This window comes from Ceratotherium simum, chromosome 4 (assembly GCF_057802395.1).
Source record: "Ceratotherium simum simum isolate JZ-2026a chromosome 4, ASM5780239v1, whole genome shotgun sequence".
Taxonomy (NCBI): Eukaryota; Metazoa; Chordata; class Mammalia; order Perissodactyla; family Rhinocerotidae; genus Ceratotherium; species Ceratotherium simum.
In genome coordinates, this window is record NC_141903.1 from 83,217,110 (window position 1) to 83,361,288 (window position 144,179).

The 144,179-nt window shown below is 38.2% G+C and overlaps 1 protein-coding gene across 1 annotated transcript; it reads left to right on the top strand.

The window, feature by feature from the left end:
- The first annotated feature begins 33,750 nt into the window (after positions 1–33,750).
- HAPLN1 (hyaluronan and proteoglycan link protein 1) lies at positions 33,751–111,595 on the top strand. The gene is made up of 5 exons (XM_004420390.3): positions 33,751–34,119; positions 76,740–76,865; positions 96,615–96,986; positions 105,633–105,935; positions 107,986–111,595. Exons 2-5 carry the CDS (start codon positions 76,766–76,768, stop codon positions 108,273–108,275), a joined length of 1,065 nt encoding a protein of 354 aa, XP_004420447.1. The 5' UTR covers positions 33,751–34,119; positions 76,740–76,765; the 3' UTR covers positions 108,276–111,595.
- The last annotated feature ends 32,584 nt before the right edge of the window (positions 111,596–144,179 follow it).

A 144,179-nucleotide genomic window follows, 5' to 3' on the forward strand; every position in this document is an offset into this window, starting at 1 on the left:
AGAGTGGGTTGTCTATATACTGCAATCCCCTGGGACTTCTGATGGAAAGAAAATGGGAGCATAGAATGAGAGGCGGGGAATTATACCAAGTGAACGCTTAGTTGTTCAGTTTGCTGGGAAAAGAGAATGCAAAAAAGAGTCTATGGGAAATATGCTTGGAAGATTTTAATGAATACCTGATGAAAGTAGTTTATAGAAAGTTGGATTCTAATATTTCTGCTTATAGATGAATCAATAAAAAATGTTTTAGAGGATTCTATAGATCTTTACAACTCCAGGGTGGCTATAACTCAATGCTGCTTTCAATATATAAAAAAGTCAAAATTCCTTGTCAGCAATTGCATCTTTTTCTGGTCATGCTCTCCTACACTTTTTTGCAAAAGAACAATATAAGTACAGCAAATTATGTGAACTGCTTTTAAGAACTTGAATTCCATGTATTTAAAATTTTTTGATTCCATGCTGAAATTTAAGGAATGTGGCTTTTTTATTAGGCAGTTGCTTTCATTGCACTGGTTTTCTTACTGCCAGCTTCCAACTCTTGTTTTCAAAAGCTGAAAAGAAATCTGCTGTTACCTTAATTGTCAACACACATCATTTGGGGGGAAAAAAGATCATTTCCCAGGAAGGAGATGACCACACTGTCTTTCTGAGAAAAGTGTTTTTATTAGTTTTGTCGGACCCCGACTTGAATACATGTTACTTTTAACGTTGAAAACTTCTTCAAAGCTTCACGGATTGTAACAGGAAAACCTTCCAATGGGACAGACCCTGTCCTCCCAGAGTTTAAATCTGGCAATTTTGCATGTGGTTATACAATGAGGAAATTCATTTTACTGATTGCCTGAGACTGACTTTTGTGCATGATGATATTATTTACCAAAGATAAATAGACCCCTAGAGCTCTCAAGACCACAAGTGTCCACCAAGAGTGGAATAAAGTTAATAATAGACTAAAATGCACATTGACATCCCAAGTGGGGAAAAAGCTAAGTACATATATCATCAAGAAAAATTCAGTCTCTGTTATGTAGGTAGCTATTTTGAATAATAACTTTCAGAATCACTCATTACTCATGGACAGAAGGAAGGTGAAAAGTTTTTATAACAGATGCAATAATCTCCAGATAACAATCAGTAAACTGATACGTTGAACCTTCTTATTAATTGCAGAAAATACAAATAAACTCCTTGCCCTCAAGTAGCTTAAAATCTAAAACTAGAGATAAAACATTAAAAGACATAACATAAAAAAGCATCATAAAACTGATAAGTAACAAAAAAATGTTATAAAAATTCATCAAGTTTAAAGGGCAGCATGCATAATTTCATGTTGAAAGAAGCTCATGAAAGGGGGTGAAATTTCAGCTGGACCTTAAAAAAGGGGTAGGGTTTTGGAAGAGAAATATGTTGAAGACCCTCTGGGTAGGGAGAAACAATTGAGCAAAGATGCAGAGGAAAAACAACATCAAAGGAATAGTGATGAGTGAAGTTGGATTGGAATGGAAAGTTTGTGTGAGAAAAGTAGATGAGCTGGAAAGGTATATAAAAGGTAAACTGTGTGAGCCCTCAAATGCAGAATAAAGAGATTTAATCCCAAGGGCGAGGGAGAATAACCTTAAAGAAGATTGATGTACTCAGGGTGAACTGGATGAGGGAGAGGCTGAACACACAGCAAACATCAACTAATCTCTGTGCAACCCTTTCATATTCGCTGCAAGTGATCTGGCAGCGAGCGGATGGAGTCAGTGCGCTATCAATGGGAATGGAAAGGGAAGGACGGATGCAGGAGATATGGCAAAGGAATGTCTGGTTAGAGGAAGGAATATCGGACTTTCTGCGTCTGGGTGACGGGAAGAGTGGTGATACAGTAGCAAAAATGTGCACATCAAAGGGATGGTTTGTATAGGGGGAAAGAGAATGAGTTTAGTTTTAAAAATGAGTTTTAGTACTGATGTGCAGTGAGGAGCCCAGAAGCCAGAACTGGAGAAATATATTTCAGAATAGGTGCCTTCAGAATAGGTGAAGCCACAAGTGGAAAAAGAGACCCCCCAAGGGAGCGGGTATAAGGAAGAAGACTGAACCTCAGGAATATCCACATCTCAGGGTGGCAAGTTAGAGGAAGAGGAGGCAGCAGTGAAGAAGCTAGATGGATTAGAGGTGTAGAGAGGGAGAGAGGAATAGGAGAGTGAGCTGTAACAGAGACCAAGAGCCGAGGGTGTTTCCAGAAGGGCAGAGCTCCCCTTTAGAGTCACACGTCCACAGGACACACAGGCATTCTCTGCTCTGCACTGCAGGGTAAGCTTACAGGTACAGACTCTGCCCTGCAGGTTCATGTCTGCCAGTGTCCAAGTGGGCAAATTCATTTGAGGGAATATTTTAGGTCGATTTGGCTGCCTGAATAAAGCCACAGTTTTCCATTGTCCTTATCTGTAGTAGCACCAACATTTTGATCTCGGTAACTGAGCAAGAACAGAGGAAAGAAAGAAGGAAGGGAGGGAGAGAGGGAGAAGGGAGAAAGTATTAAATAATGTAAGATGCTATAGAAAAGTTAAACAGCGTGGGGGTTGTCACTTGCAAAAGAAAGAACAAGGTCTTCTGAGAGGGCACTTGAGGGCGAAGAGAAACACTGTATTCTTTAAGTAAAGATGTTTTAATAGTTAAGAAGTCTGCCATCTTCATTATAATAATTCAGAGAGAGGCCAGTCCGGTAGAGTAGCGGTTAAGTGCACGCGCTCTGCTGCAGCGGCCCGGGGTTCGGATCCCGGGCACGCACCCACGCACCGCTTGTCAGGCCATGCTGTGGCAGCGTCCTATATAAAGTGGAGGAAGATGCGCATGGATGTTAGCCCAGGGCCAGTCTTCCTCAGCAAAACGAGGAGGATTGGCGACAGATGTTAGCTCAGGGCTAATCTTCCTCACAAAAAAAAAAAAAAATTCAGAGAGAGAAGAAATCTGAGAATTTCCTACGGCCCAATACACTGAATTTAACTTTGCAGATTTCATTAACTGTTATGGTGGCCTTTAATTTACATTACAAAATACACATCTGTAGAAGACTAGCCAAAAATGTTACATAGTTTTTGTAGCATCCATTTTGTTCAAGTGAAAACTAAGCGAGCATTAATTAGAACTTTGTAAAAACTTTCTCTTTATTCATTTGGAAGTGCTTTAATGACTTGAGTGGCCAAAATTTTACCCAATGAAAGCAAGCAAACACACCAACAGCTTCCTAATTGAACAGGCACACTGCTGTGTTTTTAAATATTCACTGAAAAATTCCCAGACTTGGAATTGAGCTGTTCGGTGTCTCTTTCCCCCATATGTCCTGTAATAATTAAAACCTCAATTCCACTTTGAGGAACATTTAACACCATCTTTCTTGCTTTCTTCAAATAATAAACGTGGCTGCTAAATCAACCAGAGACTCATAAAGCTAAAAGAAATCTCAGGGGCCGGCCCCGTGGCTTAGTGGTTAAGTGCGCGCGCTCTGCTGCTGGCGACCGGGGTTCAGATCCCCGGCGCGCACCGGCGACACACTGCTTCTCTGGCTATGCTGAGGCCGCGTCCCACATACAGCAACTAGAAGGATGTGCAGCTACGACATACAACTATCTACTGGGGCTTTGGGGGGAAAATAAATAAATAAAATCTTTAAATAAAAAAAAAAGAAATCTCAGGATCATCAAGTCTTAGAATCAGAATAAAGGATATCACCTAACCAGTTTAATCAGACATACATTTTGATAGTTTTTTAAATAACTTTAGGTTTTCAGTATCTATTGGCTTTGCAATGGGCTACCAAGTCAGTTATTATCAGGGAGGCTCATTCCTACTCTTTCCCTAATAACATAGTTTCTATGCTTATGATAAAGGGACTGGGAGGTTTCCTAAAGCACATTTTTAGATATTAAATAAATGCATGCATACTTACACAAACAAACAAATTTAATACCTATGCCAGTTAAAATTAGGTTGGGCTGCAACAACTGAATCCCAAAAGAATAGTGCCTTACACAAGCATTTTATTTGTCTCATATGGAATTCCAGGGATGTGCGGTGCAGATGACTAGGGTGGCTCTGAGCCCAGCCTTCTTCCAACTTTGGTTTGACTTCATTGGGTCTCCAGTGGCAAGGTCTCCTCATGTTCCAAGATGACTGCCTCACGCTACATTTGCCCAAATAAACGTGGTTTCTAATATTGTGTATTATAAATAACTCTGTAATGAATTCATTTACATGTAAACCTTTGTTTATATCTCCCATTTTTCCTCAGAATAAACTCCTAGTGCCAAAATGTCATTCAGAAAGGGTGTAAGGAACTAGAACTTCACCAGCAGCCGAGAGCAGTACCTTTCCACCCACTCACGCCCTTGACAAAATTGAGCCTATCAGTCCCTCAATGATTTGACAGGTGAAAATGTTTTCTGGTAATTTTAATTTGTACTTCTTTGGTCATAAGTGACCTTGAACAACTTTTGTGAATACTAACTACTCATATTTATTCTCTTGCAAATTGTCCTGATACTCTGATGATTTGTTTGAAGCTGGAATGAGAAAATTATATGAAAACACTTTGTATGTCATAAGATGCTCTATAAATACGAGATGCCATTAGTATCTTATTAATAATAAGAATGTGGTCCCTTTCTACTTTTAGGATTATTGTTCAGATTCAAGTAAAATATTATATGTGACAATGCTTTGGAAGCACTATATTTTATATGTAGAATTCATTGGATATACTCAAAAGATGCTTAATTTGTTGATTAATTGACACACATGAAAGCTGGGGGAAAAGGAAGGTATGAAATCAGTTTTTCCTATTGTCATCATTTTACTCATGTCCTATCTTCACATTGATATAGGTCCAGGAGTACAGCAAAAGTAAGTTTTTCTACTAAGTTCCCCCCGAATCACCATTAGCCCCAGGGAAAACAGATATGGGGGAAAAAAAGGTTTGAAAGAGAAATGGGGCTACTTTCAAGACTTCTAAGAAGAAATTATCACTATGGGTTTTGAAACTGACCTCACCTTTCTTCTAAGAGAAAAGAGAAACTATGATGCAGGAATTCCCTCAATGTCCCTCCCCTCTGCTTAAGTTATCTAAATCTACACACACATTATTGGCTTTCCTTTGCACTTAGTATAGGAGATGCTGCTCCCTCTCTACTTGCCCCATGCAAGCTCATTTCTGGCCAAGGCTGCAACTAACCTGTATGATTTTGTCTCCCAAATGGATACCTCCAGCTAAATCTCGCTACAGACCAGCTAACCTGCATCCACTTCAAACAAAAACCAAATCATCAGTATTTTTCTGTATTTCAGCATCACATTAAGCAAACACCCTATATACTAACATTTTGCCAAAAAAAAACCCCATCTTTTTTTTGTGTGTGATGATAAACATTTCAAATGCATGTAATTTAAGTTATCAAGATATGCAGATTTGGAACACAAAGAAAAGAGGCAATGGCAAAATTATCTTATTCTATCTTCTTTATAAATTTTAATATATTCTGATTATGCTGCTTATTTCAAAGTAGTATGAAGTATGTTTGTTTAAATTGTATGTGATTTTATCAGAATTTGAATTAATCTGTTGGACTTCTGCTATTATTTCTATGCATGGTTTATTTTTTTGTATTACTTGACTTGTCATGGTTGCTGGCTATCTTGAGGGCTTGGTAAGATATTAACGCAAAAGAAATTAGAGGAAAAGGGACACTTTCTAAACAATCCCAATATTAAATATGCTTCACAGGAAATTAAATGAATAAGCGTTTCCAAAAAGGAATATTCTTAAATAAATCATAATTATCTTTCTGGAGAAGATGCAACATAATTTAGCCCTTGGCTACTGAAAGTTATATGTCCCCATCTAGGAGGAATGAAGTATTTCTTAAGGGGTTTTGGAACTATAGAATGCAGGGCACAATATTAGTGCGAAGGGTGGTTCTTTATGCAGTTGGGAAAAATAAGCATAACGATTCAAGTGCCATCAATAGGAAATGTTAAAGTATGGGAAGAAATCTTGCAGCGTTGATTGATAAGTAACCCTTAGATAATATATTTCTTACACAAAATAACCTAAGCCTTTAGGCCTTAATTCTGAAACGATTAAAAATTTCTCATGCAAGGTAAACTATGGACTTGAACTCTGACCTTTCCTGCTGTGAGTGTTGGCTTTATCTATAGATTTTCTACACTCTGGGTCCATCAGAGTGACTGAGTGTGGCTGAACATCTGATGCATTAGTTGCAATCTTTTCCTGCTGAGGATGTGTTCTGAGGGCTGTCATGAACAGCTGTGACTGTTGTTTGTAATTATCTCTATTTTCCTCGGAGGTGGTCTCTGGCTGCTACCGCTTCTAAGCAATCATCTGCGAAGTTGGAAGTTGACTTCTCTTAAAGCTGTGATGCTTAGGACTGAATTGCCTCCCACTTTATTCGTCTCCATTAGAAAAAAAAACAAATGCTTAATGGCTGCAAATGTCAAACATGTATTGTCTGAAGCGGCTGCCAGACAATGTGTGAAATGGAGAATGTTGGTTTTACCTAGATGTTTAAATAAAATAAATGTCTGATATCCAACTAAGGACTGAGGCTAGGATGACAAGTTATATCTTGACTAAGAATTCTGATCGGTAGTGGCTGCCTTTGCTGCTGAAGACTGTGAATCTATATTTAATAAAAAAGCACTTAATTATTCATTAGCAATGTCTACCCTCAGTCTATGGGTGGTGATTCAGATCTATTCATTTGGGCTAAGGGATTCTAGACAAATCTGTTTGTCATTGAGAGTGCTATATTATCTGTGTAATAAATTGCTTTTAAAATCCATCTAGAAGCAGTGTAATGTATACAGGTATAGGTTCACTTCGATCCTCAAGGCAGGGCAATCAGTTAGCATTTGAAACAGATTCCACATTCAGGAAGTGCACTTAAGCACTTCAAATATACCAAAATCTTCACAAGAAGTTTTGTTAATCACAAAGAAATCTTAGCAGTGTTTTCATTGCTGAAATGAATGGTTTCTGAAATATGTGATTGACTGGAAAGAGAATGTGGGACAAAATGAGGAAGGTATAAAAATTCAGTGAACCCAAATTGGGAATCACTTGAGATTCAGGATTTCGAAGCCCTTGGGGCACTCCATTTCAAGATGTAAGGTGCCTGTCAGAGAGGCTGAGGACAGAGAGATGGCTGCTCCAGAGGTAACAAGAATAGATTACATGACTGTATTTGTTCTTATTTGCCAGTAAATGTTTGTACATTAAGCAGCCTAGGCTCAGACTTGCTTTCATCATAGAATATCACCTGGTAACATGAAGGTGAGAAGGGAACATGTAGCCCCCCATATCTCTCTATTCATGTGAAATGAAATTATTGGCCAGCCAAATTAGCTTAGATTAGTTCACAAAAGAGAACTTTTGTTTGAGATGGTTATCCCATCTTTCTATTTTTCTTTCTTCCTTTTTCTCAGATACATTTTATGTATAATGTTTTATTGAAAATGATCTTCTCCTTCATCATTCTTCTCTGTACTTGTTCCTTGCTACTTTTTATCCACAGCATTTAATGAAGTATTTTAATGGAATATGTTTCGAGTGGAGTAATGACAAATTCTCTCATTGGTTTAAACTCAGAATTTACAACTATTAAAGTCTGCATAAGTGTCTCTAAATGCTAAAAGTATATCCATTTGTTTTTGCAGGCTAACAGGCCAATATTCTGCTATTTGTCAGGTATCGGAGCCACTTGAAGAAGAACAAAATGCAACATCGGTTCTAAGGTGCAGTTTTGAAAGGCCAACTTTGGGCCACTGCCAGCTCCAGAGCACCGCTGGTCACACGAGTGAAAAGCAGCCTCTCTTTAGTCTTGCTAGTAGGCCAGTGGCTTTGCTGGCCGCAAAATAGAATTTCAAACATTTTACTTTCTTGGTATGACACAAGACAGGTATGTATTCTGCATTTAAATTTTCCAGCTTTGCCTGTGAAGAAAGACGTTATTTGTTGTTGGGGAATTACCTGTGATATCTTTATTTCTCTAGCCGTCAGCTAGAGAAATAAACATTGACAAGTTAACAAACCAAGAGCCTAAGAGGTCCAATTTGGGTAATGACAAAGTCGCTGATATCAGACTAACCCTCTCGCAGAAAACATTGAAAACTTTGGACAGATTATAAAAAACAACAATTTGAAAGCAATGGAGAGGGACCAAAAGCAGGCAGAAACTGAAGAAGGGGGCTGCACTGAATGATATCCATATTTAAATGACTTTTCCCCTAAAGGAAATTCTCAGCAGCAGGTGACAGCCAGCTGGAACCTGAGCAGAAACCCATAATCTTTGAGGATGAGGTGTCACAGGACAGGTTCAACTAAAGTTAAACCATTTTATGTAAATATTAAGAAAATCAGAAGTATTTATAAGCTTGACATATTAATTGGAAATATTGACTATGCAAAAAGAGGATCTTTTCATTTTGGACATGTCTTTCCCTTTGGACAATTGAAATATTTAAAAAGAATATTGAACATATTTAATTTATAAATTCAGCTAAGTATATTTGAAAATGCTTACTAATTAAGCTTAAAATGGTACCAAATATTATTCCAAAAGTACTTAAAAATGATGGTTAAAAGTTGCTAGACTTAAAAATTACAATAGTAAGATTTGTAAGCTAAAAATAAGAACTTACTCTTAAGGAAATACTAAGTGTTTGAACTTGTAACTTTAATAAATTGAATTCTAATTATTGGAACCAAAAATAAATCTCTGGACAGTTTTGTTCCCATGAAAAAAAAGAAAAGAAGAATCCTCAAAGGTACTAAATATCTTACACCATCAGAGACAAGAGCATGATTTTTACAAGAGGGGGCGAGATGGGAGGTTCAAAGATCAAGCAAATGGGAAGACGAGGGATCTGAAGGAGTTGAGGAGCCAGAGGGGAAGTGACCAAATATAGCAAAAACAGGAAGGATCTTGATGACCACCAAAGTCACCCTTTGTTTTAGACAGGAAAGCTATATGTTTATATTAGATATAGATACTTAAAAAAAAAAAAAAATAGGTCAGTAGCCAGCCATTTCTTCCTCTTCATGAAGCCAGAACATGTGGGATACTGCAATTACCCAGCTGTAGGGAAAGTTAGGGCCACAAGGCAAAATAGCATTGGAATAAATTTATGAAATCCTACTGATCCATTATTATTCATTCTAAGAAATCAACTATTTCTGTCCTAGCAGAAATGTCTGTCCTAGCAGAATGTTAACCAGAGTTATGAAAATGAAATGTACTACAAAGTGATAAAGTGAATAATACCAACAAGGAGATTTCTGCAAGCTACTAGATCATTCTATCCTTGAAATACCAAAACTCCCAGAGCCAATGTGATGTGCACGTCCACAGACTATCTTATCCCTGGTGAGCAGGACATCCACTTTTCCCTTACCATGTGATTCCTAACTTCATTTTTTATCCTTAATGTTCCCACACATAGGAATACACAAGAGACCCTATCATAGTTATGTACATGTTTATTTTAAAATCCACCTTAAATTACTTTTCGAAAAGTAAAATTTACATTTAAAATAAAATAAGACAGATAATTGGACAACAGAGTCCTGCCTTAAATTATTTCCATCTAAATCTTGAAATATATTTTCTTTATATTAAAAGAGGAGGGGTCAGGAGGGATAGATTTTAAAGAAGCCTAGGTAAATTTCTAATATTACCCTTTACCTTTATCCCCTTGAGAATAACATGTACAAATGGTAACTTCATGGAGGAAGATGACAAGCAATTTAGGTAAACATTTTGCTTTTAGGAAAACAAACCTGTTTATAGAAGCACAAGATAATCCTATTTCTCAAATGAATTACTTTTATAGCATAGTGAGTAAGAGCTTGGACTCCTGAGCCAGAACGATGGACTCAAAGATGCTACCACTTCCTTGGTCTATGGCATTAAACAAATTCTTGAAACTCCATTTCCTCATCTTGTAACACAGGGAAAACAATAAGGTACCAACTTTATCGCCTTGTGAGGATTAGATGGGTTGAAACTAGCAGAAGAACTGAGACTATGCCTGCCTCCCCGCAAAAAAAGAAGAAGAAGAATTCTCTAAGTGTAAGCTGTTATTGTTATGGTAGAGGTTGTTAAAAGGATACTTGGCCTGTTTTAAATTATTTTATATGCTTGCAAGTAATAAAATGCATCATGTTAGGATATATATGTATCAGTCTGCTTGGGGCTGCCATAACAGAATACCACAACCTGGGTGGCTTAAATGACAGAAATTTATTTTCTCACAGTTCTGGAGGCAAGAAGTCCAAGATCAAGGCACCAGCAGGTTGGGTTCTAGCAAGGCCTCTCTTTTTGGTTTGCAGATGGCAGCCTCCTCACTGTGTCCTCACATGGTCTGTCCTCTGTGCACACACACACACACAGATCTCTGGTGCCCATTCTCTACTTATGAAGACACCAGTCCTATCAGATTAGGGTCACTCCTTAGGACCTCGTTTAACCTTAATTACCTCCTTAAAGGCCCTATCTCCAAACATAGTGATATTGGGAGTTAAAGCTTCAACATATAAATTTGGAGGGGTCACAGCTCAGTCCGTAACAACATATAACCCAGATGTTTAGCATTTTTAACCCATGTCACCGCAAAATTCTTCCCTACTAATTAGCCTACGTTACTTTAGCTGAATTACTCACTAGAAGAACAATTTAATGGCACTTTGAAAAATTAAATTCCTAATTCCTAACTTCCTCTAAAAATAGCATTTTCAGGTAGAACCAAATTAATCATAAGTCTAATCTAATGTTTTGCTTACATCCTACCAAAGCACTTCTGAAGGGAGGGTGAGTGGGGCAGAGACAGGGGGTGCAGCCCATGGATGGTTATCTAATACTTATATCAGAATTATCATGGAGAGCTTTCTTAAAATATATCTGTCTTTCTCACTAACCTCTCCAACTCCGAAAGGTTTTATGTGATTATATTTGGGTACTGTTAAAGGATCTCCCCAGATTTCTCCTATGCCTTTCCTTTCTTTTCAGAAAATTATACAGCAAATATTTCCCTGCCAGACCCAGTGGCTGCCAGAGCATATCACTCCTCCACTTCTCAGTGAATATCAAGCACAGTTATTTAGAGTTTTCTAGCAATTGAGCCAGATACCTCCTTATCTTCCAAGTCTATGCACCAAATTATTTTGCAAAAGAGAAAATTTTTTGAAAACGAATCAGATGGTATCTGATATATCAATGCCATTCAGTTTTATAAGTACTTTTTAAAAATAACTTTAACTTACTTCATCTAGTGGTTATTGTTAGTTTTTCATTACTATTATAAGGTTTCTTTGTTCCTTTTCAAAGCACGTTAGGGATGTGTAATTCTAGAAAAATAATTTGAATGAAAAGTGCACTGGAATGTTAACATTTCAAAATCATAACGATACACAAAGAGCAGCAAAAGGGAAAAAATTACATGGACATATGAATGTTGGCTTGGACGTGGAGAGGAAACTATGCACTGTTCAATATAATAAATAAGTTAAAAAGTTAACTTTGAGAAACTAGGTATAAATATGATAGCTTATAAATAAAATCAGTGGAGCTGGCTGGTATTGGTTCATAAGAACAGATTTAATAAAATTTTGGGAATTTTGCTAACTGGTTGTTAAATCATTAGGAGCTTGAAATTGACAAATGTAGAAGTATTTATACCACAAGAATCAGCAAATTCTACAAATCAGGACTCGTTCCTGAAGAGCTAGTGGTTCAACATTTACCAGCATACCACCATACTATTCAGCGCAATTTACTTATCCACATTTATGGCTTTAATTATAAGCAGGCTACTACGTGAACACCAAATTTTTTTCCCTTCTTCTTCATCTATCCACTCCTAGTTCATCCCAGTTCATCTATATAAAACACTCTATTTAATTTTTTTTAGTTTAAAGAGGAAAAACCTAAATGAAAGGCATATTGGCTTGGTAGGTGTATTCTTACTTTGAAGTAGCAATACATCTCCATCGTCCTCCCATGAAGAGGTATATGCACACCATGAAATTTCTACATCTTCAAGTCTACATGTGTAACTTGTGTGAACAGGCTCCTATACGTTTCACGTCAGTACTGTATATAGTACATAGTATTCTACAAGTCAATCACTCTTAAATAGTAACGGACCTAGGAATTACTCAAGGTTGTTACCAAAACAGATTCTTGAGTTTCATTCTCAGAGATTTCGATGCTGTAAATCCAGGGTAGGACCCAGGGGTCTGACATTTCACAGTGCCCTACGTGATTGTGCTACAAGCGGTCCTCAGCCCACACCTATGAAGCACTGCCATAAGGTGGTGCGTAGGGCGGTGGCAGAGCGTCTGCAGGCTTTTGGTCACCTTGCCAGAAATTACTTTGAACCTGCCTACTCTGAGGAGCGGCATTTGTTCAGTCTCTCTAGGTCATACTTACATCTCAATATCCACCTCTTCTAGGAGCCCCGATCAAATTAATTCATCCTCCAGTTTGTCCGGATAAATCTATCCCAGCACTTTTCCTCTCTGAAATGCATATTTTACTTGCCAATTGGTTGCTGCTGTACAACTGCTGCTGGTTTTCTTGGAGATCAGATTTTTGTGTCCAGCTTCTAAGTAAAAGCAGGACTTCGCTGGGCTGGGACTTCCCCGAAGATCACACAACTTCTGTTCAAACTCACGCGTCCCAGTTTGCAACCTTCTCCTTGGAGCTCCTCAGAAATACCCAAACAGAAATTTAAAGGCTTCTAAATACACTTAGGGGCCTCCTTGTGTCTCCCCCAAGGAGTAGAAAAAGAATTTTAACTACTTACCATCAATCTTTTATTATCTATGGGTTAATGTTTGCCTAACAACTTCAAAGATAGTGGCTAAAGTTAATCTCTTAGCTTGTTGGAGCTCTGATATCCAACTGGGATTTATTACCAGTACTAGACCTATTTCTCAGAGACTTGTTTTACATGAATCCTTTATTCAGTTAAACTAAGTGACTATACACTCTCCTAGGTATTCCCAAATGATTCTTATGCAGGTGATTTCCAGCATATATACATGTGGTAATATAATATTTCTAAATTTTTAAAAGTGAGATATAATTGACACATATTTCTAAATTTTAACCTTGGTTTTTTTCCTACATGCACACCTTCTCTGAACTTAGGGATCTCTTCCAGCTGTGCTGCCTGGGGACCCCTTCTATCTCCCAAGCCTGCACAGGGATAGGTAGAGGTGTCTCACCTGCTGCAGAAGATAAACAAAGCCCGAGGACAATGCAGGAGAGAGACACAGAGGCTGGAGACTGACGGCAGAGGAAGTTTTCCACTGGCAGAATCTATAGAAGCAACAAGCTGAGAGGAATCCGTGAAAATGATGGGGAGGCACCATGTAGAAAGGAGAAGATAGTGGAGAAGCCATGAGCCCCCGGAAGCTAACTTTTCTGGAAACTAACTCAGGATGCGATTGTCCCTTGTAAGAACCACTCCCTTAAGTGGTCAGCCAGTTGTCCATGTTTCTTTGGGTTTGTATTGACCTTGATCTACACCACGGAGAGACAGCCCAGAGTGAAGACCAGCCTTCTCCATCCACTTCTCAATCTGCTAGCTGTTGACAACCCACAGGCAGAAAGCTCAGGATAGTTGGAAGCTTCCAGAAGAGAGGGTGAGGGACTGATAGATGCTTAGAAAATCTGTGAGTTAAAAATGATATGAAGAGGGCCGGCCCTGTGGCTTGGTGGTTAAGTGCGCGCGCTGCGATGCTGGCGGCCCGGGTTCGGATCCCGGGTGCGCATCGAGGCACCACTTCTCCGTTCATCCTGAGGCCGAGTCCCACATACAGCAACTAGAAGGATGTGCAGCTACGACACACAACTATCCACTGGGGCTTTGGGGGGAAAAAATAAAATAAATAAAATCTTTAAAAAAAAAAAATGATATGAAGAGAAAGCCTTGCCTTCTGACCAATAGTACCAAGCTAAAAAAAGTATGATATCTTTGGAAAAATTGCAGGAAAGTGCCCCTTCTGAGTGAATGAATACAAAAGCCACCACTCTCGATAAAGAAATGACAGAAAGGTGCCTCCTCTAGGCAGATGAATACAAAACGCATAAGAATAAGAATAATATAAGAATAAGAATAATAAAACGGCATAAGAATGCAAGTCAGAGCAGCAAGGGCTGGACTTCAGTGCACTGACTGCACAACTGTACTCAGCATACTGGCCAGGGCAGGACTAGACATAAAACAGGGCTGAAATTGCTCATGTCCCTCCAGGAGTGTGGATTGCCCTCTACGTGGCTAGCTTTTATCTTTGAAGACTCAGTTCAGTCATGATCTTATCTTACCAGACAGGGTCAATACTCTGTTCCCCAAAATACTTGGAATGCTTCTGCCTGGGCATGAATTTAAAACTACTATATTGAGATGACCTGTTTGTGAATCTATTTCTCCCTCTAAACTGTATGCTCTAAACATCTCTCTCTAAACTCATCAAAGACAGAAACCACAAAGCGTTTATCTTGGGGCCTCTAGCACCTAGCAGATTGCCCGCTACATAGTAGGATCTTAAATGTTTGTTTAACTGTCTATCCCCTGCAAAGCTGTGGCATATTTACAATAGCATTTGCTTCTCTGTTACACACTTCTAAATAGAAGAGGAAAGCCAATGGTGCGGAGACTTTAGTAACGTACAGACACTCCACTCCACTCAACAAGTTCAGTGAAGAGCCCTTTTTAATTAGGCAAGTATATGCAGTGGCGTTTTGAATTATTAATACACATTGCCTCTCCTTTAACCTAAGCACATATTCAGGTAGATTCTTAAAAATAAATTCCTCCAAACTTAACCCATTTTCTGAAGTCATGTGTTTCAGTGTATTATTTGGAAATATTATGAAAGGTATTCACTAACTAGCTAACAGTGATTATTTTAACGTCTATATTTACAATGTACATGCAAAGGCTCTGACAATTTTTTTCTTAAGTACACAAAATGCCATCACTACAATCGGTGGGATTACACTGCAATTATGGGAATAATAACCTGCATATTAAATTTTTAAATTTGTAATTTAGAATACAATAGTCAATAAATGAAATATTTGGAAAAGTTATTATCATGCATTGTTCCAAAAAGATATGTGTTAGGAACTCCTAATGATGGCCCACTTTGAAACCTCACGATCTGTTAGAGTCTGTAAAGCCAGGGATGTGTAGAACCCAGGACCGTTCTGACATTTTCAGTGTTTTCAGTTTTTGTAAGTAGTCATTTACGTCAAAAGGTAATAAACCATAAAAGCTGTGCTGTGGTGGCAGTGGTTTCATAAAACTGCCTTGACAATGAAATTAGTAATACACTGCACTGTTTGATAGCAGATCTTTTTCAAATGTTATCTAAATGCAACTTTCAAAACCCCAGGGAAAAAGACATTACATTTTAATTTTACAGGTGAACTACAGTAGGTTTAGTAAACATTAATTGAAATTCCTGTGTGCTTGGTCAACATGATAGCCAATGATTACCAAGACTTAAATTTTTAAACTTATCTTTGTTTTTTCTTCATAAACTTAGGGAAGAAAAAAATTAAGTACGTGAGCAAATATTTAGCTATGAGAATGATCATCAGAATATTGCTTATATAGGAAAAATGGAAAATATCACATACATCCCAGAATAGGACACAGGTTCCATAAACTATGATCCAGCCTTGCAACGGACTACACAATGCATCCATAGAACCAATGCTGCAAAATATATTTATCATCTTAAAGGGATGTAGATATTTTGTTGCTCAGTTTAAAAGGGTAGTTTAAGAATGTATGTACTCAGCAACTAGAAGGATGTGCAGCTATGACATACAACTATCTGCTGGGGCTTTGGGGGAAAAAATAAATAAATAAAATCTTTAAAAAAAAAAAAAAAGAATGTATGTACTGTAAACCTGGAAAATGTAAAAAATAGTTACACGCCTGACAAAAATAGGACAAAGTTGTTTGACAGGAAGTAGGAAAATGTGTGTGTGTTGGTTTCCTAATCTTTTACAGAGATATTCATTCAATAGACACTGTCTAAAGCTAACGTAGTTTAAAACATAACTCACTTTTATTTTAGAAGTTGTGGGCAAAATTATGCAGGAACTGGGGCCAGCCTGGTGGCACAGCAGTTAAGTGCTCGCGCTCCACTGCGGCAGCCTGGGGTTCGCAGGTTCGGATCCCGGGCGCGCACTGACGCACCACTTGCTAAGCCATGCTGTGGCGGCGTCCCATATAAAGTAGAGGAGGATGGACATGGATGTTAGCCCAGGGCCAATCTTCCTGAAGAAAAAAGGGGAGGATTGGCATCAGATGTTAGCTCAGGGCTAGTCCTCCTCACCAAAAAAAAAAAAAAAAAAAAGGAAATAAAAGAAAAAAATTATGCAGGAACAAACTGCATAAAAACTCCTTTTATTAATCCCTCTCTGAAATATTGCTTATTTTTATATTTACCTCTTTTTAAATTGTGCTTTCTTTTGACATTTGTCATTGAACCCAAGGTAACATTATACTGATATGTTAGTATACACACCTTACTAAAGCTTTGGTCATAAAGCACTTAAACTGAAAGATAAAATAGTTAAGTAAATTGATTATAATTACACACAGAAATAGACTGAGCTTCAAACTGGGCAGGAATGAAGAGTGAAAGGAGGAGGCAGGACTTGAGGTCCTGAAAGGTGTATAGTATGAGGACAGAGAGAAGTTTGAAGGCTGTTTAAATAAGGGGTGGGGGACCCAGAAACTGCTCCGCTAGCAAGAGCCAAATGCTTCTGCCTTTCGCTCAAGTAAGAAAGGCCTTGATTCATTGACTCTGCTCTGGTTTGGGTTGGAGGGGAAAAAAATAGTCTGCAGGGTACCAGTGAGAGAGCAGAGATAAAGGGAAAGCAAATCCAGAAAGTAAATAGATAAATACAGGAAAACAAATCCCTATATCATTTGCAATACAAGGAAAAGTGAATGAAACAGCTTGGCTGAAGCTAAGCACTAATGCCAGAGTGTAGGGAGGAGTCTACAGGGAAAGGTAAATCGGGATTAGAATACGGAAGGCACTGAAACATAAGCAGAGTAGTAGATTGTAACAAGGATGAATAATCACTTCTGGTTGTTAAGTTAGACTTTGGAAAGATTTAAATGATGTAAAACGAACCAGAAGTATGAAAGAGAGAGGAGAGAAACAATCTCTCTGAACGGCCTACTACATGGCAGGCAGTGGTCAGTAATTTCTCATTTAACACCTACAACAACCTGATGGGGCATATGTTACAATTTTCATTTTACGGATGAGGAAATTAGGGCTCAGACACTGATGTTCTTTCCTCCTGATTTCAGTAATTTAAGTCTTCTCTCTTTTTTTTATTGGTCATTCTACAAATGAAGGTTTATAAATTCTGTTGATTTTTTCAAAGAACCAACTTTCAATTTTATTGATTTTCTTTAATGTCTTCTATTCTCTCTCTCATTTATTTCCATTCACTATTTCCTTCCTTCTGTTTAGCTTGGGTTTAGTTTACATTTCTTCTGTAGTTTCTTAAGGTGAAAGGTTAGGTTATTGATTTGAGATTATTTTCCTTTTTCCATATAGGTTTTTACCCATATGAAATTGATTTCCCTCTAAGCACTGGCTTAGCGGAATCACATAAGTTTTAGTATGTTTTTTTTTTGTTTTCATTCATCTTTAATAAAATGTCACTTGTGATTTCATCTTTGACCCATTGGTTATTTATGACTATTTTGTTTAATTTCCATATATTTGTGAATTTCCTAAATTTCATTCTGTTTTTGATTTCAAATTTAATTCTTTTGTAGCCTATTCTATCATCATACCAAAACCAGACAAAGACATAAAAAGAAAACTACAGGCCAATGTTCCTTATGAATCACAAAAATCATCAGTGTAATACTAACAAACTGAATAATCCAACAACATACAAAAAGGATTATACACCATGACCAAGTGGGATATAGCCCAGTCCTGAAATAAATAGCCTTAACACCACAAAATCAACTAGTATAATACAACATATCAATAAACAACAGAAACACATGATCATCTCAACTGATGCATAAAAATCATTTGACAAAATTCAACACTCTTTCATGAAAAAAAAACACTCAACAAACTAAGAATAGAAGGGAACTTCTTCAGCCTGATAAACAGCATCTACACAAAACCCAAAGTTAACATCATACTTAATGGTGAAAGACTAAAGGTTTTCCCACTAAGTTCAGACTCAAGGGGAGGATTCCACTTTTGCCACCTCTCCTCAACATTGTACTGGAGGTTCTAGTCAGGGAAATTAGGCAGAAAAAGAAATAAAATGTATTCAGATTGGAAAGGATAAAGCAAAACTATCTCTACACACAGATGACATGATCTTGTATTTAAAATATAGCTTCCGAGCTCGTGTTTGTTGTTGGCACAAAACAATTCCTTGCTGTTGTAGGACTGAGGTTCCTGCTTCCTTGCTGGCTTTCAGCCAGGGGCTGGTTTCACATCCTTGAGGCCTCCCTCATTCCTTGCCATGGGTCCTCCTCCATCTTCAAGCCAGCAATAGCACATCAAATCGTTCTCATGCTTTGCGTCTCTTGACTTCCTCTTCTGTGACCAGCTGGAAAAAATTCTCTGCTTTTAAAGGGTTCATGTGATTAGGTCAGGCCCACCAAGATAATCTCTATCTTATAAGGTCAACTGATTTGGTACTTTAATTTCATCTGCAAAATCCCTTCACAGCCGTACCTAGATTATCATTTGTTTGAATAGCTGGAAGAAGGAGTATGTACACCAAGGGCCAGGAATTTGGGGAGGAGTGGCATCTTAGAATACCATTTTAACAAAATGGCTAAACTGTTACAGCATAGTGAACTGTTTGTTTAAGAAATATATCAGGGGCCGGCCCAGTGGCGCAAGTGGTTGGGTGCATGTGCTCTGCTGCGGTGGCCTGGGGTTCGCCGGTTCAGATCCCGGGTGCGCACTGACCCACCGCTTGGCAAGCCATGCTGTGGCAGCGTCCCATATAAAATGGAGGAAGATGGGCATGGACGTTAGCCCACGGCCAGTCTTCTTCAGCAAAAAAGAGGAGGATTGGCAGATGTTAGCTTAGGGCCGATCATCCTCACCAAAAAAAAAAAGAAAGAAAGAAATATATCAGTACAAGAATGAGAAGATGAATGTCAAGCTGCATGATGGATATGGAAAGACAGGAAATTGATCACTGGTACTGTGTTTATCACTAGAATATAGTATGAGGTGAGTGTGGCTAGAATATAGTGTGAAGTAGAAGGTGGCAGGTGAAGTGGTACAGACAGGTAGAGACCAGCACTTCTATACCACATTGAAGAGGTTACACTTTATTCTGTGGGCTATGGGCAGCAGGGGAACAACACACTGTAGTTCAATTTCCTTGTACATAGATGACTCTGGTAACAGTGAGGAAGATGGACTCTCAAGCCTGACTGCCTGGGTTTACATCTTGCCTCTGCTCATTACAAGCTCTGTGATCTTGGGCAAGTTATTTAACCTCTCTGGTCCTCAATGATCTCGTTTGTAAAAAGTGGATAATGAGAATATCTGCTTTTTGGACTTGTCTCGGGAATTAAACGAGTTAATGTAAGTAAAGCACTTAGAGATTGGCATGGAGTAAGCGCTATTCAAGGGTTGTTATCATCATCATTACTAACAGGGTAAGAATGAAGGGCATTTAGAAGGCTACTGAAATAATAAAGACACTCTTGTCAGTAAAGACTCAGGCATTTAGATCAAAATGAGAAATATTTAGAAGTAAATCTCACTGGACCTTGTTTGATATGGAGATAATGTAAGAGTAGAAAACGATTCCTGGGCTTTCTGGTGTAGGTGAATGGGCTTTCTAAACCAAGGCAGGAAATGAGGAGAGGAGGCATATTTGTGATGGGGCTGGTTTAGGTGGAAATGTTCCACTTTGGGCATATGGTCACAAATATGTCTGAAAAGTAGAGTCTAAACTCTGGAGATTCAGATTTAGGAGTCATTAACGCCTAGATGGTAGATATATGAGATCATCTAAGAAGAATATGTAAAGAAAAAAAGAGCAGTGGACCAAGGGTTGAACTTCAGAAAGCACTAAAGAGATGGAAGAGGAAAACCCAGCAAAACAGACAAAGAAGCAGTGGTCAGAGATTTACGAGAACAAGGAGAGAATATCATCACGAAAGCTAAGAGAATAAATAATGGGAAAAACATGTAATGTGGGCAACAGTATCAAAGTAACAAATAAGGACCGAATAGCATCCAGTGGTTTTAGAGTTGATACTATAGATGTCATTAGTGTCCCCAGAGAGAAAGTAAAGTGGATGAGGCAGAAGCCAGACTTACAGTGGTTGAGCAGTAAAAGGGAAGGAAAGAGGCTACTGTCAGAAGATTTTCTACTGCTGAAGGAAAGAAGCTATTGTTAGAAGATGCTCGAGTAAAATTTTGAAAGAGTGACAGAGTTTAGAGAAAAAATAATTAAAAGATCTGCAGTAATGTGGAAGAAGGAAGTTCAAAAGGTGAGTATTTAATTAGCCTGCCCAGCACGGCTTGTTTGTTGAGTCAATTCTCCAGCATGCAGTATTTAAACTTCTCCAGGATTATAGTTCGCAGCATCTCTCTAATAAGTTAGCTGTTAGTTAGCGTTAACTTCACGTGAAGCACAAACCACCCATGATTCAAATCTTCTGGGAGGAAAACAGGCTCAATAATAACATGTTGCTTTTGTCAGAGATCAAAGGTTTCCTGTTCCCCACACTTGTGACAGTGTCAGTTACCTCCTGATGCAATTCGGAACCCTCAGGGGCGTCTGTTTTTGTATAATTACCCATATTTTAATGCCTAGAAAGGTGTCAAAATTGGTATCTCCAAACACATCTTAAGAATTTCTGGGTCATCATTCCAACCTGATCGGGCTCGAGGGGCTGTCTGCCTGAGAAATAACAGCTGACATTTGGTGAGGAGTTTGTGAACGCAGCTCAGGCTGTGCTCTCTTCATGCATTAGCTCATTTAACCCTCACAGTCAGGAGCCATGATTATCTTCCTTTTATAGCAGATGAAATTTCGATTTACAAAGGTTAAATAACCCGCCCAAAGGCACGGCTCAGGAGGGGGAGTGCCCAGATTGGAATATGAATAGTCACAATCTATACGCTGTGGTCGAGTCATCCTTTGGCTTCCCCTCCACTTGCACACCATTCATTTATTCAGTGGAGGAAAATTCTGGTTAAGAAAACAAGTAGAAATTGACTCAACTTTGTAATGATTCAGGACCCTGAATATTTATTACGGGAGTAACTCATGTATTACTTTCCTTCTTTCCTGATTTTGCCTTCTAGTCACTGCAGAACAAATTATCATCTTTACCAAAGAGAAAGCAGAAATAGAAAAGGTAAATTCAAAACAAGAAAGTCACTCAATAGGAAAAACCCAGTTCAGTCTACCTGTGTGGGGAAAAACCCAGTCCCTCCTCCCGTGTTTCTCTTTTACTCTCACACTCCTACCACACTCAGCACACTTCACTTCTGGTCACCTCGTGTGTGGAGTGTTTTCCCAGCACCAACAAACAGCACCCAATTCTAATGTGTGTTAGGGGAGGTTTTCCCTCCATGCTACCAAGCAACGCTCAGGACACCAGCTGAGTGTCCTCCAATTTGACTCAATTCGAATCAGTTCTGACACTATCTACCTGGAGAGAGCATCAGATTCCACAGGTCAAGGGTTCAGTCCCGCAAGAACACCTCCCACCCCACTTCAGACCCCAGGCACAAGCCCAGGTTGTTATCTGTGCTCCTGACCTACCAGCTATCAACTGGAGGTTCCAATGACCGTCTCCAACTCAGAATGCCAATCACAAGTCCAGGTTGTTACCTGTAATTCTGATCCACAGATAAATCAGAGGTTCTCATGACCCCCTCCTCTGGTTCAATTAATTTGCCAGAGTGGCTCACAGAACTCAGGGAAACATTTACTTACTAGATTACCAGGTTATTATAAAAGGATATAATTCAGGAACAGCCAGATGGAAGAGATGCATAGATAGGGCACGGTATGGGGAAAGGGCACAGAGCTTCCACGCCCTCTCAGAGCACACCCCTCTTGCCACATCTCTATGTGTTCACCAACCTGGAAGCTCCCCAAACCCTCCCCTGTTGGGTTTTTATGGAGGCTTCATTACACAGCCAGGACTGACTAAATCATTGGCCATTGGCAATTGGTTCAACCTCCAGCCCGTCTCCTCTCCCAGAAGGTCTCGAGGTGGGACTGAAAGTTCTAACCCTCTAATCGCAGGGTTGGTTCTCCTGGCAACCAGCCCCCATCCTTAGGTCCGGTTCAAAAGTCACCTCATTAACATAACAAAAGATACCTTTGCAGCTCTCAGCACTTAGGAAATTCCAAGGGTTTTAGGAGCTCTGTCCCAGAAACGGGGATGAAGACCAAATACATATTTCTTGTTATAAATCACAACATCACAGTCAGCCCTAAGTAAAACAAGTGAAATCTGCACCACCCCTACACCTACCCCTCTTTTGCTTCCTGGCTGAAACTAATGGGCAGATGGTGATTTCATAAGCCAGGCTTCTCTTCTGACAAGGTCTCATTGCTTTGATGGCCTTTTGGTTGCTAAGCAACTCCCTTTCCTCACTCCCATATCTGTCCCACCCATCACTGCTCTGCACCTCTGATCCTGTCATCCTATCCATTCCATAATCCAGATACAGTACATAAATATTACATTGAATTTCCATGATCCACAGGTTCATCCATGCTTCAGGAATATTTCATTTTGCTTTTTTTTCTTAAATTTTGTTCAAATAATCACGTAGCTAATATTGTTTAATCTCTTACCACCTTACCTTTCTTAGAGAAGTACATTCCAATCCTTACCCGAAGGCTAACATCTTTTTAGAGGCTTTTTTTTCTCTTTCTCAAATTTTCAGGAGGAAAATCTCTGCCTGTTCAACAAAATGATAGTACGTTATACGTCATTTTACTGATCAAAAGGTTACCTTTCACATAATAACTCCTAATTACAAGTCCTGCTCCATAAAAGAGGTAGTATGTCATTTTGTTTTTACAACAACCAGGATAAATAGGTTTAAATGGGCCTCCCAGAGACACTTTAACAACAACAAAACAACTCCAGTGATGGGAATTCCAAATACTGTGGCAGCCAGGTGGGAGCTATTTTTGAACAGACAGGCTTCTCGCTGTCCCTCAAATTATACCACTGATGTTGCTTCCACGCTCTGTTTTGAGTAGGATCACCCCAGCTCAAACGAATTCAATACCATTTCTTATTAATAGATCTGGAAGCACATTTGTGAGAAGGAATGCGTAAATTAGGGTAGGAAAACATTTTTCTCTCAAGTGTCAATGTCACTCAAAGATTCAGTTAAGAACACCCTGGACACGAAACCTAATTTTAGTTGTGGAGTTTCTGCTCTTTTCTCATTTTCATTTTTCACTTGTAAAATAAACTTCATTTTTAAAATACTTGTCAATAACTTACCACATGCTAGGCACTGACGATAAAGCAGTGTACAAAACGGACTTAGTCACTGCTCTAGGATAGATTCAACTCGACCAAGGAAGGCACCTATTAAACAACTCGTAAAAATACGATGTAAGGGGTTCAGGAGGCTAAGGGAGTGCGTGACAGGGACACTGAAGCTCTAATTCTTCAGAGGAAAAATTTAGATATCGTTTACTTCCAAATCTGTTACAGTTTCCATAGTTTATCACTCTTCATATGAAAAATACCATAGTAAAATAAATGGGAATGAACGAGAACTTAACTGAGGCCCTTTTCTGATTCTTGTTCATCTGTAACTGCACTCTTAATTTCTAAAAATGGTTAGAACTCGGTAGGTAGTCATCTTATATACTATAATGATAATGGCTTAATCCAGTTTAAAATATAAATTTATAGAGATTGAAATTCAATGACAGCATAACCAGAAGTCTTTCAGTATTCTGACAGATCGAGTGGGTGGTTTTTTCCCAAAATCTATTCCTCCAGTACAAGTAAAAACAGAAGTGATTACAGCCCCTTTCATCAATATGCTGGTAAACATGTCTTAGAAAGAAAGACTCATAAGATGTCTCTGACAAAAACCAACAGAAATTTATCTGGCAAGGCAATTAGGTTCTAAAATTTCCGCCATACTGTAACTTTTTCAAGCATCAAAGATTCACAGGTATAAAACTTTCCTTGACAGAACATGTGCTCTGCTGAACAGGGGGTCACAAAGACCTCTATGGAGAATGATTTTCCCAATAACATACAGTAGAAGTCCGTCTAAGCATGTGGCCTCAAAACCATATAGACATACTGTAATACACTCTTTTTCAGTTCCTGTCACAGCATGAAAGCATTTTTTATATATTTTTTTCTATTAATAATTATTTCCATTGTCTGCATAATGAGTGAACAATGCAAATAGCTTCAACAATTTCTGGTGAATATTTTGATACAAGAACACAAACTAGATGACTTAAAGCAGCAAGAACAGATTATTATTATTTCATTTTATAGATCAATCGATTAATTGTGGTTGCCCAATCCATGGTTTGGGGTAAAATCTGCTTCCATTTTGGAAAGAAAACAACAAAAAAACTTAACCAAAATCGTCATTCCATCAAAACCACAAACATGGATTATATCAAATTCCTCCCTTCCTAGAGGTCAAGTAAAGAATAGAATGAAAATTACAGTCATGGGTCTGTTATTTTTCTTATTCTTTGATAATATTAGCATATAGAAAGATTACAGGCATTAAAATTAAGTATTTTATTATTTAAGAGTCTTCTTTTCTTCTCTAAACCCTGAGGAAAAAAGATAGCCTTTGACAGCCAGAACTTTGAAGAATCAGTGAGACAAAATATGCTTCAAGTTCAATTATTAAAAAAAAAAAAATGGTGGCAGAAAGAAGTCATTTCCATAGTTAACTTTCAAAAGGGTAGTCACAAAATGACATACGTATTTTACATTGAAATGAAAATAATGCTGTGAACCTTAATTTCACTTTAAATTATGTAGTTGATTAAAAAATAATCATGATTTTTAATAACAAAATTACAAAATAGAAAATAATCCAACCATTAATACAGACTGAAAGAAGGTTAATTATTGAATACCAGTAGTAGTGCAGCAGCCTGCCTCATAGTGCACCAGGCAGAAATGAAGCTTTACTCTTATTAAAGGGCCAAGAATACACTCCTTTAATGCCCCGAATTATTTTACCTCAAAACTTTTATTTTTCCCTTTCTATAAAGAAGTTAGACAATATTAGGACATATTTTGAAATAAATAACATGCATTAAAAGCTCTCTAATTTGCGTTTTCTAAGTGGTTGCTAGGACTATAAAATTTTATTCAGGATGGGATCTCACAGAAGCTCACTGTTAGCTTCTTAAATTATCTAGAGGCATTAAAAATGGAAAGTCAGTCAGTGGTTGCCAGGGGTTAGGTGCAAGGAGGGGTGAATAGGTGGAAACCAGAAGATTTTTAGTGCAGAGAAAATATTTTTTATAATACTACAATGGTGGATACATGTTATTAAACATTTGTCCAAACCTATAGAATATCCAACACCAAGAGAAAACTCTAATGTAAGTTATGGACTTTGGGTTATAAGGTATTAATGCAGGTTCATCATTTGTAATAAATGTACCACTGTGGTTGGGGATCTTGATAACGGAGCAGGGAGGCTATGCATGTGTGGGGGCGGGGATATTTGGGAAATTCAATAAGGCAATGTACACAGTTCGTTTGTTTGTTTTTACAGATATTCCAGTTGAGAAAGGGAGCTTCTGAACTCTCTGCACACTATACTAATAGTAGTACTCAAATAATAAGTAATATTCAAATAACGCAAAGCCTTTTAGCCACAAACAAAATCCACTAAGCAGGGGCCAGCCCGGTGGCGCAGCAGTTAAGTGCTCACGCTCCACTTTAGCGGCCTGGGGTTCACAGGCCCGGATCCCGGGCGCACAGCGAAGCACCATTTGTCAAGCCATGCTGTGGTGGTGTCCCATATAAAGTAGAGGAAGATGGGCACGGATGTTGGCCCAGGGCCAATCTACCTCAGCAAAAAGAGGAGGATTGGCATCAGATGTTACCTCAGGGCTGGTCTTCCTCACACACACACACAAAAATCCATCAAGTTATGAAATCACAATATAAAATTATCAAATACATTTTTTGCTCTACAAACATTTGTCTATTAATTTATCAATCTAGATATAAAGAAATGGGGCATAGTGACTATGTGTGAAATTGGAAGGCAAAATTCCATTCAACAGAGACTTTGTTTAAGAATGTTTCATGCATAGTAATTTAGGTAATCAAAAGATATATTTTAGGAGTTGCCAGAGTCTGGTGAACAACTATATTCACTCAACTTGATCCAAAGGTAGTTTCTACTGCTTCCAAACAACTTAATTAATTCAAAGAGTAAAGAATGCCACTCTCAGGCCAAGTATAGTAAAGCAGTGCAGATTATAATGTCTAGGTCACAAAACCAAACACATATCTCAGGTTTTTAGAGCTCAGCTATCCAGCAAAAAAGTTTTTGATGAAGGAAGTGCTATGTTCAGAGCTATGAGAGAAAGAAATAGTATTATGGGCATGTAGAAATGGACCACGGCGAAGGAGAGCTGAGTCAGGGGAGACAACCAGGACACTACTACAAAAGAGTAAGGTTCAAATAAGAAAGGGATATTCAAAAGGAAAAAGAGGTGACAAGGGTGAGAAACATTTCAGATTTCCTTCTAGAGTCAACAGACTCCTGACATGGCAATTTCCTACTAGTAGGAAAGATCAAGCATTTGTGTGGCCAAGCATTAAGATGCTGAAGAGAGAAACTAAGAGAGAAAAGGGAAGAATCAAAAGCAATAAAAATGAGTCATCAGATCTCAAATCAAAACATATTGCTATTGTCTTATTAGAAGATAAACCTGAAAACTTCTACTAGAAATCACTTTCCAATTTCTTCCTGCTAACATACTTTCTCTGTGGTTTTGATGTGATTCAATTCAGCAAACTTTTCTCTACTCCTACACATACAAGGCACGGCACTTGGGGTCAGGTGGGAGGCAACATTGGAAGATTTAAGAATGAATTAGAAATGAACAAGCAATGTGCTCATAGTATAGTGAGAGAAATAGCTATATATATAACTAATGAGTTGAACTGTGCAAATTCCATAATAGAGATATAAGGTAACAAACAGAGAGGAAGAAATAATTAATTCCTAGCTATGTACTAGAAGAAATTCATTAATTACCACCAAACCTAAGTACTCCTATTTGCAGAAACGGGTGGCTGGGAAAATTCACAGACTTATATCAGGATAGCAGGGTGACTTGGGGACAATTTCTTAGTTTCAGTAGACTCAGTTTACTTATCCAGAAAGTAAAGGATTGAGTTAAATCATTTTAGGTTACTTTTAATTCTGAAAACTTTCTACTTCTATTTAAGTGTTATTAGAAGGGGGTAGGGAGACTTTAGAGTAGAGAGCATTGATAGGAAAAAACTTCCTAGAGAGCACCAGATTCTGAAGTTCCTGACAATTCTTTCCACATACAAGCTGAGAGCCAGTCACCTCAACTTTGTAAATTCTTAGAATTTTTCATTGTCTCAAATAACCTGCCTTTAAGGTCAAAAGAGATACACCACCAGGTATTTGCATCGACAAGCATTCTCTAGCTGACATTTAGGGCATGGCTAGTAGCAATTAGTCCTAAAATGGAGAAATACTTCCTCTTTTTCTTTCCTTTGTTTACTCATAGAGTCTTCCTTCCAGTTTAACCTCTAGTGCCTTAATTTAGCCATATGTTGGAGCAACTAAATTGTGGTTAGGGAGAAGTGCAGATTTCCTATTTACAGTAGAATTAACTGGCTGAGCTAGTCTGTGAAAGGAAGTATTCAAGATAAATGCATGTAAAGCTATTTCCACATGCGCTGTTCAAAGGCTCCTTCCAAAGTCCTTGTACTTCCTTAACACTGAAAATAAACCACAGGCAAGCTTTCTAATGACCTTAATGCAAAAAATAAGTGTGTGTGTATATATATATGTGTATGCATATGTATATGTGTGTATATATATGTATATGTATATATATATATAAAATATGTATGTATAGATAGATATAGGTAGATACCTTAGCTATTCTTTTAAATACTGCCAGTGCCTACCTAAAACTTAGATATAAGGAGAGAATTAATTCTCTATTTCTGGTGATATTAGGAAAAAATTAGATTTTTACCTACCAAGTTTAGCATAGACTTGTATACAAAATTTCAAAAACAACCAGATGTTTATTCCAAGCCACTTAAATCAAAATTTACTAAGAGGTATGTTGTTCTAAATATTTATGTTAGTACTCTCTTCTAATCTTCTAATCAAACTGCCCCTAAGCTTAGCAGTTGACTAATCTTTCCCTTTTGAAATTCTTCTTCACAGGCTTCTGATACAATATACCCCTGTCTTTCTTTCCTTCTTTCTGACAACTCTAGACTATCTTCCTTCACTTCCAAATAATCGAAGCCCTACACTTCAGTCTCTCCTGAGTAGTCTTGCCCTATGCTAACCTGGATGCATTAGCTAATTCACCGATTTTACCTTAAGAAGGATCACATACAAATCACTCCAGCCCAATTAGACTTGACATCCTTTTCTCTGAGCGTTATAAGAAAAAAAGGGCAAGAAGAAAATACAATAAGGACTACATTTACTGACAGTTGTAATTGGTTTAAATTTAAAATAACTATATAAATGCAAGCAAAAAAATCAATATTCAAGTGGCTGATATTGTAATTCTGCCAATAACCTCATTTTGTCACTAACCTCAACTTAGTCTTTTAAGAGTAAAATATTTTACCTTCGTTGATTATCATTTATACAATGACTCATCAGCCAAGCATGGAAGAAAAATGTGTTATGTTTCTTTTAATTCTATGAGATCAATAACAATGATACAAATTATTAATCAACCTTTGATGATTTATTATTTATGCCATTGGCTATTACATGCAAAATACTCTGAACTAGCTTGTTCAATAACTAGCTTGCCTCATTTGTTTTTATTTTCGGTCCTGAATATGAAGACTCTCATTGTCATCTTCAACAATAGCAATAAACATTTTTTGATCAGCTTCTAACTGCAAAGCTGCGAGTTAGGAACTGAAGATGCAAAGATATAATATCGTCCCTCAGAGAGTTTACGGTACCCCTGATAAAAAAAAAAAAACTAAATACATGAAAATACAAATAAAACACAAAGCAGGATAAAACTGGCAAGTGGGTGTTCTTAACAATAACGTGGGACTGTGAGGGAGGAAGAAGTTTCTTATTAGGACAATCAGAGACAGTATGACAAAGGAGATGGGACTGAGTCTGGGCCTTACTGCAAAATTAGTAGAATCTAGTTAATGAAGAAAGAGACATCAACTATTTGGAAAAAAATGAAGAAAGAGTTTAGGCATTCTGGACAAAAGAAACACACTGAGAAAATAATAGATTACAAGAAAGATGCTGTGAAACCAAAACCAATCCAACAGACTAGCAGGGGAGCATGCCGGCGCTGCCTTCTCAGGAGTTGAGCATATTTATCACTTGCTATGATATTCACATGGCCTCACTAGCTTCCGGAACAGTTCTGCTCTTAACATTTGAACAATTTATTGCCTAATTATTCCATTTGCCCTTTTGAAGAGTCTCTCTGCAGGACAGTTTTTGAGAGTGAGAGTACAAAAAGCAGGCCCTTGGAAAGACATTCCCCCATTGCATTAAAAGCAAAATAACCTTTTATCAAATGCTTTGTGACCATTTAGAATATTGAATTTATATTTTAATCATGGAGTTCAACAGGAATATAGCCAGTGGGAAGGACCTAATTACAAATGATGTCTTTCTCATGGCTATACCCACAATCCCAAGGGATGCTTTAATGAAGTTCTGAGCCCTCGGACAGGAAAGGTCAAATGGCTCTCCTCCCCTGGTGCTCAAAGTGCACATGGCTGCACCTTTATCCTAGCAGATGTTCAACAAGGTATAATATTAGCCTGAGGCGAAAATTCCAGGAAACGCAACTCGCAGGGAAGGAGTTCTCTGGAATTCAGTGGATAAGACAGCAGTCTCTTTCAGAGTTTGAAGAAGAGATGAATTTAGATAATCTCTATTTGAATATAAATGTATATTTCATTAGAAGCATAATATGCCAGGAGGAATACCATTCTGCTTACGAATTTATTATGAATTAAAGATTCATGATATTTTAGATGGATATTTTTTAAATGTTGAAAATGTTCCTGCTATGTTTATACTATTCACATATTTAAGTTTGTATTAGGTTAAGCCAGATGAAATTGTCTTTTTTGGTAGGTCAGAAATGGCCAAATATTCCATTTTATCTGGCTCAACCTGATTACTCAAATTGTCTTACAATTAGCAAAAGAATGCAAAGTTACATTTTATAACACCATTCTGACCTAATTTTCATTCTTAAAAAATATTTTTGCATTATGCTAAACAAGATCTGTTCAAAATGTGCTTATAGATATAGACACAGATATATATAGATATATCCATTAGCTCTAAATTTGTGTTTGCTTTTCCAGAACTAGCCTTGCTTTTTAGACTTTGTAGCTCTAGCACTAGCCAGGTAACTTAAGGTAGAACCCGACATGAATTTTAAAGACATAAGTCATTTTAAAAATTAATATTGAAGAACATATTTGGTTTTTCTTGAAACTTAAAAAAAGCTGGTCTCCCTGCCTTCTCCAAAACAAGAACAAGAACAAAAACTCCTCAATATGCAATGAAAGTCATGAGTTTCCACATGAATTACTAATGTTAACAGTTAGAGGGAATCTTCATATACAGAATACTGTTTTGATATGGTTTTCCTTTGAAAAAATATTTGGGTCTTCTAATATTTTTTTACAACTTATATTTTTGCAAAACATTTAGTCATAAATATAGATTCATATTTATTTATTTACTTGATTTGATATTTTTAACTAAAGCTTATTATAATGACTTTGCCCTGATGTGTAATGATAATGACTGATCAACATAATGTATACCTCTATAAAGCACTATTTAACTGAATGTTAATTAACTAAACACAGAAATCTTTCTAAGTAATTAGTAAACCATGTGAACCCAAAAATGAATATAAATGTATATAATGTCAATTAAATTAAGTCTGAATAACACTTAAAACACATTATTGACAGGTTAAGGATTTGTGATTAAAAATACTGGAGATCTTTTAACAAAGACTAGTAACTAGGCAACTGGGAAGGGGAGGTAGGAAATAGGAGTGGGGAAGGACTGACAGATAACTCTGTCAGGAACAGCAGAGGTAAGTAGCTGTCATTATTTCTGGAAGCCTGTCTCAAATGGTGGGGAAATAAAAAAAAAAATTCTAGTGTAACTCACTGTGGTCTGACTACATTGCAAAACTGATAGTCTTGTGTGGCTAATAAACAATTTCTGAAGAAATTGCATTACATTCTCTTAATGCTCTCCTGGAATAAGTGTATGGAGCAGACCACATAATAAGGGAGCAAGTACTGTCATGGGCCAGCTGATCTGATTTACTCTTTAGGCTCCCAGAAATTAGGTTTTTAAGCTGAGTGAAGAAGATCAGTATGTAAACTACGTGGACATGATTTCATAGCCACACACCACCGGCCTCACCACCTTTATGGAGCTTGAATATAAAAATTGTAGGATACTTGTTTTTAAGTCTAATTCCTTTATGTTCCTTAAAATACATACAAAATTTTTACAAATTTACAAGAAATAGCATAAAATCTCTTTTTAGAGTTGAAAAGCAGAGATGTATCTTATTTTTATTGGCAGTTAATGTGGGGGCCTACAGTATACAGCTGTCTCAATTGCCACGAAATTAACGAAATAAAATTGCAAAACTTTCACCGGACTGTTCCCTTGGGGAGAAACAGAAAAACTGAAAAGAGGCAACTCGCCCGGGTTTTGGAATTACAAGAAAGGTGTTGAAGTGCCTGTTGGAGGATTCATTTTTAGTGATTTCATTTCGAATATAACTGTCTTCATTTAGCGAGGGTTTGTGGGTGTTTGGTTTGTCTTTGGAATAAAACCTTTCCAAGAGGCGAGAGGCGCATGTTAATTTACCAAAGACCCGAATGGCAAGCGCGAGCCTGGGGCCAAGAGCTAGTGAAATAAATATGTCAAGGAAAAGCTGGAAAGAAGCCCTTTTTTTTGTTTTTTTGAGATCTCTTTCCCGCCTCTCTCCAAAGAGGAAGCCGCCACCGCGGCTCAGGCTTTATCTCTGGGACAATAGCGCCGCTCGCCGCCTCCCGCGCCGCTCAGTCCGCGCGCCCTGCCCCACCTGTCCCCCGGCCGCGCTGGCTCATCTGCTCCGCGAGTCTCCTGTCCCGCCGGCGTCCCTGCCTCACCGGTCCCTATGTCTCACCTCTGCCCCTGTCCCATTGACGCCCCCACCCCACCAGCTCATCTGCCTGCGAGTCCTGCCCCACCCATCCCTCTGCCCATCAGACTCCTGCCCCCTCGGTCCCCCTGCCCCACCAGCGCCCCAGTTGGGCGGCGCCGGTGCTCGCGATGAGCCGGGCGTCCGGCCTGCGCCTCCCCCCAGCCGCCGGGCGACAGTCGGGAGCACGGCCGCGAGCCCCTGGACGCCTCCCGGCGCCCCGCGCCCTCGCTGCCCTGCACCCCCAGGCTCTCAAGCGGGCCTGCCTGCGTCGCGCCTCTTCCCTGGCTCGGAGCCCCTCGGGCTTGTTTGCTTGTCCTCATCCTGGGGCCAGCCCCGCTCCCTCCTCCCGGCTGCTTCAACAGCCGTTTGCTTCCCGCGGTGTGTTTCTTTTTTTCCCCTCCTAGGCTCCATCAAAGGTGGCTCTGTTATTGAAATATGAAGCCATTTCCTCTCCAAAACCCTTGGTTACTCAAGGCGGAATCAATGGACCTGTATACTCTCCCAGGAGTTATAAATAAATGTCTATTTGTTCAGAAGGCGTTTTCCCGCGTGTCCCAGCATCTTCCCCAGCGGTTATTTTAGGGGCGTGGGTGTGTGTGTGTGTGCGCGCGCGCGCGCGCGCCCTGTGCCCATCTGGTTCTAATCCTGGATATGGATCCATAAGCCAACCCCACCCATGCCGTCTGCCCCTAGCATTCCTCACTCCATAAATAAATCCAGGTTCTTTGAGCTCTGTCATCCAGGAATACAATAGCAGTTGTTTGTTAACGGATATTCAAACCCATTATCGATACTGGGTCCAGTAAACAAGGAAATATACTCTGGCAATTTGGTTGGAAGGACATCTCCAGTTTAGGAAGATTTATCTGCTGTTGTCATAGTTGCCTCTCTACCTGGTTACCCTGGATCTACTCTGGGGAGCCGGAGGCGGGAAAGCCAGGACCCCTCCTACCCCTGGATTTTCTTTTTAAGCAGAGACTAAAAAACAAAGCGAAAATTCACTGTCCCGCCGTGTCTGCCTCACACCGCTGCCTCACAGATCATTCCACAGACCCCTTGCCCCATCCCCTCTGGACAGACCCAGGAGTGGGGAGGGTGCGGGAGGTGTGGTGTGGGTGGGGGCTTGTGGTTGTAGCGGCCGCTTTCCCTGAACCCCCGAGCCGGACACTCGGGGATCTGGGCAGAGGGGAAAGTCATCTAAGAGGCTGCTGTTTCACAAGGTCTGGGTACAGAGCTGCCCCTCCCTTCCTCCCTGAAGTTTGCATGAAGTGCACGTTAGGCTGTAATTAGGGGATCTGGGAGGAGAAGTTTCCTAGTGACGCTTTGCTTTTCTTCTGCTCTTGGTGAGAAAGTGCCTCCTTCTTCCCAGGACCAGGACCTCTGCCATCCAGCGCCACAAAGAGACATTCTGCACACACACACGCACACACACACTTGCCCAGAGACAAACTTAAGGTGAGGGGGAAAAGCGCTAGCTTCACTTCATCTCTGGCCTCCCACTTCAGCAAGACTTGAGAGCATCCGAACTTCTGGATTTCAGAACAAGGTAAACTTCCACAAATTTTTTTCCTCTTTCCGTCAAATCTTGGTGCCTTTAAGATTTCAGAGAGCAATACATATCATGACATATGTATATATTAAAATTTTTTTCTCATTATTTTCTTTTGAGTTTCACATGACATCTCCACTTTTTAAAAAAAGATTCATATTGTCAGATAAAATACTGTATTGCTCAGTCTAGAACTGGGGCAAGGATTGACTCAAGCATCCTGGCTTTTGCTAGTGCTGCTATAAATCTGGGGGGCGCATGGTTTCCAAGTGGTGACTTTTCCATCTGTATTTCAACAAGCATTTTCCTAGCAGCTGGGATGAAAAGAGGATCAAGGAAGAGCTGAGGAATGGGAATGCCTATTCCAGATATAATGAGTTTTGCTTTTGGGAATATCTAGGTATACGTGAAAAAGAACCTTACTGTAATCCTAGGTAATATCTGTTAGACTGATAATCTTTGAGATGTTACCAATTTTGGTCCAGCCTTCTCCAGTTAATTGTGAAATTAAGATCGTAGAATTACGATCCGTTTCATATACAGAATCATGTTGATGGATAATTTTAATGCACTGAAAAAATCTTAAAGTCATAGTTGTTAAGATTACTTTTAAAAGTTGCTTAAGGGAATTATTTACGTGTTGAGTCTGTTGACCATCCTAAACAAATCTGAACTCTTTGGGGCTTAAATGAAGTTGTTTTTTTCCATTGAATATGACTGTTGTGTTCAAAATAAGATGGTTTGTTATTTTGAAAATAACTTATTTTATTTTCATTTATCACTGGAAAAGTACACAAAGTGGCCAGTACATTTGGGAATTTTTAGGATGGAAAGTGTTTCTGTACGTGTTCCAGTGTGATGTCATAGAATCAAACATACTGGCTAGCTTGTTGGAAGCTAAGGGTTCTTAAGAAGTAAAGCCTGTGAATTAATTTCTAAGTGAAATGTAATATTTATTCATTACAAATGTAGTTTCTGGTAACCATTGCTACTTGATTATTTCAGTGTACCAAATTTGCAGTAATTTTATACACACTTCAGTGACTTCAATATTTTAATGGAATGATAAAGTGGGAATATTGTTCTACCAAAAATATATCATAGTAGTTCTCTTAGGATAACTTTTAGTGTGATATTTCTTAATTTTTACGTCAGTTTTTAACTTCAATTCCATTTATTTCTACTAATAAAGAAGTTTTTCCTTCTATTCAGTAAAACAGAATGTATGACAAAGTTCTACTGAGCATTTAAGCTTTAGTCTTTAGTCACTTTTGGGCTATCTGCTCTTAATAATTTAATTGTTTGAGCCAGGAGAGTGACTTGACATTTTTTTGTAACCTCTTCACAAAATTGAAAACAGCTTGAAAATGAGAAAACTAGATAAGGAGAAGCAATTTTGCTTAACTTAATTAAATGAACAAGAGAAAACTAACTACTTCAAGAGACCACTGGTCCTCAGGGAGAATGTACCCAGAGGCCAGCATTCCAAACAGTAGTGTCCAGTGGGCCTGGGCTTTCTATGTGAAAGAAGAAAGAGGGGAACACCGTGTTCTTATAAAGTGAGTCATTTATTGTCAGCAAGGCCCTGTCTCTCAGAGGAATGACTGACACAGTAATTTAGAAGTACTGAGGAGACTTTCACAGAGAAGAATCAATTCATTATATTCCTAGTGGTTTCACTTCCCTTTCCTTCCTTTGGGAGCAAGTACCACATCCAGGATAAATACATTCAGAGTATGCAGAAAGATACTTTATGAGTAAACGGTCCACTAGACAGTCCTGCCTTTTAGCATCTTGGATGTGGAATACTGGTATTCTCTGAGGAGTTGAAGAAGTCTTTGAATCTTAAGGTAGCGCTGTACTTCACCTTTGTAAAGATGAACAAGAGTCATATTCAGAAAATAACTTGTTTTTTTCAGAAAATACTGGTACTAGTTTTCTTTTCATTTCCTTTTGCCTCATGCATGTTTTATTTTCCAGATTACATTTTTAAGATAATGGTATTCCACCAATTAAAATTCCAACGAAATGCAAAGCAACTTAGAAAATAACTTTTGCATTAGAGTCTACTGTTGCCTCTAGTTAATTTTCTGAAATCCTGGATTCATTATTAGTAACCATAGTACTTAGTCTGTGTTATTTAAGTGTACTCAGTCTGTTATTTAAAGGTAACAAAATGTTGTTGGGGGCAATGCGGAGGGATGGAAATCTGTAGATACCTAAGATTTTAATCAATAGTGTTTAGGAGGATTAGAGGAAACAGCTGGTTAAACAAATATTAGGTGTAGAGTGGACATGATGGTATAAATTAATAATGCAGCTCTTTATTTACACCATGAATGGCAGGGTCTGTGATGGTTGAATGCGTGAAGCACAGTCCCTGTGTGCCACCTAGTGGAGGAGCCAAAGAAGGCTTTTTCATCAGCCTCGCTAAAAAATTGAGACTTCTATTCTGTTGACATTGAACACTAAGTACATGCCAGACGTTGGGGTAGGTGCTCAGAGTAGAAAATACAGCAAGTGATTTTTATATAATTTAAAAACCAAGGCGCCACCCAGTTGATTAAACTCCCGGTGGTTGCGTTTAAAATCAGTTTACTCTTTACTGGGTAATTTACCATCAATTTTCTGTCTCATGAGGATATAGTTTAATAACTGTAACTTGCTTCTAATATAGGATTTGTTTTTTACAGAGAAGTCATGACCTAGTTCAAAAAAGGGCAGAGAGGGTTTGAATCTTGATTCACTGTTTCTTAAATGGAAACAAATTTCTGTAAAGTTTATTGTTACTGATTTTGAATGGGTAAATAATTACTAGCTTGAAAGGTGAGCACACAGATACTAACACACATTATTACATATTCTTTAGATATTTTTTCATTAAATGTAAAAGGATAGTAGTAAAAATTGCTTTTGGGTAGTGAAGTATATTTTTAAAAATATTGCTCTCAAACACTAATAATTAGCATGTAGAACAACTTCATCTATGCCTGTTGTTCATATGCAGTTTTGAAGAAGGAACATTGCTTCCATTAAAGTGACATAATAGAAAAAAATCCTAGGCAAGAACAATTACAAGAAAAGGCACTGTATGAAAGAAGCATCAGGATATCATAAAGATTGATCCATCAGAATATTGCACTGAGAATTTTGAAAGACTTTTCATCAAGAGATATATGAATTATTACTGCAATTGGCTCTTTGCAAGATATATGACTTAATGGCACAGTGTTCAGCATATCAACATTAATCAAGACAAGTTCTGAAATTCAGATTGGAAAGTAAAATGCCTCAGTAGGAGAAAAAAGTGATTAATTTGTTACTTGCCGAGCTGAAGAGGTGTAGTCCACAAATTGAGTTAGGCCTGCTGATGTGGAGGAAAGTTTCCTACTTAGGGGACTTTGGTTTTGTGTGTGACAGTGAAACCTACCCGGTGAACGAAGGAGAGCTGCTCATTAAGTCTTTTTTCATTAATGCCACAAAATTACAGCCTGGATTGATCAGAGGTGATGGCTGGAAACACTATGAATCATGTAAAGTAAAGCATATTATCTTAATTCTTATTTTCCATAAGTCATTATCCGCCAGAAACAAACCATTCTGTTAACAATTTCATCTGATCATCCTTGTGATTTAGAATGAAGCACAGACTCATTCTAGTGAGGGAAATAATGAGAGATTCCCTAAAAGTCAGAGGTCCTGAAAGTAGAAATTTAGTCATGGATTGGAAAACCGTTACAAGAAGTTTGAAGGATTTCAGATGACTTGATGCTAGATAAGAACAAACTCTAGAGGCGAGAGCCAGCCAAGCTCTCTGAAATGGTCAGATGCTACTGGGTTGCTGGTTATATTATAGCAGCTTCGAATAATGGCTTCTCTCAGTGATAGAGGCCGGGTGTGGGGGGGGCTTGCTGGTATTGAAGATATGAAGATATAGCTATATTCAGATAAAGCCAGGATTTGTTTAAAATATCAAATGTTGCTGGACTATTTTGAGCTTCTATTCATGGTTTTATAGGTTAACAGGGGGTGATGGAGTGAGACCTGGGAGGAGGGTATTGCTAGAAGGCCGGGAGGCTATTTGCAAAACAAAAACAAACAAAACAAACTCAGAGAGTAAAAACAACTTAGAAAACTTACTAAAGTTCTCGTCGGGTCTCAGTCTTGTAAGAGCAACAGAAATTTCCCCTTCTGTCCAACCTAGCTTAATCCAGAGGAAACACAATTCACTTGATTGATAACTAGCTTCCAATTACTATATTCCAGTTACATTTACTGTGTTAAACAAAATCCAATTAAGTTAAATAACATTCAAATTACTTTTCTGGTAAACCTGGATTTTCCTAAACTTTTCACAAAGTTTTATGGATAATATCTTGGCTCAGTCTCTACCTACGCCACGTGAATTTTTCTCATTTCGCCTCTCTTATTTTGAATTTGGGGATCACCTCATTTGATCATTCACGTGTTCACTTGCTCATTCAACAAAAATTTATTGAATACTTGCTATTTGCCAGGCACTGTGCCAGCATTATGTGCTGGACACCTCACTTTATACCACGCAAAGTCATTCTAAAAAAATCAGAAAGTCAAAATTGATGACAGTGAATCTAAAATATTGCAAGATCCTGAGGTACACGTTGAGTAACAGAAACAACCGAAAAGTTCTAGCCTCGCAGTTTTCATATTAAGAGAATTTTGAGCATGCATCTTTCAAATCATTTGCCCTTGTTTGCCATCTTTTAGCTGAGTGGATAAGAGCTTTGTTTCTTGGTTGTGTGGGTACAGATGGGCCTGGGAGGGCAGCTCTGACGCTCCAGAACCCTGGGAGGGCTAGTGTTCCAATAATCTGTCTACTTGGATGGATGGGAAAGCAAAAATTCATTTGCACACAGTTGCTGTCCACCAGTTTGCAACTAAAATTCAGCTTGCGCCCAGAATGATTTAGTGCTTCCCATTTGCACCAGGCACCACGCTAGGTGTTGCAGAGTAATTGGCTCAAGGAGTTCACAAGCTAGTGGGGAAGACAGATGGACACATCACAAATTGCTAGTAAAATCTGCCAAGTAGGTGAAGTTTGCCTTCCTAGTCTCCTGGGTCTCTGTCCTTTGCACTTATCCAAACTTTCCACCCTCCTCCACCCCCCACCCCAGAGGATCTGATACTTCCCTGGTTTATTGATTTCTTGACTGACAGATGACACTTAAGTGTGAATGAGTTTCACGCATGCATTTACATTTCAAGCCTTTTATCTCTTTAAAGTAAATGTTTTGTTTTCTGTAAAAAGAATTTCAAACATCTAGTGGCCTTCCCCTCCTTAGACCAAGGGTGTAATTAAGCTGATTTAGTCCTCCATGGTCTTCAGTCTCTCAATTATCCCCACTCCATAGATGAGGCCAGAGGCAATCTCTTAAGGCCTGTTCTCAGAAACTTGAAGGACCTTGGGTCCTGTTAACCACTGGCTCCTTTAGGCTGAGCCTGATCAACCTGTCCTTCCACCCTCCCCCCAGCGCTTTGCCCAGACCATCTCCCCTCCCCCGCCCCAAGGGGCATCCAAGCCCATCCCTTTGAACCCTCCTGGGCACTTTGCCATAACCTACGCTCAGGTCCTCTCAGCCCTTGTAACCATGCTTGGGGTGCTGCCCCTGGAGGGGTAGAGCACCTATAGCTTCTTATGCTCTATTGTTTGAGCCCTTATGCCACCTCAAAAACCCAGGTCTAGAGGGAGGGAACAGTGAGAATCCACATATTTGGTCCAAGAACTCCTCTAAGTCAAGGGGCTGAAGGAGGAAGACGGGGATACACATAGGGCAAGCATGGGAATTAGCCATCATGTTGGAAATACAGGCCGAAGCCAACATCTTTTTAAAATATGTGCTCAGATACTTAACTACAATTGGTTTCAGAGAAATTTCGACATCGGTGCTGATTATAGATTCTGGAAAACTGCAGAAAAAGAAAAGCAGTGAAAATTTGCTTTGGCTTTATAAAAGTAACACGAATCAGTCATTTGTTTAAATTCCTTCCCATTTTATGTTTAATTAACATACAGCATAATGATAGCCATGTCTTATTAGTTGTTTCAGATTTATGTATGTTTTCTTTGATTACACTCCTTTGATTGTGCCACCATAGTTTGGTGCTCCTGTAAGATGCTGATCCGGTCATATAACACAAGGATGTGCTCACTACTTTTTAAATTGCTGAGACTGTTGACCCAGATGGAGAGAGTTGGTGTCCTTTCCCTTCTTCCCTGCAGCCTAGAGGAGAAGCGTCGTTGGCCTGCATTATTCACCTGGCTGGGGGATATGAATGCCTGACATTCAGTAGGTGCTGTATAAATGCTTACCGTTGCTGCTGTCAGTGCCCAGTGCAGTGCTGAACGGGCAGTGTCAGGGCTCTCCCTGCCTTCCCTCCCAAGTGCCGCTATTTCAGATGTCTGCACACCTCCCAACCCCAGGCCATGCCCTGACTCTGTTGTCTTTTCAGTCTTCTTCCTATCTTTCAACGTTGTTAAATTCGTAAACTCTTCTCAGATTTAAACAATAATAATTATTGGTGTAAAATTAATTGACAATTTCAATAAATCTCTAAATTTAAGGAAAACGAGACTGGAAGGGGGAAATGGGCTGAGAGAGGACTTGGAACAGTGTAGACACGATCTAATAAGGATGCATTGACTGAATGAGGGAGAGAAGTCGAGGCGAGTGTGAATGTTTCAAGGGCTTTTGATAACATAGAGAGGGATGCAATTGACTAAGATTGGGAATAAAGGGAGAATAAAAGTTTCTGGTGAGTCTGATTTAAGAAGTACCCGTGGGACAGCTGGGAACCCATACGAGTTGAAAGTACATATCTTAAGCCAAGTGGAGAAGTCATGCCTGGAAATAGAGATCTGGAAGTCTTTGGTATTAAAACGATAGCTGGAAATCATGTGGAAGAGGGAAGGAGATCATCCCAGGAAAGAACAAAGAAACAGTTGACCAAGAACTGAACCCAGGAAAAAATAGGTAAGAATGAGTTTTGCCATTATTTATGCATGGTTTTAACTTTTATTTTACCAACCATAAATGTCCACTAGGTTAGATAATAGCAATGTTTTATTAATTCTTGTATCTCACAGTCTTAGTCAGTCCTCTGCATATAGAAGGTGCCAGACATGTTTGTTGAATTAAATGAAATTAAAATGGCATTTCCGAGCCTTGATGCTCTAATGATAGATTTTCATAATGATAACCCTGAACCTGGGTAAGACCCCAAAATGTCTGAATTGTAGTTATTTATTCAATTTTGTCCAATACTGAACTAGCTTTAAATACATGTTATTGCATTTTGTTGTTTAAAAATCAGTAATCAATGTGTGGTGTAGATGGTAATTCACCAGAGTACTTGATTAACCTTAGCCCATGTTGTTTAGCTTAACATATAAATGAGTTTGCCACAGAATGCAATCCTAGTTTGAGTCCATTTATAATTCTTTTCCTAGTTCCTTGATCCTGAAGACCTCTAAATCTTAGGTCAGATTTGGAGCCCAGAATCCTGGATTTTTCTGGTTTCCTCAGCAACTTGCTTTTTTTTCCTAGTTCTTCTTCACCCCTCCCTGCATTGCCATATAAAATACAATGAATAATTGAATAATTTTTAGTATAAGTATGTCCCGAATATTGCATGGTACCTACTTATGCTAAAGAGATTATTTGCTGTTTATCTGAAATTCCAATTTAACTGGGGGTCCTGTATTTTTCATTGGCTAATTGTGATAACCCACCAACCCACTTGAAAGTTACTATAACTAGAATATGGCAAGCAAGGATTTCTTCATGAGACTTCTGAACACTCTCCTTCTAAGGGTCAACAAATGAAGTTCCTGAATGTATTTTCACTAATGATATAAATATATTAAAAAAGATACTCTAAACAAAACTGTCTAATTATGATATACCAGTCAGATGCAAATGTATGAAACATTTATAACTACTGTGTTATATACCCTATATGCTAACGACTATCCTAAGAGTGCCCTAAATGTATATTAGTGATCATGAGTTTTATACTAAAATATTTTAAAATAATGTACATGTTAAAAAATTAAACTTTTTAATTTCCACTTTTTCAAGTTGGCAATAATAAAACAAATAATCATTTTTAAATGAATGAGCATCCACTCAGAAAAATATATATAATGTACAGTGGGTATAAATTCTCAAATATTCTAACTGAAACATATCTGAAAGAGATCTTCTTTTCCCCTGTTAATTATCTTCTATCTTCCCCTGTTAATTATTAATCTTCTATTCCCCTGTTAATTCCCCTGTTAATTTCCCCTGTTAATTCCCCTGTCACTTGTAGTTGTGCTGCCACCTTGTGATGTTTTGTGGTATGACCCAATTTAACTTGGTCCATTAACGTGTTATACCAGATTGGTCAATGTTAAAAATATTCCTCACATGATTAGTATTTTTCATTTTACCCAAAAATGCCATATATTTTAATACAAAGTATTTAATGCAAATATTTTCTAGGAATTTAATGTGTTGTCTGCAAATTAGTATATCATTCTTGAGATAATCACTAAAGTATGTCATTTAGTAGTGTATTAATTTATGTTTTATGGGTGACTTTAGGTTGTGTCTGCATGGATGTCGGTTTACTTGACCTTTTAACCTGAATTCCCATAAGCTCCTTGAACTCACCACGTCCAAAACTGAACTCATTGTCGTCCTTCTACCAAGCCTGGTCCATGTCACCTCTATATAGACACCAAGACCATATAATTTATTATCCAAACCAGAACACCTTTGAAAGTGAATGGGGTGACTTACTAGTTCCAGCATAACATGTATAAACCAAGACTGTCTCAAGAAACTGGTCTCCTTAAATATAAGTTAAATCATAATTCCAATCACCCAAACTAGAAAATTTGGAGTTATGGACTACTGGTTCATTGAACTGATCTGGAACCTCCATCCCAGACTTCCTATATTCCTTCTACCTATTTGCTTCCTTTCACCTTCACTTTCCTCTCCATCGTCCATCATGCTTGCCAACATTCTCAATGTCCTTCTCCTGTTGTCTGCAGGGGGATCTACCAACCAAAATCCTTTTTCAGGATGAGTCCAACTGTCCCCTTCCTCCACGCTTGCTCTAAACTGCTGGGAACGCTAGGAAAAGCTTGTATCACCCAGCAGAATGGAGCCACTGCACAACTTCATGACTTCAGCCGGATCTTGAATGCTGTGTGGCAGTTCTACCATATTTCCTAAAACTTTTTTGCTTCTTGAACTCCTTGTAACAGATTTCCAAGCCTCCCTAATTCATCCTGAAAATAAAAGCCAACTGCAAAGAACCATCTCACTGTCCTGCCAACAAAACTAGTCCGTGACCACCAGCACCCCTATATATTCTCTCTTTTTTCCCTTCGGTTAGGAAAACAAGAACAGAAAAGGTTTCCTTTACCTTTAAGAGTCTAAGGCAGACAGGCGCTGCCCCCTGAGCCCTAGATCCCCTATCCTCCAGTCTCCTTGGAGACATTCCTAATTAGGCATTTTCTCTCTTGTATCTTTCACCTCTCCCACTCTGGTTATTTCTTCCTATTGGCATTTAATCATGGTCAAATCTTATTGCCTTAAAATTACAAAACTTTCCCAAATCTCACATACGTTCTACCTACCAATCTTTTTTCTTCCCGTCAGAGCCGAACCTCACGAATTTCCGGTGCTCACTCTCTACGCCTTCACCGCATCGTCTTCTCCACTCCCCGCGATGTGCTTTCCCCCTCAGCTGCTCCACCGAAACGCTCCTCTCCAGGGTCACGATGGTTTGTCTTCCATGTTCTCTTAGGAGCATTTAATGCTGGTGACCACGTTCCCTTCACAACAGTCTCTGTCCCTGGCTTCTATGATCTCACACAGTCCTAGTTTTCCACAGACTTCTTTGATTACTCCATCTCGGTCTCTATTTCGGGCTTCTGAGAAGCCTCCCTGTCCTTAACGGTCGGTATTCTAAGAGCTTCCACCCAGGACGCCTTGCCCTCACTCTGCGTGTTCTCCTGTGCGCTCTCATCCACTCCTCTGCGTTACCCACTCTCACCTATATGCCCATGACTCCCAGATCCCTGTATCTGTCCCAGAATTTTCTCCTGAGTGTCCAAATCACAAACATCTCACAACTTGGAAGTCTCCCAAGCCTTTCAAACTCCACAGGTCCCAAATGAACTCCTTTTCTTTCTTCCGAATTTGAACTTCCCTCAATTTATCTAGTTTAGTAAATGGCACCATTTTCTCTCCACTCAGTTTCCAAAAACAGAAACATGGGAATCTGCATGTGGATTTTATCCCATAAATATCTCTTGACCATATGCACTCATTTTTATCTCCATTAGCATAAACCTTACCCCTTGTCACCGTCTTCTCTTGCTTGAATTCCTGCAAACCTTACTCACTGGTCTCTGCATCTCCAGTCTTGTTGCTTTCGAATGCATTCCCTCACACTGAAGCTCGAGTAAGCTTTCTAAAGTGTAAACTGAAAATATTTGCCTCCTTATAGCCCTTCAATGCCTTTCTATTGCTGTGAAAATTAAGTCCAAATTATTTAATATGATTTGCAAGATTCTCAGTGACCAGCTCTAGCTTACCTTTCCAGACTCAGCTTTCCTCATCTAAAATTACCCAGCATACCAGCTGACAGGATCAAATGGCCAAATAAATCAAGATAATAAAACAGAACATAGAAAAGGTCAATAGGAAATCTAAATATTAGAGTTATCAGATACAGATTTTATGCAATTAATAGGTTTAAGAAATTAGATATTGAAGAATTTTTAGCAAAGAACTGGAAACTATAAAAAAATGATTCAAATGGAAATTCTAGAACTGAGAAAATATAATAACTAAACTTAAGAACTCAATACATGTGTTTGCAAAAAGTTTAGAAACACTGAGGAGATGACTAGAAAATATGTCTGAAAAAAATAACCAGACTGAAACCTGAAAAAGGATTAAAGATACTGAAGGGGAAGAAAATAAAAGATATACAAGATATAGACATTGGCATCCCAGCAGGATAAACCAAATGGGGCAGAAACAATCTTCCAGAAATAACAGCTGTGACTCTCCACATCACAGATTCAAGAAACACCACAAAGCCCAACAGGATAAATATCGAAAAATTAAAAAACTAAAAACCCCACACCCAAGTATGGTATAGAAAAACTGCTGACAAAAGCAAAGAGTATTAAAAGCTTCCAGAAACAAAAGACTTCAGATATACTAACAAGCAGCAAAATTATCTAGTTGGACATTTTGCTTTTCTTTCTGCTTGAGGAAATGCCAAAAATCAGCGGGTTGGCTTGACTATCTTCCGGGTAGATCTTATCTGCTCAGCCTCCTTTCTCTGAGAGAGCAAAGTCTTCAAGCCTGGGGGGATATCACTGTGCCTAGTTCCCAGAAGGAGCTGGACTGAAACAAGTTTTAGTGGTGACTCAGTTCCTGCATCTGTTTTCAGATGCTGCACAGTCCTGTTGCTATCTAGGAAAAGTTCTGGAAGCACTTTGAGAGTTGAGAGACTCATGTCTATCTTTATCACTATCTGATATTATTTTAGATTATCAAGAGGAAATAAATATAATGATTGAGAAGCTTCTGATTTATGCAGGATATTTTACAGTGTTGTAACTATTTGTTTAAGGCACTGAAAGGCAGGTCGTGGTGGCCAAAGTAAATACAAGTTTATCACAGAGATTCCGATAATTAAAATCTCCAGAATATCTGTCTTCTCTTCCCAAACATTCAGACTGTTCTACACCCTTGATTCTTTGCTCAAGCACTTCTTTCAGGCATGAATCTCTTACCACTTGATGCCTCCCGCCTGAAATATGGCTCATGCCAGAGTCATTAATATAACACTTCCTCTGGGCGACCTTACAGTGTACCGTGAGCTGGAATTTGTCCCTTTGTTCTCAATTCTCTCTTAACATTTTATTTGTACCACCATTACTTAGCACTTATTTCTATGTCTTATACTGTATTTAATTGTTGAAATGTCTTTCTTTCACTAATTTATAGGCTCTCTGTTAGTAGATTGTTTATCCATCTGACGTCCTTCAGAGTTCTGACCTGAGAGGTTAGGTTTGGAATCATAGAGTTCTAAGGACCTAGCCTGTTTCTATGTCCCACCCCCTATAGGGATCCCTTGTGTGATATAATTGACAGATGTTTGTTGATCTGCTTCAACACTTGCAGTGGCAGAAAGCACTATGTATTTCACAGGGCAATTCATTTCACTTTTAGAGGTATTACCAGAAAGTTCTTCCTGACGTTGTGCAAAATCAACTTCCTTAACTTCCATCCATTTGTTCTAGTTTTGCTGTGTGAAGGAACATTGAATAGTTTAATGTCTTACCCAGTTCATATTTAGGCAGCTTATTTCTAAATGCACAACATTATGTTCTGTTCTGTAAAATTTTGTTATTTTGGGCACATCCTTCCAAACTCTGCAGATCATTTTATTTCTTCTAGCTTCCAAACCACATTGCAATTACTTTTAGTCTTAGCTTTATAGCCCATGTACAGGCTTTGAGTCTTGAAACTCTAAGACTAAAAGAAAAAATCTCATTTATATTAACATGACTTGAAAGCAAACCTCTTGATTGATAGTGCTGAGTTATAGAAATGAATAAGATAATGTCCTTGTCATTGGAAAGGTCTCCTTTTATTAAACAAATAGCTAGTGCACCAGAGAAATGGAAAATAAATGTCAATGCCTAGTTGAAAACCTTTATTTTGAAAGCAGAAGGCATTGATCATCTGCACTCTTTTATTGTGACTTTATTTCATTATGTATTGTTACTATTTTAAATTAATCTTCAGACAGCAGAATGAGAAGAGCATTGTACCATCATTAAATATCTGCATCCTTAAACCATTAGGTCTTAGCAAAAATTGAAAGCTAGCTTGGTCTAATAGTTATTATTAGTGGCAATGCGTTAATTGCCCAATGGTAAAACAAAATAGTTTGAAGTTTGAGATCCAAATATTAAAGGAAAATACCAGTTTACTACAATTGGTATAAAGCAAAATATGACCTTAGTTTGCATTACTGTACATTCTTTGCAAAAATGCATCCCCCACCAGCCCCCGTTGCCTGCAACAGTATGACAGTATCTATGCTAAGGATGAGAGGTGAACAATCTGTGACTCCTGAATAATAATAATTATCAGCTTATTCAGGGTTATTCAGAGATGAGACATCTGTAATACCTGGAATGCCAGGCTTTCCACTTTTTTAAAATCTCAGTTTCTATGCAATATAGCAGTAGATAAGTGCAGTTTTATGTAAAACATTTGTTTCAACCTACCAACAGGAATATTTTCAGTATTCAGCTCTTTATGTTAAAGTAGAAGTGTGGCTTGATTTATGCTGTTGTTATTACCCACATTTTAATTGATTGTTAATTAAGCCTATTATCCTAAACTATGGTACAAGGTTGATTTAATATTAAATACATCAGGAATCAATTCTTTCTTTGTTTACATATTTCATTTATGTAACAGAATGTTTCCATGAATCGCAAATCTGAATTTTTGTTCATGGGTGAATAGTACAGGAAACTTAAGTTTGAATGGACTATAAAAACATTTCCCTTTATCTGTGCCCTGATATACAATTGAAAATTATCTAAGCATACACAAAATGTATTTACTGCCTGTGATGTTTAGATCTTGACATAATTGCATTCGTGCTCTGGGGAATGCTTATGATCCTTTGATTAAAGGAGATTGCTCGGGACCAGAGCAACTCTCTACACAGCCCAGAGGATTTCTCCTAGGAGTAAAACAAGGGCATCCTGGGCCTTGAACATTTACAATTTGAGCTGTATATTTGACCCTTAAGGACAACCACAGACGTGTCATTCGGCATGAGCAGGCTCTATGTAAGCGGCCGTAATAATAGTAGAGTCACCATATAAAGTCACCAAAAAATTGTTGGGCACATTTGATAGAAAACAATCTCCTTCAATAGTTTATTGATGGTAAGCTACATTGCATTGAATATTTTATGTTTGTTTGGTTACTTCATGGTTTTCAAAACATCAACTTTATTTTCTATACTCTGACAGTTTACTTTTTACCGACTTAGTACTCTTTTTGTTAAATCACTGGTCAATAATTTACAAACAACAGTGAATTTGATTTTCATATCTAGTACATTACATGGGAATTAAAAATTTATTTAACATGTTTTTTAATTTGAAATAGCGTATTCTATACTAAAAATATTATATTTCCACTTAAGAGGTGCTAACCCTTAAATAGAATTGTGCATTGTGTATAACGTACTGTGTTAGGAAAGTTTTGGGGAAAATTTTTATATCCATGATGATGAAGTTCCAATTTAAGTTATTTAAGTCATTTTGGAGCAAAAGTTATGGAGTCAGGTAGACATGGATTTAAATCCCAACTCAGATTTTGCTATACATATGCCAGCTATGTACCTTGTGCAAATTACTTAAGCCTTGAGTTTTATTCTACACTTTAAAATAGAATGATTAATAGTATTTGCCTGATAGATTTTGTAGTTCTGAGAATCTACCAAGATAATGTATGTAAAGTACCATATAAAGTAATGAAAACTTGGTAGCTATTTTAATTATTTTCTTAAACTACTACTAGGGAGAAATATAGGTAGATATTTATATAATAATGGCAGAAGAAATCATTGAGAAAAATGCTAATATATTTAGTTACATAAGTCTTCACAATTTCTGTACATAAAAAACACTAAATCAAAGTAAAGAGAAAATGTTTTCAAGATACACTGAAGACAAAGGAACAATATCTTTAATATGTAAAAAGTTCTTAAAAATCAATAGCATATTTTCAAAAAGAGTGTCAAGACAAATGGAGAAAGTATACTCTTTTCAACAAATGATGCTGGAACAACTAGACAGCCACATACAGAAGAATGAAGTTTGACCTCTACCTCACACCATACAGAAATATTAATTCAATATGGATCAAAAAGCTAAATATAAGAGCTAAAACTGTAGAACTTTTAGAAGAAAACATAGATGTCAATATTCATAACCTTAGATTAGGCAATGGTTTCTTAGATATGACACCAAAAACACAAGCAACCAAAGAAAAAAATAGATAAACTGGACTTCATCTAAATTAAAAACATTTGTGCTTCAAAAGATAGTATTAAGAAAATGAAAAGACAATCCACAGATTGGGAGAAAATATTTGCAAATCATGTATCTAATAAAGATCTGGTATCTGAGATATCTCTTACAACTCAATAATAAAAAGACAGCCCAATTATAAAATGGGCAAAGGATCTGAATAGACATTTCTTGTAAGAAGATATACAAATGACCAATAAGCACATGAAAAGATGTTCAATGTCATTAGTCATTAGAGAAATGCAAATAAAAACCAAAATGAGGTACCACTTCACACCCACTAGGATGGCTATAATAAAAAAGACAGACAATAACAAGTGCTGGTGAGAACATGGAGAAATTGAAACCCTCATACATTGTTGGTAGGAATGTAAAATGGTAAAGTGCAATTCCGTTGCTAGGTATGTACCATGTTTATACAAAAACTAATGCATGGATGTTCATAGCAGTATTATTCATGAGATCCAAAAAGTGGAAAAATACCCCAAATATCCATCAACTTCTGAATGGATAAACGTGGTATGTCTATATTATTATTCAGTCCTAAAAAGAATGAAGTATTAATACCTGCTACAGAATGGATGAACCTTGAAAACATTATGCAAAGTGAAAGAAGCCAGGAATAAAAGAACCATTTACTGTATGGTTCCATTTATATGAAATGTCCAGAATAGGCAAAGCCATAGAGACAGAAAGTGGATTAGCGGTTGTCAGAGGTTTGGGAGAAGAAGGAATGGGGGAATGACTGCTCATGGGTATAGGGTTTCTTTTAGGGGGGATGAAATGATCCAGAATTAGTTAGTGGTAATGGTTGCACAACTTTGTGAATATCTATCTTTAACTTAGTAATCTCACTTTGTAGAATCTAGCCTATAAAAATAATTACAGACTGCTAAAAATTTACGTATAGCTACGTAATAATAATAGTTTTATTAGTAAAACAATAAAAATATACTTAAACATCCAAAAATTGGGAATTGTTTAAAATATTTTTGACATACACATACAATAGTGTAATGTGCAGGTATTAAAACTGATGCAAAAGTGGATTTAATGAAATGGGATGATACCCATCGTATATTCAATTTAAAAAATCCCTTTTAAAAACACTATATAATTTGGTTCCATTTCAGCGAAAATAAAAAGCATTTATATTTGGCTAAAATGTTTGACTAGGTATGCAATAAAATGTAAACAAACAAAATAACAAAAAGATAATCTCTGGTTGGAGGAATTATGGATGACTGTATTTATTTTTAACGCTTTTATCGAGGTATAATTGACATACAATAAGCTGTACATGTTCAAAGTTCACAAATGGTAAGTTTTGCACGTGTATACACCTGTAAAACTATCACTACAATTACAATATATTCATCACCCAAGAAATTTTCTGGTATCTCTTTGTAATCCTTCCCCTCCCCCTCCCTCATTCACAGACAAACACTGATCTACTTTCTGTCCCTGAAAATTAGTTTGCTTTTTCCAGAATTTTATATAAAGAAAATCATTATTATGTACTCTTTAAAAAGAAATATGGCTTCATTCATGTAACATAATTGGTTTGAGCTTAAGTCTTGTTGTGTTATATCAATAGTTTATTCCTTTTTATTCTGAGTAGTATTTTGGTTTATGGATACAATTTGTTTATCCATTCAGCTGTTGATGGACATTTCGGTTGTTTCCAGTTTTAGACAACTACAAATAAAGCAGGTATGAATATTCATGTGTAACTCTCTGTATGGACATGTGCTTTCATTTCTCTGGAGTGAAAACCTCAGAGTGGAATGGCTGGGTTATATGGTAGGTGATGTTTACATTTTTATTTAATAAACAGCTAAACAGCTTCCAAAGTGATTATGCCATTTTACATTCTCTCCAGCACTGTGTGAGAGAGTTCAAGTTGCTCCACATCCTCTCCACCACTTCCTATGGTTAATGCTTTTAATTTTAGATATTCTAATAGTTGTGCCGTGGTACCTCACTGTGCTTTTAACTTGCATTTCCCTAATAATGAGTGATATTTAGTATCTTCTCTGGTATTTATGTTTCATCTGTATATCTTCTTTAGTGACATGTCTCTTCAAATCTTTTGCACATTTTTAGTTTTTATTTGTTTGTTTTCTTGTTATTGCTTTTTAAGTGTTCTTTGTATATTCTGGATACAAGTCCTTTATCAGACATGTGCTTTGGAAACATTTTCTCCCAGTCTTTAGTTTGTCTTTTCGTGTTCTTTTCAATGTCTTTTGAAGAGCAGGAGTTCTTAGTTTTGATGAAGTCCACTTACCATTTTTTTCTTATAAAGATCATGCTTTTTGATGTATCTTATAAATCTTTGTATAACTCAAAGTACCAGATATATTCTCCTATGGTTTTTTTTTTCCCCTGCAAGTTTTATAGTTTTAGGTTTTAAACTTAGTTTAATGATCCACTTTGAGTTAGTCTTTTATATATATGGTACAAAATATGGATTGAAGTTCACCTTTTACATATATATATATATGGATATCCAAGTTTTCCAGCACCATTTGTGGAAGACTGACCTTTTTCCACTGAGTTTCCTTTGTATCTTTGTTGAAAATCAATTGACCATATATGTGTGACTCCATTTCTGTAGGCTTTTTTCTGTTCCTTTTATCTATTTGTCTATCTCAATGTAAATATCACTCTATCTTGATTACTGTAACTTTATAAGAAGTCTTAAAGTTGGGGGTCTTTCAACTTTGCTCTTCCTTTTCTAAATTGTTTTGGCTATTCTAGGTAATTTACATTTCCACATGAATTATAGTATCATTTTGTCCATTTCTATAAAAATGTGTGCTACAGATCAGTTTGGGGAGATTTGATATTGTAAAGGTATTGAGTCTCCTACTCCATGAACACACCATATCTCTCCATTTATTTGTCTCCTTTAATTTATCTAAGCAGGATTTTGTAATTTTCAGTGTTCAAGTTTTACATATATTTTTGTTGATTTTTCCCTAAATATTTCATACTTCGGGAGGATATTGTAATTTGTATTATTTAATTTCAATTTCTTTATAGTCATTATCAGTATATGGAAATGAAATTAGTGTTTGAACATTGATCTTGTATCCAGCAACCTTGCTAAACTCAGTCATTGGTTAGTTGCTTTTTTTGCAGATTCATTATGTTTTTCTGTGTAGACAATCATGTTGTCTGTGAATAAAGTTTAAATTCTTCCTTCCCAGTCTGTATGCCTTCTATTTCTTTTTCTGGCATTAATGCATTGTCTATAAACCTTCAGTAAATGTTGAAAGTGAGTGATAAGAACTTACATGCTTGCCTTGTTTCTGATTTTAGGAGTAAGGAATTCAGTCTTTCACCATTAAGTGTGATGTTAGCTGTGGGTTGTATATAAATGCCCTTTATCAGATTGAAGAAGTTCCCTTCTATTTCTAGTTTATTGAGTTTTTATTGAGTGAATTTTGGATTTTGTCAAATGCTTTTCCCGAATCTTTTAAGATAATTTTATATATATTTATATATCTCTATTTATCTATCTGTCTATCATCTATCAATCAATCCATCTCTACATATATATGTAATATAATGAATTACATTGATTTTCTAAAGTAAAATAAACCTTGAATTCCTGGAATAAACCCCATTTTGTATAATCCATTTTATATATTGTTTGGTTACATTTGCTAAAATTTTGTTGAGAATTTTTGCATCTATGTTCATGGAAAGTAATTGGTCTGTAGTTTGCTTTTCTTGTAATATCTTTGTCTGGTTTTGATATGAGACTAATGCTGGCCTCACAGAATGAATTGAGAAGTATTCCTTCCTTTTTAGTTTTTTCCAGGAGTTTGTGTAAATTTGACATTGTTTCTTCTTTAAATGTTTGGTTGAATTCACTGGTGAAGCTATGTGTGCCTGGAGGTTTTGTTGTTGTTGTTCATGGGAATATTTTTAACTACAAATTCAATTTCTTTAAAATATATAGAGCTATTCAGGTAATGTTTTTTTTTTTTTTTTGGTGTATGAGCTTTGGTGATTTTTATCTTTCAAGGAATTTGACTGTTTCATTTTTACTTCTTAGAGTTTATTAGAGTAAAGTTTTCATGCTACTTCTTTATTGTGTTGTTTATATCTATGGAATTGGTAGTGATGTTACCTCTTTCATTAATGATGTTGATAATTAGTGTCTTATCTTTTATCACATTAGCTTGGATAGAGGTTTAACAATTTTGTTGATCTTTTCACAGAACCATCTGTTGTTTTAATTGATTTTCTCTATTGTTTTTGTTTTCTACTTCATTGATTTCTGCTCTGATGTTTATTAGTCTTTCTTCTGCTTACGTTTCTTATGGTCTTCTTTTTTCAGTTTCTTAAGGTAGAATCTGTAGTCATTGACTTAAAACTTTTCTTCTTTTCCAATATACATGTGTAAGGCTATAAATTTTCAGTAAGAATGCCTCAACTGCATCCCAGGTGTTTAGTTTTCATTTTCATTCAGTTCAAAATAATTTATAATGTTCTTTTTGATTTCTTCTTTGACTGGTTTCTTTACAAGTTTGTAGTTTAGTTTCCAAATATATGGAGATATTCCAGGTAGCCTTTTGTTATGGATTTCTAACTTAATTCTACTATCAAAGAGTATATTTTGCATGACTTGAATCTTTTTACATTTGTTGAGAATTGTTTTACGCCCCAGAATGTAGTTTCTCTTGGTAAATGGTTGGTATATACTTGAAATGAATGAATATTCTGCTGTTGTTGAGTAGAATGTTCTATAAATATCAATTAGGTCAGGTTGGTTTGTATTGTCCAAATCTTCTACATATGTACTGATTCTTCTATTTATTCTATCAATTATTGATAAAGGGGTGTTCTAATCTCTCCTTGCAGTTCTATCAGGTTTTACTTCCTGTATTTTGAAACTCTGTTATTAGGAATATACTTTTTTTTTTTTTTTTTTTTTAGTGAGGAAGAGTGGCCTTGAGCTAACATCTGTTGCCAATCTTCTTCTTTTTGCTTGAGGAAGATTGGCCCTGAGCTAACACCTGTGCCAATCTTCCTCTATTTTATATGGGATGCAGCCACATAGCTTGATGAGCGGTGTATAGGTCCGTGCATGGGATCCAAACCTGTGAACCCCAGGCCACCAATGCAGAGCATGTGAACTTAACTACTATGCTACTGGGCCAGCCCTGGGAGCATACATTTTTAAGATTGTAATGTCCTCCTGATGATTTATCCCCTTTATTGTTCTGAAATTACCCTCATTTTCCCTGCTGATATTTTTTTGTTCTGAAATCTGCTTTGTCTGATTTTAATATAGTCTTTAATATAGTCTTCCCAACTTCCTTTTGGTTAGTATTAACATTTTATATACTTTCCACCCTTTTACTTTTAATATATTTTTGTCTTTTTTATTTAAAGTGAGTGTCTTTTAGGAAACATATGGTTGGGTCTTTCTTTTAAACCCAATCTGACAATCTCTTCCTCTTAATTGGTATTTTTGGACCATTTACATTTAACATAAATGTTGATATGGTTAGTTCTGAATCTATAATCTTGCTAATTTTTTTATTTGCCTCTTCTATTCTTCATTCCCTTTGCCCCCTCTTTTTCTATCTTCTTTTGGATTAACTTTTGCATTTTGAAAAAATTCCATTTTATCTCTCTTGTTGATTATTAGCTATGATTCTTTGTTATATAATCTTGTCGGTTGCTTTAAGGTCTATACTATACATCTTAATTTATCACAGTCTACATTCAGGCAATATTATACTACTTCATGTGAAGTATAAGAACCTTACGATGGTATATTTTCATGACCACTGGACCTGGTCTTATGTACATATTGTCATGCATTTTACTTCAAAATGTGTTATAAACTCCACTATATATTGATATCATTTTTTCTTTAGGGTGTCAGCAATTTTGTAAAAAGGTTTATATAACAAGCAAAAAGTCTTTATCCATGTAGTTAGCATATTCAGTGTACTTCATTTCTTGTGTAGATGCAGATTTCCATCTGATATTTTCCTTATGTATGAAGGACTTCTTTAAATATTTATTGTAATGTAGGCTATTGATATTGTAGCGTAGGCTGGATGAATTATTTTAGCTTTTTATGTCGGAAAAGTCTTCATTTTTGCCTTTGCTTTTTTGAAAGATATTTTTGCAGGGTAAAGAATCCTAGGTTAACAGTTATTTTCTTTTAGTACTTTAAAGGTCTTGCTCCAATATCTTCCTGCTTGCATTATCTCAGACAATAAATCTGCCTTAATCCTTACATTTATTCCTCTGTACATAATATATCTTTTTTTTTCTGGCTTTTTTTTAGATTTTCTCTTTACCACTGAATTTTAAGTAATTTGATTATTATGTACCTTGGTTAATTTTCTTCAAATTTCTAGTGCTTGAGATTTGTTGAGCTTTTTGAATCTGTGGGTTTATAGTTTTCATTGAATTTGAAATTTTTCAGTTAATATTTCTTCAAATGTTTTTTTCCTGCCCCCTCCCTCCTCTCCATTGGAGACTCTAATTACATATTTATTTGGCCACTTAAAGTTGTCCTATAGTTGAATTACACTCTTTTCCTCTTTATTTTTCAGACTTTTTTTCTTTCTGTTTTTTATTTCAGATAGTTTCTACTACAACGTCTTCAAATTCATTAATCATTTTTTTAATTGTTTAACCTGCTATTAATCTCATTCAATAAACTTTTCATCTCAGACATTGTCATTTTCATCTCTAAATGTTTTATAGGGGTCTTTTGTAAATGTCTTTTCCATGCCTCTGTTTAACATACTCAATGATTCTTCTAGCTTCTTGAGCATTTGTAATATAGTTATAATAGCATTTTAATGTTTTTATCTATTATTTCTATCACCTGTATCTACTAATTCCATCATCCATATCATTTCTGAGTCAGTCCATTGATTGCTTTTTCTCCTTATTTTTTCTTGTATTTTCCTGCTTCTGCTCACGGTTTTTATTAAACACCATAAAATTTGAATTTTATCTTATTTAGTGCTGAATATTTTTATTCCTACAAATATGATTGTACTTTGTTTGGGGATGTGGTTAAGGTGCTTAGAAACAATTTGATTCTTTCATATCATTCTTTGAAGCTTTGGTACCAGAGCTGCTTTTAGTTTAGTATTAATTTTCCCCCACTATTTAGTAAAGAGTCTTCCTCTCCTCTCCTCTCCTCTCCTCTCCTCTCCTCTCCTCTCCTCTCCTCTTCTTCCGCTTCCTCTCCTCTCCTCTCCATTGTTCTGCCCAGAGATCTCTAGCTTCCTTGGATTTCCAAACTCTGGGCTCCATCCCCTCAATTCAAGTTGTCCAACAGGCTCTGCCTAGGTTCCATCTTGCTGCACTGCAGCATGGAAACTTTCTCTAGGCAATGACCTAGGGCAATCGTATGGCTCACCTCATTTGTTTCCTATTAATCAAAAGTTACTGTTCTTCTCTACCTGATGTTCAATATCTTGAGTGCTATTTTTTCCAAATTTTTTCCATTTTCTTTTTAGTCATTTGAGACAGGAGGGTAAATCCTGCCCCTCTTACTCCATCTTGATAAGAAGCAGCAGTTTTAGATGGTTTTATTTTCATGTTTTTGCTTTGCTTTATTTTTGTAGTTTCTCTAAAATAGTACACACATTCATATAAAACTTGTGATAATAAAAATACGTGACTTATTTTAATAAAGTAGGCAGGATAGTATTAAATAATTATATTTGATAATTAATTATATTAACTAACATGCATGAATATCTAATAAATAGTTATATAAATAGTTTTCAACTTCTTTATCAACACTCAAATTATATCAGATATTTTTTTTTTCCTAAGGAGAGAAAATCAGAGGCACACAAATATCATAATTTAGGAGAGGAAAATGGAAAGACCTCTTTTGAAAAGAAAGATGTTTTGACTCTTTAGGTACATAAAACCCATACTAATAAACTATAAACTGTTACAATGGTACCATGAGAATAACATTAACTTGACTCTAAATATAAATTACCCAATATTTTTCTTATTCCTCAAATATTTTTTCATAAAAGCTTTTAGTCTCCATTTACAGATGTTTCTCCCATGACCAAACAACTAATGAGAATTCCATGGCCTTAATGCTCCACCTTGAATAACATCTTACACTTTCCCCAAACTCAGAAATTCATCACACTACTAAAAACCTGTTTCTACATCTGTGACTTTAGCTTTTATGATCTCCTTGGGTGGCTCGTTTTTCCTGGCGTTTCTAAACCTCAAATTATGAGACAATCTTTCTGAAAAACGTATCAGAAATTCTTAACTATTTTCTTGCTTTCAGTGTTTTAGGGGCAAAAAGAAATAGACCAAGGTATTTTCAAAATTTAAGATTGTCCTTTGCATTATATCCAGCACAAACCGATATGACCGAGTACTGGTGCCAGGAATGTGTCCCATGCAGCCCTTCTTTTTAAGTAAGCTGAAGATTGCTTCCTCAATTAGTTGAAACTTCTGGGTGGTCTTTTAAAAAATAGCTGTTTGGAGGAAGTAGTGAACTAATGATGCTGTAAATGCAAAATAACATTAGTCCTTTAACTTTGAAACTAAGAAAGAATGAACAGCAATTTATTGTTTTTTGTTTATTCATGTAGAATTTCCTATCTCTGACTTTTAAGAGGGAAAATTTGTATATAAATCCAATGGAAGAATTTTTTTTAAAAAGATGCGTATACATTTGGGCTTAGAATTAGCCAAGTTTAATTAATTAACGTGTGTGTGTGTTTAAACTACTTGGTTTGCTTATTTTTATATGTAAATAGATGCATACACACAACTACATTCTATATTAAAATAAGTGTATAATAAATTTAAAATATCTGAGAATATGTAGTAAATAAAGAACTCCCTCTATTTCTGAGAAAATTGGCCATTACTCATCTTTAGTCTGCACATTTGATTCCACTTTCAGGTCTGAAATCACCCCTATGTGTTTTCTGGATGTCGTCCGCCCATTTCAGCTTACCCTAGGCAAAATATTAAAGTAGTTGAAGTTGCTTTTGTGGGCACTCCATTTTCTTCCAGAGACTTCTTTTCCCCTTTTACTCTTCTTGGCTGGGCAGTGAGAAAAAATTTCAGTTATGAGGCCTTTTATTGCCCTGAAAAATATTCATTTAGACAACTGTCCCCTCCAGGGACACATGGGACAGGCTGACAGTAGTCACCACTCAAGTGCCCATAACTGTGATTTTCATCACAATATTTGCTGTGTCTACCTAACAGTTTGACAGTGAAAACAGTCACCATTTAGGCACTTGAATGTTCAATTTTGGCTTTGGCTAAATCCAGTGACCCCAAACCCTCCCCATCCACCTACCCCAAATAAGAAGGATAGTGAAATTAATTCTTTCATAAAAAAGGAAAATCTTCTACAAACAGGGGCCTAATAATTAGGATGATTGGCCAGTGGACTGAGCAAATTTAAATAAGGTAGACTATGCATCTATTATAGACTTTGTAAATCTTCCAGGCAAGCTCATTCTAAATGGCATTTTTGGCTGTGTAAATACAATGTCTGTACTAAGACTTGTACTTAAGCCTGAATACAGCACATTGAGTTTAAGTTCCCCACGGTGCTGCTGAGTTCCATTAGCTATTGGCTAAATGGGCATTGCTTGGCAAATGAATATTGTCATGGCCTTCAGCTTAGTTTTCTTAGCTTATGATTTTATTTGTGGTGTTATTAGTAGCTATTTCTCACTGTACATTTGCAGAAGGTGATAGAAGTTTCCTACTTCTGTCCACCATGAACGCATCATTTTCTGGTGTTATTGTCTTTCCGGTCTATATGAATGTCTCCCATTTTAACCCGCTTTCCTCAAATACCCATTATCTAAAGTAAAAAAAAAAAGACTCAAAGCTGCATTTGGCAAATACCATCCCAGGAAATTATCCAAAATCGTGGGTGCCCACAAAAGAGGTCAACAACCATTTGCTTTTCATGTGCATTTAATTATTGGAAAGAATTTGATTTGCCAATTATGCTAGTATTTTGAAGCAACTTCATTTTACAGTTGAGAATGAGGACTTCCTAAAGTGGGGACTGTGCCAGGAAGCTCATGCCAGATCCATTGTGGGTAGTGAAAAGTTTAACTCATGAAGAGACCCCAATGAAGAATGACAGAATCTCTGCTGCTACATAGAGATAAATGCAGCCTGGTGCCTCAGAACAGGCAGCCAAGGGAGATTATGCAATTCAGTGGTCACTGGGATGACTTCTTGGACAAAATATTTCTCCCATTGCCTAAAATGTTCACTATAGAAGATAAATCTTTGAGTCAAAGGCATTATTATAGAAGCAAGAGATTATCGAAAACTAAAGACAAAGGAAGTGTTGATTTCAAGGGAAGAGAGGGTCGGATAGGAGCAAACACTTGGGCCAGAACAGCAAGTCTGAGGAGAGAGCCTGGAAGTGTAGACCCATGAGCAGCTAAAATGTCCCAGACACCAGAGTATTCTAAAGAAAGAAAGAAGAAAGAATGAAAACAAAGGAAGGAATGGAGGGATATGAGAGCATATTTACTTCGTCCTATTTGGCCTATTTTGTGACTTAGAAATTCTTGTCTATCCAATCTCGCACATTAAGAAAACCAAGGGGGTAAAAACAACCTTTGGATGTTTCAGTTGAAGAGCACTAACTGGGAATGTTATATATAAATGAATTTTCGGGATTTAGATATTCTAACACCAAAGAGCACAAATAAAAAATTAATCAATCCTTCTGATGCTTTCTCTCTTTTTTTCTTTCCATTACGTAGATTAAAGAGTAGGATGTTCCAAAACAGTAAAATTGATAGATATAACTTGCAAAACTGTCATGAGGACATTCTTCCAGCCTCTGTGCTGGAGATTGAGGGACAATGGGAGTGTTGCTCTGATCAAGGCAGGTGCATTCTAGTTGGGGAAGTTGAGTGCCTCATCACATTAGTATGGCACCAAATGCAATCCAATGGGATTTGAAGAGGTCATTCCTGGTTTGAATTCCATAATGGTGAGAGATATTTGGGGATATGGATTGCATTTTATGTACTTGCCTCTAAAATATTGTTGAATAAATGCTTTGAATATGATGCCAGTAGGTGCTATTTATTCTGCCTATGCACGTGACTAAACCGAAATGCATGCTTTTGCTGAGAGTTATTTTGCAAAGACCTTCCTAAACTATCACTAAAAATGCAAATTGTGGTCAAGAGGTTCCTGACTGAGGGCCCCATGATTCTTCTCAATGGGAGAAACAGCAGATGCATCCTTAGGTCCTTCACTACATACAAAGAGATTATTTGCCAATTGTGCAGTTTTCAAAAATTGAATTTGACTAGACCAAATCATTGAAGTTAGTGATTCAATGAGGTCATTGCTTTTTCCTCTTTTCCTGTGTTATTTTTGCTTTTAACAACCAGTTGCCCTTTTTTATACCAGCTTTGTTGTACACATTTCATTATTTTAAGTACCTTTCCTCTTTTGTTTTATATTCCAAAATACCTGTCACTTGAACTACGTTAACTTTCAAACAGCCAACTTAAGCTATTAACTCCTTTTTTTTTTTTTAGCAATGGCATTTTTACAGATTGAAAATTTTCACTTGAAATTCAGGAATGAAAAAAAACAACACACCCTTCCAGATGTGGAGAAAATAAACCTTATCCTGCTCTTGAACTTGCTGAAATTTAAACGACCTTCCTTTGTTTCGTGTCGCTTTGCATCTCACCTGCCTTACCGTCTTCTCCCACCCCTTGGCCCAGCATGTAGATTCAGGGAGCTTGCCGAAGTTCACTTGCTGACTGTCTCTCAATGGCAGGGGTGGGGTGGGTGAGTGGGCTGTATGCTTGTGTTTGCATTGGATTTGATGCATTATATTGTCAGTCAGCATAAGCAGAATGAAGAGATGGCATGGTTTCCTCTGGATTCATTCATTGCTAGAAATTACCATCTAAAGCCCAAGGACATTAAGCCTTCTTACTTCATTGCTGCTATTACTATTGCCAACTCAGATAAGGATTAAAATGTGTGGATTTCTCTTCCTTTGTCTGTCCTCCCAGCCCAGGGAGGTTTCCATGAGCCTGGCAGGAAAGGACAGCAGAGTTCAGGAGGCTGCACTAAGGTGATTATCTTTGACAGACTGGTCTTGTTTCCTCCTCTACCTTTTCACCACCAGTAACAGCTGCGTCTTTGTTTTCCTGTCACATCTCTCCCTTCTTAAGACACAGGTCAGATAATCCTGCAAGGAGTGGGTAAAAGGGCACGATCCTTAAACTAATTTTAAATTAGTGAGTAGGAGGAAATGACATACATAATTTGGCCTCAAGTCTTGTTCTTTCCTTTTTTTCTCCCTATTTGACTACATTTTACATCCCTAAATTTTGTTTTCACTCTGCCATTGGTGGTAGTACAATTTCAAACAATCTCCAGACTACCAGGGTGAAGAAATGAAATAGGAAATGCTGATGAAAAGTCCATCCCACTCACACCATGCCTTCCAGGACTTGTACTGTGTTTATTTTCCAACAGAATGAGAATATTCACCAATGAGATGGGCTGGGGATTGGCGATAGAGGTAGAGGAGGTGAACAGTTAACGACGAGAGCCCATGTAAATGCCTTCAAAGCTTTTATTCTTTATGTCCTCCTGCAAATGGACTTCAAGAACTTGTGTGGAAATACTTGCAGGAAGGTATAAGCAGCTGTATACTCTTGGCCAAAAGTGGTCCTTTTATGTCAGAGTAGATTATGCTTTTCAAATACGCAACAAACTTGTAAGATTTGCCCACGACAGATTTGTCTCTGAGGTTGAGACAGGCCGGAAAGGGTCATAGCGATTAACGCAAAAAATGGAGTAACTGAGTTACTCTAGTAACTACTTTAGTTCACTCTGGTTCACCCTCGCATCAGATGTGTTTAGAACCACCGAAATGCCAGTCTCCTTTATTCACTCATTGAACACTCACTGCAAGCTCACTAGATGCCGGGAATATAGAGACTAATAAAATATGGCTTTTGTCCTCAGGGAGTTTAAACTTTTGTGACATTAGCATAGAATCAAACACTTTTACCTGTGTCATTAATTATTTGAAAATTATATTGTTTTCTACATTTGTATGAAATATGATGATTTGTTCAATAGGTAAGTTGTGTGTGTGTCTGTGTGTATGGTATATCTAATATCTAGAGGGCTATAGCATATGGTTGTGCAGGTTGTGTACTATACAGCACTGAGGGCTACCATTCACCCTGCAGTGCACAGTGCAAAACCAGCACCCCTGAGCTCCTACGTATACCAGAGGATATCGTGGGGAACACTGTCTCCCCTCTTAGAGCTTGCATCCCAGTAGTTATGCATCCAAGCAGTGGGCTAGATTCTGCTCTTGAATCCTATAGAATATTCCTAGAACCATTTTAAAGTGTGTGGCTTGACAGCCTTTTGATATAACCCAATATGAAAATGCACTGGGGGCCTGCCCCGTGGCTTAGCGGTTAAGTGCGCGTGCTCCGCTACTGGTGGCCCAGATTCGGATCCCGGGCGCACACCGACGCACCGCTTCTCCGGCCATGCTGAAGCCACGTCCCACATGCAGCAACTAGAAGGATGTGCAACTATGACATGCAACTATCTGCTGGGGCTTTGGGGGAAAAAAGGAGGAGGATTGGCAATAGATGTTAGCTCAGAGCCCGGGTCTTCCTCAGCAAAAGAAAAAAGATGAGAATTGGCATGGATGTTAGCTCAGGGCTGATCTTCCCCACAAAAAAAAAAAAGAAAGAAAATACGTTAAATTTTTGACATGTTCCACGATCACACTGATCATTGAATTTATAGCAACATCTATGTTAATCTGGCCTTCCTGAAGAGTGAGTGAGAATCCAATACTATAAGTTAACCTATTACATTTTGAAAATTTTCATTTTACTTTTGTAAAAACTTAGAAATCTTTTTAAAGTGTGTTATGCATACATCTTCCTTGCTAAATAGAGTATACATGGCATGATTAAGAAAATCCCTATTTGTAGTGTGCCCCAACACAGTTATATTCTTAGGGTATTATTATGAGATTTGTAATGATAAGGTAAATAACTCTCGGTGGTAGTGGCACTTTGTTTAGAAGACTTGCTAGCTTTAGGAAAAATGCAAATAAGTGTGACGTGCAGGGCCTTCTCGTCCCTGCCCCTGCCTGCCCGATTGGCCTCGCCTGCAGCCGTGCATTCTGATTATCCTACCCTCCAGGCACCCGGAGCTACATGCAGCCCTAGGAGCCGCCCAAGCTCTCGCACTCATTCCTTTTCACGTGCTATTCTAATAGACAGCAATATCCATTCCCCTCTCCTCTTCTCCTTGTCTTCCAGAGCCAGCTGAGCAGTCACCTTTGTGAGATAATTCGTATCCCCTCCCAGGCTGGGTTAGTGCCTGCCAAGGCTGCTGTATCACACAACTCCAGGGGGGTCATTCCCATTGCTTGCTGGAGAGCCCCTCTTTCTCCAAGGGTATCCTGAGTGTGCTTCTCTGCCCTTAGCATCCTGCTCTGTTCTATTGCCTCTCAGCCTTCTGAAGGGTGACTGCTTTGGGATCTGAAGTTGAGCCTTATTTCTACTTGCCTGACGTGAAGTGCTGCTCAGTGGATAATGACTTGAAGTATGGCTTCCTGTAACACAGCACAGAACATAGGAGCCCTGAGGTGCATGAGGCTGGGGTTTCCCTCCCTGGATCTGTTCAGATTGTTCACCTAGCCCATCTGGTGGTTTTTTCTCTATTGTGATATCTGGCCTTCATGTCATTTCTCCCATTTCCATGGCTGTGGTGCTGGCCGCTTCTCCCAGGTGTCTGTAAGCACTAAGGAACACTGTTCCTTCCTCTCTTCCCAGGGGCTGCATTTTTCTCCCTCCCCCTCCCCCTCCTCCCTCTCCTCCTCCTCCTCTGTCTCTTTCTCCCTCTCTCCCTCCTCCCCTCTTCCTCTTCCTCCCACTCCTCCTCTTCCTTCCTCCTCCTCTCCTTCCTCCTTTCTCCCTCCCTCCCTCCCTCTGCCTTGCCCCTCTCTTCTTCCTTCTCCTCTTCTTCTTTTCCTTCTCCTCCTCCTCCCCTCAATTCCCCATTCCCATAGTGCTCCTCCTCCTCCTTCTTGTTCTTGAGTTCTCTTCTGCTTGCTTCTCAGCCGTGGGGGCTTTTGCCTTTTAAACAATTGCCTACAAAAGCACACTTTTTTAGAAGCCAACCTTTGAATCAGCCGTTGACGTTATATTTCCCATGACATTTATATCTTTAATGGTTCTCTCAGTATTTGCAATATTGTGTGCACTAAAAATTATGTTCAGGTGTGCAGTTACTACCAACATCTGAGGAGGATGACTGACAGCTGTGTATGTGAGGTTTTTCTGAAATTTTGGGATAGCAGCTCCTTTTTTGAAGTGTCGTACAATGTTACCATTTTCCTTGCTTTCCAGGTAGTATATTCTGGGGATTACATTTCACCACCTAGATATAAATATATCTGCATACCTGCTAAAATTAACAAGGTGAAAGAGATTGTTCAAAGATCATTAGTACACAAATAGTCCTCAACTGTCATTCCCAGCACTGATGAGAATTCAGGTCTCTTATGTAATTGTTCTTGGAACAACCATTTCTTTCTATGAAAATTATGGAAAAGGGAAACTTAGTATTTATGGTTGTTCCTTTCCTCTTAACTTGGTCAGTACCCACCCAGGAAACCTGTCGCTTCTACACTGCTCTCACTAGCAAGGACTTGAAACCTTCCATTATATTTTACAAAACCATGGTCACGCTTGAAGTGGAAAAGACCTTGGGAAATTTTGTATTGGTAAATCTAACAGTGGGAATTTGGATCCAGGTTGAAAGGGAGAGTCTGTGAGAGGGGTGAGGGTGGTGATTTTATGGTATTTAGGATGCTGAAAAACATTTGAGATTTAGATATACCCAATTTCCCTACTTCTTGGGATAATAGCGCCCATATTTTTGTGTATTATACTCATAGATGATTATTTAGTTCTGAGTCAATAGCAAGCCTAATACTTATATAAGATAAAAATTTTAAATGGCATTATTCTTTAAAATAAAGTTACAAATTATGTAGATGTTTTGGAGTCTAGAGTAGTCAGTTCTAACTGACTGAGCTTCAGTGCCTATGAAAAAGGTTGGTGAAATGATTTTAGTTGTTTTCAGAATGAACAAATTCCTCAGCTAAAGATGTAAATGAAGATTATTTAGTTTTAAAAGCTTAAAAAACACTTCCAAAGATTACTATAACTTAAAAACCTGGTAAGCTGAATTCTTGGGTTGTATCTTACATCACAAAACCAATTTGGAAACTCATTAACTAGCTTAGCTGCCAATATTCGCCAAGTTAACTGGAGAATATTGTATTCTCCCTTTTTGTGCTGTGTAGACACAGCCTTTTGGGCTGCAACAGGCTTTGTTACTCATAAGCCAATGAACTGAATTCTGATGAGATCATGCTTTGACGTAGAATGTGGACCAATAGTAAACTTGCTTCAGTGTCTTGGAATATATCTTAAAAGTGAAAGCCAAAAGAGGTGGAGACTACATCCAGCGGAGAGGAGAGAGGAGTTTTTGCTGCTAAAGATCATTAATGGATTTATTTTTTTTTATGACTTAGTACCATCAGATACCTCAGTAAATCAGTGATCATAAAACTTTTCATTGTATTTAGTAAACAATCAGAATTGATATATATTTTAAATCTTTCTACACCTTCTCAGAATCTGATCACCGTTTAAAATATATGTGAGTTGCCTGATTCTTGTTGTTTGTCAACTAGTTTAGAATGACATGTGAGCTGCAGTGGTGAGCTGAGAGTTGGGTTTTGCATTATGCAGAAAACTTGTTACTGTCACATCTGTGATGCCACTAAAGCTGTCTTGTAGATGACTTGCAGTTGTATATTTAGATCCAGTGTTAATGTAATGTTTAACTGACAGCTATTGAAATTTTGAACTTTATAAGAAATGCTAAAATTTTAAGTGGAACTGAGTCTTAAAATATTGTTTTGCTAGCTCAATTAGAAATACTTCCCAAAGTAATTTAATTGAAAGTGATGTTATGATCAGTTTTCTATCCATATAAACCCTACCTCTAAATATTTTATTTTAAAAACGTTTGTTTCAAATTATAAAGCCTGTAACTAAGAGGTTTGTATTCATTTAGTTGTGTGCATATGAGCTAGATTTTCAACTCATTTTTATGCAATCTACGTGTGAAAGTAGTCCTAACACTCGTCAACTTTATTCATATTTGCACATCAAAATGCGAAGGGAAGGGTTATTTTCCATGGTTTTAAAAAGATGTGAAGAGTAATAAAAAATGGAAATTGTTTTATTTTGTTTGCTTTTGTCTGTTTTTGGATTTGTTATTAGTTAGGAAACAATGAGATAGCGATCTACGTTCTTAATATTCTTTTATATATATATTCATTCTTTTATAATGTTTCAGAAAAAACTGTTTACTATACATCATTGGTTAAAAGGGGCCTTCCAATCTCTTTAAAATGCCTGTGTTTAAGTTCTATTTATTTGAATTGTAATTCACTAGGGAATATGTCTACCTTTGGAGAGTTCTTAATTTAGTGCCAAATTCCTTGTCAGTGTTCCAAAATCCTTTATTGTTAGTGATAATGACGATAATTCATTTGACTTTATACATAAAGAAAAAATATTTTTAAAGTCTAATTTTATATTATGAAATATACTTTGTCATTGATGTTACTGAGATTTTTGATGATGGAATCAAGGAAGTATGAACCTATAAAATGATCGCTTTCCTGTACGAGTATGCCTAGCAAGTACACTTCTTACAGTATGCTTATTCACTCTTCAGAGAAAACTTTTTTTTCTCAGAACAGTGCTAACATATGTACATGCTTTATTGTTTGTTTGTTTGTTGAGGAAATTCTTCTACATCAGATACAAAGAAAATTTTCATTTTAGTTAAAATTACCTCTAGCATGTGGACTTATTATTCCCATAATTTGATCATTATTATGATACATCATGGTAGCATTTAGCATATTAAACTATAAAGAAACTATGAGATAGCTTGAGAAGTGGCGGCATTGCTAGTTTATATTCTGACAGATTTAATCATCTTTTAAGAATTATTCTTGAGGTGATTTGACTTTTAATGATTTTCTTTATGTGTAATGATAGAGAATGAATTTTTTCTTCTGCATTCAATGAAGGATGCATCTTTAAGAGTATAACAATGTGACATTCTTATTGATTATAGTCTACTTTTTAATGTTCTATGGTAAAATTATGATTTTCAGGGCAGCAAAAGTAGGATAAGTTCTCCAAGATAAATAGAAGAGAAGAGGTTTATTTTCTCTTAATATCAACATTATCATCAAAATGTATTGCTTAACACGTATTTATTGACTTCCTCTACTAACAACTATCTAGTTAAGAAACAGATATTAACTATAGAAGACGTGTCCCCTCCTGACCCTGAAAACTTGGAAATCTCATGTAACTGAAGAACTTTCGAGGAGATAGTAAGAACACCCACAGATAGTACATAGACAGAGCTCACGGAAACATACAAAAGCTACTGTAGCAACTTCTACTACATTCCAGGACTTTGAGAGACCATAAGTCCCCTTGTTCATTTTTTTCTCCATCAAATTGTGAATTATCCACTAGAGTTAGAACTAGAATATTGGAATATATTGACAGAAAGTCTGGAATTTCCTCCACATGACCTGGGAAGACAGTCTTACTGACTGCCCGTGTAAATGCATAGAGAGAAAGACTTTTTTAAGTACACAACGTCAGAATGAATTGGTGTTTCTGTGTACACACACCATCCCCCCTGTATGATGTGGCTCCACACGCAAAATGCACTAAGAATACACAGTGACAAGAAAGTCCATTTTTACCATAGTTACAACTTATATTCTTTCCTTCCTGTCATATGAGTGGTTTTTGGCAACTACCTATCTACTGGTATTACCCCATTTGAAGAGATTCCTGACTGAAGAGGACACACCACAAGATTGGAGAGGCATAGTCTACTCTGCCTGCTCTTTTCATAGTGGAAAAATGAGTCAGATAAGATGTAAAATAAATTTACAATACTATCTTTACTATATCTATAAATCCATCCCCAACCTCACCGTGAGCTGGGATAGAGAACACAATTCCAACTGAAGGTATCATGTGCAAATAAATTTGGAATGTAATCTTTATAACCTTTAAGCATCACTTTAAGGTTGGGGTTTCACAGAGTTTATAACCCAGAAGTATCAGAGTCCTGCTCTATGTGCTTCATTCATTTGTTCATTCAGCAGTGCCAGACTGTCAGTTACTCAGAAACAGGAAAGGTCCCAGTAAGTCCCTGCACTTCTCAGTATGTGTATGCACTGCTTTCCCCCACACACCCTAGGTATTCAGTAAAACTTGTAGAATTGAACGGTATACACATCAAATACAATTTTTGCTTTTATTCATATGTATCTTTTATGTTTGTTTTAGAAAACCTATAAAAAACAAACACAATCACTGCAGAACTCTTTCCTAAAGCTGGTTTGGGGAAAGTCTAACTCCTGTCTCAAGAGGTATCTGATGCAGGTTCAGATGGGCCAACATGCAGCTTGAGCAAATGCACTTTAATTAAGTGAAGGGTTGCTGAGTTTGTCCCAAACTCTATCCATCTTCTTGAAGAGAGAGCTGGTGAAGAATAACCAGCCAAAAGCAGTAAGTGACCTGAATTGCTACTTAAACAAGTATTATTGATATTAATCTTTTAAAAATCCATTAATGTGTTTGCTGAGGAGGACAGTCCTAAAATGCAATGTGAGGAGAATGGAGGGCCTGGTATCTCCAGTATGAAAAAAGTAAATAATAATAAAATAACAACAGCAAATGTATGTAGGGTTTTGACATTTGTCATCAACTATTCCAATTGATGGATAGGAAACTTGACCCCGAAGCAGTTGAATGACTTCTCTCAGGGTCACCACTAGAAAGTGGCAGAACAAGGAATGAAACTAAATTCTGTCTTCCTCCATTACTCTCGTACCATCTCTCCCCATCTCCCTAGGACGGCCCCAGTGTACATGCCACTGTTTCCCAGAGAGCTGTAAATTGTTCTCCTGTTCACTCTGAGCCCTGGTGTGGATGATAAATCACATGATGATGTCCAATATCAAATAATGTAATAAATAAAATATAGAGAAAAAAGAAGAGAAAAAGTGAAGAGTAGATGGATAAGATTTGTAAGTAATGAATGGAGACATAGAAGTATAAAAGAAAAATAAGAGAAAAGAGAAAACGATGATGGAAAATTTAGGGGAAAAAATGGAAAAAAAAAGGTCTGATTTCGAAATGCGGAGGAAGAAGAGAAAAGGAAATGACTCATAAATTTTAAAATGCAGCTTATTCTGAGAGTCGGGAGAATCCTAGGTTCAACCTCTCATGTTTTATTTGCATGGCACAAATCCATGACTTGTTGAGATTTCTGAGACTTTTAATTAGGAAAGAAAACACAGATAAATGGTGGAGACATCCACGACAAAGTGGTACTCCAGAAAGTGGTCATTTTTAATGATTTGCTCTAAACCTAAGGAGTTTCTATATAAGTGGCTAAGGTGTACTCAGATCCTCCTTCAGCAAGAACTGTAGGCTCTATAACAGATCTTCCTAGAGACGCCATCTTAAGATGTTCTTACATCTGTGAATTGTAAACAGTATTCATTTCCTTCTGGCGTATTCATTTCCTCAGACTTAGAGACGTGTGCCAAGTATTCTCTTTATTGTCCCTTTGCTACTTTTTAAAAATTTTTTTTTATTTTTTATTTATTTATTTATTTTTTTGGTGAGGAAGATTCCCTGTCAGCTAACATCTGTTGCCAGTATTCCTCTTCTTTTTTCTTTTTTTCTTTTTTTTGCTTGAGGAAGATTCTCCCTGAGCTAACATCTTCCTTTATTTTGTATATAGGTCACTGCCACAGCATGGCTTGACAAGGTGTAGGTCCGAGCCTGGGATCTGAACCTGTGAACCCAGGCCGCTGCAGCTGAGTAACTGGACTTAACCATTACACCACAGGGCTGGCCCCGTCTCTGCTACTATTTTATTGCCCTTCTTATTTTTGAGTGGCGTTTTCTTCCTCTTTATTTACATGTCTTAATATCCCCTCTCTACTTCCTTCCTATTTTTACTATGTTCCTATCCGCTTTCCACCCTTTGACGATGAGCCTGGCAGGGAAACCATGCCGGCTTCAGAGAGGAGCAATGGACCCAGAGCTGATGCTTCGAGGAAACCTCAGCATCAGACGTGCTGTAATTGTCACAAGTCCAGAGCCAGTCTTAGGAAGTCTCCAAGACTGTTTCAGTAAAACGACAGTCATCCCAAACTTACAGAAAATAAATCAAATAAAGCAATATAAAAATAAAAAAGAAAATAAAATAAAGAAAATAAAGCAAATAATCCTTTTTAATGCCAAATATATTTTTTAAATTGTAGCCGTTTTTGGATAGGAATCTTTCCAAATTGAATTACATAGCTTTCTGCCTTTTTAATTTTACAAATATAGTAACATTATAAAAAGTTTGTAGAATAAGAGAAAAATACCCACCCATCTGCTTAATATTTTAAGAAAATAACTAATATGTTAATGCACTAATATGTGCATTCCTTTCCAGTGTTTTAAAGTAACGCTTCCAAAAAAAAAAAAATACATGCACTAAGGAAAATGAGGAAAAGTAGAGAGAGGAAAAATGAACATAGGCACAACATTATTTCCAGGGGTTTATAGGCTCCTGGAAGCTCAACCACAAGATGGAGAACACCTGGTAACCTTGACGGCTTAGACCAGTGGTTGTCCAATCTGAGGCTGTGTGAGAATCGCCTGGGGGAAGGGCGGGTCTTGTGAAACACTGAGGGTTGGGCCCCACCCCAGCGCCTGATTCAGGAGATCTGAGGGGGGCCCCGAGAATCTGCTTTTCTAACAAGTTTCCTGGTGCTGCTTCTACTGCTGCCCCACACTTTGTTTTGACACCTGCGCTCATTCCAAATAGTGAACTCACCTGACTCTGAGATGGAGATATCTTTAATCTGCTATTTTTCTTACATTTATTCCTAAAAATTGATCAGATTTGAGGTGAGCCATGCCGGCTTGATACCAACATCTTAATTTGTATAGTTTTTATACTTTTTCAAAAACACTTTTCACCCTGGGGAGAAGTTATTATCACTATTACTATTTTGTAGGTGAAGAAATTCAGACCTGATGTATTGGTTATGAGACCTAGAGTAGAACTCATATTTTCTTCATCCTGATCTAGGACTTTTTCCAGGTTGGCAGGTTGCCAAAAGATCAAGCCAAGGGCAAGGAAGCAGTAGATTGACCAGGGCCAGATTGGGAGGTCACCATGATGTCTGTGGCTGGACATCTAATCCAGGGCATCATAAATGCTCTGTAGCTTCCTCAGTAGCTTGCACTTTCATAGAACAATGCAAGACGACAGGGAGAATGCTACGTTCACTTGAAGTTTATACAGACTCACTCCCTGAGGGGAGTTTGTGTTGTGTAGTTAAACAAAGAGATTTTTTTCAATCATGGCTTCTCTCTTGAGCGTTGGGTATATTCCAAGCAGTTCTGCGTCCTGCTCCATTGTGTGCAGTAAATCCTGGGGCTTAGGTAAGATCCACTTGTCCCTCCACACACTGAACAATTCAAATGCATCAGTAGCCTGAGTTCTTTAGCCATCATTTGGGTCAGTGGTCTGACTTCTGGATGTTACATACCTGTAGAGTCAAAACAGAAAACACAGCCAACCAATAACAACAAAACAATTGATGAGCCAGCATAAGGTTGCCATTAAAAACAATTTTTTTTGCTAAGTAAGGATAAAATAATCTATGATTTGAAAAGTCCAAAATTTATAATTCCGTGAAATAAAGGCCATTCTAACAGCAAAAAGGTAAGGAAAGTTACTTCAGAAAAACGAACAATTTTTTTAAATTGAATTCATTTAACCTAATGAAAAAGCAAACTTTTGCAGTCCCTTTTCTCTCTCTTTTTTTTTTTTTTCATGTCACTGCACCACTGACCAACTTTTAGGAAACACTGTTTATGGACCCTCTTCTGCCTGTAACTAAATCAAACAGATATCAAGGAGGAGAAGACTCAGTCTATTTTAAAATAATTCTGTCAAATGAGAGTCTATGGTTTGAGATTCTGTGGTTTGCTCATTCAATTTCTGGCAAGCTTTGTATTGATTCTCATAATTTTTAAACTAAATTTCAAGTGCTGAGTTGAAACCTCATTTATTTCATTATGCCCTCAATGAAGAAAAAAGTAACTCTTCCCCATTGTCCATATAATAACACAGGTAATCTTCAAACAGTGTAAAAACTCCCCTTGGTCTTGGCTCCTTTAGTCCTTGTAAGTGTTTCTCCCAGGTCCAGGTTTCCATCCCTCCTTCCTCTGGGCACACGGGATGGTTCTGGGTGAGGAGCATGCGGTGGAGAAAGCATTCAGCCTCTGAACTCACACACGACTGGTGTGAACAGGGCTGTGATCAGTGCTACGCCTACAACCTGAGGAGAGAAGGATGAGGGGAGTCATCCCAGCTTGTGTGAAGCCTTGAAAGAGCAGTGAGAGCTGGCTAGGAGAGCTGATGGCGCTCCTGGGGCACACAGGACATCAGTAACGGTGGTAGGGAGTGCAGACCCCCCAGATCCCAGCTCCTCGCTTTACGTGCTGGAGATTTCACTACTCCGACTCCATTTCCAGAACTGTAAAATGTGTATACTAACAGACTCAACTGAGTTGTTCCGAGAAATAACAATTAAATCGGTGAAGCTTCAACAACAGCGCCTAGCATGTGATAGTAGTTCAGGAAATATGTGGCATTAGCTCTCAAGGCACAGAAAATAGCATGCATGCCTTCCACTTGGTTTTATTTCCCCATTACCTAATGCAATAATTTTACCATAGTAGGTATGTAAGGAATAGCAATTGGCCACTTTTGCATCTGACTGTTGGCATAAGTATATCTTTATTTCTATTAAACTATTAGACTTCTATGTTGGCTAGAGTATGTTGTTCAAACAGTGGTTCAATTATCACCAAAGAAAAAATGTAAAGTTACAGTCCTATCCTGTGTCTTCACTGTGAACACAGACGTTTCAGTTTGATCTCCTCTGGAAGCTGGCTGCAGCATCTTGGCAGCAAGGCTTGGTAGGCTGTAAAAAGATACCGTGTGAGTTGCATGAACTGAGAGCACTAATTCAAGACTGGCAATAGCCAGTTGTATAAAAGTCCCGCAAATTTCCTAAATTTTACTCACATCAAAAACTAAAAATTTTTACCTAACATACGTAGATATTCAGAAAAGACATTGTTGCAAAATGCAAATAAGCAAGATTCAGATTCATTCACTCACATGAACGCCTACTATGTCTGAGGCGTCCTTCTCCTCTGAGGCCAGCGCACAGACCGCTGGCACAGCACTGTCCTCGGGGACCTCAATCTAGTGTACAGTACCTCATGTTGTACTTGCAGTTTGCGGAAACCCCTGAAGACTGTGCCCCTAAAGTTCTCTTTTCTAGTTTCACATCTTTTGGTGAGACAGATGTTATGCAGCCAGGGTGGCAAAGGTAATGTCCACTCTCTCCTACCTGGAGGGCACTAATGCCAGTGAGAGGTAGTTGGAAGTGTTCACTGATATACACCTCTATTTTAATCACAAATCACTGAAGATGTGAAGTATTCTCGGCCGTTTAAAATTGAAGGCGGTGTGTGTGAGTGCGTGTGCGTGCACACACGTGAGCCACCGAGGTGGTGTTCATGGCGCCAGGTGGTGTTATAGACAAGGCAGGGCACCATCATGCTACGAAGAGTGCCATCTGACTTCTCATAGGTAAGTCTTGAAAGAAAAAGTTTATATTCACATATAACACAAGTTAAAGTTTTAAGATCAATAGGTTCAAGTTAAAGACCTAAATAAAAAAGACAACAAAACAAATAAATTAATTTTCTCTTTTGGAAAAATAAGTTCAACTCAGTGTAAGTGTTGCTTTTGCTTGAAAGTGAATACAAACTTTGCTGCTTACTAATGTGTGACCTTCAGCAAGATCTGTCAGGAAAAGTGGAAATACTTGTCCCATGGTATTATTATAAGGACTGCATGAGCCGTTGTATGCACAATGCTTAGCATGGCACTTGGCAAATAGTAGACATTCAACTAAAAACAATTGCCGCTATTATTATTATTATTTATTCCCCGCCCTCAGGATGTTTGCATTTTAAAATTTGGTTGCTGGACCGTTAATACCTTAACTCAATGAAATGAACCTTTAGTGGTATAATTTTAATGCTATGGTATGGAATTAAAGGAGATATATAAATTTGTGTGTAACAGATTTTAGGTAAAAATGATTAAAAATCAGGGTGACTGCAATGGTAGCATGCAGAACTCTAACCCTGTGTGTGTGTGTGTGTGTGTGTGTGTGTGTGTGTCTGTGGGGGTATACAACTCTCTATAAATTATACTGTAGATAACCATGTTAATGTGAAAAATAATGTAGCAAATTCTCTGCCTCTGCTCATCTTGACCGCTTACCTAGAATGTCTCCTTTCTTTAACAGTCGAAATTGTATGCTTTCCTCGAAGTCTCTCTTCCACTCCCCCCCCATCCCTGTGGCAAGCGGAGAGCCCACGATGCCTCCTGTGCTGCTTTGCCATTGTTTTATGTTTGTGTATACAATTGTCCCAATTATATTCCAAATTCCAAAAAGCCATCTTTATTCTATTTGTTCACCCAAAGCGTAGTTCTGGGTTGAAAATAGGTACTATTTGTTAATAGTATTCCTATGGGCAAAAGTCAGTAGCTTCAAAAAAATAATCATTTCCAAAAAAAACCTCAGACGAACAAGCAAGTGAACTTCCGAATATAAGATCAGTAAATCAGGTAGAATTTTGAAGATGGCACTCGTTTCCTGGAAAAGTAAATTTCTCCATTTGCTCATCCACCATCTTCTTTCTGTGACATGAGGAAGAAAAAGAAAAGGGTTAAAACAGACATGAAAGACTGAAGCCATCAGCATCACCACACTGCCTGTTTTCAGAGGGGAGAATGCAGAGAGGTGTTCGGGTCCCAGGAAAGACTTGGGGGCCTTCTGTGAATAGTGCCTGAGGCTCTGGAGCAGAGGCTGGCCTGCAAGGACCTCCAGGAACAGACTCAGAGCTCTTTAATAAGTATTCCAGGGAGTCAGGCTTTCCTGGAAAAAACAAATTAGTGTGAGAAACCAGTACTGTGCAATTTCAGTTTTAAAAATAGCCAAGTATTGTTAAGGCTTCTGTGTGCATGAGAGAAAAAGAAAGCCCTTGTTAATATTTGCCTCAGATTCCACATTACAACAGAGGAGCGACGCTGAAATTCTTGCCTGGCAAATACCGCAAAGGTTGGAAGGTTTGTATCACTTGGATCACTTTTTGGCCCTTCCAATGACAAAGTTTGGGGGGGGATTTTTTCTAATCAAATCCTTCTTGCAATAAAGGGCAGCCAAGTGATGGCTCTGCCTCTGTCACTCAGGACCAGCGCTGCGCCGTGCTATTTCTGCTCTTCATTTGCCTAATTGCCCTGAGAGGCTGCCAGGGACAGCCCCTGCGGCCGTGGCTCTGCTGACTGCAGAGACCCTACCAGCACTCGAAGTTGGTGCGTCAGCATTTTAGATAGAAATGAATGAAAAATCAATCAGGATGACTGCAGTGGTAGCATGCACAACTCTAACCTGGTTTATCCATAATTTTCAACCATTCACCACAGACCCAAGCAGAGTGTAAGATGGTAAGTCAATCTCTATCAAATGTGCTGCTTCTGCTTAATCAGGCATTTTTTTTGCCCTCTTTTCTATTTAAAACAAGCAAATCTAACCTGCTTAGGAAGCCACATGTAAAATGAATGATGATGGCAAGTTTCATGCAAATATTCTTTATCTGCCCTGGTTTAAGATTCAGTTCCCAATTAGACCAGGTGATAAATATTCGTATGTAGATATCTCAAGTTGTTGTTTTATTAACTTATACTTCAAATTCAGAGGTTTAAAATTTTTTTAAGTCTATTTATATCCCTGCCACATCTCTTTGTAACTTGCTGTAACTCTCTATATCAAAACTATACTGTTTTAAATTTCTAGATTTACAATTCTGCAAAGATAGAGTTAAACACTATTTGGACTCTGGCTACATAAAGGACACTGGAATTGTTCAAAGCTGCAGTCTTCAGCTCCCAAAGACAGCTACAGGAACTTTCTGAACAGATTGGGTTAAATATTTGTACAGACCCATTCTATGATGATAAGGCGGTAATAAGTTGTGCAGTGCAACACTCCAAAGGGTTCCAAGTCTCACATGCCTCTTTGTGTGTGATGCTCTCACAGTGAAGAAGATTCTTTGAGCTATAAAGATGAAGAGTCTACTTCTTCTGGTGCTGATTTCAGTCTGTGGGGCTGATCTTCATTCAGACAACTACACTCTAGACCATGACAGAGTTATTCACATCCAAGGTAAGAAAGTCAAATTAATTTCAAGTTGCTTAGAGTTGAGACGCCTTGTTGGTGTTTCTTAATTTTAGTTCTGCTGCATTGGCTTTTTGTTTTCCTTTCTGCTTATTGGTGAACATGCTCCCTGGCTTTTGAATGCTATTGCATTACAGTAGAGTCAGGAATTGGGGACAATTAAAGTGGAATGGCTTAAGAAATGTCCAACTGCAGGGAGTTGATGCAATTGTTCAAGGCTTTTTAGTCCAGTTGCTGTCTTCTAAGTAGAATGGAGGGCACGAAGTTTATTTAAATGCAAGGCAAAAGGGGGGAGAAATAGGAAGTAAAACTTATGATGTAAGGTCATTCTGTTAGAGTAATCGTTAAGAAAAAACAATGTGAAAATGAAAGTCAGACAAGCTAAGTTTCAGGAAAAAGTAACTTACCCTATTGTAATCTCCTTCGGTAAAGCTTTAATCCCCATAGACATCGGGCTGCATATTTCGCCCTTGCATATTTCTTTCCAGCTCAGCTGAATCCCGAGCCTGAGAGCTGTGGCAAGATTGGAGGCTGCAGTACAATGCAGCTGTTTCCTCAGTCCCAGCTTCAGCTGAGGGCCATCCTGCGTTAAGAGAGCTATGAGACTTATGCAATAAGAGAAAGATAGTTCTAAAGGAGCTGTAGCTTCTCTCTTTGCCCTTGCATGCTGAATAATTAAAATAAGAATTACAGAATTTAACAGTTTAAAGATACGATGATATTAATTTTAGATGAACTCAGTTTGGGGACCAGAGGCATTTTAAGTTTGCTAAGAGACATAAAACATCAAGTTATATCTTCAAGGTCAAAAGTATAGTTCTCAGAAAACTGCATTCACTGTTGAAAAGTATGACTTGTGAAGGTCGAATGATAGTGTAAGTCTGGCTAAAAGTATTTTCCTGTATGTATTATGACTACCCAAATGGAATTTTGAATTTGACAATGTCCAGCTATTTTAGACGTATCTCTTTCAGTTCTCTTTACTTCCAACAGCTTTATGTTTTTCACTGTTGGACTGTGAAAAGAAATTATATAATCATAAATTTTACTATGCAACTGCTGACTCAGCTGATTCCTTTAATGTATATAGTAGAATCAGAGCTGTTTCCCAAAGACTATAAGATATTTACACATAGAGATTTCTGATGAGGAATAACATCCTTTTAACGTTTAGTCACAGAATTCAATCCAGCCAAAATAGTAATAATACCTAGTTATCATTGACAATAGCAGTTTTAAATCCAATGTAAAATAAACTTTAGCTGCGGTTTCAAGTTGTTGTTAGACGGATACCTGTTATCTTATTAACTATGTACAAACCATTTAGTCTAAATTGCACCTAGAGTATGAAAATACTAATTTTAAAATGTATTAACAAAAATGTAATACATTTTTAAAACTTATTAAGATTTTAAAAATTACTCCTGGGGAGCTTATAAGTCAGACTCAAGTTTTCTCAGCAAGGAAAACTTCTGCTGCTCCTTTCTGGTCACATATATTCTGTTGAAATTTAGTGCAGAGGAATTTCTGACCCAAGGTATCAGAATTATCCAGTGCATATACTCTCAGATTTTTTTAAGTGCCTTGATAGTCCACTTCATTTTAATTGCAAATTCATATTCTTAGAAAGTTGCTCAGAGCTTTCAAGTAATAAAACAACAATGCTTATATTTTGCTTGTGAAAGTTAATACTGAAATGCAATTTGGGGCAGGAGTATAATGCTGTGTCCATACGTTGGAATTCATTTTACAATTGCTCCAAATACCTGTTCTCGTTACTTTTCATCCAACAAAAAAAAATGTTTTCCGTTTATGATAGCATTCAGGTTTAACTTTCATATTCTTCAGTCCTTCAGAGAAACATTTCCAACTGGCCTGTCAATTGGAACAATTTGTTGTCTTTTACAAGGCAAAAATAAACCATATAGCATAGTAGATAATCGATAAAGCAGAAAACCATCATTACTTACTTGAAATACTGGATTGTTTTCTCATATTTAAAACTTTTATTTATCGGGGCCGGCCCGGTGGCGCAAGCAGTTAAGTGCGCACATTCCGCTGCGATGGCCCAGGGTTCTCCGGTTCGAATCCTGGGCACGCACAGACTCACGGCTTGGCGAGCCATGCTGTGGCGGCGTCCCATATAAAGTGGAGGAAGATGGGCATGGATGTTAGCCCACAGCCAGTCTTCCTCAGCAAAAAGAGGAGGATTGGCAGATGTTAGCTCAGGGCCGATCTTCCTCACAAAAAAAAAAAACCAAACTTTTATTTATCAAACATGGCCTAGAAGGAATTTAAGGAGCTGAAATCCTCATAAAATTTGGTAAGAATTTTGCAGTCCGATGATTAAATTAGTAATCTAAATCTCAAATTCCTGAATTGTACTGATAAGCAGTATGTGTTTCTCTCAGTGATAGAAAATTGTTCAAAATTCACATTACTGCAAAAACACCTTTTCTATCTCCCATTTTTCATTAAATTTCTATTTTTGTATTCTAAATTCCCCAGGCCTAAATAATATCAACGGAATAATGCACATCATCCTCAAATTCTCCTTGGCTGCCTTGATAAAGATGCTCAATACTTTGATGATATATTCTTGAGTCTCAAGCATAATACGAGTTACCTAATTATTTTTCTAAAGGCTTCCTCCAAATTTTGTTGTGGGAGATTCTACAGAGATACGGGCACACAAAAAAACTTAATCTGGCTTAAAAAAAAAGTCAGACTACCAGGAAAGAAAAAATGGCAAGTGTAGACTCCTGTGCAAAGTGTTTCTAATGAAAAGCATTTTTCTGGTGATGGAAAAGGAAACTCTCTCAGCTTCCCATGGAGAAAGACACAGCCTTAGATAAAATTGCACATGTAATAATTCATTCCCTTTAATTTTTTTATTGAATCAATTTGGTCACATGAGAAAACAAACTTCACTTGTCCATGGAGTCTGCTAAAAATGTGCAGTCAAGATATTAGCTTGTATATCATATACTGTCCTCAATGTAGGGGATAGCAATTTCCTCAAGTACTTCTACATGAAGAGATAGCTGCTGTTAATATCATCTCTATAACACTCTCAACTAATGGATTATATTCCTCATTTCACAATGTGCCTTGTCAAACAGCTTCTAAATCCTTTGAAGCTTGAGATCATTAGGAAGAATTTTATATGGAGTACCAAATCACACAACAGCACAACTTTTAAAATATTTAGATTAGGTCCACATACTCTTTGTGTAGACTTTCAGTTACCAGTAGAAGTTCAGAGATGATGAATACACTTTTATAAATACAGCTTTTAAGAAGATGTTTACATAGACAGCAGAAAAAATTTATGACCTTTAACCAATGTAAAAAGCAAAACAGTTATAGTTATACTGAATATGTACCTGCTTGACCTTATCTGGGTCAGAGAGTCAGTTCCTCCTGCCTCTGGAGTTCAAGCTCAGGTCTTCCGATGACAAGTTCAAGAGTTTTTCCCCTAACGCCACTTACTGGCTTTAGACCCTGGACAATTTACTTGATCTCTTTAAGTCTCAGTTACTTTGTCTATAAAATTGGGCATAATCACTGTTTATTCCATAGAGCTTGGTGAGAATTAAATTAGGTAATATATAGAACAGTGCCTAGTACCAAGCCTGGCACACAATAAGCTCTCAATAGATGATAGTTGTTATTGTCATGTTAATTACTTCCTGACTGTCATAGAGAACTGATTTTGAAATTGAAAAGGGAGCACAGCTACTGGTGGAAAAAGCTAATGCTTTACAGTTCATTTGTTAACAGAACCATATTATTACCTTAATTTTAAGGAAGTAAACATTTGATAAGTTGCCTTCTTTGCCCTCTTTAATTTCACAATGTAAAATTTCCCCAATAGTATTAAACATTATCTAATCACTTTTACTTTCCTTATAGAATCTACAGCTTTCCAAACTTAAGTAATATTTCCCTTAATATACTTATGAGGTGAACACAGACAAGCTATAATAAATTTTTTAAAAGAATAATAAGAGGAACTCTCAGAAATGAAAACTGTTCCCTTCTATTTAATAAGTAAAATTTATTGTCATTTTTCTCAAAAGATAAAACAATTAGATTTTTTTAAAGAAAGAATTTTCAGAATTTCGTCTCAATGGGTAGAAAAAATAATGTGTATCTAGAACCCCCGGCAGAAGTGGACACTCCCCACTCAGTGTGGTCATTTCCTCCTTCATGTGTGCATCTCAAACAACTCCTCTGTCCCAGCTTACAATGTGTTACTTTTTGCTAACATGCCTCCCCTTCCTCATAAGACGGTCAGCTTTGTAACACCCCAGCTATGTAGTAGTGCCTGGCACATAGTAGGTGCTTCATGTATGTTCGTTGAATAAATGAATGACTGTAATGAGATACTTGTGAATTACCACTATCCTAATGAGCATTTCTTAAATCCTGTGGCATCCATGGCATTCAGCAACACATGACACATTGTATGGACTCAGTGAACATTAACTAGATGACTGCTTTTATTCTGTAAAGTTGGCATAAGGTAAATTCCATGAATTATGGAATTTAAGCACTTAAAAGGACTGTGGTATAGATCACCTAGATCAATATCCCATTGTACGAATGAGCTCAAGGCCTGGAGCTTTTATGTTGCTTGTCTCAGGTTGCACGGCTGATGAGGAACAGTTTCTCTTGGCTAATCCCCTCCCCTTCTTCAAATCTGGGTTCCTTTCTCACCTTCTTAATGAACTCACCCTGACTAGTGCACTCTGTCTCTCCTCGGGCACCATCATCTCTCTCAGACCTTCTTTTCCTTTTTTCTGTAGCACTGGCTATCTACTTTACTTATTTTTATGTAATTATTTGCGTCCTTCTCTGCCACAAGAACATATGTCAGCTCCACAAGGGCAAGCATCTGTGGCTGATGTATCCCAGTCACCTAAACCAGTACCTGGCACGTAGTAGGTGATCCATACATGTTTGTTGAATAAATCCCGGACCAAAGTCCAGGTCTTTTTCCTAATCAAGTCCTAGTCAGTCTTTCCAAATCTCAGGGAAATTTTTTCAGTTCATGAAATGAGAGGCAGTAGATATAAGGAAAAGGATGATGAGTTTGGGTAGCAAATTTTGTTTGGTCATATGCATGGCTCCCACACTGCACGCACCGTCTTACACTCCATGCGAGTCCAGAGGCAGATGGCAGCATTCCTCCTAACGCGTGCATGCAGCTTTGAAGAGGATTCGATGTACATCTGGTCACTGCAATGCTATCCTGTTCCTTATGTAATATCTGCAGAGTCGGGTTCTGGTGGTGCAGAGTGGATCCAAAGGAGTGGAGGGAATTTAATAATGTATGATCACAAACCATCTACAGAGCCACAGTTTAATGGGGGAACTAGATAAGTGTTGCTTCAACTTAATTTTCTGTCTTCCACCTAAAACTCACTTGGACTCTGTGAGTCTGTTATGCAAAGTTAAATTAATTCATTTTTGTCTTTTTGAGGCAGAGTATGCTGTTTACAGCCACGAATGCAAAATTCACAAATATCAAGTATGTTTTCCAAATTGCATTTAGATAAACATATATACTTTAATAATTCTATCTAGAAATTATAGCTATAAAATATCAGAGAATTTTATCATGAAATTATAAAAATTAGCAACATCATGAGTATTAGATGACCAATTCTAAAATATCTTATTAGTTTACTCTAGGACATGAAGCCAAATATGATAAGAACCTACTACATTAAACCCAGGCTTATCATTTGATCAAACTAAGAATATCACCATATGAATATAATAAATGAGCCCAAAAAAGAAGGAAAATGTATATGTAAGTGTATACAAACATATGTAGAAATACTCATAACTTCACACGTACATATATCCACTTATTCAGGCTGCTATAACAGAATACCATAGACTGGGTGACTTATAAACAACAGAAATTAATGTCTTACAATTCTGGAGGCTGGGATGTCCAAGATCATGATGCTAACAGATTCAGTGTCTGGTGAGAGCTGGCTTCCCAATTCATAGATGGCTGTTTTTTCTATGTGTCCTCACGCAGTGGAAGGGGACAAGGGACCTCTCCTGGGGCTCTTTTATAAGGGTACTACTCCCATTCATGAGGACTCTACCCTCATGACCTAATCACCTCCCAAAGGCCCCACCTCCAAATATCATCACATTGGGGATCAAGTTTCAACATAAGAATTTTGAGGGGACACAAGCATTCAGTCTATAGCAAGCACCCACTATGAACAGGCATTGGGGATAGAATGATGACCGAAACACACGGTCTTTGTCTTCATCGTGTTTATAGTCTAGGGAGAGACAGACGTTACTATGAATATAGAACCATTGACTATGATAACTGCTATGAAGGAAAATTATAGAATGCCACAGAGAGAAGATAACATTACGTGTTATTACTTTTGTTCAAACAAAGTATTCAAGAAAAGTAGTTTCTTTAAATTAAAGGTAAAAGTCAAACATGGCAATATCTTTCTTCAACTATATAGTTGCTACACTAGATACACATACTCATGTGTTATACCTATATACACACATACACAATGGTTATAAATAGAGAGCAAGGAATGAAATGGTTATAGATTGATATATAATTTCTATCAATCCCTAAATCTATATTTAGAAATATGTGTATTTTCCTACTAACTTTGTATCTGCTGGCCCATGTCCCAGTCTTCTTTGCATTTGTGTGTCATTTTGAGAAAATCTACTCATTCAGGCCTTTGTTGCACATTGGCCTCCTTTGTGCAAAACACTGAGTTATTCTCTGTGGGAGGACAGACCATCTCCTCAGTGAGCTTAATGACAATATTATCAGGGCAACAAAGGTGACAAGAAAGAATAAAATAAGTGTTAAATAGAGGTGGAAATATGGAGAAAAGAGTAATTAGTTATCACACAAAAAGATCTTACTATTTAGAACTTTGTATCCATACTCTAAAGTTTTTATCAGTTAGTAGATTTAAACCCATAAAATATATCTTAAGAGTATTAGGGCCGGCCCCAAGGCTTAGCGGTTAAGTGTACACGCTCTGCTGCTGGCGGCCCGGGTTCAGATCCTGGGCGCACACCGACGCACCGCTTCTCTGGCCATGCTGGGGCCGCGTCCCACATACAGCAACTAGAAGGATGTGCAGCTATGACATACAACTATCTACTGGGGCTTTGGGGGAAAAAATAAATAAATAAAAAATTAAAAAAAAAAAAGTATTAAACTTGTTATTGAGTAACCTGGAATGCTGAATTCTATGTTATTCTACAAAGAATCTCTTAAAACAATAAATTTTGGAATATTTCCAGGTATGAAAACCTGTATTTAATAATCTTTTCAAGTAGAAACAAATTCACACTAACAGCCATTGCTTTTTCTGTTCCATTCTGGGTGCTGAAATCAGCAAATTGTGCAGGAAGCCGATAATTATTTGGAAACTTTCCCAAATACCCAGAAAAATCCATTAAATATAGAAGCCTTTCCCTTTGGTTGCAACTTTACAAGAATCAGTGTTGTCTCAGCTAAAGCACTGACCTATAGCTTAATGGCTTAATGTTCAAGTAATTCCAACAAGCTATGTTTCTCTGACTTTACCAGATATCAAGAAAGAATAGATTTAGTCTTCTTTATTGCTTTGGCTCTTTATTTTAAAGGTACGGTGGAAAATTACTGTTTTAGGAGATTCTTTTGGAATACAAAAGTCTAGCAAAATGCTAAGAAATTAAAATGTTCCGTTGGGCCGGCCTCGTGGCTTAGCTGTTAAGTGCACGCACTCTGCTGCTGGCGGCCCGGGTTCGGATCCCGGGCATGCACCGCTTCTCCAGCCATGCTGAGGCCGCGTCCCACATACAGCAACTAGAAGCACGTGCAGCTATGACATACAACTATCTACTGGGGCTTTGGGGGAAAAATAAATAAATAAATAAAATTATAATAAATAAATAAATAAATAAATAAAATGTTCCGTTAAGAAGTTATCAAAGTGGCAATATCCAGGGGTAAAAAAAGAAATCTTTGTTATAGAAATATTCTTATTTCAAAATGAAGATATTGAAAGCATAAGAAATCTAAGTTTTATAAAATTACTTCAAAAACATTTTGGGGGGTGCTGGCCCTGTGGCGTACCAGTTAAGTGCACATACTCCGCTACTGGCGGCCTGAGTTCGGATCCCGGGTGCGCACCGCTTGTCAGGCCATGCTGTGGCGGCGTCCCACATAAAATGGAGGAAGATCGGCACGGATATTAGCCGAGGGCCAGTCTTCCTCGGCAAAAAGAGGAGGATTGGCATGGATGTTAGCTCAGGGCTGATGTTCCTCACAAAAAAAAAAATATGCCACGGTGTAGTATCACCAAACAGGTGTGCCCTCAAAAATGATTGTCAACTAGTCAGTACAGATAGTAGCCGTTTTAATCTTGTTTCAGTAACACGCTGGTTTGACTTCAGTGCTTACTCAGTGACTAATTACCACGTGTATAAACTCTGAGTAGCATGTTTTTACTTGCTCAAGATTATGCTGTGAAGTGTATTGAACAACATTAAGTTTAACAAGAATTCTCCCTACTTTTTCCAAACACTGGCCACTCAAAAGGGACAAGGACATTAAGGATAAAAACACAGAAGGGCCATAGTTCATCACGTATGACATTAACAAAGCGTGTTAGAACCGGGAGCATTTACTACAGTCAAGCATGTCAATGAGATGAAGGAGGTAGAAAAAAAGGAGAGTCCTATCTTGTTTTTGAAGAGTGATTATAGGTTTGAAATAAAAACACCATTGAAAACATACCCTTGAAGTGAGGAGATTTCCACTTCTAGATGATCCTATTTGTCATGGTGCTGGCTTTGCCTCCTTCCTACGCCTCGTTCCTGGAAAGCATTGGCAATGACGTTTGTCTATTGGGCTCAGAGTTACTGAATGGTAGTGAAAGCCCAGGTGAAATGAAAGACATGGAAGTTAAAGAGAGGTAGGTTTCCTTGTAAATTACCGTATGCATTACGTAAATTTCTTATTTTCTTAGTTATATGACTACATTTTTTTCACAATGGATTTATGACTATCTGTGACTAATAATGTTGCTAGTAAAAAATAATGAACACTTTCACACAAGGTTTTTTTCCTGTTCTTTGTCTTTTTAAGAATAAAGAAGTAAATTTTAAAGTTTTCTTCCCTAGTATATAATGTGAGTTATGAACAATTCTTACTTTCTCTTGAAAAGTGTCATAAATCATGCTGACAGGCTTTAAATCTCCAAAGTCTGCATATGATTATTTTCATATCCTCACTTTGCTTTATCTTTTATTACACAATCATTAACAGAGGGTCTTAATTAGTTTAAATCCTGAAACACTGATTAGATGGTTTTAATATGTCATTGAGAGGTTTCCAGGTGAACAGAACACCTTATTTTAAAAGATGAATAAAGTAACAGTTGTTTATAGACTGCTCACCGTATATTAAAATCAAAGTGTGCCCCAAACAAAGCTTCTTGAACTTCAGCCTCTTTTCTGATGACTATTTATTTGGCCTGCATATGTAATTGAATAAATAAAAACAAATGAACATATAGACAACAAATAAAGTGTTTTTAAGGGAACAAATGTGAGAGAGCCCCCAGGGGGCCGCGGGATGAACCACTGTTGCTGTTGAGGGGAGTGGGAAGGGCTCTCTAAGCTGAGATCTGAAGAGTGATCAGGGGCCAGTCACATCCAAAGCCAGGGACAGATCACTCCAGGTAGAAAGAGTGGGAAATGCAAACTCTCTGATGCGAATAAATATGGTACTTTCAAACCAGAAAGAGGCCAAAGGGACTACAGCCTAGCAGTGGAGGATGTGGTTTAAGATGAGATTGGAAGAGTAGTCAGAAGTAAGCCAAAGTACTTTATATTTGCTTCAGAGTACAGAGTTCAGATTTTATTCTAAAAGCACTAGAAAATGGTTTAAAATGTTTTGAGCAAGGGGGGAGGATAATATGATATATATGTCAAAAGACCACGTGAATAATGGATTCTGGTGGGTCAAGATTAAAGTGAGGAGAACTTTCGGAGGGTCTTGAGGTGGTTGAGGTGAGAAATCATGGCAGCGTGGACCAGTATGGTAGCCCTGGAGATGGATGGAGATGAACCAATTTGGGAAAACAAAAAAAATGAAGGTAGCAACGGCAGCACTAGCTGATACATTGGATGTTGTGCTTAAGGGAATGAGACATATCAAACATACCTCCTCGATTTGGGCTTGACCAAATGGATGGATATCAGAGGCATAAACTAAATTGAGGAAGATTGAGTGAAGAACAGGTTTGGGCAGGGGAGGGGGGACTCCAGTTATCTATTTGGAAACCAATACATGACCACCAGGTAGTTGGATTTACTAGTTTGGTGCTCAGGAAAAAGTACACTGCTACAAAGTTTTAGACTCATCAGCACATAAGTGGTATTTATAGCCATGGCACTAGATGAGATCACCTGGGGAAGGAGGAAATGCAGATAAAGGCAAGGAGATGCCTTAGGCTGAGCTCTAGAGACCCTCAGCACCAACAGGTGGGTAAAGGAGGATGCAGAGGTCACATATTCACTTCCCCGAGTCTGAATCCTGATCACTGATGCGTGATAATTTTTTTCTCATATAACTTTTTAAAAAATCTAAATTAACTGCCAGCATTTAAAAATAGGAGATATTTGCATTAAAATCTGCACTTCTAGTATTTGTTGAAAAATCCAAAGACTTGCTGTTTTTCAGCCTGCCTTCCAATTGGACAACATCAGTGGGAAGCCGTACCTGATCCCCCACTAAACTTAATACTTGACCCATTGTAGGCTATCAATTCATGATTGTTTATTAAGTAAAGAATCGAAAGACCTTTTTGCCTCCAGGACTGACTCCGTGACAACATTAACTTGATGTCTTTCATACTAAGAGAAGACATTAACCAACAGTGTCCTTTTTACAAATTACGGATAAATTGACCTTACATTTCACCACAAAGTGGAAGTGATCTGAGTGGAGACAAGTAGATTTGAGCTCTACTCCTTTACCACATAAAGACACATTTCCAATAATAAAGGACTGTGTGGTTAATTACAGCCTAATGAAGAAGAATGATTCAGGCTAACGTTTCAGTTTCCCCACACGCTTTGAAAGAAGACTGTATTACAGTTAAAATCCTGGAAAATGTGTTTATATTAAGAATACCATTCACCAATTTAGTGAAATGTTCAAACTTTAGTTTCTCTTTTATTTTTCCATAGCGTATTCCTTAATCTCTCTGTAACTATGACAACCCAATTTGTTTTCTTCTGAGTCTAAAATAATAGGATTTAATGCTATTTTTTATCCATAAATCTTTGACAACATAGATATCTTTAAATTCTGAAAATTATTAACTAGAGCAGACAACTCTGAGTTGACAAAGAAACTAACACTGGCTCTAGTTCTGGGACCAGTTATATTGGACTTACCAATGGCAATAATATTAACAAATTAATATTAACATTTAAAACCCCAATATGTGATGCCCAATAGAAAATGCATTACTTGGGTCATCTCATTTAGTCCTCATCACAACACTGCATAAAGGTGGTTATCCTCAGCAAGGGTGTGAGAGGTCAGTAGCTTGCCCCTGGTCATGTTGTTAAGTGGTAAAGCTGAGGTTAAACTCGGGCAGGCCAATTCTTGTGCTCGTAACCCACACAGGAACCATACAGCCTCCATCTAAGCCTTTTCTTGGAACCTTTGAAGTGAAGCAGTGGCTAAAAATGGCTCCCATTTTATTCCATTCAATGGATATAACCATGTTCCAGAAGAAGTCAAATCACTAAGAAAAAAAGTTTGGTCTTGGGCCGGAGAAACTTTTCCTATGGGCCACCGTGGCGATTCTTAAGAGTCAGAGGAGCAAGTCGGGGGTGGCAGCTGCAAATAAGCACATTCCACCCCTGCCCCCAAATGAAGACTCTCTGGAACCCCCAAGGAAATTGAGGAGGAGCAGGAAGAAGTGGATTATACAGATATGGACAGATATTTTTCTTTTTTTGACAAGGCTTCAGGGCGGTGGTACTGAAATGCACTCCTGTCCTGTTAAGAACTACTAAATTAGGAGAAGCATCAAAAGTTGATGAGATGTGAATTTCTCAGGAACCAGTACTTTCTAGGAACTGTCTTCTGAAAGAGCACAAGAGAGAAGACAATGTAGAAGGGAGAAGCTGTTTTGCACACCTAACACACTTTGGCTACTCGGTACATGTCTGTTAGTAAAAACCAGCATTTACTGGGCATGCGTGGTAGGCCAGGCTCGAGGCTACGTTCTCAACGTATTGCTTCATTTAACCCTCACAAGAACCCTGAGAGGAAGGTGGCTTAACTCTATTTTACTGATGAGGAAACTGAGGCACAGAAGGCTAAGTGATACAATGTAAGAGGCGTAGTCCATAGGTTTAACCAATAAACTATAACTGCTGAGAAAATCGATGAAATAATAATGAATGTGGAAGGACAAAAGCCCACAAAGAACTTGGTCAGCAGAACAGAGCTAAACACCTTCACTGCACTCTACTTCCTGGTAGAAAAAGATGACGAAAAGGGAATTAAAGGATAGAATATTTTTCAGGATATTAACACAGTTTCAGGTTTAGGACTCAGAACAGAGATTTTTAACTGTGTTCGTTGGATCCCATGGAGCTACTTGGGGGCTCTTGACGCTCATTTCAAGTGGAGAAGCTCACTTTTTATCAGATTTATATGGCAAAGTTTTGTCTAAAATATCCTTTGGAGAGAGAAAGTTCCACTGCCCCTGAAAATTTTTTTTTTTATTTTAGACCTCCAGGCTCTAAAATAGTGATAATGTTTACCCTTATTTTTTGCTATGAAACTTGACTAGGACAACAACATGGTACACATTCATGATCAACATGGCAGTTTCCCATTACAGAATCGATTTAGCACTGGGGCAAGGAAGGAAGAAGGATATGGTCAATGCTGAAGAGACTGCCCCACAGCACATTGTATCAGATATGTAGGTCTTGACGGAAAGGACACATGCCATTTTTTTTTTTTTTTTTTTAAAGATTTTATTTATTTTATTTTTCCCCCCCAAAGCCCAAGCAGATAGTTGTGTGTCATAGCTGCACATCCTTCTAGTTGCTGTATGTGGGACGCGGCCTCAGCATGGCCGGAGAAGCAGCGCGCTGGTGCGAGCCCGGGATCTGAACCCGGGTCGCCAGCAGTGGAGCGCGCTCACTTAACCACCAAGCCACGGGGCCGGCCGACACATGCCATTTAAGAAAACTGTGAAAACACAATTCTAGGTAATTTGGTTCAGCTGTAGATTGATAGGAACTAGCAGGGCACAAGGACTCTACAGTGGTTAGAGAGAGGTAGGCCCTGGCAGGGGTGTGGGGGGAGGTATTGAGAGGAGTATGTTTTTGAAGCCTGTGAGACAGAAAGGCAGGGTCCCAGGTGGTGAGAAACGGCAGTGATCACTTTACAGCAAAGAGCAGTCTTCACTTACCATATTTTCAGCATTCGGCTTTTCCTTTATAGTGAGAACTAGACAACAATCAGTACCTTCATCAATGGTATCTTAAAGGAATGAGGAAAATGAGATAAAGCTTTCATGTTTTGAAGACATGTTTAAAGATAGCATTTTTGTCAACAGAGCCGTAGGTCTTCTACAAAAATATAATCCTGCAGTTACAACAATATACTATAGTTGTAGCTACCAGCTTCTTGTATATCTTTCCAGAGGTACTTTAGGCAACATTTTTTGTTTATTTGTTAATTAAATCTCCTCAACTATTTTATTTATTTTCATACCATTTTTATTTAGTGTGTGCATAGGTGATACAGTCACATGGTCCAAAACTTTAAAAATATGGAAGTATACACAGTGAAAATTCCCCAAGATTCCTCCAGCCAGACATCTACCTCACCTTCCCACAGGCGTCCAAGGTTATTAGTTTCTTGTAAATTCTTTCAGAATAGTTTATGCAAATATACATATTTCTTTTGAATTTACACAAATGGTAAGAAACACACATACTCTTATGTGTCTTCAGGTCAGAGTTTGAACTCCACATGAAAAAAAAAGATGAGCTAGGGACAGGGGCTGGCCCCATGGCATAGTGGTTAAGTTCAGTGTGTTCCACTTCAGCGCATTCCATTTCAGTGGCCCGGGTTCGTGGGTTCAAATCCCAGGCGTGGACCTACACCACTAGTCAGCCATGCAGTGGCAGTGACCCACATATAGAGGAAGATTGGCACAGATGTTAGCTCAGATCTTCCTCAGCAAAAAAATAAATAAAAGAGCTAAGGACAAATCCAAGAAGATTCCAAACTCAAATCAATTCCATAGTTGAGGGCCCAGGGCAAGGTTGAGATCTTTGTTAAATCTTCCCTCCTGCCCTCTTCAGGTGGCCCTTCCTGAGAGGCCAAGTCAAAGCAGAGATGCTCAGAGTCCTTTGCATTCAGGAATGGCTGGGGAAGAAACTAAAGCTCTGTCTCTGACAAATTAAAAGCAATCAACCCGCCAAAAGGACATAAAGGCTGGATGGGGGGTGAGGGGATGGCTGCAGGGACAGTGGAGAGGGCCCTTATGAAAGTTTCTGATGCAAAGCTCACTAGACGCAGTGGAATCATGACCAGTCGATGGGAGCTTCTGACTCCTGGTGAGTAACTCTAGGAAACACTGGATTCATTCCAGTTCAAAGGAAACAAAATATAAACTGTTAAAGGTTAATGAGTAAGATACTTCTTAATTTTCCCTTAATTATGTATCTTATTCGAATGTAGTGTGTGAGGTACAATGAAAGACACATGGCTAAATTATGTATTCTGCTTAAATATTGTGTCTTTAATACGTATATTTAATTGTGTTTATAAAGTATTTCCACTTTGGAGCTATATTACGGTATAAAGCGAATTCACGTATCCGTGTCTACTGCCACAGCTAAGCACAGGCTCTAGGCAGCACTAGTCCTTTTCAACCACAGACACTTATCACCTGCCAGGCAGCTTGTTGGTGCTGGAGGAACAATGTAAACGAGGCAGGGACTAGGGAGACAGACTGTTTCAATAGGCAACGGTAAACTCAGCGACAGGATGCAAATCCCTCCTGGTTGCTCATCCTCGAGCTGGTCTGGCTACCCTGAGGAAAGTACCAGCTTCTAAAGAGTTAGTCTTACGCATCCAAACCCACCAAAGTGATAACAAATGTGGCAAAAATAAGGAACCATTTTTAAAACCTTGTGCCATTTTTTCAAATGACTCGTCATGGAGCTGACAACTGAGTCTCCCCTACCAGTTTGGGATGTCAGGGAGGAATTAGCTTTCTGTTTGGAGTGATGTTTTGGAAATAGCTAGTGGTGGTGGTTGCACGACACTGTGAAAGTATTTAATGCCACTGAATTGTATACTTAATGGTTAAAATGGCAAATTTTATGTTATATATCATTTACCACAATAAAAAAAATTCAAATCATGGTGGTAGAGTTTTTTCTCGCGAGGGGAGTATTTTTAATGTCCTTGTGTAGCACCTTATTTAGCCATCTTAAATATATTCCCCAGTTTTGTTTTGTTTTGTTTTACATTTTACTGGTTTAGGAAATCTGGAAGCTACTTCATCTATACAGCAGTGAGAAAGAAACCAACATGGAGACTGGTTATTTTGCACAATCCATAATTCATTTTAAGAGGACTAACTTTGATCTGTAGCACCTTCTCCTTTTTTCTGTCACCTGTATTTCTTTGCCAATGAACTGCCCCCCCCCCAAAAATGATTACACTTGTAATAGAACTAACAACAATAGGTAATAGTCCAATACCATATTTCTAAATTGTTTTTCTGCAACTAACTGTTTTATCCTATTGTTGCGAAGACTTCATCTAAATTACACAGCCATACAGAGATCAGTTGTTGGGTCATGCCATTGCTTTCATAATTGGTGAAATAGAATGATGTCTGTTGGATTTCACAGCAGAATTTGTAACATAATAATGAGGCCCTGCTGTTTCCCCTGGAGACAACTGTGGTCTTTGAAGGGCATCAAATCTGTTCAAGTCACTGTCATTTACACTCACTAATAGAAACATGAAATTTCTGTAACTTACAAATTGAACTTTTAAAAAATTCGCTCCCCCCAAATGAGCACGTGTGCAGCCTAGTTTTATTTATTCTTTCATATTTTTTTAAAAAAAGAAAATAAGCAATACTCATTCTGATGATCAAGGTTTATTTTTATCTTTTGCATTTTATTTGCTTTGCAACTGCCCTGTTGAAACAGTTTTGATTTAAACATGAACCGATCCAGGTTTTCCCATCCAATGATCAGATTCAAGACTACTCTGGGTGAGACAGTTTGTCATTAGCACTCTCTGTTCACTTGACTGCTCTTTCTCTGTCCTCTCTCCTCTCCAGCTTAGTGTGTTTCCTGGCTGATCCCCATCATGACAACCGGCCAGAGTGAGCCTGATAAGAATCTTAAGCTCAATGTTCTCATGAGGTAGACCTTTCAGTCAAACACCCAGAGTGCCTGACTCACTTGCCAGTGCTCATTCCCACATCTTACCTGTTCGGCAACAGGGTACTCCTGCCAGCAATGCTCAATGCTATATAATCTGCAGTGTTGATCTTCTAAAACAAGCAAACTAACAAAAGACATTGTTCTCAAGGCCACGTTGGGGGTTTAGGTTAGGGAACATTAATGGTCCTCAGTCACTCAATGTGTTACACGTCACACATCTTTCTTAGGGTTCTTTGAATTTCAGCCAGGGACTTCTGGCATCCATCACCTTAACACCTCAGCCTCCCCCCCCACAACACACACACACACAAAGAAATAAGAATGGTAGAATTTTATACATTCTGGCAGGCTTGTTAGAAAAATTATTTTGTGGGAAGCCAGTGGATTTTTGGTTTCTGCTCAATTCTTAATATTATACCACATAAGTCATCATCTACTCACAATACTGGAGTATAAGTATATAGTACCTAAAACAATCAGAAGCTGTACTTCTAAAATACTACGAGATGATTTACAGTTAACCGCAGAAAAAAATTAGAAGTCTCAGTCCCTTGTACAAGAGTTTTGATCTTTGCTTTAACTCTTTAATTTATAAAACACTCAGACCTTATATTTATTCTGGAATACTTTATGATTACACCAAACCACACCATAATTTCCAAGTCTCCTATATAACACAGGTGGTATTTTATGTATTTTTTCACTCCACATGGTTCACAACTTTATAAGTAAGGGAAACTATGGAAGGTTAATATATGCCAAAATTATGCTCAATATCAGGCAGTATCATATTTGATAAATACTGTGGAGAATCTGTGCGATAGGAACAGTTAGCGAATGCACACTTACTTTTGGTCAGACATTATTCTAAATGCTTATGTGTCCATTATATCAACTATGTATGGTACAACTCACTATCCCTAATTCACATAGAAGGAAATTGGGGCATAGAGGTTGCACAGCTGGCTCCAGGCCATGGAGCTAGTAAATTGAGGAGATGAGGTTAGAACAAGGTCTCTGTCACATTAAAACCCTTGTTCCTGACTGCTATAAAGTCCCCTGTCTGAGTGCACTGGGGCATTAGTTTTGACTTTAAAGTAAAAAACTTGAAAGAATCGTGAAACTGCAACCTCTTGTAGTTCTGTGTCATGTCTAGACTCAAGTCCCAGCATGGGAAGGCCCAGCTCCCATGTGTCCTCCCAAAGTACCCGATAAGATAGAAGATGTTCCCTGAAGTCCTCAGGGATTGCTGAGCAAACTTAGTCAACAGCACATTTTCCTCCTCCCAGAAAGAAGACACTAGAGATACTTAGGTAGAATTTGGATGCTGTCACTGGGCATAATGTGAGAGCAACATTATATGTAAGGTAGAGTTGGGTAGATTTACCTTTCATCCCTTATGATTCTATGGTCCTAAATAAGAAAATAATGAATAGGGGCCGGCCCGTGGCTTAGCGGTTAAGTGCGTGCGCTCCGCTGCTGGCGGCCTGGGTTCGGATCCCAGGAGCGCACCAACGCACCGCTTGTCCGGCCATGCTGAGGCCACGTCCCACATACAGCAACTAGAAGGATGTGCAGCTATGACATACAACTATCTACTGGGGCTTTGAGGGAAAAAAATAAATAAATAAAAATTATAAAAAAAAAGAAAATAATGAATGGACTGTAAAGGAAATGCTTAATGAGCTGGATTTGCAATTCATTTTAATTAAGCCATTATCCTCTCATTTTATTATCTATTCAAAATGGAGGAATTGATGGCTTTGTTAAACTTGTCAGTTTCTGAGGATTGGAGCTGACTTCTTATAAATGAAATATGTTCATTTTAAAATATTAATTCTGATTGCTGTATAAAAATAGATAAAAATAGAAAGTGTCTATTTTTAAAGACTTTTTGTTTTAAAATCTAAATTCTATGTATGCTATTAAATAGCTAAGTTTTGAGATCTGTCTGGAGGTGAGTGGCTACTCTTCCTGGTGACTTGTGTATCTTAAATGATTCATGGCCAAGGTTAATTCAGTACCTACCAGCCTAAGGCAGGAAGGGCTGCAGAGCTCCATGAAAGGCAGTGCTGGCAGCCTTTGAAAGCTGTGTGGATGAGAAGGTGTGTGTGTCCAGGAGTTCTTATATCGCTTTCTCATTTTCAAATCTTGTACATCCTCAAGAGAACTCGTCAAGGTCAAAAGCACAGTGAGCTAACCAGGGGAAACCCCAGAGAAAGCCAAGAGCTGAAAATAACAGCTGGCTCTCTAGAGAAGGGCAGCCCTGCTGACTTGGCAGGCTTGGAATATTGTGGTGCTCTCTAGAAGGCAAGAGAGTCCTTGGAGGAGGGAGGAGTGGAACAAAAGGGCAAGGGAAGGAAAGATGGAAGCGATCAGATAACTAAAACAAGACACAGCAGAAAGCAGGAGAGAGGGAGTAGAAGGAGATTTAAGGGAACAAAGACAAATAATTATTTGGTTAATCAGAAAATAAGTATAACTTTGGATACACTTTTAACATTTAAGTTTTAGACTATATTTCAAAATCTGGAGTTTTTTAAGACATTCGCTAAAAATATCTTCCCAATGTCTAGCTTTTGTGCAAAAATAAAATACATTCATGCTGCTTGAAATGCTCCAGAATGGCATATCACAGGCATATATTTGAACAGAAGCCATAAATGTGAGGAGATTCTGAGTTCTTTGGCCAAAACAGTACAATGAAAGTTAATCATGCTGCTTTATACTTTTCCTACAAATATAAATACAGAGTTATTGTGTTAGAAGGCAGCTGGGAAGAGATACATTTATCTACCTTGAATTTGTTGGTTTATATTGATGAAATAGTCATGGTACTCTGTCACATCTCTCGGTCTTGTTTCTATATTTTTGATATTTTAATGTAAAAGAAAAATAAATAGAATTTATTATGAAATCATCAAACTTCAGATGACTACAGAGTCTTACATCCAATATTTCTCAGTGATTATAATGCACATCATTCCTTTCTTTGGTGGTTTTCAAGACGTGACTACCTTGTAGATGCCCTCTAGGTGCTGGAGGTACCTGTCCATGTGGTTCGAAGGAGATTGCTGCTCACCAGTGCAGAGAGGTTGACCACCCAGAGCTTCCCTTTGTCAGATACCCTGTATAGGTAGCAGATTTGATTTTATAAAAAAGTCTAAAAGCATATTAATGGTTCTTTCTTTTTTTCCTTTTTAATTATAGCAGAAAATGGCCCCCGTCTACTCGTGGAAGCAGAACAAGCCAAGGTGTTCTCACATAGAGGTGGCAATGTTACACTGCCATGTAAATTTTATCGAGACCCTACAGCATTTGGCTCAGGAACCCACAAAATCCGAATTAAGTGGACCAAGCTAACTTCAGATTACCTCAAGGAAGTGGACGTTTTTGTTTCCATGGGATACCACAAGAAGACCTATGGAGGCTACCAGGGTAGAGTGTTTCTGAATGGAGGCAGTGATAACGACGCTTCTCTGGTGATCACAGACCTCACCCTGGACGATTATGGAAGATATAAGTGTGAGGTGATTGAAGGATTAGAAGATGATACTGCTGTGGTAGCATTAGACTTACAAGGTAGGTATCTGTAAATCACATTAAACTTAGAAATGATAATTAATAATTGATGTTTTTTTCATGACGAGCAATGTCTAGTGGTTACTATAGTGATGATGTGAGAGACCAAATGTCCATGCATAGCATGTTTTTCAGTTCTTTTGTATTTTGCAGTCTGTCTGTGATTCCAGCTTTCACATTTGAAATGTACACACAATGGTTATGCGCAAAATTGAAGCTATTGGCAAGTAGGAGAAACATGCAGTGGGATTGAATCAATAATATTCAGAAACTGCCTTACACTATGCAAAATTTAAATCTCATTACAAGGTTATTGAGAAATTCAGAGTGGATTTTTTTTTATGCTTTTAAAATTATCTGTTTCAAAATAACGGCAAATATTGTGAAGGACATCTGCTAAGTAAAATACATGTAATTGTAGTCTGTAAAGTAACTGTGAAAACTTAATTTAACAAAAAAGTGATCTCTAGATTTATTTAAATATTCTTGTAAAGAAGTAATTTTTTTAAATGACCCAGAGTCTCTTAGACATTGAGTACAAAATAGTCAAGGCATTTTTGGAGAATATTATATCTTAAATATGTAATACATTCAGTAGGTTCAAACACCAAAATGTACACAAAGTTAAACAATAAAACAGGTCTGTGCCTTCCTGTCTCCCCTCTGCCCGAAGCCCACCCTCTCTGGCCCACCAGTAGGGAAACGGCTCTCCTTAGTTTCTCATGTGTCTCAAGATAGCTAATAGTCATGAATTTCTTTACTTCCGTTTCTTTACACTGAAGAATGGATTGTGGCTGCGTTGATAGAATACTTTCCTTCCTTATGTACATAAACCATACCTGTGTATTTGTTAGAAGCTCTTTTCACATCTTAGGACAGATTTGTGGCTTTTGGAAAAATATCTGTTTGGTCCACTATCACATCACTGAAGATTTGACCTTCTGAACCCCATAAAATCCCAACATATGTATGGAGATTTATATCTTTATATATCTACTAAGTTGCATGATGTCGTAAAGTGCATTTTTGTGACCTTCTCTTGTCTCTCTTAGTTGTAGTTCTTGACTCCTGATTGCATGTCACCTTGTTGTTTCAGTTTTTATTGATTCACATTAATATCCAAGAACATTGGCATTATTTAGGATGAAAGAAGTAATTGGCTTAGAGAAGACAGCCAATTATCAAATATTAATTGAGGACCGGTTTCCTTTATTGAAGGGGCATCAGGCAATGGACAAAGCCTTGAGCTAGTATTATCAGAAGGCTTAGGGTAGTCCCAACTCTGCCAGTATAAGTTCTGTAACTAGGGCAGGTTACTTATCTTTGTTGTACCTTGGCTTCTTCATCTGTGAATGATAGGGTGAACTAGATTATCTGTTAAGTTACTATTTCTTCTAAAATTCTATGTTTATATACCACAGTATTTCCTGAGTCTAAGTAATTTACATGCCGTGTTTATTGTCTCCCTACCTTTATTTTAAAATGCAATTTTAAATAACTAGAAACCAATATAATTTGCCAGAAATAGAAGGAAACCATAAAAATAAATACAATGAGTATAAGATATTTGTAAATTCTAGCTGGATACCTGCTTGTTAATGGCTTTGAGCTGGAAGCCTGCTCTCCCTTTGTTTGAAAAGGAGATTTGGCATATGTGAGAGGATAATGCACTATAGGGTTAAACCAAGATTTCCTTTAAGACACAGTTAGAAGTGTTGAAGGAAAATTGTAAGAAAAGTAGTTTTTCCTGCCTGGGCCCCACACCATTCCAAATCTCCACGTTTTCCATGCTTTTGGAACACTTCTCTATCATATAACACATAATGATTTGAGCCCAGCAAATGTGTCCAAAAAAGCAATGTAATCGATAGATAAGTGCTGTTTTGGTGCCATAAGATACAAAAAATTCCAAATCTTAGTTCCTTTCACTCAACAATATTACAGCCCATTAAAGATCCTAAGATACTTTCAAAAGTAAGTAATTTAAAATAAGGCAGAATTTGGGGCCGGCCCCGTGGCTTAGCGGTTAAGTGCGCGCGCTCTGCTGCTGGCGGCCCCGGTTCCGATCCCGGGCGCGCACCGACGCACCGCTTCTCTGGCCATGCTGAGGCCGTGTCCCACATACAGCAACTAGAAGGATGTGCAACTATGACATACAACTATCTACTGGGGCTTTGGGGGAAAAAAATAAATAAATAAAATTATTTTTTAAAAAAAGTGAAAAATAAAAATAAAAAATAAGGCAGAATTTGATAAAGTAAGTGGGTACAAACAAATTGCTCTAATGGTATGTGTGACTTATTTTGCTCACTTTTGGTAATCCCCCTAACAGATGAGACTTAGGAAAACTCCTTTTCTAAGGTAAGGTGGCTGGTAGAAAGAGATAGAACTGGAATTTAATACCAAGGTTATTGGATGAAGCCTATGTTTTTATCTGCTATGATCTGGGGGTTCACAGGAAGGATAAAGTCTCTGTTAGGGGGAAGAACAGAGGCTTCAGAAGATTCTTAAAGGCCCCAAAGTTATTTGGAGATGACCTAGGGACAGTCCTTTGGTCATACTGCATTAATTGGTGTACCCATGGTAGCTGTTAAAGTCCCATCACTCCAAATAGTGTTTTTCCATCTTTCTTGTGTGCTGTAGAAAGGGTAGAAACAGCCATTAACCAGAGGACCTGCCTTGAAATAACTCACATTTTAACATGTAATGTGATACACATGAACCCACTTCTGAACAACTGAAGAAAATACTATCCTTTGAGAATAAGATCAAAGATCAGCTCTGCCCTGTGCCCTCCTCCTTCACTCCCCAGCCATGATGTTCTCTTAGCACTGTACATAGATTTTCATTATAGTTTTAATCACATGTTGTTTTGTAAATATTTGCAAACTTGTCTCTCTACCTGCTAAATATGATCTACTTGAGGGCAGTCAAGTACCAAGAACAAGGTTAGTAATCGGTAAATAGTTTATAGGCGGTTGAATGTTTGAAGCAACGGGTTCAAACTTTCAAATACAAAAAAGTGTGCGTGCAATAGAGGAGTCATGGAAAGCAGGCTGAAGGAAGAGACACTGATTTGGATCGTGAAAGGTGAACCCGGTTCTGTCAAAGGGTAGAGAGAGTGACAAAGCAGGAAAGGGGACGTGTAGGTATAAGGGAAAAACTCCTCACAGGCCAAAATGTGAACAACAGACGCCACAGACAAGTAGCATCCAGCTTGACTGGTTTAAGGTTCAGCTTGGCAATAGAGTGGGATAAAAACTTTTAACTTCTGTTGTTGTTTTGTGAGGAAGATCAGCCCTGACCTAACATCCATGCCAATCCTCCTCTTTTTGCTGAGGAAGACCGGCCCTGAGCTAACATCCCTGCCGATCCTCCTCCACTTTATGTGGGATGTCACCACAGCATGGCCTGACAAGTAGTGCGTCGGTGCGCACCCGGGATCCAAACCCGGACTGCCAGCAGCGGAGCACGTGCATTTAACAGCGAAGCCACGGGGCTGGCCCCTTAACTTTTTATTCTAACACATTTGGAAAAGTAGAAAGATTAGTATAATGAATCCCCAGCTGGATATACCATTATCCAGCTTCAAAAATTGTCATTATAGTTCATCTTACTTTATCTTGCTTCATTTACTCCCACTCTCACTGAATAATTTTCAAGAAAAACTCAGGATATTATTTTATCTATATATATCTCAATATGATATAAAGAATCATATTTTAAAATGAAATTATAAAAAAAAAATGTTTTGAGATAGCCACAATACCATTATAGAATAAAATTTGAGGAACCTTGATTGCTAACCTGAGGATAGACATTGTGAGGGACTTGACAATTTCCACATAGTCTGGGTTAGATGATCAAGGTGCAGCAATTACACACATAAGAGTTTGAAGGCTATGGTAAACCACATGTGGCAAAAGAGATACGTTGTGGTTATTATTTATTAGCTCTTGTTCTAGTTTCTGGCCTTTCATTATCAATTACATCCTTACATGTGACCATCTACCCATCAGGCAAGTTTCACTCAAGCTCCTTGTCAATCTTCCAACATGCATAAATAAGGCTGGGGAAGAGTATCATTTTAAATGTCATGATTAAGCTGCCTTCCAAACGTAATTGTACAATGTCTTTAATTATACTGGCCCTTGAATACCAGATTAAATGTTATGTTTTCCAAAGAATTTTTCCAATTAGAAAAAAATTATTCTTCAAGATGCTCAAATTATATGGTTTGTATTTATATTACAAGATTTATTATGTCTTGGATTCAAATTTTTATACATACAACATATATGTCAAATTATGGACTCTTTGCAGGAAGAGGCTATACCCCAAACCTGTATCCTAGAGGACCAAGCACAATGCCTTGCTCTTGGTTGTCACTTAAGAATTTTTTTTTTTTTTTCCTGGGAAAAATTTGTTCTAACATCTGTTGACAATCTTCCTCTCTTTTGTTTCTTCTCCCCAAAGCCCCAGTACATAGTTGTATATTCTAGTTGTAAGTCCTTCTAGTTCTGTGTGAGCTGCCACCACAGCATGGCTACTGACAGACTGACAGATGAGTGGTGTGATTCCTCTCCCAGGAACCAAACCCATGCCGCCAAAGCTGCGTATGCCGAACTTCAACTGCTAGGCCATCAGGGCTAGCTCAAGAACTGTTTTTTAATCACATCAATTAAAAAATTGTAAATCCTTTTGAAAGACTGACCTACGCGTGAGTTGGAATTAGCTGTAGAAACACAATTTTTTCATATAGAATCTTGGATAAAGTAAAGTCCTCTGATTACTACCAACTACCCACACTGCTAGAAACAGCATCAGCAAAAGACAAGCCTTATTTGAATATCACTAGAAATTCATGAGTAGCTTGGTCTGCAGAATTCATCTCAGCAATCAACAAATATATAAACAGTGATATGAAAAACATATTTGTGCTTCTAATCTTCCAATGCATTGGTTTTCCGTTGGTGAAAATGGGGCCAAATACACAAAAATATAATCTGAGAACTTTCAGAAATACAAAAATAATTTCAGATATGTACATAGCCCTGATAGGCACTATGAGGGGCGCTGAGGAAGGTAAAATTATGCTGCATGGTCTCTACCTTTTTATTACTAAAAATATTTACTTTATGGAGTTATTGAAATTTACTTTAGCTTTTATATGTACCATGGTTTGAAAACCTTTCATATGTCTAACGAATTAATGTTTGCCAACAACTAGGGTGAATTGGACTGTGCAATTATAAATCTTAAAGAATGTGTTTTCAAAACCTATTTTGACTGACTAACTACTCACATCATTTGATATGATTCTTTTCCATGTGATGTATCATCCTCATTAATCCCCTTTGCAGTGTTGCATACCAGCCCTTCATGGAAAAGTAAAGAGCTTTTGATTATATTTTGACATACAATTATAAAATAATCATACTTGGAAAATAATCACACACCCTTCTTTCTCACTCATGAAAGTTTAACTTTTCTTATTTTTGTAATGCTAGATGAAAGCAATCACCATTTGCTCCATAATTCAGCTGTAGGAATTGCACATTTTTCCACAGAGCCAAGAAGGTTTCTGCAATTATAGTCTTAGATGTTGAAATCTTAACTAACTGGAAGTAAAGTAAGTAAACAAATAAAACACTAACAAACATGTAGTTCCAGAAATGCCCCTGCTTGTAAGAAACATCTGATTGCTGAAATGTGTGCACCAAATGTGTACAATACACTGAAACTTTTAAAACTTTGGCTAGGACATAGAAATTGACCCTGATTTACTTACAATGTGTTCTTTCCAGCATCAACAAACATTAATTAAAATTTGTTCAGTAAATCTTTTGAGTTACTATAACAATAAGTTGATTGTTTATTCTTGCAATTGAAAAATAGTAAAATTTTAATATAGGGTTTCCCTTTGACGTTAAGAAATGATTGTATGAGATTATGTTAAATTTGAAAGGAACTCAAAAATATTTACACTGGATTTGGAACTGAAATCAAACATATTTCAGTAACACGCAATGGTAAATCAACGACAAATCACTAAAGAAAAAGTTTTCCTAATGCCCATGGGAGTCCACCCAATGCACTACAGTGAATTTAAACCTGAGAAGTTGCCTAGGCCTTTAAAATTATTATAAACTAAAATATCTTACATTCTCCACTGTTACTATCTTAAGCCATTTGGGAAATGGAATTCAACCCAAATGGTTTCTTTCTCTCTCCAGGTTGAGATACTTTGAGATTTTTCTCTCACTTGTGGTCTAGCTGCCACGGAAATCTCTCCTGGATAAATTTAATATTTTACTTTTCATCTGCATTCCTGGGGTCACTGAGGAAAGAGGATGAAAGGCATGAGGGGACGGGGAGCCCTTTAGCAGTCCCTTCCCAGCGCTAACTGGGTTCTTAGCTGGAGGCCAGGGCATAGCCCTTCTTAGATAGAGCCACGTCCAGGCTCCCCACCCACCATCACTGCAGGGGGCAGTGGCAACCTCCTTCCTTTTCCTTTTGGCTCTGATTCAGCTTACAGATCCCTCAGCCAAAAACCTGAGAAGGCAGGATGAGATCAGGAAGCCTTCCTGGATCTCTGCCTCTAGTGGACGGTGCCAGCTGGACTGCCCTGGAGGCGCAAACGTGTCCTGCAGAGGCCTTCGGCAGACGTGACTTGATTAGGCTATTGAAATTTCTCCATGTAGAGTCTTCCAGGACAACTTACAAAAGGAAACATTTCCTGTGTACTGGCTACACTACTAGTGAATTGTACTCTATTCATAGGGTACAGCAGTAGGGTCTGCAGGCTCGTAAAACAGCATACGTGATAGAATCCACCAAATTACTGTGTCAGTGGTCCCACTATATCCCATGGAGGGCACACAGTGGTGGCACCATCTTTGGCAGTAAGAAAAAGACTCCACACAACGTGGCAGTTTAAACTATTTCATAATAACATTTTTACATTCCACGTGCTAAAATATTAGTTATTTCTAATTATATTTAAAAAATCCAAGGCAAGTCCTGAATAACCACTCTAAATTAATTGTCTTTTAGCAGCTCTGGGGGAAACATATTGATACAGCGGTCTCATAAAGTCCAGCAAATGATCCAACTTTGCTTTCTTATAATGTAATCTTTTTACTTCAAAGAAATTGTGCAGAAAGTTGTGAGACAGCTCAGTCACCTCCTATGATTATTGGACCAAAAGGAATGCTTCTGGAAAGCCACTGCATCTTCCCAGGCAAAGCCAAGTGTCAAGTCACACAGTTTACATTTGCTAAGGATTTTTGTCCTCTAAAATATTTGATGTAATTCTTTGGCATTAACTTAAGAAACAATGTCTCTTTTGTACTTACCTTGTATGGGACAAGCTTCTGGAAGCTCTTTTTTTCATTTGCAATAAAAATGTTTTTGAAAGCTTAGTTTCAGTTTGCAATATATGAATATGAAAGCTGAAAAATAGTAATGGAAATATTTTTAAATGAGAGCTCTGATTTTAGTTGTGCTGTTCAAGGACAGAAAAAAATTAAATTAAGGGCTACACTAAAAGTTGAAACAGATAAGAGAGCCACAACACTTTTTATGGAGGTGCCTTGCTGTAAGAATTGTCTTAGGGGCCTGCCTCGTGGCTTAGCGGTTAAGTGCGCGTGCTCCGCTACTGGCGGCCCGGGTTCAGATCCCGGGCGCGCACCGACGCACCGCTTCTCCGGCCATGCTGAGGCCGTGTCCCACATACAGCAACTAGAAGAATGTGCAACTATGACATACAACTATCTACTGGTGCTTTGGGGGGAAAAAAAACAGGAGGAGGATTGGCAATAGATGTTAGCTCAGAGCGGATCTTCCTCAGCAAAAAGAGGAGGATTAGCATGGATGTTAGCTCAGGGCTGATCTTCCTCACACACACCAAAAAAAAATGTCCACAGGTGAGACTATTAAAAAAAAAAAAAGAATTGTCTTAGTCACATGAGATAAGACTGCTGGATTCAGTTTTTGTTAGATATGCAGAGGAATTCACTTTAGAGGTTCTCCGAATGGGAATCCCCTAAGTGAAAGTTACTTATCTGCAACTTTTTAGGAGCTCATGTGAAAGGAGGTATATATCTCCACTTGAATCATTTGTTTATACATCTAAAAGACTATATAAAACTAATTATATAAGAATAATTACTAAAGAAAAACATCGCGAATTTTGACAAATACCTTCTCTCCGAGCACTATTTCTACGTCCCCTACCCCTCTTAGTATTCAAAATTGGCTTCCTCCCAGGTGAAGAGGGCTCAGTAGAAATCCCTTTTAGGGTTGGTGATCAGTAGCAGGAGGCGAATTCTCAGGGAGGGCTATTTGGAAACTATAACCTGCAGGTGAGTTATTTCAGAAAGGAGAATTGTAAAGCTTGCACTGAACTGTTAGCAAAAGAGGTAAACTACTGAAGTTATGAAACTGAATAGCTAATTGTGAGATGCTCAGAGCTGAGAGGCTGTTTGAAGGAAAAAGGGACCGTGAGAAACTATGGCAAGCTGACCAAATATTGCTACTTTGTCTGATGGAGAGTCTATTATGTTTTTCACCAGTCAAGTGGGATTTGCTCCAAGTTCTTACTTTTTGTGCCACTAATGACATCTCGCCTTCTCCTTTGGACAGGTGTGGTATTCCCCTACTTTCCACGACTGGGGCGCTACAATCTCAATTTTCTCGAGGCACAGCAGGCTTGTCTGGACCAGGATGCTGTGATTGCCTCCTTTGACCAGCTGTACGATGCCTGGCGGGGCGGGCTGGACTGGTGCAACGCCGGCTGGCTCAGCGACGGGTCTGTGCAGTACCCCATCACAAAGCCAAGAGAGCCCTGCGGGGGCCAGAACACCGTGCCCGGCGTCAGGAACTATGGCTTTTGGGATAAAGAAAAAAGCAGATATGATGTTTTCTGTTTTACATCCAACTTTAATGGTAAGATATTAACCGTACTGCCTTCTTTCCTATCCCAGAGACCAATACCTACTACAACACTACACTTAACATTTAATCTTATCTACTTAGAAAAAAAAGAAAGGAAAAAAATTTTGAAGTATTGCTCCAGTTTGAAAAGATGTAAAAAGTTCTAAATGTCATAATTTTTCAAAAATATACACATAAGTCAAGCAAAAGTGCGTATTTCCACTATTCCTAGGTTTTATTGTATCTAATTGTTATTATGAAATAGTTTAAACTGCCATGTTGTGTGGAGTCTTTTTCTTACGGCCAAAGATGGTGCCACCACTGTGTGCCCTCCATGGGATGCAGATCTCTCAATTGAACTAAGAGTGCTCCTGTGTCATGCTCTGCTTCTCTAAATTACTATGTCAGTATATTCATAGATGATCAGCAAAGCTCAGGACGCAGAGAAAGCTTTCTCTTTCTGATAAAGAGAGAGCTCAAGATAAAGACAGCTTTGCAAGAAAAATAAATAGAAATAATATTGGAGGTAAAAGCAGAAGAAAAGAGATCCAGAGTACCTGAGTATTGATGACGGATTCGTTGCATTCAACACAACTCCCAACCCTGTCTTGCTCTATCCAGAACCAGCTCTGTAATGTGTAGGGCCCAGTGCAAGATGAAAATGTGGGTTCCTTGTTCAAAACTTATTAAGAATTTTAAGGTGGTGACAACAGAGCATTAAACCAAGCATGGGGCCCTGCGTAACTGCACAGGTTGTATACCATGAAGCAAGCTCTGGCCTCATCATTTTATATTTTAGGGCCCTGGTGACAGATTTTGGGGAAAATAGCAAGGAATCAGGGATCCACAAACATTCTGTAAACGGTCAGATAGTAAATATTTTTGGCTTTGTGGGCCATATGGTCTCTGTTGCAACTACTCAATGTAGCTTTATATGCTGTAACACAAAAGCAGCCATAGACAGTAGTAAATGGATGGGTGTGGTTGTGTTCTAATAAAACTTCAATTGACCTCCTGCGCTGTAGATTGCCGACCTCTGGTGTGGATTATAGAACTAACCCTCTAGTTAATGTTCCAATGGCCTCTACCCTCTCTCTAAATCACATTGTCTCAGTCTAGAAAGAACTAGCAAGCGTTAATTTATACTTCAATAATCTATATTTAATGAGGGGCAGGAGGACAACACATTACAATGTGTACTCAGATGAGCGAGTCTGATTATATTCCCCCTGAAACTAAAAGTCTGAGAAAATCTTCAATCAGTGTGTATCACTTCAGTCAATGGATGTCATATTTCATACATTTTATGCATATTTAATACATACTGAAGGAATCCCAGTAATTAACACTATTCAATAAGTGTTGAGACTAACTTGCTCTTTCTTGTGAAATCAAGAAACAGTGTCAGGGCTCCCACAGAAGGAAGTTGAAAAAAATAAATAAATTCATCCCCTTTCCTAGTGAGTAAGCAGACAGGGTTCACATTCTGAGTCTGCATTATTTATAGCAAGTGACTTCCTGTATTTTTTGCATTTTCATACTGTAGTCTTTGAATAAGAATAATGTCTTATTGATACCTGTAATGAAAAGGACTTGAGGGCTTTTGAGTTTTTTAAATGGACTTTTATGTCAGGAATGTTTTTTGATCCTTTCACATTCAAATTTTGCCTCTCCAGAAACTTGTGCTGGGGTTCAGTCTTGCCACAGCTAGAATTTCAATAGCTCTTGCTTTTAACATGGAATTCTGTCTTCTCTAGTGCCACAGAAGGGCTGTTTTAGTCACTAATTAGCTAACAGAAACTGCATCTGTCATTTCCCTTTTCTTTTCTACAGCTAGAAAAGGACATGTCTGAACACATATTAAGGGGCAAGGAGAAAAACTAATTTAATGGAGAGCGACCTAGGAACACTACATTTAATTGACAATCCTACGTTTCAAAAACTTTACAGACATTGCTCTATATCCCGCTTCAATGAGAAACACTTCCGTTTTGGGCTCGTTTCATCTCTGTGTGGCTCAGTCGCAGACAGGCCCATTGACTCTCTCTCCTTCTCTCCACAGGCCGTTTTTACTACCTGATCCACCCCACCAAGCTGACCTATGATGAAGCGGTGCAGGCGTGTCTCAAAGACGGTGCTCAGATTGCAAAAGTGGGCCAGATATTTGCTGCCTGGAAACTTCTGGGATACGATCGCTGCGATGCGGGCTGGTTGGCGGATGGCAGTGTCCGCTACCCTATCTCTAGGCCAAGACGGCGCTGTAGTCCCACTGAGGCTGCGGTGCGCTTCGTGGGGTTCCCAGATAAGAAGCATAAGCTGTATGGTGTCTACTGCTTCAGAGCATACAACTGAGCGTGCCCCTAGAGCACGTCAGTTTTAAAGTCATTAAGAACATGTGAAAGGTTTTATTTCAATATGAACTCATGCAAGTTACCAAAACTGTGAGAACCCTTTTTTACTTACTGTAAAGAGTCATTTTCATAAAGACCAATTCATTAATTTGTTTTTGTAAAGCGATCATTCAGTATATATTATAAATTAATATAATTTTAAGGGAAGTGCTACACAAGGAGGCTTTAGAGCCAAACTGTTTAGGCTACATCATCCCAGCGAAGTATCCGTTCATGAACGGGGCATGCAATAGTTGAGGATTGCAGGATTAAATTGAGGAAAGTAAAGCTACTCAGAGAAGCAGCTTCCACAAGCACAAATTTTACACATTTGTACAATTTTGAAACGTACTACAATAAACAAATTAGAGCAACAGATTTGAACTACAGCCTTCTTTACATAAACTAAGATTCTGAGAGGTTGCACGAAACTCAATTTCACAAGGGAACAATCTGCACTTTTCTAAACGTTAATATTTCAAGTCTCCAATAGACAGAATATTTTACTCTTTAAAATCCTGCCTTTTTGACCAAAAAACAAAATTCATATGAACTCCAATGCATAGAAAAAAAGCACCGTTAAGGCTCCTTAATAACCCCATTTATATGAAGTGTGAAACTGAAATAAGTAGGTAATATTTAACCAATGAGAGACTGCTACCTTCTTCTAATTAAAATTACACATGCCTGAAAAGAATTGTTTTATCTTTTGAGTAGCTTTACTGAGTTCTATTTAAATTCTAAGGAACGTTTGCTAAGCAGCATTTAGCATCTACTCAGGGCAGTTATATAGATAAACTGCTGGACAGAAAAATTGTAAAATTTAGCAGCTTGATTTTATGTTAGCCTATGAAATGTTACTGTCCTATAAAAATAACTTTAAACTATTTAATATTTCCTTCTTATTTACATTACATTAAAAAATTAAATCATAAAAGGAATGAATAACTATACACTTGTCTAACCAAGAAGAAAGGACCCAACTTTCAAAATTCTTATTATTTCTATTTGTATATACACTAGAAAGCCCAACTGGTGCCTGTGTTTAGGGGAAAAAGTCAACAAAGTAGTTCTAAACCTTCCTCCATGTAGAAAATGTGGTCCATGGTGTCACTTTCCTTGCTGATCATCATTAGGCTTAAATGAAATGCTGAAGCTGTCATCAAAGAGTTTACACTAAAATCTTCAGGGCTTTAAGTGAAAAGGTAAGGCCAGCTTCAGAAAAAACAACTCTCCACATTAGCAGCTCCAATCTTAAATAAAGCTCTGTTTTCCTATATTTTTATGACTGTTGAGACCCCACAGGGACCAATATTTGTATTCAAATTACATTTCATGGTTTCCCATTGTTTTACAATGAGTTCTAATAAATGGGATTTAGTATAATAATCCAAGTATGACATAGCTCGTATGCTTTCATGAATGTTTTTATGTAGATTTTCCTCCCATGAACATGAGTAAATAAATCTGTTTCCTGAATTGATTGTGGTTGCATTTAAAGCTCTGTAATAATTCTAATAAATTTACTCTATAAATGTAGAGTTATGTGTGTGGAAGGTATAGAACAATTGGAAGTCCATGAAACCATAACTATATTCATACATTATCTAGACAAAATATTGTAAATAAAAGTAGATCACTTCTTTTATCAAAAGCATATCTGGAAATGTTCAGATGCTATAATATTAAAAGATGACAATGTATGCATGCACATTTTTACATTAGGTTGGATATGCAAATTGTACAAAAATATAAATCCAAAGAGATTGTGAGGTTTAACTCAATCACTGCTGATACAAATAGAATTTGAACTTCTAAATTAAAAATACCTTAATGGTCTAGGATAAGATGAATATATTATTTAAAGAGGAGACTGTTTCCAAAATAGCAACACTAACACCTCAAATATGGGGATTAGCTCATTGGAGGAAGCCCATACTTGAATGATTATTACCCACATTACAAGAATTTTATTGGAAATGTGAGTGGGAACAAATTTCTATTGACCAGATATATAATTTTCAGTTATTGCCATAGAACTCTACCTTTATAATGTTAAGCATAGTAGCATTTCTTAGCTTTTGAATACTTACTAGTATAGGAATTGGTGCTGATCAAAATCTCTGGAGTGACTGTTAACTGATTAAAATCTATACTGATTGCACACCATTTTTCCATGCTTGTAAAAAAAATCTTAACAGAATGAATACTGCTGGGCAGAATTTTTATCTTCTGACTTCCCCCAAAGGATCACCATCCCCTTACCTCTTTGGACCCCTACTCGAATAAGAGTTTTTTTTTAATGTTCTCATTTTGCCATTTTTCTACCTAATGTCTATTTTCCTACTTCGTTCCCCAAGATATCTCACTGAGGATGTCTGAAAAAGAAAGGTTATCCTAATACAACTCCTAACAGAAAGTCAGTACAACACTGGCTAATTCAGAAATTGCTCCTCAGACTTGGGTTCCAAGAGTACCAGAGGGATGAGATGGGAGTCTGGGTTAGGAAATCTTGGTTTGATCATTTTACCCATAAACACTTGTGGCCCATATAAGGAACAAAGTTTATCTGCACATTTCACTGAGACACCTACATTTGAAAAACCAAACAAAAAAATAATTTATATGAAAAGACAGAATAGGAATGAAAACAAGTTAGTCACATTAACACTGGAAGCCATCTTTAAATGACTGCTGCCATATTTTATCACAGTAATTTTTAGTCAAAAATGGTGTTTGTAAATTTAAACTTTCTCTCATAGAAAGGGGGCCGGTACCTATTGAAGTTTTATTTTATGCAATAATATACTTGCTTATTATTTTGGCAATTAGAAGTAGACTCAAAGGAGATTCCAATTTGGTTGCTGGCAGCCATACTGGGTTTCTTGATTTCAGTGCTCCAAAGAAAATGGTGGTCCCGTGGAGAAGCTGACCACTAAGGAGGGGAGGATGAAAGGGGAATTAGCTATCAGTTTTCAGCATAAAATGCATCAAGAATGATCAATGGATAACTGATGGAGTTTTGTTGAGAAGTTAAGTGTATCACAGCTCACTACTGCCAGAGCAGCAATGATGTACAACAAAAGAAATGAAAAATACAAAAGTCATTAAGCCACCTGATTAAAAGAAAATCAGTATTTAAAGGCATTTAATACCTACTGAGTACAAATCTGAGGAGAAGAACCAATCTGTATTACAAAAAAAAAAGAAAAATGTTTTCATTTTCTGTAAGATACAATGAACTGGTAAACAAACATTAAAAGTCAATTTTGTGTTACTGCAGTATCTTTTGATTCTTCTGAGTTGTAAAATCTTAGCTATTATTCTTTGTGTCAAACTCTATAAATACACCATTTTAAGAAAAGACACGTAACCCGTCCTTGTTCCGACACATTTGAGTTCAAATTGTAAACACATAGCAATTTCCATTTCCTGGTATTTCGCAAAGTTGGGGGAAAAGGGAGCATATCTATGGTGTTGCTAAATCAGCAATAGTACTATCCTGAAATTTATTGGCTTTTTTCTCTTTTTCTATGATTCAAAGCATAATTTATTTTGCTCACTATGTTAGCAATCCCAGAAATCTATGGTGACATTGATTAGACTAATATACTTGAGATGCTTCGTGACTTGGATTATTAGTACTGAATTAAAAGAAAGATTTTTATTTTCATAGTAATGTCCTTCTCTCTAGCACTTTACACTCCAACAACAGAGAACGTATTTTTCAATATTTCCATCCCTTCCCTGAATTTTCAATGTGGAAAATAGTTTCTGGATATTCCTGATATATAGAAATGGATTCTTGGTCCTGGTGCAAGGTGCAATGACTTGAAACCAAATGCACCTAAAACAGTTTGAGTCATTGACACTCAGACAGAAAAGTGCACTTAAAAATTTTTCCCATACGTATTCGGAATACATTGAACAACCTTGGAGAAGAAAGTCCAAAGATAATATGAAATTAAATCATCTTATTTTAGTGTTTATGTTCTCACACCAATGAAGGATGTCATCTTCACTTTGCCAGCAAATTTCATGAATTATTACAGCCTGGTCATTACAAATCCTACTTGGTGCTAATATGTAAGGGTCCTATGGAGCTCCGTAGTGCTAGAATAAAAACAAGTTAAACTGCTCAGACTTGATGCCCTTAGTTCCCTACCAAGGGACAAGGCTTAATACCAAGACTATTTCTGAATAGAATGGACCCTGTCCAAGATGGTCAGATAAGCAAGGAAGACTAATAAAAGCAAAGTGCTACTGGGGAGTATGAGGGAGACAAGGATGAACTAAGAAAAACTGATACCAAAAGCATGGCAAAAGGATATTTCCTTTCCTGTCTCGATTTCTTGGGCCCTCCATTTGGGCTTATTTAGAGGCACAGTTTAAAACAGCTCTGTAGTCTTTACTCCTTGGTAGGTGGTATATTCCGGAAACTGACAGCAAGCTACATGCCCCAATCTTAGCAAGGAAATTCACAGCACACATTTTTTTTTCACTAAGAACCAAATAAAGCTTATTTATTTTCTCTGTATTTCTTTCAGGCCAGTAAAGTTTTGTCACCTCCATAGCCACTCATCGTCTCAAACAACTTGAGTCAACCCAGAGGGTGATTCCATGTCTTTCTTGAAATCAACCAATTTTCCTTCTCAGCTTATCTCTGTCCACTGGGGCTGTTCAGAGTCACGCACCTCAGCTATTAAAAGGTGGCTCTTTGGTCTCTGACTGCGGCCTGAGCTCCATTTATTCAGGAGAGTTCTCCCCAGGTGGAGAGAAAGCTCAGATTCTCCATTACTTAACAATGAAACTATTGGCTTTCTCCAAAAATGTAAGATTCTTGGATGGTGATAGAATTCTAAGAATATTTTATTCCTATATTTTTCTTTCTAAAGAAAGGGCACAATCCCTAGCTCTTCATCCTGCTTGAAATATCTAGATGCTTTTTGGTGGGGTTTTTTTGTTGTTTTTTTAAAACGTTTCTCCCTTTGATTTTGGTTAATGAAAATTCTGCCTGCCCAAACTCATATATATGTAGAGAGCAAGAAAACATAATAAGCAAGTGAGTTTGAGGTTTTAGAGTCTTTGAAAGGCCCTTCTTTGAAGATGCTAAGAACTTTGCATGTGAATCTAAAACAGAGCTGCAGAACCCCTCATTTATTATTCTGATAAATAAACATATTCGTGTGTAGTGATTTCTGTGAGCCCAGGGAAAAGATAAAGTCCTTTGTGGTTTTTCCTGTGCTCGAGTTCTGCCAAATTGAACATCCTTGTTCCATGGGAAGACACGCCTGTGATGACAGGCAAATTTCAAGTGGCTGAGAATCAATTTCTGGTGTTTTAATAGAAAGAATGTTTTTTAAAAGCCAACCTTTAAATTCAATATACATGAAAATTCTGTCACCTGTTAAAGCAATTGTACTCCACGTATTGGAATCACCTAGAGAGCTTTGGAAAAACACTTAGACATGGATCTCTCCCAACAGATTATGGTCAAGGGTGCAACCTGGGCATCAGGATTTTCTGCCCCTACCCCCACCCCAGTTAATTCTAATATGCAGCCAGGTTGAGAACCAGTGGTCCTAACAGATTTAAGAGGAAAAACAAAAGTCATTCAATTGATATATGATTAGATTGATATTCACAGCTCACAAATAATAATGTTTGTGAAAATAATATTTTAAAATAGTATAATTAGTCTGAATTTGATTGAACTTAAAATATTCTTCAAATATAAATATTTAATTCATTTGATTTGCTCTTTTTCTGCTAGTGATAGTTCCCAGTACATTAGCGCATATGTATCTAATAAGCTATTTATCTGCCTGCATTGTCATCCCTTCTGTAAAAACTACTTTACACAATTTATATATTATCCTGACATCAAACTCTTTCCCATCTGAAGTACTGAAATCCAAGGGCTATAGCAACAATTGTGTAACACATTTTGGGGACAAGAAGTCAATAGCTTCTGAGATTTCAGTTATATCTCAGAAAAAAAGACCTATGGCCACTGTGAGCTTTACATTACAAACATGGGCCCTCAGACCAAAAAAAAAAAAGCCAACACAACGCTGACAAGATAGAGAAGAAGAATTGGGGGTGCAGAGGTGGGGGTGACAAAGAAAAAAAGAGAGATAGGAAAGGGAGGAGAGGGGAGAAAGAATTCTACCCTAGTCCTAAGTAAGGCTATATAATTTGATTAAATTAGTTTGCCAAGTACCAGAGACAACTGTCTACTTTTTAAAAGTCTAAGTGTACACATTAGAATATATAAATACAGCTGTTTTCTAAAAGCATATTTATTTTATCACATCATGCATATTGGAAACATGCATTGCTTATTACTTATCACTAATTCAGTCATCCAGTGAAAGATATTGGGTCTTTTATGATCTGAAAACACAGTTCCGTACAGTGGTTAAGATCACAGACACCTCCAGAGTTCAAATCTAGGGCTGCCACATACCGTCTCTGGGCAAACCATACAACATTCTCGGCCTTGGTTTCCCAGTCTGCAAGTAGAAATATTAATACGAATGATATCATTAATGCCTGCCTCATTATTGGGTTATAAAACTTGAATGAGTTAATGTTTTTTGGTATTGGCTAACATGATATACAACACTGTGCTAAGTATTTTGCACACACAATTTATTTAATCCATCTAACCCTGTAATATAGGTATTATTACCTACATTTTTTAAATGAGAAAACAAAAGCTCAGAGAGGTTAAGTGATTTGCCCAAAGTAACAGAGCTTCTTGTAAGTAGCAAAGTAAAGATTTAAATAAAGCAGATCGTTCAAGGAGTAGCCCTCTTAACCACAGCACCATACTTACCTCATGGAAAACGACGGAACAGCTCCCGGCACATATTAAGCACTCTATGAGTATTAGCTCTTATTGTATTCTCATCTATACATAGATTCAAAATTCAGATAGAAAACAGGCTGCAATTTCCTCTTTTGAGAAAAGGATCATAATATCACCATTACAAGTTCTTTTTTCTCATAATTAATGAGATTATTTGAAGATATAAAGTTCATTATCATCCATCATTACATACTATCTTGAAATATCTGTATTGTTCATTTTGTTACTATGCAAATTTTTAATATATAATTATTTACATTTTCATTTTCATGTACTCTTGGTCAGTAAGCTAAATTATGTCTCCAAAAGTATTGACTACATAATATTATTTTAATAATCCTCTACCCTCACCTCAAAGGCTAGCATACTGATCAAGATGTAGTTTGAAAACTAATAACACTTTCTTATCATAAATTAACACATATTTATAGTAAAAATGCTGGAAAATAGAGATAAGAACAGAAAGAAAATGAAAATCACTCATAATCCAAATACCCAGGGAGAAAAAACACTGTTAAATTTTGTTTCATAATATCATATTTTCCACTATGTATGTGAATAGGTCATAGTTTCTAATAAAAATTAGATCATTAAACACTTGCTCAATTAATTAATTAAGCACTCAATTAACACTTGCTCAATTAATTAATTCTAGAAAATATAAAATGTATGAACAATTAATAAAACCGTGATTTCCTAACTGGCTTATGGATCTGGTATATCTATTTGAGGCTGCTACAGTTCACCCTCACGCAAGTAAAAGACATGAACAATACAATTCAATAACAAATTAGCTTGAAATGTCCTTTAGCCACACTTCACCTTCCTGAACTCTATGGCTCCTCCAGCAAGCACACGGCCTGGCATTGGCAGAGGGGATAGGACCTGCCCGTCCTTCCCTAGCTTTAGACTAACGAACGGAAGACTAAAGCCATGGAGGCTTCCTATCCGAATACCCCCTGTGCAGAAGAATGAATCAAGTTCTGTTGTGTATCCTCTTCACTGGCAAGAATAATTCTAAATTATAAAGAAAAGAATGATTACCAATGAGCTGACTGGATTAAAAAGGATAAACATTAATTAGAAAGGTGCACTAACAATGTAACAACAGTTAGCTGACACCAAAAAGATATAGGAAACTGCTGACGTGTGACGAATTCATTGAGAATTGGCTCTCTATTAAATGGTCAGTGGAGGAAAGTTCAGGCATCAGAGTTGGAGGGTTTGGTGGGAGAGCACTGCTCAGGATGAGTCAGTACAGCATAAGGGTGTCTAGAGACTGATGCCTGATGCCTTAGAGAGACCCTGAAGGAAGCTATCGCTGGGACAGCTGGTCTGCAGAGATGCCCTCATCTCCTACTGAGGGCTAAAGCATTACTTCACAGGTCGGTTTGGACATGTGATGTACATAAACTCCCTCCAATCCTGTTTGAAATAATACAAAGATAAATAAAACACTGAAAATATAATTAAAGCTTACTTCTATTTGAAATGTAAATGTTTAATGACTCTTCACATATAGAAGCCTTTAAAAAACTCAGAAATTTACAAGTATACAGTATTGGTCTGAGGCCATGAAAGTTATTCGGTTCTATGCAAATATTCAAAAATGTCAATTAAAAAATTTGTGTTGTCTTTAGGATCTTAACTATCTGCAATCAATTAATTATCATGCTCAGTAAAACCTGGAGGAAATACACTAATATATTCATGGGGGTTATCCTTTTTCCTTCTACTTCTAAAGTTTCCACACCAAAGATATATTATACAAAACTTATTTAACAAATTAATGTGTCACAATACTAGTACATTCTCACTGGAGCCTAAAAATTTCCAAAAAATTTGGAAAAAATATTCCAGATTTGATTCTTCGATAGAAGTGGCCATCCCAGTTCTGCCACTGTAAAGCCACCCAGGGGTTTCCCTGGATATTTTACCCAGCCCGAATCTCTTACCTGCTGCAGTCCTTTTACGACTGCCTGAAATTAGGAGAGAAATAAGCTCATCTCAGCATTTATCCTATTGGTTGAGATTATTTGTTGATTAAATGAGTTAATGTGTGTAAGTGCCTCTAAGAGCGCCTGGCATTGGTAAGTGTTCAATAAATGCTATATTCATCATTAACCATCATTATCATGATTATTTATGATTTCCTTTGCAAGCACAGTATAACAAATAGCAATTTTGTCCAACGGTCCAAGCCTAGAAGCTTATAATGATTATCCTTAGTCTATTACATGCCATGTTCTGTATAAAATTAAGTTATTCCTTCTTCAGTCTGGTGATGATCAACTTAAGACCTAAACGGTTCTTGCTCAACAGTCAAATTTTGGGTCTTTGTACCCATATTTCTAATAGATATAAAAATTCTGTCCTTGACAATGTATTTTTCAAAAAAAAATTACTAAAATTTTTCAAAAATATATATTTTTACAAACACTTATTGAGTTGCATAACCAAATACAATGTAAAATTTATGTCATACATCTTCCTTCAGAAATTTTCTGCGTGGGCTGAACTAGTTGAATTTTCTTAAAATATAAGACCAGTACATTTGAACTAAAAATATTTTTTTCTGGCTCAGCCAGTCTTCCTGTTGCAAGTGAAGTTTTTTTTCATTGATCAAAGATCACCTCTCCAGGATTCAAAATTAGAGTCAACTGTCTCAAAATTGTTCACTGTCAATTACATACATGAAAAATTTGAGAAATCTTTAAATGATAATCCTGGGACACCTGTTGTCTGGGCCTGTGTTGGTATAGACCGCAGGCCCTTAGTAGAAGTTAATGCAGTTTGGGTAGTCAATGGATTCTTAATTTTAGATTTTTAAAATATCTAAAATTGGTGTTTACTAGACAAAATCTATAAACTGAAAGTCAGTTGTGTTCTGACATAGGACTTGGACACCTGTGTTCTGATATATGGCATCTCTGATATAGAAACACTGCAAGTTTCTTGAGATTAAATTATATCCACAGTTCTCCACTTCCTACATAGTGCCAGCAGCACGTGCTCTCGTAGACTGCTCGTTGTGGATCTCGATACGGGTGCAGCTTGACTGAGTTGGAGACAGCTGAAGAGGTGTGTCTGACGTGATAATGAAAATAATTCCGCAATGAAAATGAGGTTTGTGACTTTCTAGTCTGTAGACTTATCTATAAAACACCTTGCATTTCCTTTAAATAAGAACTTAGCTCCTGACCCTGTGCTTCCCTGAGAGCTGGCAAACGAGCAAGTTCACTCAGGGCAGAAGACATTTTTGGATTAATTTAAAATATATTTTATAGGAGTGGTTTAATTTTAGGGAAAGAGTTTTTAATTTAATTATTAACAAGTGTTTGCATCCTTTTTAGTTCCCTCTGAAGAAAAGAAAACACGGAGCATAAGGCTCAAAATGGGTCCATTCATTAGTCCTTGCTAAGGATCTGCATAGTCTGGGCTGCCACATTTTACGTCCCAATTTAAAAGTCATTCAAGTTCAAATTCCTTTCAGTTGCAAATATGATCAGGATCCCTGAGGAGTTTGTGACTGAACCAGATGGCTGGCAAATACGCAGAGTTCCACCTAACCTAACTGTTTATCTTAAAGTAATTGAGTTTCTCCTCTTCATGTAGCCTTTAATGGAGAGCAAATTGTGTAAGGGGAAAACGTCACTGATGCTTGCTTAAGTTTTGCTGGGTGATTTAATGAGTCAGTCTTGGTAAATATGGGAAGAAATTAGGGTCGTAAGACAAATTTCCAAGTCCCCAGGAACTCCTCAGCTTGCTAAATAAATGAGTGGAAATGCACGTAACTTTTCTGGTGAAAATTGTGAGCCTGCAAATTTTAAAAGCAGACCAACTTCCAGGTTTGCCTGAAATGTTTTCTGATTGGTCTAGTCAGACAATGCTGTGTATTTCAGCAGTTCTTAACCTGTTTTCTGCCACGTCACACACAACAAACAATATAGAGGTTTGTGATGTGGTGTAATAATATTTTGAAGTATCAATTTGCATCTTTCCTCCCAAATGCTGGATTTGTTCACTGGCTCCCAGAGGGCTTCCTCTCTCCCCCAAGTGCTCGGGGCAGACACAAGTCACCCATACAGAGCCTTAAAAAGGAAGCTAGGATGCCCAACTCTTCAACAGCACTCCAGACTAAAAGAAGGCAGAGAGATTCAGATACAGGCTTGCAGAAGGAGTTTACTGCTCCCCAGGATTAAAAAATATGCAGTGGGTGAGAGGAGAGAGAACTGGGGCCTGCCAAGTAGACAGAAGAGTGGATGAAGAAAACCAGAAAAACTCTCAAATAGTCTCCACCAACACAAGAGAGAGATGTGGGCCTGAGTCAGTGCAGAACTGATACCCTGTAAGGCCACCAATCACCAGAGTTCAGCTCACCATCTATCCATCAACCATCCACCATGGTTTGCACCCCAAGACTCTGCCCAGGCCCCTACCCTACCCACCCAGAACAGAGGAGATTCATACACCTTGCAGAGGAGAGAGAAAGCCCACTCCCAGAGCAAAGAGGTGCCACACAGAATGGGAACTGTGGTGGAACACACAGCCCCAGTTTTACTCTCTTCCTCGGGACACGCATGTAGTTAAAAACAAGCAAACCAACAACAGCAAAAGCCTATTAACCATACACCAATAAGAACGGCTCAGAATGCAAGGGATAGAGTTACTGGTTGCAAATGATGTCCACCTTGGAATTCATAGAATACAGCACAACTTTTTTGTTTGTTTTTCTTTATAAATTCAATCAAGCCGGTGTTTTCTGCTCTTACATAATGTATCTACATAGCATGCCCACTTCAAGCCTTTACCTCATCTTTTTCTGCCATATGTCTCGGTAGTTCTCACATCCTTACTTCACTCAGTGTGGGCTATTTCTTTTTCGAAGCTTGTAAGAGCTATCTGCAAAGAGTGTTGGCACCGTCTCCCAGGTCCTTGACAGGGTGTTAACACCCGTGTCACAGGAGAGCATTCCCACATTGAAAAACTATCCTCTACCCAACTTTACATTCTACTTCCCTGATCCAGCACCCTCGGAATCTAGTCCAATCCATGGTCTCCCATCTCCTGTTGGGACACGTTGGCTACATCCTACAGCTTCTTCAAGGTACAGTCTCTTTCCTCCCTTAGCAGGCCTGGCACTCACCTGGCCAGGCTATGTTGCGACTTGACTCCAGCGATTGATCTGGTTTCCAGTAGCAGGGGTGGGGATATATCCTAAGCGGGGGTGCTTGTTATCTCGCAGACAGAGGCCTCTGTATCATCTTCAAAAAAGCAGCAGGACACTAGCCTCTCACAGGGAGGAATGGGTTACTTCTGCAGGCTCAGAGATTCAGAGATTTAAAGAACTTCAGTGCGTTAAACACCAGTCTGCTTTCAGCTCGGACCTTGATATACAGACCTGCTGGGGTGGGATTTCAACACTCCTTCTCTGAAGTTTTGCTACTTTCCTAATTAAGCTCTGAGCCTGATCCTTCGTTTTTTCTGCCCCACAGTACCAGAAGGTAAGAGTTGCTTTACATCTTCCAAGGACACCTTCTGATTTTCACAGTTTGCCTTTAATTGGTGATTAATCACTCTTAGCTCTTCTTTGTCTTTCTCCAATGTATCAATGACCACCAGCATCAGGCATCCCATTCCATAGACCTTATATTTACTATTTCTCCCTGAATCCCTGAAACTCCTGAGATACAGCACCCACCAGTGCATTTCCTTCACCAAAATCCATCACAATTCACCCCAGTGAATTGCACACACACACACACAATGAATACCACAATTGCAATACCATGGTAAGCCAGGGGATCCCCAGACTCTACCTCTGAGCAGCAGTGGGGTCCTCACCGCCAGCCAGTGGCACAGGATCCAGCACCAATATCCCATTTTAGAGTCTGCTTTTGTAGATCACTCCTGTCAATGACTGTCTTGGGTCTACTCTTCCTGGAAACGGATTCTGAGATGTAGATTTGCGTGCAGGAAGTTTATAGTGCACTGCTCTCAGGAATAACATTTGTGAGGGAGCGACAGAAGCAGAATTGAGCAGAGGGAGAAGCTGAACTATAAGGCCCTTGCAACGGAGGCCTCAAAGCCCACAGAGCTAGGATGACCCTTCAGGGTTGAATTGAGGGAAGGTCTTTATGTCCCTGAACTGACTGAACCTTAGATGTGGGCTGCTCCAAGGAGAAGCCCCTTCAGCAGGTATGGACTCCTAGTGAGAAACCGGGATGTGAGTTTTCAGCAGCCAATATGCCCAACTGCTGGGAGAACGAGTGCCTCCTAAAATCAGGTTCTTTCCCCGTGGCCCAGGACCATTAGTATCTATTCTTATGCCATCACTGGTTTTTTGATTACATGAATTGTCAAAGTCTTACAAATCTTTTTAGTCAGCACTCTCTTCTCAAGTCACACTTTGTACTTATACCCCTGGGGCATGCTGGAACCTAACTGTAGTTATAGGTTTGAAAACAAGGAGAGAGAGAAAGGGTAGGTTTTGAGGAGAGTCACCTTATCTTTGCAGCATAATGATCTCAGAGGAGGTCGTTTCACGTTTCCAGGCAAGGCAGGAGCAGCTTCATCAACAGGCAAGGAGAGCTGCAGTGCTGGCGAAGAAGACCCCATGGGGACCAGGACACTCAGCATCATCCAAGTGTTCCCTTTCCAGCCCTCATGATCTTTCTCCTTCCCAACCACAGAAGAGATTTGGCGAAGCTGTAAATTCAACTTACCTAATCATCAGCAACTCCCAGGTATTGTTTTAGCCATGTCAGCCTTGCAGTTATAAAAGATAAAAAATTATTTTGAGATAACCCTATCCTCTGACCATGCCTTGAGCCAAAAATTAAAAACTCTAGTTTATAAATTTTTTCTTTGCAGTCCTGAAGAGCACTGAGAAGCAGCCAGCCTGTATCATTCCTGCTAGAAAGAATTCTGGACCAGTACTGCAATAACATCAAGAAACTAGTTTGCATTATCATTTGTTCATTAGAAATAGAATGCCCAAAAGAGGATTTTTGTGACTTCCACAGAGTTAATTTACCTTCATAATTCATCTTATAGGTCAAATGACTGGTTTTCAAGATTCTGATGTACGTTAGCCATGGCAATAAAATACCTAAGTTTTTAACAGCTCTTTTTCATGCGTTCTGTTCAAACAAATATCTAAAGCTATGGAATTGCACAAATAGCTTCATGAAATGATAATTACCTTAAAGAAATAGGCATTTTAAGTAAACAATTTCCCTATAAGCATTGAAGAGAAATTTAATTTTTTTTTATATATATATACATGTCTTTTAAAGAGTTGAGAGCAGCGAAAATTCCTGAAATTTCGAAGTAAATTCTAAACTTTTAGTATTGGCAATAACCTCGTGATAATACAGGACTACTGCTGAGCTGGATAAATAGGATGAAGGTTAACAGTCAGAGGTACAAAACAAACATGTTCAAGTAACGAAAGATTAGGCTAAGAAAGGAGAGAATTAAAAAAAAACTGATATGTTCCAAGATGCATTGATTTAATTGCATTTTAAAATGTGACTCTGAATAATTTTTATTCATTAGATTCACACCATCTTTAGGCAAAAAGTGTTGTGGCATTTCACGCCACACACCAACTGCTTAACTGAACCTTTTGAACCAGCATTGACAGCATCTTTGTTTTTACGAGAAAAACATTTTTAAACAAGCTACTGGGGTTCTTCTAACATACAAGGCAACAGCATTGATTATACTGAATTTTGTTAGGGAAAGGTGGTAATATTTTGAAGTATAGATTATCCTATAATTTTACGTGACTAGGCTTATCTTCAATTTAAAGTGACTGTGTTTTCAGATAATAGTCCCCAGATAAAAGTGTAGGTTGTGATTTCATGTTCAGAAATGAGAAACCTCTGGAAAGAATTAAATTGATAACTGGTGAAGTTTCTGGACAAAATGTTTTTAGGTAACAATGGATGTGCAAAGCATATGTAAAACTTTAGAAATCAAGATAGAGAACCAGCATCCAAAGTTAATTGATTAAGATAAGACATCAAATTGGACTAATAAATTGCTTTTTAAATAATAGCAATCATAACTTGTCATAGAAAAAGAAGGATAAAGATAGTTTAAGCCACTATATAAAATTATCTTTTAAATAGCCCAGATAGGATTTCAAGTGGACTAACAAAAAATGAAAATAAAAAATAGAAAAGCACAATTGCAAACAACTTCTAAGTATTCTTTAATTCTATGATACATATATTAGCATTCTGATGAACATTTTAATATCTTAAAACTGTGCTTAAGGGGGTAAAGAATAGATATCAGAACACTTACACATATTTTTATTCTCGTATTATTTGCATATGTCTCTGATGACCAAAGAAAGAGCTGGCTTAGCAACGCCACAAAGCCTTGGGGTTCCCAGCAGACTGCGTGAACTGTCTTTGCGAGTGAGAAGGAGATGTGCAATGTGCAATATAAACTTAAAAGCTACCATCAGGAATGCCTCTTCTTACATGTCTTTTGGCATCTATTGTTCAAACACGCCTCCGTTTCTCTTCTACTTTTGACTCTCTTTTCCCCAAATTCCTGTTTATTCCTGATGCACAACCACTCCACCATCTCTTTAGCTGACTGCTCCCAAGCTCTCATCTTTCACCCCAATCGAATACATAAGTGGTTTCCCTAAATACACTTTCCTCTTTAATAGAAATTCCACAGCCAGTGATCAAGATCATTTCTCCAACTCACTACTGAAGCAAAAATCTATAGCCCATACACAGATCTACCTAAGTGAGATTAAATCCTCCACTTTGTCAAGGCAAATAATCCATAATCAATCTATAAATTAAAATTGGGGTGAGTTTATTATGAGCCAGGTCTGAGGACTAGCCAGGGGGCTTTCTTTCCCAAGGACGGAAGGGCACCAAGGAAGTGGGATGTACAGAGTGGTTATATACCATCTTGGAACAAAAAGCACACATCACACCTGACAGGAATGTCCCTTTTACAATAGTCATGAGATTGCTGTGCTGGCACAGCAGTTCAGTGGTCAGCAGGTCGGTGGTCACAAGGTGAGTGGTCACAAGGTGAGCACAGCAGGTCAGTAATTAGTCCTTAGATAAGAGAGAGATGTTTATTCTTAAAGAAATGTCAATATGGAGGAAGTTACATCCCTATTTTTAAGGGCATCATTCTTGTCTTTGGGACATAGTAAATATTTAAAGCAGATGTACAATGCATGCTCAACAGGCCATGTCAGGCCCTTCTGGAAAAACAAGGTCAGGCCGAATTAGTTTTAAACCAAATGGCTTCCTCTTATACTCCAATATACCCTCTTGCTTGTCATTTATTTATCAACTTGGACATAAAAGATATTCCTGATCCTCAAGGAGATAGCTCGGAAGAAGTTTCTGCCCAAGGGCTTCTTCTGCTGTGACCTTGTGGTCTGTATTGTCTGCTTCCCTTCTGTGTCCCAAACTGACTTCACTAAATGTATCATATCTTTGTGTTAGGGATCATATACTAGCTATGGAGAAATGCCCTTCAGCCATTATTAACACAGCTCAGTTTTTCTGGAAAAAGCCTGTTTCCAGTATGTCTGGAGCCCTGCAGGGCCAGACTCTGGGAGGTTCACTGTCTGCTAATTCCCATCTGCAAATGCCCCCTCTGGGCATGCCCAGGAGGACTCCGGCAGGGGCTTGCTCTCTGTGGCTATACTGGGCCCGATTTCCACAGACTGCTGAAGGCTTTGGTAGGAGGAGAGCAACTTCCAGCTGGATGTTCCTTCAAAAACCTCCCATCACTTCTAGCAAATCCTATACTCTGTGACTCTATCCTGTAAACATTATCACATGTCCTCCTGCCGGCAAGACCCTGAAGTTTCCTATATATCGGCAACATGCTTAAACAAAATCATCAAGAGTAACAATGGAAGAAGCAAGGCCCGTGTCCTCAAGAAAGATAACTAGTAAATATGACTTGGTGGAGAAAAACAAAGACAAATAAAACACCAACCTATAAAATTTTCTATCTTTATCATGGAAAAGGGCTCAGATAAAAGCATTTTCAGGGCAAAAATTTTTCCATAATTACTCTGCCCACTAAATTTAATTCAAATATATTATCTCATCACCTCCTTAAAAAATGCTTAAGTTATGCAAACGAAAACAATGAATCAAATATGGCCCCTTTCACAGCGATAACAGCCAAATTTAGCTTCTTCCTCAAGCCAATTCTCAGATACTTGCAACACTATCCTCAGGCTCTGATATATATAGTAAATTAAAAGCCCATTTAGTAACTTTACTTGACAGCTAAACTGTCTCTAAGCAGCCCTAGGCAAAGGATACAAAGGTCTGGTTCTTTCACAGAGAGCCATAACGTACAAACAACTCTACAGTGTTTAGTCTCGTATTCTTTGGTCTATAGGCTCTGCCATCAGTAATGTCTCTATGAGTGAAAATAGTATGTAGCCCTATTTGCCAAGGCAATAAAACATGCTCAGAATAAAGTGTCCATGAACATGCTATTTATTAAAATGCAAAGGAATTATGTGACAGTCACCTTTTCAAAAATAGTCATTTTACATTTGACCTTTACCAGTGAATAATGGGGTTTCATTTGGAACATAATTGCATAACTTAAACCGTGTGCACTCTGCACAACACTCTTCACAAAACCCAAAATACTCCTTGATAAAATAAGCTGAAAGCTCCCAGTTTAAATAAGCAAAAGGAGAAGTGTTTAGGGGTCCATATTCACTGATGATTTTTAAAGTGCTCATAGGATTGAAGAGTATATGTAGCAGATTTGGCTTCTTTCTCTCTCACAGATTCGGGTCCTTTTTCATGTCTCAGAGAACTGTCCCCCTAGTTCCACCTCAGACCTGGATCTGCATTTCTAGGGCTCAGATGCTGGACCCCTCAGTTCCCAAATGGTCTCCATCTGCTAATCCTGTGCCTTCCCATCCCCCACAACTTGGGACTTCTTGGCAACTGAGCAGATTTCTACCCAAAGCACATTTTCTCCACATAGGTATATATGTAAGGATAACACACACCCATATATATACATATATGATTTGACCTGAAATTGCAAGTCATTCACTTGGGATCGTTCACCTGACTCCAACGTCCTCTTCCAGTCACAGGTCCCACCAGACCTACCCGTTTACCTCAGGCCCCACATATACCCATTCTTGCCAAGAATGCTCGGTCCCACTTGTTCTCCCTATAAATCTCCCCTAGGCCTTTCAAGAAACATTTGAATATCACTGTTTCAACAAGTCTATCCTAACTCTCCGGATAGTGTTAGAAATTCCTCATCTATCCTTCCATGGTTCACCATATATATGGCTCTGCATTGCTGTGATTGTTGGAGTTTTTTTTTTTTTTTTTTTTTTTAACATACCTGCCTTCCTGTTGTATTGTAAACTCCTGGACAGCAGGAGCCATGCTTAATTCTCTTTCGTATCACTACGCATCCCCGCTGTTTGAAAATACCGATTTAATTGACATGCCTATTACATAGGCCCTAAACTGGGGGCTAAACCTCTCAAACGATAGTGAATATGGAAGAAATATTTCCGCTTTGATATCTAAAATGCCTATAGAGAATGACTACATAGTTCTGTTATATTGTGTAGAGATAATATAAGTGCAATCAGAGAAGCAGGAACAAAACAGAAATATGTGGAATTAAGTGTTTGGATGAACCATTCAAGTCCTACAAAGTGTGACTGATTTTGGAAGGGTCTTTGGGATTTTGCTAACAGATGTGATCCAGAAAATATGTCTGCTTGTGTACATGACCGCATGCACACACACACACACACACACGCACCATTGTCTTTAAGATAGTGTTAAAGGATATTTTCCCCTTGAAATCCATCCATGATTCCAGTAGACAGCTTTGTGCTAACGTCTCCTGGCCATAGATTAAGAACTTTGAGCCTTTGAAAATGATGTGAGAGGACAGAACCCTGTAATACAACAAGGAAAGAGGGAACTTTCTCAGAAGGTGAAAGAAAACTGTGGGAAAGACAGATAATGCCCCTTTGGACCACTCTGGCTGAAAGGACTTTTCCTTCAGTGTTTGAATTTTATTTTAAGTTGTATCTGGTTTATAATTACAACTAGCCATTGAGGCAGTGTGGGTTTTGTTGTTATTGTTATTGTTTCCTTATGAAACAAAAAGATACAACTGATTAAAGGCCTCTGTCCATTTCGCCTCTGAAAGAAAAAGCTGAGAACTTGAGGAGTAAGTTCTTGGGAGAAATGTCTAAGGTGTTGGGTAGGGAGCAGGAAGGAAGAAGGAAATGACTTGGAGAGAAGACAGATGAGATGTTAAACTTATTTTCACCATTTAAATTCAAGTTTGGAGGAGCTTTGCAATCCTTAAATCTTTTTAATAGAAATAGGATTGAATAGGAGCAAGCAAACAAGATGTAATATGGAAGAAAAAGAAAAACAAACTTAAGCAAATGAGATGCAGAAAAATGTTAAAATTATATGAAAGGCTTAACATAAGAAACTACTACTTAGAGGAAATATGACATGTTAGCAGTTAGAAATAAAAATAAAAACAGACTGCAGAAACCACTGCGAGGAGTAGAATGCTTTGATTCTAGTCACTGTAATTCAGCAAGCCCCAGGGTTTCTTCTTGATCCCTTTTAGCTTGCCAGGGCACGTAATTTCTTTCTGGAGACTTGCAAGGATTCTATTTGATTTTCACCATCTAACAACATAAACAATAACAGGTTGTTATCATTTATTTAGCTCTCCCTCTGTGCCAAATACCGAGCAGAGGGCTTTGTATATATACATGATTTCACTTAGTCCTCACAACCATTTCATGAGGCAAGTGTTGTTACTACCCCAGTCTGCACATGAAAAAATGGAGGTTAAGCAAAGTGGTAACTTTCTCAAAGTCAAACAGCTGATGAATGCAAAGGTGAAATGATGTCTTCTCCCAACAGTCATTGACCTGGAAGGCAGTTGCAGACTTAACTAAGTGGTTAACTGACTAAGCTGAAACGTGAAGTCTGGAGTGTAAAATGATTTTTCTAGCACATATGGCAGACAAAGAAAATAGTATAGCAACCAAAAGAAATTTCAAAATAACTTTTATATTTTTTATTTGAGCAATGCTTCTTAAAATCCCATTTCTCCCGTCCATTTCCTTACCCACGCGCAGCTGCTCTGGTACTTTCTCACACTAAACATCCTAAAAAACTCCTTTCTCAATCTTAGCCATCGTCTCTCTGGGCCCTTTTCTTCTCTTCTCTTTCCCCGATTTCTTACCATTCTGCCAATTTTGAATCACAAAAGCCAACTATGTGGGACCTCTGTGTGAATAAGATAAACGTGCCATCTCTGGATGGAACATCACTTCCTGGCACCAGGCACTGCTTAGTAGGCTGAGCACAGCCTGAAGCTCAGGTCCACTCCTCACCTTGCCCCAGGGCAGCCCCTAAACTATACCATCAACCAGCAGCTGTACGTAGGACACTGGGAGACCTCTCCTCAAAAGAAAAAGGAAACGAAAAAATTGAGTTGGGCGGAAGCCAGACCACTCCTCAGTTGGCAGGGAGAAGAAAATGCCTGAGAGTTCCCATGTTAGTCGTTTTGCTTCTGTGACATTTGTTTGTTATGTTTTTTCCTTCCACTAGCCTTAAATGCCATGGGATTTGGGCTTTATTTCGTAGTAATAGGAAACCACTGATGAGATTTGATGAAGAAAAGGACTTAAACTTATCCATATACATTGGAAGATAGTCTGGCCGTAAGGTAAAGGATAGATTGGAGAAATGAAGGGCGATGAGTGGCAAGAGAGAATTTTCTTTCCTTTTTTCCCCTCTTCTCTTCACCCTTGGAAGGAGTCTTTGCAAAGACTCATACACAGTCAGAGACACTGCTATGAAATAATGCATGGAAGTCACGTTATGGGAGGAAGTCAGTATTAGCAAGAGAAATGGAAGTGTGTTTTAGTTATGCTCTGTTTGTAATCATGGCTAAGACATCCACTTCGAACTTTCAGACATAATTGGATGAGATTTCAGGGGGCTAGTCCAGTGTCTGGCACATGGTAGTCAATATTTATTCATTGCATGAACAATTTTCCATTGCAGGATTGAATACATGAATAAATGGGGTTGGTGGTCCTGAGTAGGCAGGTAGGGACATGCACTAGTGACATTTAAGTTATTACTGTTACATGACTTCATCTATTCCAATAGGTTGGTGGTACCAGGAAAAGTGGAGTTTTGATTTAATAACTGTGGAAAATTAAAAGAAAATCAAGTTTGAGGGAATCATAATGACATTGATTTAGGGTGTTGGTTGAACTTGAGGGCTAGAAGACTTTATTATCTCTGTAATAACCTGCTACTCCCACACATGGATGAAGAACTGATTTACTATCCTTTATTTATTCGACTGTATATTATTGGTGACTAGTTTGGGCCAGGAATTATAATAGGGATTATACAGAGATGACAAGGGGGGAGCAAAGATCAGCCATACTTAGATATGAAGAATTCATAGTTTAGTATAAACAGCATAATACAAGGTGACTGGTGCCATAATTAAGATATATACTGAGTTGTGGTAGATCAAGGTGGAAAGAAGTGTATGAGTTGTGGGGTGGGGACGGGGGAGCACTCCTCACGGAAGGAGGAGTATTTTGCCACTGACATTGTTTAGAACTGCCAATGTGTGGTGATGATAAAAAGCAGGCTGACCTTTAGTCCATTTTATTATTGTTTTTAAATTCTCCACAGACAATGTATCCCCTTTTTGTCTGCCTCTAGGGCAGATTGCTCTCCCCCCTGGCCCTCCCTCATCTGCCATCCCTTTGGTAGGACACTGATACAGTGTCATATTGCAGTATGAGCAAAATGAAAAAAGAGACTGACTATTCTGAGGAAGGTACAGAAAGAAAAACAGGGCCAGTGACACTTAAACTAAATTTTGAAAAGAACTAAGAGTTCATCCAGTTATCTCAAATTAGAATATTACAAAATATTAATTCTCTACTGGATTTCTGAACCCATTGTTCCGGGTGGGGTACCACTCTTCATTTACACATAACCAGTATTACCTCCAGCCCTAATCAACTAAGAGGTACCACTGCTATTCTTCAATATAATACGTCAATTATTTTGCTCACTCTGCCTTCCCACTCTTGGGAATAACCAGTTTTACGCCAAGAGGGGAGCAGAACCCTGAATGTGACTCATGTGCTTCTGTCTGTCTATGCACACTGATGCAGGTTAGGTTCTCCAAGAAGCTGAGGCGGAGGCAGAGGTTAATGTGAAGTCTGTTGATTAGGGATTGCCTGTGGAAGGGAGGAGAAAGAGGGAGGATTAGCTGAGGCAAAAGTCAAGCTGTGATCCTGGGGGGTGCTCTGGAGTTAAATGGCCCTTCAGAGTTGTCCCACATTGTACTGAAATGACTGAGCCTTTATATACCAGTCACTCAATGGATAGGGGCCGCCCTAGGTTGGTGTGTCCTTGGGCAAGGCAACAACACCCAGCTGTAGCCAGAACCAGCCCTGAAATGCTCAGTCCCTTCCCACCTTCTGCCCTTGTCACCATCCTAGGGAAAAGAGCCATTTGCCCTCATTTAACCATAGTCTTGACTTCTTAAGCATTTGTTACCAGTAAGAACCACTAGATAAAGAGCCAGGCTGTCCCTCCCCCCCACCCCCACCCCAGACTCCTCTGTTTTAGAGATCTTGGTTGGTTTAGATAACTGACCATTTGGACCACTGGGTTTTTTTTCTCTTCCCATGTTTTAGATTCCTACTCTTATGTTTTAAATTCACCAATACAGTCATGCATCCCTTAACAACGCGGATACTTTTTGAGAAGTGCATTGTTAGGCGATGTTGTCATTGTGTGAACATCATGGAGTGTACTTACACACACCTACATGGTATAGCCTACTAACACCTAGGCTATATAGTGCTAATCCTATGGGACCACCATTGTATATGCAGTCACTCATTGACAGAAATGTCATGTGGTTCATGACTGTACAAAATGAGCCTGCAAAACCCAAGGCCCCCTCCCTCAACCCCAATAAAAGGAAAACCCTAAGCTTGTGCTCTTTCTCTCTCTCTCTACCCATGATCTCGCTGTGTGCCCCCAGGAATGCCGTGTAATTTCCAGGATCTGTAAGTAACAAAACTTTTTCCCTCAAAGTTTCCTGGTGGTTATTGCTGACAGTGTCTTGCAATCATAATAAGAACCACAAGGGCTGGTCCAGCCACAACATTGGTTATTGATAGGCTGAGACCAGCACAAAACACAAGATGTCAGTTCTTCCCAAGTTGATCTATAGATTCAATGCAATCCCAATCAAAATTTCAACAAGTTATTTTATGGATATCAACAAACACATTCTAAAGTTGATATGGAGAGGCAAAAGACCTGGAATAGCCAATACAGTATTGAAGGAGAAGAATGAAGTTGGAGGACTGATGCTACACAACTTCAAGTCTTCCTATCAAGCTACAGTAATCAAGACAATGCGGTATTGGTGAAAGAATAGAAAAAATGGTTCAATGAAACAGAATAGAAAGCCCAGAAATAGACACCCGTAAATATAGTCAACTGACCTTTGAAAAGGAGCAAAAGTAATACAATGGAACAAAGATAGGCTCTTGGACACATGGCACTGGAACAACTAGACACCCACATGCAAAAAAAAGAATCTAGACTCAGACCTTACAGCCTTTACAAAAATTAACTCAAAATGGATCAGAGACCTAAACGTAAAATATAAAACTATAAAACTCCTAGTAGATAATAGAAGAGAAAATTTAGATGACCTTGGGTATGGTGATGACTTTATAGATACAACACCAAAGGCATCATGCATGAAAGAAATAATGGATAAGCTGGACATCATTATAATTGAAAATTTCTGCTCTGCAAAAGACGATGTCAAGAGAATGAGAAGACAAGCCACAGACTGGAGAAAATATTTACAAAAGATGCATCTGAAAAACGACTTTTATTCAAACTATATGAAGAACTCTTAAAACTCAATAATAAGAAAACAAACAGCCTGATCAAAAAATGGGCCAAAGACCTTAATAGACACCTCATCGAAGAAGATGTACAAATGGCAAATAAGTACATGAAAAGATTCTCCACATCATATGTCATCAGGGAAATGCAAATCAAAACAACCATGAGATATCACTGTGTGCCTACTACAATGGCCAAATTCCAGAACTCTGACTACACCAAATACTGGCAAGGATGTGGAGCAATAGAAACTCTCATTCATAGCTGGTGGAAATGCAAAATGGTACAGCCACTTTGGAAGACAGTTTGGCAGTTTCTTACAAAAATAACATACTCTTACCAATGATCCAGCAATCACGTTCCTTGATATTTACCCAAAGAAGCTGAAAACTCCTGTCCACACAAAAACCTATGCACAGATGTTTATAGCAGCTTTAATCATAATTGCCAAAACTTGGAAGCAACCAAGATGTTCTTCAGTGGGCGAATGGATAAATAAAGTATGATATATTCAGACAATGAAATATTATTCAGTGCTTAAAAGAAATGAGCTATCAAGCCATGAAAAGGTATGGAGGAAACTTAAATATGTATTACTAAATGAAAGAAGCCAATCTGAAAAGGCTACGTACTGTATGAATCCAACTATGTGACATTCTGGAAAAGGCAAAACTATGGACACTGAAAAAACAAGAGTAATTGCCAGGGTTGGGGGATGGGGAGGAGAGATGTATAAACAGAGCACAGAGGATTTTTAGGGCAGTGAAAATACTCTACAGATTGTCTTATTCCATCCAGGCTGCTATAATAATACTGCAGACTGGGTAGCTTGTAAACAACAGAAATTAATTTCTCACAGTTCTGGAGACTGGAAGTCTGAGATCAGGGTGCCAGCACGGTTGAGTGAGGGCCCCTTTCTGAGTAGCTGACTTCTGGTTGTATCCTCACATGGCAGAGGGGCTGGGGCCTAGGGAGCTCTGTGGGACCTTATTCATAAGAGCGCTAATCCCATTCATAAGGGCTCCACCCTTATGACCTAATCACCTCCCAAAGGCCTCACCTACTAATACAATCATCTTTGGGGTTAGGATTTTAACATATGAATTTGAGGGGTACACAAACATTCAGACCATAGCGATGATATTATAATGATGGATATGTGTCATTATACATTTGTCCAAACCCATAGAATATGCAGTAACAAGAGTGAAGCTTAAGGTAAACTATGGCTTTTGGTGATAATGACGTGTGTATGAGGATTTATCCTTGGTAAAAAATGTACCATTATGGTGAGTGATGCTGATAATGGGGAAGGCTATGTATGTATGGGGGCAAGGGGTATGTGGGAAACTCTGTACATTCCTCTCAATTTTGTTAAAAACTTAAAACTGCTCTAAAAAATTTAAGTTCTTCAAAACAAAATTTTTTTTGAAAAAGAAGGATTATAGCACATCATCTCTCCTTACAGGAGAAACCACAGGGAGCAGGCAGAACACTTCCCCATTTATGACATCTAGTGGCTCTGCATCTGAATGACAACCTCTTAGAGAAGAAAAATCTGGCAAAGTCAATAGCGGCTCTGCCTGTGTTTCACCAACTCCTGAAAAACTCTAAAGTACTGCTAATTCCCCGGAAGAGTTCAGCAGTGCTCCAATTTAAGAGCCAAGTAGATTAAAATATAAGGCGTTTGTCTGTCTGCAAAATATTTATCTGGATTCAGAAAAGCACAAAAGCCAAATTGCACCAAAGCTCGAAAATAATAATGATAGGGAAGAATTAAAACCCCATCCTCAGGCTATTCCTTAGCTCAAGAAAGACAATTAAGGAGTCAGCCATCCTCTATAGCAGCATCTTGCATAGTAGTGGGAGGCCACAATCAGAATGAATCTTCAGGCTAAATGGCTGGTGTCTTCATGGATGCTGGTTCCTTAGGAAAGAACTGGGAAATCAACTCAGTCTTAAATAATTTCTGCAACAATGTTGACTTGGCTAGTTGCTATTCTCTTTGTGCTTTTGTTAAATGGAGACACTACGACTTTGCGTATATTATCTCACTAAATTTAATCCTCACAACAACTCTAGAAGGTAGGTCTTCTAATTCCCTATTTTGGTAAGTGAGAGTACAAAGGCTCAGAGAGACTAAATATAACTTGCCCTAGTTACAGCTAGAAAGAAAGTAGCATTGTTGGCATCAGATGCCAAGTCTCTTTGGCTTCAGGAGTACATTTTTCTTCCATATCACATTCATCCAGATAATAGTTTTGATAAACTAATATTCTTTGTTTTTCCACCAGTATTTTCCACTTTCCTTGCCCATTTCCCCTGTAGCAAACATTCTGGTTGCATTGCCTCAGAGGAAGGATGTGACAAGACAGAAAGCTAAAAAAGCCAGCAAATATGTAGGGGTTTGTATCCCAAAAGTCTAAATTAGGAAGTTAGAGGATTCAGGGCATAGATAAAGAGTATTGCTAAAGGGCCAAGAAATGAGGTGGAGAGAACTAAGGCTAAGGACTTTTCCTTGACTGCAGAGGTGAGATAGAGTTGAGAGAAGGGACATAGGTGGGTCTTGGGAAGAGAGATCCTGAAGCCTTCTTCCCTGGCAGAGCCATCACGACAAAGCAACACTCACTGAAAATGTCCATAACACCCCAGTGTACATGAGGCAAACTGCCTAAGTATCTCATGCCTGCAGTAGGCTGGGAGCTGCCAGAGCCATGAGATCTGAGGAGGCCCTGGGCACAGAAACAAGGCATGTCCCCAGACAATTGGGTTGGAGAGATATGCACATGCAGTAGTTCAGACACAGCCCTGGGAGGTGGGGGAACTTAAATTGACGGGGTTTAAGTGTTTACCCCCTGGAAGGACTAAAGCACAAAATAAATGTCATGTTGCACTACAGAAAAATAAAATTATATTTAATAGCCACCTTGTATTAGTTTCCTAGGACTGCTATAACAAATTACCACAAAGTGGGTGGCTTGAAACAGCAGAAATTTATTCTCTCAGTTCTGCAGGCTAGAAGGACAGAATAAAGGTGGCAGCAGAGCTATGCTCCCTCTGAAGACTGTAGGGAAAACTCCTTCCTTGCCACTTCCTAGCTTCTGGTGGTTGCCAGCAATCCTCAGCGTTCCTGAATCTCTCCAATCGCTGCCTCTGTCTTCACATGGCCTTCTTCTCTCTATGTGCGTCCCTTTGTGTCCTCTCTTCTTATAAGGATATCAGTCATTGGATTTAGGACTTACCCTAATCCAACTTGACCTTATCTTAACTTGATTACATCTGAAAAGATCCTATTTCCAAATAAGTTCATAGTCACAGGGGTTAGGACTTGAACATTTCTTTTTGAGCGGACACAACTCAACCGACTGCACACCTGAATCTGTAGTCTGGGAGTCATACCTGCTCCACACATGAGTTTGGTGTGGAAGAGGTGACACCAGTCAGGGTTAAGAGCGTTGGTGTCAGGAGGGCTAGTCCTGGTCAAATGCTAAGGTGACATGGGACCCTGAACAAGGCATTTAGCTTCTAGTGGTCTTGACTTCTTCATCTTTATGCCGTCCAGAATGTTGTCTATGATCCTTTCTAGCACTGACATTTAACTGTTCTACTGGTGTTGAGTGGGGGAAAGGATGAATCCTCCCCCCGCTCCCCTCTACCCCCTCTGTTCCCCGCCCCGGGTCCCCTGCCACACGCAGATTCTGCTAGTCTGAAAACACTCTACTCTGCCACCTTATGTTGCTTCCTCCTGGCCTGCTTTTCTCACCATTAGGGTCACAAAGGAATTAAATGACAAATAGACAAATATATTGTCTCTTGAGGGACAATGTATCCATTGCAAGGATAATCTGGATTCTGGATAACAAACAATTATATTGACGATAGGATTCAGTTTTGAAATGCTAAAAATACCTTTGTGAGGGGTCAAGCTACGTGGCTGCCAAGGGAAACTAGGACAGGATTCAGAGGAGCAAATGCTAAAGAGGCAACACAGGGCTTATGGTCTGCAGGATTTCTGTGTTATAATTGCAAATGCATCCCAGAAACGAAGCAATGACAGAAGAGAGCCAAAAGCCAAGGGACAAAGTCCAGCCCAGGCTCCCACTATTCCTCTCCAGAGAGAGCTAGAATACTGCTGATGTGGGTTGGACCCCAGCCTGCACCAGGAAGCAATGGAGATGTCTCACTGATAAGGAGACACTCTCAAGGACTCCTCCAACCAAAACTGCAGACGGTTTTCAGAGGCAGAGCCCTGGCTGAAATCTGGACTGCTTTTCAAAGCCTAAAAGCTCTGTCAGTGAGAAACCAGCAGCCACTGGGGAGAATGAGAAGCAGGCTCAGAGTCTCAGACTGCTGGTCAGGAGATTTGCCCTCTGGAGACAGACAAGCTGCCCAGATGCCACATTTCCTAGCTGTGTGACTTTAGGCAAATTATTACCTTCTCTAGGCCTCAGATAAAATGAAGATTATTATTTGACCACCTAGCTAGAGGTGCAGTTGCAAGAATTAAATGAGATGATGTGGGTCAAGTGCTTCATAGAGTGCCTGGCACAAGAGAAGTACCCAATAAATGTGACTTATGATGTTACAGATGCAGAACCACAGCTAAGTGATACTCAAATTAGGTGGTACTAAGGCCACACAGCTAAACAATGACACCTTTGTGGTGAGAATCCCTGGTTCCTGACTCCTTAGTTCTTTCACAAAACAGTGGAGAAACTAAAAAGTAGAAACCAGGGAGACTTTATTTGATTTATTTAGCAAGCCTTTAGTTACCATGGTTGCCCTGTGCCAGGCACTATTCTAGGCACTTTATTAATACTGAGTCATTTAAGCCTAGAGCAATGGATGAGGCAGGCACTATCACCATCACCACTTTACAAATGAGAAAAATAAGGACAGAGAAGGTAAGGACTTGCCCACGGTCACCCAGGGGCAGTGGATACTCTGCTATGGCTAGGGATTCTGAAGCAAGTTTACAAAATCTGAGAGTATCACTTAGACTCTGGAAACTCATTAGCTAAAACATTTTATTCTTTTTAAAAAGTATTTTAACTTTTTAAGACATTTAATAAACTAGATGACATGCATAAATCTAAAATTCCCAGTTATCCATGACTTAAAAAAAGCCTAAATTTCAGCCTATGTAACAAAAATTGATAGTCCATCTAGCTAGTAGCAATTCCATGAATTGCAAATGCAGTTCTGCAAGAAGGTAACTATTTTCCAGAAGATAGTCTTAGAGAATCTATCTTATCTTGAAGGGATTCAGAAGAAGTCTCTCAAAATATGTCACTTTGGCATGAGGATTATTTTGGGAGAATGGCAACGAAGACCCAACAGACTCAGGAGAAGCACTTTAACTCCCCCCTTAACTGCCTAAAAGAAATGTAAATTTCCCATTTGGGGGGAAAATCCATTTGGATTATAAATGAAATTTACATTGGAAAGGTGGCCCATATCAGGAAGAGAGCTATTACCAAAGATAACTTTTTACCTATGAAACTTACCTGCATAACAGGACGAGCTTTGTTTTCCAAGCATCTTCTCCTCTCACCTTCCTGAGAATGGCCTTCCTCTCCTTTGTATCCCCACTCATCTACCCCTTTCCTTAGATCAGGATGTTAGATAAGTCTCAATAGCTGGGCTGCCTTTTGAATCTCACATCTTTGTGGGGCTCCTGTACTTATGTAATTAAATTTGTTTTTCTCCTGTTACCTTGTCTTATGTCATTTTAATTGTTAGACCAGCCACAGAATCTAGAAGAGTAGAAGGAAAATTTTTCCTCCCTGACATAACCCACCTCTTTAGCTTCCAAATTTCCAGTTTCCTAGAAGTCATTTAAAAGTTAATCACAAATGTCCTAAACATCTAAAACAAAGCATAAAAGACACAAATTAATCTTTATTTGATGACTTTGATCTTGCCTATGAATTTCTGTATCTATCCTATCCTGTGATACAGTGAGATTTCAGAATACACAGTCCCTATATCCTCAAATACCTAACAAAAAAGACTCTGACGGGTTCCAGAACTAAGCACTTGGCCAAGGGCAAAGTAAAGTAAGTTCATCAGCCAACAAAGAGACGGACTCTCATAAAGTTGAAAGTCTGACCAAAAGATGAGCTAATGAAACCTGGTGTATTGACATGAAAGAGAAGAATCAAGCTTATTCCCAAGTGCCTGGCAAGAATTACAGGTGGGGCAGGGATGGTGTGGGGTGGAGAGTGATAACCTTTGCTGAGATGGAGAACTTGGGAAGAGGGGAGAGGTCAGCACACAGCACAAAAATAGTTTCATTTTAGATGTACTAAATTTGGAAATCCCTGTGAATCATCCAAGTGGAGATCTCAAGGAGGCCATTAGATCTAAGTTGTGAAGCTTAGAAGTAGAGGCTAGGTTGAAAATGTACATCTGAAAGTTCCCAGCACATTGTGGCAGTCATTGGGTTTGAATAAGATCACTCACAAAGAGGTTGTAAAGTGGGGAGAAAAGATCACCTAAGACTCTTATCAGAGGGCCTGAGGAACTCAAACATTAATGGCTGGGTAAAGGAGAACTAAGTCAACAAAGGAGACCAAGGGAATAATGGCCACAGAAGTGGAAGGAATACCAAGAGTGTATGGTACAAAAGCCAAAGACAGAAAGTGGTCAACTGTATCAAACGCTAATAAGAGATAGTGTAGGATAAAGACTGAAAAGAATCCACTGGAGTGGTACTGTTACCGAACCAAGTGGACTCGCCTCCTGGTGAGTTAAATTAGACTCTATACCAGTGGAAGTTGTCTCACAAGGTAAAGTGTATTTGCAGCAAATAGGAGGCCATGAGGAATCATTTCCAAAGTCATGGCGTCCCCGAACAAAGGGAAAGAGGAACTTTTAATGGTTGGGGAATGAATATTCAAAAGGGAGAGGTGGGTACACTGCAGATTATGGTAATGAGGCTTAATCTCCTCTTGAAGAGATCTTCGAATAAAAAATAAGGTAAGGTCTTGGGCGAAGCTCTTGTAGGGAGGCTTGGTCATCTTCAGGGTAGTTGCTGGTTGCATCTCCTTAACATAAAAAAAACGACTTGGAAAAACAGTTAAATGCTTCCAAACCCACCATTAAGTTCCTCGGGGCACTAGTCAGCGACAGTACCATGGAAGTCACTGGTGACCCTAGCAAGAGCAGTTTCAAAGGAGTACTGGGATGCAAATTATATTATAGTAAGTTGAAGAGTCAATGGGAGCCAGTTCTGGCCATGGCAGAGTATCTTGTATTGGATTAATGCTATGACTGAATCTATTATAAGAACTAGATAAAACATACAAAACAACTGCTTGACACTGGAGAGCCAGCAACACAGATGCTGTAATCCTTGAGAGAATGAAGCATAGAAGGTGAGTTCCACGTTCCCCCCAGCTTTTTCTCTAAGGTAGTTTTCCACATTCAAGCACAGGGAAATAGGGCCACGTGGAAAGTGGCTGTCTTGCAAGGGTGAGGCACTCCAGAAGCAAATTTTTGGACAGTGAGAGAAAGTCAGAAAAGGATCCCAGAAACTGATGTACATATTCCCCATAAGTTGTTGGACAAAGCCTAAGCTGCACATGATTCAGGAGGAACTCTACAAACCCAGATGAAAACGGCAGCTGGGAAGCTAAAAAGCTGACCGCAGATTTCAGCAGCATTCAGTACCGAGGAAACAGAGGTTAGAGTTTAAGCCCTGCAGAGGAGATGCATCAGTAAACATCACAAAACTTTAGGTGAGACCTCAGAAGGGGCATGCCCTAGGTGGAGGGGAAAACCAGAAGGAATAAGGTCTACAGAATAAGGTCAACTCAGGTGAAAAATTTAATAGTCTAGCCCCAACAGAGCCTAAAATCACACCTCAGCAGGATCTATCTGCTTGCCAAAAAAATCTAGCACTCTGAAAGAAATCAACAGAGCCTCTACAGTTCTGTTTTTCAATCCACAATATCCAAACTTATGAGGCATGCTAATACATAGGACACACTAGGTTCATTAAAAACCAAGAGAGGATAAAAAATAAAGGATCCATAGTGATTCAGATATTAGAGAAAGAGTTGGTCAAATAGTAGAAAAGATTGAGAATGAAGCAAAAAATTGTAATATAAAAAAATCAAATGGACATTGTGGAATGCAAAAATACAATATTTGAAATGAAGAAATCATAAGGTGGGTTTTGGAGCAGACTGAACACAGTATAAGACAGGATTGGTGAACAGGAAGACGGGTGAATAAGCCTATGTGAAAAAAGAAAAAGAATAGAAGAAACAAAACAGAGATCAGGGACATGTAAGGCATAGTCAAAAGGTATAAATCTGTATAATTGGAGTACTGGAAGGAGAGGAGTGAGATGGGACAGAACCAATATTTAGAGAGATATGGCCTATTCTACAACCTTTTCTCCCTTATTACTGAAGTCTTCATTGTATCCCGAAGTGATGTTTTTTGCTCAAAGTCTGATATCCGGTAAACATTCTCTTATATTTTTGAATGCCTACTGTCTTTGTCAGAGTGCCTGCTGTCTTAGTCAGCTTAGGCTGCTATAACAAAATACCATAGACTGGGTGGCTTAAACAACAGACATTTATTTCTCATAGTTCTGGAAGTTGGAAAGTCTGAGATCAAGGTGCCTGCAGATTCAGTTCCTATCCAGGATCCTTTTCACGGCTTGCAAATGGCTGCCTTCTCACTGTCTCCTCACATGCTGGGGAGAAGGAGAGAAAGCTCTGGTTTCTCTTCCTCTTCTTATAAGGACACTAATCCCATCATAGGACCCCACCTTTATGACCTCATCTAAACCTAATTAAGTCCAAAAGACCCCACCTCTAGATACCATCACGTTGGGAGTTAAGGCCTCAACACATGAATTTGGGGCAGGGTGAGGGGGAGACACAAACATTCGGCCCATAACAACCGCTCTGTGCACTGGGTCACTGGAAGAGCTGAGCTTGAAGGATGGGTCTGGCCCACGCTGGAGTTTAATGCTTACTCTTTCTCCTGCACCACGCTGCACACCTCCTCACCCACTGGCCCCCACTCCAAAGCCAATATATTCTCTGCGTTTTATCATTAGGGTAAGCAAACTGTAGCTTGTGGCCCAAATCTAGCCTACCACTTGATTTTGTAAAGAAGTGTTTACTGGAACCCAGCCGTGCATATTTGTCTACATATTACCTATTGCTGCTTTCACACCACCATGGCAGAGTTGAGCATTTGCAACAGACACCATACGGCCAGCAAAACCGAAAGTATTCGCTCTCTGCCCCTTTAGAGAAAAAAAATGCTGACCCATGTTCTAGCTCATTGCACAAAGGAATTTGACCATGGCAACTTATGTAGCAGTCATTGTTATTAACTTTCTCATCAACGAGTTAATACTGTTAACTTATCACTCCTTAATATAAAGTAAGTGACAGTGCTGATGCTCTGGGAGGGAAGATAGTGATCTGTGCTTGGAATTAGAAACAGTACAGCTTCAGCCATATTGACCAATGTACGTAATTAATTTTAGACCTATAGAACAAAAGGGATCTCCTAGGATAGAATCTTTTAGGAATAGGGAGGTGATCAGAGTGACACAATGGCTCCCCAGGTCCCCCAGAGTAAAAGCCAAAGGTCTTGCTTTCCACTATCTCTCTGATCTGTCTCCCGCTCCTCCTCCGCCTTGCTCATTCTACTCCGTGCACACTGATCTTCTTTCTGTTCCTACTGACTTCAAGGAATCTCCCATCTTAGAGCCTTTGCACTGACCACTCTCTCAGCTTGGAACACAATCTCTTCTAATATCATTTTAGCTAAGTAGCTCATTTCCTTCAAGTTTTTGATCAAACCTTACTTTTGCATGAGACCTACCCAGACATTGACACTGAATCCAGCTTGCTTGCCCCCACTCCACTCCCTACTATTTTTCCCAAAGTTATCACTTTCTCTACTTTGTAATATACTCAGTTATTATGTTTATTTTTATTGTGTGTCTACACCATGATACGACCTAAGCTCTATGAGGCCAGGAATTACGGGGATTTTTGTTTTTGCTCACTGATGTTTCCAAAATACCTAGAAGAATGATTGAAACAGAGTCCTGCATATATATATTTATATATATATTTATATATTTCTTGAATGAATGAGTGTACATTCACATTTTGTTCCAGCGTCCCAGACATATTTTTAGGGCAAGTTAGACCTATCATTTTAGGATTGGGCCACACAAGCTGATTGAGAAAATCACTTTTCCTTCCCTTTCTTGTCATAATTCTCCCTTTCTTTCCTACCCAATGAATAGCAAGTGTCTCCCAGAGACTTCTGGTGAATGAGATTTTCACAAGTTAAATCTTCTAAGCAACTTATTAACCAAAATATTTCAACAAAGCTTTTAATCCAAGTTAACACCTAAAAGCTAGACACTGATGTCAGGCCTTTAGGGTTAGCCTACTAGTGTGAAACAGTAACTTTCAATATTCTATTAACTTTCAATATCTTAAAACTCAAGTTATGTTATAAAAAATTCACTATTTGTTATCCTCCATTTATATTTGAACTGGTTGTTCAGCATAAATTAGTTGTTTTTCTCCTTCCAGAGTATCATTATGTTCTTCATGCCTTATTTCTGTAAGTATAATAAAAATACATTAAGAATATCCATACACAATTTCTCGGCTCCAGACCAAGTCTGAACGCAGAAGCTGGCAACACATATCAGAACAATTACCAACAACAAAGTGTTTTTCAAAGTTCTTTATGTGTTTCCCTTTCATTACACAAAGGATTAAATAACAAAGAATTTTCTGTGCTACAATAAAATCATCCATTTTCAGCCTTTTAACTGATGGAGAAAATTTGTTTTGTTCTAAATGAAAATAGAAAGTAGAGTGGAAGTAGATGAATTCATATCTAATTATCCACTTCTCAGTTTGTAGAAAGGCAATCTCAGGATACTTAGATTGAAATAGTTGCCTGGAAATCAATGTAACAGAAGCCTGATTTTGTATAGAAACCATATTCCAAATTTCCAAGTATTGATCTATTCAGTAAATTTCCACACTGATTGAATTTTATTTTTATTTATTTGTTTGTTTACTTTTTGAGGAAGATTGGCCCTGGGCTAACATCTGTTGCCAATCTTCCTCTTCTTTTTTTTTTTTCTTTTTTTCTCCCCAAAGCCTCTACATAGTTGTGTGTCATAGTTGTAAAGTTGTAGCTCTTCTATATGGGATGCTGCCTCAGCACGGCTTGGTGAGTAGGTCTGCGCCCAGGATCTGAACTGGCAAACCCTGGGCCACCAAAGCGGAGCAAGTGAACTTCACGCTACGCCACGGGGCTGGCCCCCATCTATTCAATTTTAGTATGTAAATATATTTCTGGAGTGGGGGGGGTGGGAACTCTCGTTACAACAAAAACCCTGTATTGACTCTTAGAAGAATTAAATTCTTGCGGAGTTTAACTTAGTATGTTCCCCTTTCTAGAATTCAGATTTGAAACAAACTATCTGGTTTAGTGAAAAATAAGCAAGAATTGTTCAAAGCACCATGTAGGGTCTGGTCACATCTTGGATTTTGGGTCTCCCAGGAGCAGATACTCTGGGATCTGCCCTGGTTCTTCAACCAACCAGATCTGAAATGACAGAGATGAGCCCTAGGAAAAGACCAAAGAAATGCTATATAAACTTTTCTAAATTTATATTCATACAACTTCCAATATCATGCGTGGTATCCCAAGATGGTAGCATATTGACTTAGGTATTAAGAACCTGGGATACAAATGGAGAAAGGACACAATAATCTGTCTCAATTGCTTCTATGTGAGATGCTCTCCATTTGTAAGAAGTCCATACAAAGTACAAACAACCATTTGGAGTCATAGAAATCATATATGTGGAATTGTTTAGTTCCCGCCAAGATAGAGAAATGGGGACCAGATTTACTCTTTTGTTTTAAACAACCAGAAAAAAAAAGACAGATAAAAC

Bases quoted from the DNA above. Each gene is read 5' to 3' on its own strand.
- HAPLN1 (XM_004420390.3), top strand. From the start codon at position 76,766: ATGAAGAGTCTACTTCTTCTGGTGCTGATTTCAGTCTGTGGGGCTGAT. The intron at 76,866-96,614 runs GTAAGAAAGTCA...TTTTAATTATAG, and splicing joins CAGAGTTATTCACATCCAAG to CAGAAAATGGCCCCCGTCTA. The intron at 96,987-105,632 runs GTAGGTATCTGT...TCCTTTGGACAG, and splicing joins GGTAGCATTAGACTTACAAG to GTGTGGTATTCCCCTACTTT.